Source organism: Pagrus pagrus (assembly GCF_965226575.1).
Source record: "Pagrus pagrus genome assembly, chromosome: 13".
Taxonomy (NCBI): Eukaryota; Metazoa; Chordata; class Actinopteri; order Spariformes; family Sparidae; genus Pagrus; species Pagrus pagrus.
The window spans coordinates 17,869,769-18,007,015 of record NC_140197.1 but is presented as its reverse complement, the minus strand read 5'-3'; the positions used below and the strand labels follow the sequence as shown (position 1 = coordinate 18,007,015).

At 42.7% G+C, this 137,247-nt stretch overlaps 18 protein-coding genes and 1 pseudogene across 26 annotated transcripts in view; 7 read left to right on the top strand and 12 right to left on the bottom strand.

The window, feature by feature from the left end:
• The window catches only part of grid2ipa (glutamate receptor, ionotropic, delta 2 (Grid2) interacting protein, a), a 31,288-nt gene extending 13,486 nt beyond the window's left edge, over positions 1 to 17,802 (bottom strand). For 2 of the 4 annotated variants that reach the window (XM_084372623.1, XM_084372624.1), the window contains exons 1-10: positions 17,345 to 17,802; positions 15,600 to 15,853; positions 15,179 to 15,511; positions 14,932 to 15,086; positions 4,453 to 4,728; positions 2,808 to 2,893; positions 2,302 to 2,371; positions 1,477 to 1,773; positions 469 to 620; positions 94 to 255 (exon numbers count right to left, since the gene is read on the bottom strand). In XM_084372623.1, the coding sequence (XP_084228749.1) occupies positions 94 to 255; positions 469 to 620; positions 1,477 to 1,773; positions 2,302 to 2,371; positions 2,808 to 2,893; positions 4,453 to 4,728; positions 14,932 to 15,086; positions 15,179 to 15,511; positions 15,600 to 15,853; positions 17,345 to 17,426 (1,867 nt within the window). In that variant the 5' untranslated portion in view covers positions 17,427 to 17,802. Of the gene's footprint in view, positions 1 to 93; positions 256 to 468; positions 621 to 1,476; positions 1,774 to 2,301; positions 2,372 to 2,807; positions 2,894 to 4,452; positions 4,729 to 9,532; positions 10,063 to 12,723; positions 12,786 to 14,931; positions 15,087 to 15,178; positions 15,512 to 15,599; positions 15,854 to 17,344 lie in introns of those variants that run through there. The other 2 variants (XM_084372626.1, XM_084372625.1) reach the window with 2 other exon arrangements.
• A 1,513-nt stretch (positions 17,803 to 19,315) lies between these two features.
• e4f1 (E4F transcription factor 1) lies at positions 19,316 to 25,838 on the bottom strand. 2 transcript variants are annotated; one of them, XM_084372514.1, is made up of 14 exons: positions 25,673 to 25,838; positions 25,271 to 25,404; positions 25,096 to 25,177; positions 24,718 to 24,902; positions 24,504 to 24,624; positions 24,254 to 24,406; positions 23,850 to 24,070; positions 23,437 to 23,679; positions 23,068 to 23,179; positions 22,667 to 22,884; positions 22,378 to 22,576; positions 22,134 to 22,294; positions 21,038 to 21,100; positions 19,316 to 20,870 (listed from the first exon to the last, which is right to left on the bottom strand). In XM_084372514.1, exons 1-14 carry the CDS (start codon positions 25,767 to 25,769, stop codon positions 20,499 to 20,501), a joined length of 2,361 nt encoding a protein of 786 aa, XP_084228640.1. In that variant the 5' UTR covers positions 25,770 to 25,838; the 3' UTR covers positions 19,316 to 20,498. The 2 variants fall into 2 exon arrangements, with proteins under 2 accessions (XP_084228640.1, XP_084228639.1); XM_084372513.1 differs by having other exon boundaries at positions 19,318 to 20,870; positions 22,134 to 22,297; positions 25,673 to 25,836.
• Positions 25,839 to 27,186: 1,348 nt separating this feature from the next.
• Positions 27,187 to 32,030, top strand: narfl (nuclear prelamin A recognition factor-like). The gene is made up of 11 exons (XM_084370590.1): positions 27,187 to 27,429; positions 28,217 to 28,312; positions 28,400 to 28,543; positions 28,625 to 28,754; positions 28,872 to 29,006; positions 29,275 to 29,393; positions 29,592 to 29,721; positions 29,805 to 29,877; positions 29,978 to 30,115; positions 30,923 to 31,080; positions 31,318 to 32,030. Exons 1-11 carry the CDS (start codon positions 27,364 to 27,366, stop codon positions 31,557 to 31,559), a joined length of 1,431 nt encoding a protein of 476 aa, XP_084226716.1. The 5' UTR covers positions 27,187 to 27,363; the 3' UTR covers positions 31,560 to 32,030.
• A 52-nt stretch (positions 32,031 to 32,082) lies between these two features.
• LOC311268078 (hydroxyacylglutathione hydrolase-like protein) lies at positions 32,083 to 35,746 on the bottom strand. The gene is made up of 9 exons (XM_084371449.1): positions 35,064 to 35,746; positions 34,717 to 34,858; positions 34,187 to 34,251; positions 33,983 to 34,100; positions 33,784 to 33,892; positions 33,439 to 33,542; positions 33,066 to 33,167; positions 32,770 to 32,849; positions 32,083 to 32,667 (listed from the first exon to the last, which is right to left on the bottom strand). Exons 2-9 carry the CDS (start codon positions 34,819 to 34,821, stop codon positions 32,517 to 32,519), a joined length of 834 nt encoding a protein of 277 aa, XP_084227575.1. The 5' UTR covers positions 34,822 to 34,858; positions 35,064 to 35,746; the 3' UTR covers positions 32,083 to 32,516.
• Positions 35,747 to 36,001: 255 nt separating this feature from the next.
• On the bottom strand, positions 36,002 to 39,966 carry LOC311268077 (hydroxyacylglutathione hydrolase, mitochondrial-like). Of its 2 annotated transcripts, none has more exons than XM_084371447.1 (9): positions 39,800 to 39,966; positions 39,118 to 39,302; positions 37,741 to 37,805; positions 37,499 to 37,616; positions 37,305 to 37,413; positions 37,070 to 37,173; positions 36,832 to 36,933; positions 36,660 to 36,739; positions 36,002 to 36,561 (listed from the first exon to the last, which is right to left on the bottom strand). In XM_084371447.1, exons 1-9 carry the CDS (start codon positions 39,864 to 39,866, stop codon positions 36,462 to 36,464), a joined length of 930 nt encoding a protein of 309 aa, XP_084227573.1. In that variant the 5' UTR covers positions 39,867 to 39,966; the 3' UTR covers positions 36,002 to 36,461. The 2 variants fall into 2 exon arrangements, with proteins under 2 accessions (XP_084227573.1, XP_084227574.1); XM_084371448.1 differs by having other exon boundaries at positions 39,118 to 39,293.
• Positions 39,967 to 40,069: 103 nt separating this feature from the next.
• Positions 40,070 to 41,362, top strand: fahd1 (fumarylacetoacetate hydrolase domain containing 1). The gene has a single exon (XM_084371450.1). The coding sequence runs from the start codon at positions 40,158 to 40,160 to the stop codon at positions 40,941 to 40,943; it is 786 nt and encodes a 261-aa protein (XP_084227576.1). The 5' UTR covers positions 40,070 to 40,157; the 3' UTR covers positions 40,944 to 41,362.
• A 9,511-nt stretch (positions 41,363 to 50,873) lies between these two features.
• On the bottom strand, positions 50,874 to 64,389 carry LOC311268443 (heparan sulfate glucosamine 3-O-sulfotransferase 6-like). The gene is made up of 2 exons (XM_084372113.1): positions 63,699 to 64,389; positions 50,874 to 51,703 (listed from the first exon to the last, which is right to left on the bottom strand). The coding sequence occupies exons 1-2, from the start codon at positions 64,193 to 64,195 to the stop codon at positions 51,085 to 51,087; spliced, it is 1,116 nt and encodes a 371-aa protein (XP_084228239.1). The 5' UTR covers positions 64,196 to 64,389; the 3' UTR covers positions 50,874 to 51,084.
• Positions 64,390 to 76,310: 11,921 nt separating this feature from the next.
• On the bottom strand, positions 76,311 to 78,437 carry LOC311268087 (methionine-R-sulfoxide reductase B1-A-like; annotated as a pseudogene). Its single transcript, XR_014624907.1, has 4 exons — positions 78,236 to 78,437; positions 78,003 to 78,145; positions 77,759 to 77,873; positions 76,311 to 77,345 (listed from the first exon to the last, which is right to left on the bottom strand). The product of XR_014624907.1 is annotated as a methionine-R-sulfoxide reductase B1-A-like (transcript).
• A 430-nt stretch (positions 78,438 to 78,867) lies between these two features.
• Positions 78,868 to 81,739, bottom strand: LOC311268088 (methionine-R-sulfoxide reductase B1-A-like). Its single transcript, XM_084371462.1, has 5 exons — positions 81,512 to 81,739; positions 80,791 to 80,954; positions 80,006 to 80,148; positions 79,741 to 79,855; positions 78,868 to 79,519 (listed from the first exon to the last, which is right to left on the bottom strand). The coding sequence occupies exons 2-5, from the start codon at positions 80,843 to 80,845 to the stop codon at positions 79,500 to 79,502; spliced, it is 333 nt and encodes a 110-aa protein (XP_084227588.1). The 5' UTR covers positions 80,846 to 80,954; positions 81,512 to 81,739; the 3' UTR covers positions 78,868 to 79,499.
• Positions 81,740 to 81,919: 180 nt separating this feature from the next.
• LOC311268086 (uncharacterized protein) lies at positions 81,920 to 84,927 on the top strand. Its single transcript, XM_084371461.1, has 2 exons — positions 81,920 to 82,398; positions 83,379 to 84,927. The coding sequence occupies exons 1-2, from the start codon at positions 82,215 to 82,217 to the stop codon at positions 84,560 to 84,562; spliced, it is 1,368 nt and encodes a 455-aa protein (XP_084227587.1). The 5' UTR covers positions 81,920 to 82,214; the 3' UTR covers positions 84,563 to 84,927.
• A 1,265-nt stretch (positions 84,928 to 86,192) lies between these two features.
• Positions 86,193 to 88,959, top strand: LOC311268661 (uncharacterized protein). 3 transcript variants are annotated; one of them, XM_084372415.1, is made up of 3 exons: positions 86,193 to 86,471; positions 87,481 to 88,375; positions 88,826 to 88,959. In XM_084372415.1, exons 1-3 carry the CDS (start codon positions 86,306 to 86,308, stop codon positions 88,836 to 88,838), a joined length of 1,074 nt encoding a protein of 357 aa, XP_084228541.1. In that variant the 5' UTR covers positions 86,193 to 86,305; the 3' UTR covers positions 88,839 to 88,959. The 3 variants fall into 3 exon arrangements, with proteins under 3 accessions (XP_084228541.1, XP_084228540.1, XP_084228539.1); XM_084372414.1 differs by having other exon boundaries at positions 87,481 to 88,461; XM_084372413.1 differs by having other exon boundaries at positions 87,481 to 88,959.
• Positions 88,960 to 90,514: 1,555 nt separating this feature from the next.
• On the top strand, positions 90,515 to 102,758 carry LOC311268163 (testis-expressed protein 2-like). The gene is made up of 12 exons (XM_084371628.1): positions 90,515 to 90,917; positions 95,337 to 96,650; positions 97,499 to 97,699; positions 98,094 to 98,376; positions 98,853 to 99,040; positions 99,393 to 99,593; positions 100,151 to 100,250; positions 100,859 to 100,991; positions 101,086 to 101,223; positions 101,493 to 101,702; positions 101,853 to 101,973; positions 102,060 to 102,758. Exons 2-12 carry the CDS (start codon positions 95,460 to 95,462, stop codon positions 102,204 to 102,206), a joined length of 2,913 nt encoding a protein of 970 aa, XP_084227754.1. The 5' UTR covers positions 90,515 to 90,917; positions 95,337 to 95,459; the 3' UTR covers positions 102,207 to 102,758.
• A 12-nt stretch (positions 102,759 to 102,770) lies between these two features.
• LOC311268164 (large ribosomal subunit protein uL3-like) lies at positions 102,771 to 106,725 on the bottom strand. Its single transcript, XM_084371629.1, has 10 exons — positions 106,593 to 106,725; positions 105,833 to 106,025; positions 105,373 to 105,541; positions 105,158 to 105,293; positions 104,191 to 104,377; positions 103,957 to 104,117; positions 103,757 to 103,858; positions 103,258 to 103,353; positions 102,979 to 103,098; positions 102,771 to 102,881 (listed from the first exon to the last, which is right to left on the bottom strand). The coding sequence occupies exons 1-10, from the start codon at positions 106,593 to 106,595 to the stop codon at positions 102,822 to 102,824; spliced, it is 1,227 nt and encodes a 408-aa protein (XP_084227755.1). The 5' UTR covers positions 106,596 to 106,725; the 3' UTR covers positions 102,771 to 102,821.
• Positions 106,726 to 108,599: 1,874 nt separating this feature from the next.
• On the top strand, positions 108,600 to 110,649 carry ndufb10 (NADH:ubiquinone oxidoreductase subunit B10). Its single transcript, XM_084371044.1, has 4 exons — positions 108,600 to 108,826; positions 109,148 to 109,286; positions 109,878 to 110,017; positions 110,501 to 110,649. Exons 1-4 carry the CDS (start codon positions 108,679 to 108,681, stop codon positions 110,587 to 110,589), a joined length of 516 nt encoding a protein of 171 aa, XP_084227170.1. The 5' UTR covers positions 108,600 to 108,678; the 3' UTR covers positions 110,590 to 110,649.
• Positions 110,650 to 111,387: 738 nt separating this feature from the next.
• On the bottom strand, positions 111,388 to 113,417 carry rps2 (ribosomal protein S2). Its single transcript, XM_084372662.1, has 6 exons — positions 113,258 to 113,417; positions 113,082 to 113,171; positions 112,387 to 112,494; positions 111,943 to 112,276; positions 111,603 to 111,694; positions 111,388 to 111,519 (listed from the first exon to the last, which is right to left on the bottom strand). Exons 1-6 carry the CDS (start codon positions 113,390 to 113,392, stop codon positions 111,433 to 111,435), a joined length of 846 nt encoding a protein of 281 aa, XP_084228788.1. The 5' UTR covers positions 113,393 to 113,417; the 3' UTR covers positions 111,388 to 111,432.
• An 803-nt stretch (positions 113,418 to 114,220) lies between these two features.
• Positions 114,221 to 116,316, bottom strand: rnf151 (ring finger protein 151). Its single transcript, XM_084370486.1, has 4 exons — positions 116,281 to 116,316; positions 115,566 to 115,735; positions 115,392 to 115,488; positions 114,221 to 114,837 (listed from the first exon to the last, which is right to left on the bottom strand). The coding sequence occupies exons 1-4, from the start codon at positions 116,281 to 116,283 to the stop codon at positions 114,367 to 114,369; spliced, it is 741 nt and encodes a 246-aa protein (XP_084226612.1). The 5' UTR covers positions 116,284 to 116,316; the 3' UTR covers positions 114,221 to 114,366.
• Positions 116,317 to 116,831: 515 nt separating this feature from the next.
• Positions 116,832 to 130,857, top strand: tbl3 (transducin beta like 3). The gene is made up of 23 exons (XM_084372251.1): positions 116,832 to 117,008; positions 117,132 to 117,183; positions 117,451 to 117,546; positions 118,169 to 118,216; positions 118,341 to 118,482; positions 118,585 to 118,669; positions 118,861 to 119,031; positions 119,135 to 119,210; positions 119,322 to 119,418; positions 119,502 to 119,716; positions 120,082 to 120,223; positions 121,245 to 121,303; positions 121,458 to 121,564; positions 121,703 to 121,838; positions 123,795 to 124,034; positions 124,370 to 124,440; positions 125,025 to 125,181; positions 125,609 to 125,667; positions 126,836 to 126,939; positions 127,904 to 127,975; positions 128,364 to 128,522; positions 128,763 to 128,856; positions 129,982 to 130,857. The coding sequence occupies exons 1-23, from the start codon at positions 116,977 to 116,979 to the stop codon at positions 130,361 to 130,363; spliced, it is 2,796 nt and encodes a 931-aa protein (XP_084228377.1). The 5' UTR covers positions 116,832 to 116,976; the 3' UTR covers positions 130,364 to 130,857.
• A 322-nt stretch (positions 130,858 to 131,179) lies between these two features.
• Positions 131,180 to 134,130, bottom strand: LOC311267794 (GTPase IMAP family member 8-like). The gene is made up of 3 exons (XM_084371028.1): positions 134,069 to 134,130; positions 133,182 to 133,856; positions 131,180 to 132,458 (listed from the first exon to the last, which is right to left on the bottom strand). Exons 1-3 carry the CDS (start codon positions 134,082 to 134,084, stop codon positions 131,641 to 131,643), a joined length of 1,509 nt encoding a protein of 502 aa, XP_084227154.1. The 5' UTR covers positions 134,085 to 134,130; the 3' UTR covers positions 131,180 to 131,640.
• A 2,636-nt stretch (positions 134,131 to 136,766) lies between these two features.
• noxo1a (NADPH oxidase organizer 1a) overlaps positions 136,767 to 137,247 on the bottom strand; it is a 4,925-nt gene continuing 4,444 nt past the window's right edge. Inside the window, exon 8 of the mRNA XM_084370860.1 lies at positions 136,767 to 137,247. This exon is cut by the window's right edge and continues 1,294 nt beyond it. The gene's annotated coding sequence lies outside the window, so the exon portion shown is untranslated.

Here is a 137,247-nt window from a genome sequence, read left to right as displayed (position 1 = left end):
TGAGAATAGTGATGGTGGTGGTGATAAGAATCATGGTGGTCATAGTGTTACTGCAGCTACTGATGATGATAATGAAGATAATAAGTTCTGTACCCATGCCCAAGTGTGTGCCAATGACCAGGTCATCAGAGCTACGTCCCCTCACACTGCTCCTGTACGTGGTCCCTGTCACCCTCATGGAGCTGCTACGCCGGTGGGGCTCGGGGGCAACCTCGGGCTCCGGAGGAGGGGGAGGAGGAGGTGGTGGTGGTGGAACTGGAACACACACACATATCGGCAATGCAGAGGAAGAGGCAAAGGTGTATGAGGGGCTTCAGCACCTGAGTTGATCTGAGCCGGTGAATTTATTCCCCCATGAATGATAGCGTTCATTTCACACACATTCCCATTTTCATTCATACACACATAAAGATCTTAAAAAGGGACAGAAATCAAAAGAATTGAAAAAGGACAAGTGTGTGCACATACCTGGCGCTTTGTATCCGAGGAAGCGCGAGATCTTGCTCTGGCAGTGTTCCTGCTCCTCATACGTCAGCAGCTGGTAAACAAACTGCCAGATCACCTGTTTGGCTGGAGTATCCAGCACCGGGAACACATCCACGATCAGAGTGTCTACATTCCTGTAGCCATTGAGAAAAAGGCAAGGTGAGAGAGATCGCCTGGCTGTCCAATCACAGGTCAAAGTTGAGACACAAATTACTGGAGACGGAGGTACGTTTACTGAGGAGAATGGAAAATAAAAATACAGCATGATCTAATCGCAGAATACCAACTTCTGCCCTCCACTGTTTAAACACAACAGGATAAAGAAACCACAATCAGTGTGAAACGATCTCACTGAATCTGAATTCAGAGCATATAATGATAATTATAATGGAGGTACATCATTGAATAGTACCATTTGTATAACTATGTTTAACTTGTGTAAACGGAACTGCCGTGTCGTATCATATCGTACTGTATCGTATCGTATCGTATCGCAGTGTATCGTATCATATAGTACTGTATCGTATCATACTGTATCGTATCGCACTGTATCATATCGTATTGTATCCTATAGTATTGTACTGTATCGTATCATATAGTACTGCATCGTATCGTACTGTATCGTATCGCATTGCACTGTATCGTATCATACTGTATCGTGTCGTGCTGTATCTTATCCCACTGTATCGTATCATATAGTACTGTATCATATTGTATCGTACTGTATCCTATTGCACTGTATCGTATTGTATCCTATCGCATTGTACTGTATCGTATCATATTGTCCTGTATCGCATCATATCGTACTGTATCATATCATATGATATTGTACTGTATCGTATCGTACTGTATCGTGTTGTATGGTGTCATACCGTACTGTGTCGTGTTGCGTGAAAAGTGCAAAATGTAATATTTTTTTTGTCTTGTTTGCATATCACTTCACATCCAGGTTCTCTATCTTACCCGACTCCCCCTTATTCCTTTGCTCACCTGTGCTGGAAGAAGTTCTCCAGAGCCTTGCAGATGGTGTACCTCTCCTGGATAGTCAGCAGGTGCTCCAGCTGCTGTCCAAAGGTCCGACCGTGAACCCGGATGCTGGGGGGCAGAATCTCTGCCACCCACTGCAGGGAGCTGAGCACAGGTGAGCGGGCACGTTCTGTGGGAACGCCGCCCCCTGCAAGCTCCTGCTCTGTTAGAGATAAAGTCGGTGGACCATCTTCCACCACCAGAGTGGGCATGGCACCACTACCCTGGAGCATGGACACCACCTTCTCATGGGAGGAGGTCCTACAGGTGAACACATGGTTTGCATGAAGACTGTGATAGACTTTCAACTGCACGCACCACTTATGTTTTAGAAAAAAACTATGTTACTACATACTTCTACTATGTAAGAACTGGGTACATAGTACTACTATGTAGTAACCAGATATTTTCCCTTATTGATGTGTCAACAAACAACTTATGAAGAGCTTTCTGTACTCCGCAGGGGACATTACACTCACTGTAGTTTAAAAACATTTTGCATTCTCTGAGGAGCTTTCTTATCTTTTTTTTCCTTTTAGCTTTTTCCTACAAACTGCTGTTTTTCTATCAAATCCATCTGAAATGAGATTCTCAATCCCAGCAACAACTGTGTGAGCTCTACAAACAACAAAACATCTTCAGCAGGGGAAATGTATTACAATATTTATGTTTACTTGAAAACTCAATCCTTTTGTATTGAATTCAGTTCATAAAAAGCATGTTTTAATGCAGAGTTTGGGCACAAAATTTGCAAAGAATTTGTAAAGTTAATGCGGGTGAGAGCTCCACCTCATGTCCAGTCCGTTAAGAAACAGGATACGGTCTCCTGGCTTCAGACCTGCCTTGTCTGCTGGGCTTCCTGCAGACAGAGCAAAATATGTCTAATTTGACAAATTCTTTGATGTACTGAATGTATTACATGGATTTTGTAGAAAAAAGTATAATTACCACATTAAAATCCTTAAAATGATTTTCAGTGAGTACAGAGAAAATGTACACTTTCAGCAATGAATATGAAAACAGCCTACTAGTGCCACACTCTCCACGTACGTCATTCTACACAGTGAAGCTTAAATACTCAACTGTAGGAACAAGAAGAAAATCATATTTTTAACTAGAGGAGGACTTCAAAATAACGTCACAGTGGTAGAGTTTGGAAGCTTTGTAGAGATATTTTAAAGTGTTATTACTCTGTTAAATGTAATAGCAGTGTTATAACAATCTAATAACTACAACAACTCATATACGACAACGGCTCGATTATTTACACACATATAAACACACTTTTAACTTACCGGGGATGACAGAGTCAATCCACACCGGAGCATGGCCTCTAAGAGTGAACCCAAAACTCATGTTGCCCTTACACACTCTGACCGTCCTGAAGAGACAAATATGAGCTTTTATTAATGACAGGACAAACAAATTACAAGATGCCATATGACATTAAAGCAAAGCAGGTAAAAATACTAGCCCTATCTCAAGTAATTGCTGCATACGCATGGTTAATACATGATTAAGGTAACATTTATGATTTCCTATAATTAAATAAGGCTTGGGTTACCATAGAGCTTACCAGGGATACCATCATTTTGTTAAGAAAAACTACGATAAAAACTCCATCTAAAAATCCATCTTTGAAAATTAAAACTATACTAGGTTACATATTAAAGCAATATTATGTAGAAATTGGCATTTTCTGCGATTTGGTGCCCCCCACAGTTTCTGAGTGCAACATCACTGTTGTAAACAAATCCCAGGTCTGTAACAATTTGTCAGATGTAATGCAGGTGCTAACTACAAACAAAACTCATTACGTCATAATAATGTTATGTGTAGAGTGCAGAAACAAGAGTGGCTGAGACAGAGACACCATTCACCTTATTACAAGACACTGTACCATCAACAAGATTTGGGGGTTGTTGGTTTAAAGTAAAAAAAAATAACATAATGTGGCTTTAAAGAGAGAAAACATTTTGACTAAAGGTTGAGCAAAACGCAATGACTTTTCAACAAAATCTAAGAAGGATAAAAATGAAGCAAATGTGACTCAAACTAATACGAACTGTCATCTAAATCCCAAGACTAAATATGAAATAGCTGCCAAAATTAACACACTTTAAACTTTAAAATTATAACATAGTGGACACAAAGTAAGTGTAAGTAAGGATAGTTAAATGCATTCATCTGGATAGCTCACTGCACATGGTGCTCAAAAATCTGTTTTCTGTTTTCTGCAATGAGACAAAAAAAAATAATTTCAAATTGATAGGTCTCTCTTCCCGCCCTGAAAGAAACTGAGCCCAACTGTGACTTCCTGCAGATTTCCACTTCCATATTCAGCAGACTACTTTAAATTCGCATCCTGCATTAACAACCCTACTTAAATATGGACAGTAAATCCCAAGGGAGTCATAAGACAGCTTCATAAGCCAGCACGACAGAGGAGATTAATAGTTTCTTGGGGGCCGTTATTCCTACAGTTTGAAGAGATGGTGATTTGATGTTTGTAATCATGTTGTTGACATGTTGTTTTTATATCTTTTAATCCATTTTTCCACTCATAAAAACACGACAGGAAGCAACATCATTGCATATGAAAAGAGCCACAGGACAGCCATGACTTTCTAAATAGGTTTATGCTCCATTGGCGTACCCACAGAGGGATCTATTTCTCACTTAACTCCTACTCGTCTTAAATTACATACAGTCAATCCCATGCTAACACAGGCAGACCTGTCACAGCAGTTCTAGTGTGGGGGGTTATAAATTTGATCTGACATTAGGATAAAGAAATTGATATTTTCAGGTAAAGGGTTTTCTTGCAAAGCTAAAAATGATGAACTGATGGGAAATCAAAGCTGTGTCAGGAACTAAAAAAACAGGTAGAGAGAGGAAAATCATGTCAAATACACATCTGTGATGACACTTAACACAGACCTGCAGTTGGTGCTGGTGCCGCCGGAGTGCCCAGCTATGAGTGAGGTGGTCTTGCGCATGCCACGGGTTGGGAGGGCCACGCCTTCCTCTGCGTGGGTGCGTGGCACTGAACTGGCACGGGTGGAGACCAGGAGGCGTTCAGGGTGATCCTCGCTCCGGCTGCGGCGAAGGTGGTTACGGCTGGGGTCACTGAAGCTCCGCCCTTTGAGCCGGCTCATCAGGCTCTGGGAAACCACCTCGTCAAAACGCTCCCGGTGCTTCTTGGGAATGAAGATCCTGGCAAACATTGTGGGTTCAGAGAAAAGCTCAGATTGAGAAGAAAAACTCAAGGAAAGCAGAGGAGGCGAAATGTCCAGCTGTCACTGAAAAGACCATTCCTACTTGTCTACATAAGAAGAATATCACAAACAGGGTTTACAGGAAAAAACAACAAAATCACATCACAGCAGCATTTCAGCCAAAATCCCCACAATATCCCAAATTCTTCATCCTGATCTCTCAAAGCATCCATCGTCCAAAAAAAACAGAGGGATCCTTGCTCTGATTACGTATTGTTCCAGCTGCAGGATCCACTTAATTGGTTCAAAAATAGTTCAGTCCGTATCGTCTCATGGGAGGGCCGAGGCAGGTAGGAGGCGCCGGTCCACCATTAGTGTGTGAGAGCATGAAAGAGATAAGAGATAAGCTGTGTTTGTGTGGTCCTGTCACAGTAGCAGCTGCAGGTAAGAGTGCTCACTATCACTGACAGCTAACAGCTCAGATGCAAACAGGAGGAAGCTCAGAGCCACCTCTGGGAGGAAGCGCTCTTCCACTCGCCCTGCTAGTGTTATCTTCCCCTCCCATAATCAACTCCCCGTGCCTTTTTTCTTTCTTCTTAAAGGAAAAAACCCACCCTCAGCCACTCATAGATATCAGTTTGTGTGTTCGTGTGTGGCTTTGTGGGCGCGGTGTGCCCACTTTCCCTCCACCCTTTTTCGTATGCTGCATACATGTAGATGAAAAGAAGCTGTCCTGTCACTAAAATGCAGATTGGAGGGAGAACAAATAGTGTTGGCTAAAACTGTGTCTGCATCAAACTCATCAAAGGAGGCTTCTATTTCAGATGCACTGGCTGCTTCTGCTGCCTCTTTATGACAGATTTGTCCCTGTAAGGTTGTTTAATACCAGCGCCAAATTGTAATAAAAGCAGTCTTGACATTCATTACTGATGTTTCTGTCTGCTTGAACTGTCTACTCCCATTAAGCTCTCTTGCAGCTCTGCTGTCTGCTGCTTGTTGTTTATATTTGGCCAATTATCTGCGAGAACAAGAAGAAATTATGTAACAAAACAACAGAAATGACCCAGAAATGTAAGAATCATTGCCAATAACTGTGTCTCGTAAAGTGTTTAAGGGTGTGTTTTTCCTTTAAATGTAGGACGCCTCTCCCTCTTTTCTTTCTCTTTTATCCGTGCTTCTGCACACACAAACTCAAGCAAACCTCCATCTCACACCCGTGTGCACGCACCTCATTTGTCCCTTTTCTCTTTTGCTTATCTTCCTCCCCATCCCGCCTACAAAACCATGCTGCCCCCATCCTCAACGCAAGCCTCTGTCTATCTGTCTTCAAAATGAATCTCCCGAGTACTTCCACCGTGCAGAGGAGAAAAGAGCGCTTTGTGTTTTTTTTGCATCCGGATACACAGAACAACTCCACCGCTGAGGATAAGGCTCGGCGGTGCAGTTTGGTTTTCAAAGCTGTCACAGTCCCTTTTGCAGGTACGTTTGGGAACATTGTTTCGGAGGCAAGGATTAGATGATTCCATACTTTCATGAAAGCATATAGCGAGCACTGGGTTTAAATTAAGAGTGACGCATAAGATGAGCTGCCTCCATACCAATATTTTGCAATCTAAAGTTGTAGCGAACAGATAATTCCCCCTGGGGAGACACAATTCTGACTCACTAAAGTTGATAAGCTTTTGCAAGCGAGCACAGACACACACACACACACACACACACACACACACACACACACCAAAAAAACATCCCTGTAATTACAGCAATCCAGGACACCCTCACATCCAATAAAACCTGAGACCATATAAGTCCAAGCTGTGTATAAATGTAACATAAACATATATTTAAGTTATGCTATTAACCATTTAAGACTCAAAGGAGAACAATGGCATTTCCCTTCAGCATTAACTGATTTCTTAATCTAATTATCAGCAGCATTTGATCATACAAAGAGTATAAATATCCCAGGGCAGATATTATGCTTCGCAATCTTCGTGTCCCATTATAGTGTGACACAGTTGCATCTCATTTATGGGAGTATATCGCAAGAGCTATTGTCCCCAAACAGTATTAAGTCAATAGCACACAGCCACAGTACAGTTTGTTCCTTCCACAATTTATCCTGGTCGCCACCCTGTGGAGTCAAACACACACTTTACAGTCGCATAATGGGAGTCTTGAGTTAACAGCCGAATAATTATGCATGCATGTGTGTGTGTGTGTGTGTGTGTGTGTGTGTGTGTGTGTGTGTGTGTGTGTGTGTGTGTGTGCCACTGGATTAGCATGTAATGTTTTCTCTGAGAAACCCATCCCTGAATACATTGCTTGAATCAGTGGCGGACTCAGGATGTTATAGGGGCGGGGTCCGAAAAATAAAAAGGGCACCAGCACTCAGAAAGGGTACTGGAAGGGCAGCCAAGAGGGTACTTTATTATGTTTTCTCCACTGGAAGGGCAGGGATTGACTGAGATTTTTTACCTACTTTGTTTTATTGGTATCATTGTTATGTTGCTATTATTACTTCTCCCTGCAACATTATCTTTATTGTTATAATTAAAAGGTGTGTTATGTAAGAACCGGCCACCTGTTGATTTCACTCTCAACAAATGGGAGGAAATTGTTTCAACACCTTTCAATATCTGGAAAAACTGTTAAGTGATTATGGTGTACCACAGGGATTAATCGTGAATCCCCTTTTTATTTCATCTCTGTTAGGCTCCGTGGCCTGCCGCCTAGCCAAACAATACAAACACAGCTAAGCAAATAAGCTAACACCTCAATTTAAGTGTAAACTCATGCTCATGAGTCTAAACCATTTCAGGATAAAACCACATCACAGAGGTACAGTCAACAAACAGACAAACAAGCTAACAAACTAGGATGTATGAAGTTTTGCCAACTCACCAATAAAGTGTCTGGGTGTTTCAGGAGTGCATCAAAAACTGTCTTCTCTTATTCTCAAATGTCCACTACGATCCATTTCAGTATTAACTTAGTCCAAAACACGGTATGCCATGATTAAATGGTGACAAAATGGCAAAAATGGATGTTGGATGCTTTTTCATGCTTTAACCTGTAAAAAAAGAGACTCATTTCACACCAGACGCCATTGTACCTCTACACCGGAGATGGCAGCAATTTGATTGACAGCTCATTTGAGCGGATAGGAGCTGCTATGCCTGCCCTAGAGCCTACAGCAGCCAGTGAGTGATCGTGTAGACCACTGACCCACTGAGCCTCCAGATGATTAATGCATCATGTAGCCAATGAGATTTCAAATCCAGCAATATAGTTTATCAGTTTTTAAAGCCCTAAACTTGGGAATCATGCAAGTTTATGTAGTTTTATGCATTTTGCTCTTTGTAAGACTACATGATGTGGAACCATTGCGTTTTCCAACTAAGAGAGGCAGTTATTGGTCATCTGCAAGCTTATTTTTGCATTAAAAAATTTAGTACAACCCTGGTCACTCAGCGTGGGCATCATTTCTATCGATACTGTTACATCTGCTTACAACGGAGGCATCCACTTAAATAAAAGCCAAGGGAGGTGGTGCATGTAGGTGAGAGTGATTTAGTGCAGGGTATGTTAATGCAGCAAAAAGTCAACTCCTCCCACGAGGGATGTGTTCATCTGCGGCACAAGGCTGCTCTGAAATGTTAAATCTTGAGGGGAAGTTTTGCATAGCAATAGGAGAACTGTGACAACTCCAGTTACAGACATAATAAGACAACGTTACGCCGTAAAAAATCTACACTCGGTAAACTTAGCCCATAGAAAGGCGGAGTGAGTGACAGAGAAAGAAAGAGATGGAAGATGATCAAAGATAGACTGACAAGGAGACGAGCTGTCAGGAGCGATGAAGCAATATGAGGAATAGCAGAAAAAGTCCCAGAGAAAGATTGGAAGACACAAGCAGTTAATATGACGGAAAAGAGAGTAAGTGGAGAACTAGAGCTCTTTCTAGGCCAGGGTCATGTAACTATAGGGAATGAGGCAAGCTAGAATACGCTCACAGGCTATGTAGGGCACAGAACTTTTCCAAACAACACTCATACATCACCACGGTTGCTCAGACAAACGGTGGATAGGGAAAACTAAGCAGAATGGGGCCATTAATTGAGTATTTAGGATAGTCAAAGGGCCCTGGCCTATCACCTCTATTACCTCGAACACTTCCGTCACGTTACGAACATTTCGCTTGTTTAATCTTGCAACCTGGCCAAAACACGTGAGCAAGAAACTTCACAGATTTCCTCCATTGAAGTTGGATGTAGGCCTTGGGATGCCCTCAATTATAAGGAGGGCGAGAGGAGTCTATAATTAGGTCTGAAGGAGGGGTGGATCAAGGACGCAGCTCACAGAGGGATGAATGACAATTGCAATCAGCTGGGAAACTCATCGCAAGAACCGTTATTATCAGACCCACTTATGATCAGCCAGTTTGACAGCTGAGCCAGTTATGAATTTGCAAACACAGAGCGTGGCTCGCAACAGAGAGAGGAATTAGAAAAGCCTCGGGAGCAAGAATATAACGAGAAGTCATTATTAATACAAGTAGTAGTAGAGCTGAGTTTTTCTAAAAACTAACTCAAGTTTTCCACTCAGGAGACAAATATAGGGCCGGCACAGATTTTCATATTTTTACACTCTGACAAAAAACTCTAGAAAGAGAAAATCATCAATACAAACTTTGATAACAAACACACACAGAGCAGTTGCACAAGAATACTTAAGCAACTTCAGCAGAAACAACACAAAGCGCAGCCAACACTGCCGAGATCAAAGGAAAAGTGCCATACCGAAAGTGTCTGGAAAGGCTCCTCTCCCTTTCCATGGTTATTTTGGGGCTTTGAGGAAGTGCCTGAGCTCAGTTAAGCAATGCAAATGCTTCTCCTCTATCTTGGTGAGTCCCCATCTAGTCTGAACAAACAAACTCTCCCGGACGAAGCCGGGAAGAAGACGAGAAAAAGGGAAGGTGTCCTGGATCTCAGAAGCGCTTGCTGTAGGCTCGGAAAGCAGCCAGGTGGAAGAAGAGAGAGAATGAGACAGAGGGAGGGAGCAAGCTGGAAGAGTGGCTGCGGTTCACATCCCTCCACACCTCCAAAACATCCTCAGGCAGCATCATCAGCTGTTCTCCAACTTCACGTTTGGGGCAGCGCTCCTTCTTTGCTCCCATCTTCTTGTCCCAAATAAGCCAGGGTCAAGGTCAACACGGGGTGCTCTTCTCCATCACCGTCAACTCAACGGATAATCCTTGTCATCGTCCGTCATTTGCCAGTAAGAGGTAAGTGAGTGACAAATCTTCTCTTCCCTCAGTGGAGGAGGAAGGAAAGAATGAGATGAACAGAGGAGTAAGTGAGGAGGGAGAGAGGAGAGAAGTGGAGAAGTGAGGAGAGCCCCGGTGGAATTTCATAGGCAGGTCAGCACAACGACTGTGTGAGTGTGCAACAATGTGCAGGAGTGAACGTACAGGAGCTTTGACAGTCATGTCTGCGCGACACGTGCTCACCTGCAGCGTCCATAACTCTGATTTCTACATGTATGACGACAGCTATCCAACTGTCTCCAAGCGTTTCCAGCCCAAAACAACTTTTTACGGATCTATGAAACATTTGTAAAAGACAAGGGAAAGCTGCACTGCATCCTTAACCCTGGGTTTAGAAAACATCAGTCTAATTAATTCACACCTTTGAAGTCTATATACAGATACAGCATCAGACAGAGGCCTTCAGTTCACTGTAATTACATTCAATTACCATATCAGCACAGAACTGCAAGAACAAAAGAGCTAATAGATGTTCCAAGATTGCCTCTAATGACACTCCTGATGCACAATCTTTTGCGCAACTTTCAAGTGTTCGAGCACTCCCTAACCCCTGGGTTTCAGAGCCATTTAAGAATCGACATCGGCGAATGCGTCAGAAACCTAAGAGAGAATTTATTAAAAGAAATAGGCTGCTTAAAAATAGAACACGTCCTTTGGGAGGGCGAGGCAAAACGGAGAGGGGACAGAGGCAGACTGAGCAGAGCGCGGCCCAGCTGGTCAAGTTCTACAAGACATGCAGATAAAATGACCTCATAAGCCATAAGCACACCTCACATCCTCTGATACCTCGCAGTTATCGGACCAAGCGGGGCGGGTGGAGAGTTTTCACACGAGTGTGTGACTGTTACAGGGAGTGACAGTGATTGAGGCAGAGAGAGAGAGACGGATGGGGGGCGGAGACAGCGAGTGGATAAAAGAGAGAGCTTCAGCTTCAGCTACATCGACACATCTTAGCCTCTAAGACAGTCGGGCTCCTGTGCTCCTCCCCATCCTGATTTTAACCCCACGTCCCTGCATCCCCCGTGCTCCTGTTCCTATTCTGCGGTCCTCTTGTGTTCCCTATGTTCCTGACTTGTTCCTCGTGGTTTTCTTTGTTTTTATATTACTCTGGTATTTTCCTTTGACTGCCTTTTTGTTTGTTACTTGGCTTTTGGACTTTCATTATTTAAGCTTGTTCTTTTGTTCCTTTACCTGCCTGCTTGTGTGCGTGGCTTATGTTTGGCTTGTGTTTGAGTCAAATTTTGCATAACAGATTTCATAACAGTTTACAAGGACGACTTCACAGATGGTTCTGTGTGACAAACCATCTGGCACACCAGGTCAGGTATTTGGTTGCATTGGACAAATTAAAACTTTGACCTGATGATGCCGTAAATGGGTCACCGATCCTATTACAATTCATCTTCAGGGAGGCATTACAATGTCTCCTAACTCCTCTTTCTATCTAATAGTTTCCAAAACATTTTGCTCAATGCCACAAATGTCAACCTGGAGAAGTCAGGGGACCCCCAAAGTCATTGGGATTTATCATATAGGAACCATGAATATCTGTACTAAATTTCATGGAAATCCATCCCATAGTTGTTGAGATATTTCTAGGATACGTAAAAATTGTTGACATGCTGCTGGAGCTACAACAAAAGTCACTGGCTTCATCCTCTGAGGACCATGAATATCTGTATCAAATCTCATGGTATTCCATCCCGTAATTGCTGAGATATTCAGTCTGGATCAGTGTGGCGACCAGACTGACTGCCATCCCTACAGCTGCGCCGCTAGCATGACAAAAACTATGATAGGCAGCCGTGAAACACGCCTATTAAAAAAATATCATCAGCAGCACATCTCCCCAAGAAAAGAGAACCTGCACAGTGCATCTTTTCCCCAGACACCTGAGCAACTCAGTGCCAGCAGCAGCCATCCAGCAACACCACCCCGAGGCATGGCACATGGACAATCTGGAATCAAAACTCCCCGAGGCTCCTGCCACAGAAACATCACCCGATTCTGCTGTAAACACTGAGAGCCATTCGAAACCTTTCCAGAGAATGCAAAACCTAACAATACCCTGTAAGATTTGTGCGGCTTAATGGGCATTAAGGAACACAATTAAAGAGCAAACTGAGCTGATAATGACAACATCACAGTGACAATGCATGGGAGGAATTAGTGATATCTACAGCTTTCTGAAGTGGATTGTATTTAAAGAGAGATTTGGACTCTTGTTAAGGAGAGCTACTGTACTTTTCTTACAGCCTAAAGGTGAGGAAAACAGTTCTCCGTCCTCAATGGATCAAGCTGATGCATAATTAATGGGACGCTGAGCAAAATCAAACATTACAAAGCATTTTTACAGGCAGCTTTCTAAGGATGGATACGCGGTATCAAAGCTGGGATAAAGACAGCTGTGTCAGAGGAAACCGAGATGGCTGGGCGACAGCTTTGTTTTCTGGCTGGAAGGAGAATGGACTGTTCCTCCAAAAAATGAGTCGCTGAGACTGCTACTATATCATGATCTAACTGCACCACAGCTCACTTCATGGCCAATTATAAATGACCACGTAAGGTGACACCGGAAAGCGCTTTGACACCCAAAGTCAAAGACCAGTTTCATGCCACAACTCTTACAAAACGCACAGTACCAAATAGTTTTTCGGTACTCACCTGAGGCAGCAGTTCATAATTTCTCCCAGCATTGAACTTCAAAGCGAGGACCATGTGCGTGTGAGAAACGGTGATGTGCGCATGCAGCCTAAGCATCTGCATGTTGTTCTGTTTTTGCACTGTATGCGTGCATGTCTCAGGCACCAGCAGCAAACTGGCTACAGCAGCTCAGAGCTGCATGCAGAGGAGGGAATAAAGAGCATCCAGAGAATCTGGTGCTGGTATCAAAGAGTGCATCACAGCTGACAGGGAGAAACGGGAAAGAAAGAGACCAACAGAGAGAAAGTCAAAGATAGAAGGAGGGAGGGGACTGACAAAACAATTTGCAAGTGTGTGCAGTCATATTGTGTTTTGGGTTTTGATTTTCTGATCAGTGCTGAGGAGGAAGAAATGCAATTTTCAGCGGTGAATTACTAAGAATACCCTTGTGTACTGTACCTGAGGGGGGGGGGGGGGGGGGGGGGGGGGGGGGGGACATGAACAAAGCGACTTTCAAGCGCCCAAAGGCAGCAGGCAGTGCTCAACATCAGGCCACAGTTACTCATATGTGCTCTTAATTTGAAATGCTGAGAGGGGGAGATTAAAAATATTGATTTAATGGGATAGCTAAGGGGTTTTTGCTTTCCTCACTGTGCCCCTAATGCTGTGCATGGCTGAATTAATAGCTGAAGACACAACGGACAATAAGTCTCCTTCGTACTACAAAAACAACGATTGAGAGATAACTATTTGAAGCTGGTTTTCTGTATAAGGTGAATCATTTATAGAGAATTTGGATTAGTTGGAATATATTGCTAGGTTGATAAAACTGGGCTCCCGTGCTTTGTTAATGTGTTACAGTTAAAGTGAAGCTCATATCCAGGAATTTACAGACTTTATAGCACTATCTAATTAACAGTGATCAATCCAAACTAAACCAATGCAAGAAAAGGTTTTTTTTTTTGGTTGTTTGGTCATTAGACAGAAACGTCCCACACAAATAAACATCTCAATTAGTTCCCGATGAATGAAGGCACTAAAATACAGCTCTTAATGAGAACACGCTACATCCTCTGAGAGTTTCGCCTGGAAACAGCACTGCTGGCTAAAACATTAATGAATTGTCCTGGTTGCCTCAGTGGCGATGACAGATATGAAACCAGATGTAAAGCCAGATGCCAGAGGGAATAATAACAGTAACAGTAATAACAGTCTTAATACATTCCCTTATATCTGACAAGGCCCCTTTAATCAGTGCAAGAGAAGAACTAAAATACTTGTTAGTGACGCAGAATCCAAACGAGAAACACAATATGCATGAAGACATGTTAGATTTATAGGTCTGCCTCGCATCTCTGAGCTGGGTTGGGTAGTAACATTTAATTGGGATTATGTAATCATGATTATGTGACTATATTTTTGATTATGTCTTTAAAGGGGCACTATGTAGTGTTGGAGAAGAGATTCAAACTCTTTTTAGCATTTTAATTTTTACAATATTAATGAGGTAATAATACAAACTCAGAAATATTTGTTTTTTCCACAACTGAGTAAACAAGCTGTTCTCAGAGGAAAATAAGGTCCCCAGAGAACTGTTCGAAGCTAGAAAGGTGGCAGGGTCCGCCAAATATAAACAAAGCAAAACAGTATGAAACGGTTTCTTTAAGGTCGGTTTGTTTATTCAGTTTGTTTAGGCATTAAAAACAATGTCAATGAAGATCTTTCTCTTCTGATTAAAATGTCTTCCCTAAAACTACATAGTGCACCTTTAAAATATGGCACTTCTAAAATAATGAAACATTTTTTATGATAAACAAGCCCTATTAACTCATGTAGAGCAGGGTTTCACAAGTGTTCAACTCTGTGTTACAAGTCCCTCATGTGGATGTTGATGGAAAAACAGCAGCAACAAAAACTTCCACAAAAGAAACAGCATCCCACATGTACACAATATGTACACAAAGTACACAAAGTACACATGTAGTTTGTGCCTGTACTGTTTCTGGAAGTTATTTGATTTGACCAACTGCAAATGCTAAATGTGTATAATGCATTTTATTTGCAGGATTTTGAAGTAATCCAAAGTATTCAGATTAGTTTTTTTCTAGTAATCAAATGGATTACGTTACTAATTACAAAAATGAACGTGTAATTTTTATTCAGTAACTGACTGCAAAGTAATCAGAAGTAATCTGATCCAACCCTGTGCATGAACAACTGATTGGCTACCTGACGCTGTCAATCAGCTGTTGATGCTCCTCCGTGATCAAGATGTCGGGCAGAGCCTCGGCCAGTGTCTCCACGTCCCTCTCAGCGGCGTACTGCTTGAGCACCTCAAACAGCTGTTCCTTTATATCTGGATCCTCCCCGAGGACTTCCTCCACCTGAAGGATAAATAAATGCACAGATGTGTAAAAAAAAGTAATGAATGAAACAGGTAACTATACTTTGGAACCAGCATCGACTTGACACCCACTTTCTTGTTGAACTCCATGGCCTTGTGGGCGCGACTCTCCCGGACGCTGTCCCCGCTCTGTGACAACACCCTCATGCTGCTGCTCAGCCGCTTGGGCCGTCGAGCCATACTGAGCACGCCCAGACGCAGAGGCCGACCCTGGGCTGCTTTGATCATGGCCGCTGCCGTTTCATGGTGCTTCACTGGGATCCCGTTGACCTCCATGACGTAGTCGCTGGCCTTGAGGCCGCTGCGACCTGCTGGGCCGCTGGGCATGCAATCCTCCACCATCAGAGGGCAGTCTCCAACGATGGTGAAGCCAAAGCGGCCATCTGGGCCAGGAGTGATGTCAATCTGAGGAATGAATAGAAGCATGGAGTGTTTGTAGTGTTTTTTCCACCATTTAAATACACAAAATGTGGATTACTGCATGTAAGCTGACCTGCTCTATCCGTGACACCACTCCAATGCTTGGTGGCACAGTCTTGAGTGTCTGAGCCAGAGCGATCAGCGCCGGTGTGCTGAGGTTGGTCACGTCCTGGCCCTCTATGTCCACCACCTGGTCTCCAGGCTGCAGGCCAGCTAGGTAGGCACTACTTCCCTCCACCACGGACAGGATGTAGCTGGGCCCAGTGCCACCTAGTCGGAAGCCAAAAGCCTCAGGCCAGTTCTGATTGGTGGCTGGGAGGCCGAGGTCTGGAAGATGGACAGAAGATTAAACACTTTCTAATTTGGAGTTTAACGTTTCACTTGTTGGATAAGTATGTCATTAGGATGCAGGGACGTTGTTAATCTGGTGCAAGCTGTTCATGCGGACGAGCATGTTGTGAGCTGTAAAATGGAGGTCAAACGGTTGCTGGTTTAAATAGGGCAGCTCAGGGATGGGGCCGACTTCCTGTAGCAGCAGGTACACTGGTCTATTAAAGAAGCCACACATATAAAGACACAGACGTTACCTCAAAAGGCACTTTCAGATCGATAGATTTGTGTTTTCTTTAAACTGAATGACAGCAAAAAGGAAAGAAACAGGAAATAAAAGGTGGTTATTTCTGGACCACACGTTGAACTGCGGCCCTTCCCCTGGTCACTGGCCTCATTCTACAGCAGCAGAAAGTGTCCCGACAGGCTCGCTTGACTCCATCTCCTGTCATCTACAGCCAACTAGATACATCAAAGATAAATGTAGGACATTGTAGGGAATGGTCAGTCCACCTCGTGATGTTTCATGTTGATTTCTCACTAAAAGAGCCCATAGTCAATGAAAACCAACAACACTTCATTTAGTTTATTTATCATTTTTCAATCTTCCTGCCCTGCCCTCGTCTTTTGCAATTTTCGGATCAGTATTACGGTCACTATGGCAGAATTGGAAACTTAACTGAACCTACTGTCTGTATTCATGTCAGATTTCTGTGTAAAAGCAGAAAATACCTGAACGCAACTCATCTGATCAAACATTTTTGCCTCGAGTCAACGCAGCACTGCCACTCCCAGCTTCAATTTTAATCTTACAATATGATGAAAATGCTCCCAAGTGCAAAACAAGACAATACTTCTAATTTTCACATTGGGAAATATAACAGAGCACATGTTATAACTGTATATACACAAATTGCATGCAGTCATCCTTCAAATCAGCAGCACCAAACGGCTTTTTCCTTTTGTAGTACATCAGAGGCTCACAAAGACGGAGACAGAGGAAAAGTCAGACAGACGGGAAAAGACTAAATTAGAGACGGGAAGTAAGAAAAGTAACAAAAAAGTGCACGAGAAGTGAGAAAATAAGTGCAAGACAAAGAAATGTAGGAATGTCAGATCTGCTCCCGAAGAGGAATCAGATGTGACTGGAGTGTGGTGCTTCATATTCAGGGTGAGATGTGGCTGAGTGAATAAAACATATATCAAAACGAACGACTCAAAAGAGCCACAGAACTTGGTGTCAGCTTGCTGAACGCAAACATCAAACTGCAGCTGATTTTTGATCTAAAATAGATTGGGAAATCACTGAAACAGAGCTGGGGATCATAATCTTTTCTCCCCAACACAACACAAACGGCGCTTAGAAGGACTGTCAAGACCCATTCTCTCCAGCCTGCGCCCCAGATAAACCATCTCAGCTCCTTTTCGCTCTCCTCTTCATCTCACCTCCAGCACATTTCATGTAAAAACTATGATTTAGAGACTTACAGAAATCTTTGGAGGCACTCCGGGTCCCAGACTTGCTCTGGCGCAGGGAGAAGCGGCCCTTTCTGCTCAGGAAACGCCTCATCCTTGCCCGGCTTGCGGCAGGGCACGTTCCAGCCAGCCTCCCTTCACCCCCGATCTGGAGGTCGACGCAGCCACGGAGTGTCCTCTGACACCCTCGCGCTGCTCCTCACCTGAGCTCACTGCCTCCAAAAGCCTCTACCCAGCTAGTCAAATCAAGTGCGCCTAAAAGGTCACATTTGTGGGCTTTCTGGGCCGACGCCGCCTCCTTTTCTCAATCAGAGAACCAGCGATCTGGACCCAAGGAGAGGAAGGCCGGAGGAAAGGGGAGAGCGTCTGAATGTCAGGCTCTCCATCCTGGGTGAGGCGGTCCAGCCTCAGCCTCAGTCCAAACCCTATGGCTGAGCGACTACCAGAAAACTGGGACACGCTCACTTGGTCCTGAAATGGTTCTTTGCAAGAAAAGGTACTGCGAAGCCCCATTTTTCTATAAATACCTTTCCCACTCCCTCTCTCTCTCCCACCCTCACTCTCTGTCTTCCTCGGTTGCTCATGTGGATGGGGCCCCTCTCAGAGGGCTGGGGACTGACCCAGAAACTATGTGATGTACCAGCCAGGGACACTTCTCTGATTATAGCGGATGTGTTAACCTCAGTACTGGAGCACCAGTTACGGAGATGGAGCCTGCAGATATGCTCAAGGTTACATCAAATGCAGCTGTATTTCAGCTAAGCCAACCAGATATGGCGGATTTAGCAGAGGATTGCAAATACCAGAGTAGCACAAGATAAACAGCATGGCTCGGTTCCTCAGCGTGTCGGTCAGAACGAGCCTTGTGGTGTGCTCGTGTCCCAGAGGGAGCTGGAGCAGTGGATGCTGTGTTTTACCTGGCAGGTGTGTGTGCTTTCAAAGCAGCTGGTATTCCCATGATGGGATGGTGGATGACATTCACGCTACTGCCACATACTTAGAAAAACAAGGAAAAGAAATGAAAGAGGACCGCAACACTGGAATAATAATGAGAGCTGCAATAATTAATCGTTCAATTGTCAACTATTAAATCATTTGTCAACCATTTTGATTCTTTGATTCCAGCTTCTTAAAGCGAGTATTTTCAGATTTCTTTACTTGACAGTACACTGAATATCTTTGGGCTGAGGCATTTGAAGATGTGATCTTAGACTTTGGGAAACACTGAACAACATTTTTCACCATTTTCTGACGCTATAGAGCAAACAACTTCTCGATTGTTCGAGAAAATAACTGACAGATTGATCGAATCAATGAAAAAAATCATTAATACATGAATACAGTATAGCAACAAAGGCATGACATGATGTAACACAACTATGAATGTGGAAACCACCCAGCTCAGTCGCCGGGATGTAATGTTAGCAGTAAACATTTCTGCAAACCACAGATACCTTTCACGTCAGGAGGAGGAACGGATGGCGATGGCGATTTACAAGACAACATGGCTGCCAAACAGCCGACCGCAGTTTGAGTCACACCAGTGGAAACTTTGAAGGACTCCTGCGGACATTTCTAGCCGTTTTTAATGGAGCCAAAACCAGGTGTTTTTCAAGGGCAGTCGGATCACCTCCATCTGTGATCGTGGTGACCTAAACAGGTATTTTAAACCAAACCATGTCTTCCCAACCCTGACTGAGTGGTTTTTGTGCTGAAACCTAAGCAGAGCATAAGCATTGCGATGGGAAAAATAAGAAAATTCAACCTAAATAAATATAAAGTTGTAAAATAAGGACATTTTAAACTTATCTGATATCACAAAGCCCTAGTTACGTATTTCTGTAATAGTGAGAGAGATTGAAAATATCCCAAAGTTTCTCTCTAAGCAGATGCTGTTTTAGAAAAAAAAGGTTCATGTTATAATTTGCTAATTAAAACATGCTCTCAGTTGGGGGTCGACCATGACACAGTTCTTACGTGGTTGCTTCCTCTCACTATCAACGAATGCATATCGTAATCACACACTGAAGGTCACCCTGCTCAATTATAAAAACAGGACACCAACAAAGGTAAGTGGGAGCCACTTGTATAAGAATATATCATTTATTTGATGCAAACTCTGCTTCTGTAAACTGAACACATTTTTAACATCTGGTGAAACCGTCATGCTTAAAGATGCATTCTGACTGACCAGCTCGGGAGAGCAACACTGTGCCGCGCACTCATACACACACGCACGCACAAACACACACACACGCACACACGACGGGTCAGTCTTTAAATGGCATCACATTTCAGAGGGGAGATGACATCAGACAGCAGAAGTGGGAACTGCAATTAACTGACGACATTTTAGGTAGTAAAAGAAAAGCAGGAACTTTTTGACAGCAGTAAAGAAGAAGAGACCAGGCTACGACTGATAAAAAGGCAAAGACAAGTTCAGTTTGTACAAGATAAAAAGAAATAAGCATCTGTTTAGGCCTTTAAAACGAAAACCTTATAACTGACAAATTAATCTAGTTCATTGTCTTAAAAAGGTGCAATGTGTAAGAATTGGCCAACTGTCGAAGGTCACTCCAAACAGACAGGAGTCAGCATATCACCAGAACCACAACCTGCTATTTCTACGGTATGGCTGTAGCTACTAGCTGCCATTAGCTAGTTAGCCGTGCACTTTTCTGTTTAATCATTTCAGAGTGTATTTTGTTCATTTATTGGACTAAAAAAGCGAGCTGGATAGCTGGCTAGCATGCTAACTTCAGTAGACATCGCTGAAAAAAACCATACAACCCTTTTTCTTCACACTCCGTTGATCATTTTAGTTCATTTGTTGAACATTTTAAACTAAAATTCAGGCCATATCTTACATATTGCACCTTTAACTTGAATGCACCAAAAAGTTCAGAAATTAGCTAGCAGAGCTTAATTTTAGTAAGTCAATCCACGAAAATTAAACACTTGATAGGGCTTAGTCCTCGAACACACTCATTCTTTTATGCTTCACACACACATTTCTTTGTAGGTTTGTTCCGTTTCTGTAACTATAAACCTTATAAACACTTTGGCCTTTGTTTTGTACTCAAATGTCCACATGAAGCTCGTACAAACTCTACAATAGTTGGCTACACAGGTTAAGTCGAGCCACAGTCCATAGTGTTCTCTTTCATCATACGATAACAGTCTGAATCTCCACCTCCTCTGGGGAGGTGATGACATACTCCTCTTGTTGCTGCACCACCTGTATTCCCTCACCCACTGCCTCCTCTGTGGTAATAGTGACAGTCCCTTCCGCCGTCTCCACGGTCCCCGCCGTGGCCAGCAGCGTGCCGTCGCTGATGGCGGAGGCCAGTGTCATGGCCACCTGCTCCGTCAGGCTCTCGGGCGTAGCGATGGTGATGGTGTCGCCGCAGTCGGAGATGGAGGCGCCCTCTTCGTTCACGGCCACGTTGCGCACAATGATCTGCCGGCTGCCGCTTCCGCCGGCGCCCTGTGACTGGCTGACGATTCGCTGCACGACTTTCATGATGTGGTTTCCCATCTGCCAGAGAGAGGTTTGATTTAAAAAGATAGAGGTAGAATTAGAAGATTATGTAAATCAAATTGACAACTCTTATTAAGATGCTTTGGTGAAACATTACTAGCCCAGCGATTCTCACACTCTGCAACCGCTGTAGATTATATGGATGTTCTCAGGTGTGTACTGACCTCATTTTGGCTGTCTTGAATGAGTGTAACCTGTTCTTCCTGCACGTCCTCCTCCATTTGAGTCTAGAGGATATGAGAGAAGCAGCACATTAACACAGCATATGTAATTATCTTCCTTACAATAACCAGTAATAAAACAGGCGACAATAAAGGAGAATATAAGCATTTGTCTATAATATGTGGCGAAGACATCGTTTATGTCTGTTTATGTAGAAGTTTAACTTGTTGTGCTTAAGAAAACAGATGACCATAAGGTGCCGAAAGGCATAAATTCTAGTCTCGTCTTCAGTCAATTAGTCGTCAATAGCACACAGTATGATGTGAAGCTTTGGAGTTGAGCCACTTAACGATCGATAACTCCAACACTATTGTTTCCTGCAGCAGCTTCTAGAGACTTATTTAATCTAAACATTAATCCAGGGGTTTAGAAGTAGTCTTGTCTTTTTTAGGACCACAACTGCTTGAACGTGTCTTCAGTAAAAGGGGGGGAAAAAGTCACAGTGTTGTGATTTTCTGATATGTCGAAGCTGAAGAATTTGAAAACATTAAATTCAGATAATTAAAAAAAAGAAAACACATTATGTAAGCAGCTACTAACTCCTGTTCTGTACACTGTATGTGTACCATGAAAACAAATTATTTAGTCATTTCATAATGACAGCAGTGCATGCAGCCACTCCAATACAAAATACTGTAGGATACAAAATGCAGTTCGTATTTCCATTCCCGTCAAGTCAGTCACTGCTACTCTTCCCCCATAAACAAATGAAAAGTTGCAACTTAAGAAACTTTTAAACCTTTGAATTGTGTTTTTAAAGCTATTAAGAGTAACTGGTTCTTCTAATCAGTGATCTAATGAATTCCCTGCATCTGAGATAATATGAGTGAGATTGATTTGCTCTTCAGGTAACACTTCAGTGATGTCTTCTGCTAATCACTGCTGATGGAAAACAACTGCTGTGACATTGATAGGCACAGAGGTGCTCGAACAAGTTGGATCGCATAAATGTCTACTTACGATTTACCCACAGAGGGACCTCAAAATCAAAACTGTCTGTGTAAATGTACTTCTTAACACCACTTCCACATGGCTCACCTTGATGATGTACTCCTGTGTGTCTGCCACCACTGAGGAGAACTCCACCAGGACAGCGTGAGGATCCTCTGAGATGATGGCTGCTGTAGCAAGGCTGTCCACCGATGCCTGTTCCTCTGTTACCGCACCCTGTTGCTCACCAGAATCGTCCTTATGGCAGCCTCCTGGTGCAGATGACAGGTTGAGCTATTAGTTCCGTCTGCTAACACTTCTCTAAGTTTTGTCGTCCACTGATCACACTGACCTTTAGCGCGCATGTGCCGATTGAGAGTCCCGTGCTCGGCAAACCCTCGCTTGCACTTCGGGCACTTGAAGGGCTTCTCTCCGGTGTGATGGCGGATATGTCGCACCAGAGAGCCTTTCTCCCTGAACCCCCTCAAGCAGAACTCACACACATAAGGCTTCTCATCACCGTGTGTCCGCTGATGCACCTGCAAGGCATTCTGAGCAAGACAAAGAGACAAGTTAGAGACAGAATGTCTTTTTATGACCCAGTTCAATACAGCACAAGGATTAATATCGACAAAAATCACCTTGGTTTTGTACCCCTTGTTGCACCTAGCACAGTGGTAGGGTCTTTCATCCGAGTGGGCCCTCATGTGCTCACGTACATGCCCGATGGTTTTGTACAGCTTGCCGCACTCACCGCACTTGTACCTCCTCTCACTGACATGGACCTCCATGTGTTTCTTCAGCAGGTAACCAGTCAGAAACTCTTTATGGCACAGTGTGCACTTAAAGGGCTTGTAACCTGCATCAAGAGAAAGGATACACAGAGAAAATGAAATATTTGTCAAACAAAAGGCTCGTTAAGTTGCTAAAATTCAAATATATGTTGGATTGATTTCACGTTTTGACAACCGCTGATTGAAATGATCTTAAGGGGGCAGCGTACAATGATGCTGTGAATCATCATTAATAGTTACGGACTCACCCAAATGGCCCTTGACGTGAAAGCGGAAATAATTCAGTCCCTTGAAAGAGCGATTACAGTGTGGACACGTGTGCAGTTTTGAGGTTGTCTGATTCTCTCCATCACCTTCTTCCTGCAAGAGAAACAAAAGCAGACATAAAACACAGAAAAATAGTTACTGCAAAACCAAACCTACACCCAGTTTTGCTGAGAACAATGCACAGACTGTCAGGAGTTACTGGGAAACTTAAACTAAAAACAAAGTTTTTGTGATCAATTCAATAATGAAACACTTGTGTAATATTTTTAGTTTCTCTATTATTAGGGACAAAGGACAGTAAAAAGACTGTTATCACTGGAGTCAGATCCTAGATCCAGTCTTCTCCTTACCTCTGCCTCCATCTCCATCTCCACAAACTCTTCTTTGACCTGGATCTCAGTGACACCCTCATCAGCATCAGGAGAGTCAGAATCCTCTTTATTTATCTCCACGGTCGCCTGTGAGGTCTCCTCAACCACAGCTTCCTCCGTCCCCAGCGCGATGCCAGAGTTGATGATGGCTTGACAGATGAGGCTGTCGCCTGCTGCTGCAGCAGCAGCCAAGGCCTCCGCCTGAGACTGCTCTACCACCACCTGGCCAGAGGCAGAGCAACAAGTCAAGCTAACAGATTGGAAGAGAGAACTAAATCTTTGTGTCTCACCTTTTTCTTTATCATTGCAAAAAATGTACCAAAAAGCACTTAAAAGAAAGAGTGTGTGTTTTGTAGGACTTTTAGCCAAATGTGGACCCTTCCTCCACTCACCTGTTGCTCCTGCGTTGTTCCATCCACCTCCATGGTGAAGTGGACCTGATGGAGAACCTCTTGGGAACCAGCTTCAACCACACTGACAACAGCAGTCTGCGCCTCGACCATCTCCTCCTCCTCCTCCTCCTCCTCCTCCTCCTCCACCTCTTCCTCTGGCTGTTGCTCCACAACCACCACCTCTTGATGTCCGGCCACTGCAGCGCGTTCATCTTCAACTCCTGGACAATTCATACAGACCTGTCAGTTCCTCAACGGACTCTCACTTCCTTAGCTATTCTATTTTCAGATCCAGTACTGCATTGTCAACATTTTAAAATCCTTAAGTATTCAATCAATAACTGCTTTGCTTTGATAGAATAGACTGTACACTCTTCAACAATAACGCACAGTATAAATCTGACCTTTTTGTACTCCATCTTTGCTGACCAAGATCTCCTTGTACTGAACAAAGCGGATCTTTTCTGTGCAGGGTGTGAGGGCCTTAAGGTGTCTGGTGAGGGCACCCGACTCTCTGAAGGACTGGCCACATAGGTTACAGCGATATGGCCGCTCATCTGCAAGAGAACAGGAAGACAGCAGTGTTATTATTGGATACAATTTATGAGAGGACGTCAATTTAAGACAAAAACAGTCCTACTTTACTGTCTGTACCAGTGTGACGACGATTGTGACGAATCAGGGAGCCTTTTGTGCGAAAGGAGGTCCCACAGAGGTCACATGAGAAGTTCTTCTGGTCACTGTGAGTTTTCATGTGAGTTCTTAAGATGTTGGTCTGTTGGGGGAAAAAATCATATTAGAAAGACAAATAAAATATAACTTAATTTCTCGATACAAGAGGCACACACAAATGAAATATGACACTCACTGTTTTAAACGTCTTTTCACAAAGTTGGCAAATATAGCGTCCCTCCTGGTTGACTTCGTAAACATGCCTGTCACCGACAGCACTTTTAGATATGGTTCGTTCAGCCGTCCCATCTGACTGATTAGTGATTTTAAGTGAAACGATTTTCTTCCGGCGACCTCGACCCAACGGAGTACTGCTTTGGTCTGTGTGAAAAACAAACATTACAGTTCAAGCCCCCTGCAGATTTAAGATCTACTTCACAGGTTGAAACTACTCTGCATGGATTTTATTCCCTTATTTGACATATACGACAGTAATCTGAAATGTTTGGGGTTAGGATTGATGGTCACCTTAATTGATAATAAGTAGTTAGTTACAGCCCTGATGTTGACCCACCATTAGAGTTCTTCACTGGCTCATCTGAGGCTGCTCCTGCAGCTGGTTTCACCTCTGGGGAGCTCTCAGTGGCTGAGGTAACCTGTCAAAACGTAGAAATCATCATTTAATTCTTCTACCTCTGCTGTTTATTGTAGTTACTGGATATAAACCCACACATCATCCCAGTTCGGACCTCTTGACTGGCGTCCTGGCTGCTCGCCTCCCGTGCCTCCACGCGTCTGCAGCTCTGGTGCAACTTGTGCTGGATGAAAGCCTCCAGCGTGGAAAACTCGGTCTGACAGCGTCCACACTTGTGCACATCTTCATCTGAACAACACATATCAGCATGAGACAACTTCGTACAGCAACAGCGCTGCTCGGGTACCACCTAGCGTGAGTCAACTTGTGTAAAAAACTGCTGACCGGGGCTGGACTTCTAATCTGAGCAAAGCTGCGGCGAGGAGGCAAACTAGCTAATGTTGTTGCTAACGGCAGCTAGCTGCTAGCAACATTTCACGATGGAGGAAGTTAGCTAGGCCCAAACACAATGTTAGATAAATGTTTCATTTTCGTTTCAGCTCGGAAGAGGACTCACCTTCGTCTCCTAACGTGGTCTGAATGGTGATCGTCTCGGTGCCGTTCTTCGTTTGCTCCCTCTCTGTTTCTGCCGTATGATTATTTTCTACATTCATGTCGTTCGAATTCTCCGTCTCTGTCGCAACGCCGCTGCAAGGAGAGCAAACATGGCGGATTTACGACCCCGTAGTCATAACAACAAAAGGGCGCGTGCGTATGTGTTTTCATTGATGGAGAGGAGAAAATACAAACATACGCTGAATCCTGTTGAAAAAAATAAATGTATAGATATGAATCATATAGATGACCTCCATTCATCCATTTATTTGTTATTAGAAATAATAAAATCATTTTTTTCCCCATATATATTTTGCTCTAACGGCCAAAATATGATTATTATTTATATTAATCTATTAATAAAACATTATCTGTATGTGCAGCAGTATGCAGTAGTTAAAATGAAGTTGTATAATAGTCACAGAACAATTTCAGAGAAATTGATCAATCTATATAATCCAGGTAATCCATACCTGGATTATCCATGGAGAAAGTGGGATTTATTTCTTATTCAAGGACCCTGAAAGCCACAGAGCATGAAGAAGAATTCGTATAGTCTTTCTAACTCAAATCAGAAAACGTTGAAAGCCCATAAATAAATGGCTATCAATGTGCATATCCTTCAAGCCATCACAGCTTCTTCTTATCTGGCAACATTCTGTTTTAGGGTCCATCTTTATGGTAATTTCTGCTAAATCAAGGGTCTTCATTATGATATAATCGATGTGAGCTTCTCAATTGTGTTACTTTACCTATTAAGGAGAAGGATTGGCAATGCTTCCTACCTGTTGCTCCATGAGAAATGCTTTGTGGTATTTTATTGTATTGTCTTATGTTTGGACAATAGTATTGTTATTTAAAATGGACGCAGATGCATTTACAGTTGATAAGTTGTTGTCAGGGGCATTTGTCCTTACTGCAGTCATCCCCGCTCTCTCATCTCTGAATGCAGTCCTTTCAATAAAGACATGAAAAGGCCAAAAAACAAACACACAAGCATAAAAAGATAAGTTGTTATCAGCAGAGGACAGACGTAGCAAACATGGCATGCAGTGACATATCTTGTGGAGAATAGGGGCCCATAGTCCATTTTCCCACTCAGAAGGCTCCCAAATGTCCATGTATTCAATGACAAGGACACATGATTTATCAACACACAGAAGTACATCAAAAGGCCAGTCCAGGCAACATCATCACATATCAAACAGTTACAAAAATCTATTTAATGTTGACACTGTATTTTGTCTTGCAAGGTCACTCACACTGAGAAACAAGAGGCTGTATTGTACAAACGGTACGATTAAATTCTTGGTCTTCATTGATTTCTTGCTGCAATTTAAAATAACTATGACATACTTGAAAAGAATAAGCAAAACATGTAAACCGGAAGTGCATTCGCGATTTTATTTTGAAATGTATCCCGTGCATTTCCTGTCCTGACGGTGGAGGTGGCCTGAGAGTGGATCCTGCGGCGGTAGCGACCTCACAGTGGAGGTCTGCAGCCAGGACCTGTTGTGCAGGGATCGGTGTACCAGTCCAGGGATCGGTATATGCCGCTGAGCGACCTCCGGCCACTGAGGTTTGTCTCTGCCGGAGTCAGGAGGAGCTACTCACGACACAAGAGTAAACAACAAACACTTTACGGCAGTAAATATGGCTTCTGTCTTCAGCGGTGTGCTGCAGTTGACAGACCTCGATGATTTTATCACCCCCTCACAGGTAGTGAAGCTTTTATAACACTTTCTAGCATCCGATTTATTTCAAAACGACGTAGTTGTCGCTAATTATTCACTGCACACATAAAATCAACGAATGGCGAAAACGTACTGAAAGCTAACATGCTCACTGACTGTTAGCTGTCATTATGAGTGCTGTTGTGAGAGCGAACAACACAAAAACAACCGAAACCATGAATGTATCTTTTCTAAAGCTTAACACAATGCTCTGTTTATTAATTGGTTAAAGTGGTATTAATGGTAAAACCCGCTAAAGTTTCAAAATATTAAATGCGTGCTTAGCAGTTAGCTTGCTGCTAATGTTAGCAATGATGTAACTGTGGTGAAATAGAGGCAACGTAATGTTAAGTAATAACTTGGTCTTAGTGGATGTAATTAAGATATACTTTATCTCAATAGACATTAAGATAATGCAGCTTGAATTATTGTCTATATTGTCCAAGTTTAATGTCAATTTAGCCACTTTATTTACTTTATTTTTTCACTATGTGCTGAATGATGTTAATTTGCGTCACAGTTCTTTCTTGCCATGAATGATTTAGTAATCTCAAGTTATCTTTGAGATTTTTAAAGAAAACAAATCTTGTATAACTGTCGAGGCTGGCTAAAGACATTGGTCTGTCTATGACCCTAGTGCTGACCTCTAACGATGACTCTGCTTTTATGTTGCTTTGTTGGTCTTACTCAGTTCTGTCAGCTGCCTTTGGATGTTGTCATGAATTGCTGTGTTTATCTTCTAGTTTGTTTTTTTTCACGTGTGTTCTCTGTAGGAATGTGTCAAACCTGTCAAATTAGAGAAGAAACCAGGCAAATCTCTGGCCAAAATTCAAATAGAAGATGATGGCAGTTACGTCCAAGTCAACCAGGTGGGTATAAAGGCTTGATCGAGACCTGGGTGTAGAGTAAAATCAAATTATCGCTCTGCCTTGATTTAATTCACCATGTGTTTGCAGGATGGTGGGAAGCAGAAGCTGCAGAAAGCAAAGATCACGCTGAATGACTGTCTGGCCTGCAGTGGCTGTGTCACTTCGGCCGAGAGCGTCCTCATCACGCAGCAGAGCCACGAGGAGCTCTTTAAAGTGCTGCTGAACAACAAGGTGGACATGAATAACAGTATCTGGTCACGATTGCCTTAGCAGACCTTGTGTATTCACCTGTGCCTTATTTGGACTCTACAGGCCGGTGCGACAGAGCAGAAGGTGGTGGTGGTGTCGGTGTCGCCGCAGTCCAGAGCCTCCCTCGCAGCACGGTATGACCTCAGCAGCACTGAGGCAGGCAGGAGGCTTACGTCTTTCTTCAAAGGCCTTGGTGAGTGTAAATATGACTTTTCTGCTCTATACAAGTAAAACAGGAAGTGGAAAGGAGAGGTTTATTGAGGCAGACACAGTCCCCTCTGAATCTGAAGGGTTTTTTTCATTGTCACAGGGGTTCATCATGTGTTTGAGACGAGCTTTAGTCGGACCTTCAGCCTGCTGGAGAGCCAGAGAGAGTTTGTGGAACGTTTCCAGAGGAAGGAGCAGGACAGCAATTGTCTGCCCATGATGACATCGGCCTGTCCAGGTACTCCTTATCCTGTCAGCTCTTTACTGTCTTATTAAAGCAAAAATGCTCAGATGAACAATCTGACTACTAAAGAATGAGAAAATGACCACTTACTATGCTAAATATTAATTAATTCTATCAGTTTCCATAAATTACAAGCCTTCAGTGTTTTAATTGCAGACAAACATTTTTTGATTCTCATAATGTGAAAGTCCATGGATTAATATAATGTAAATGTGGAATATCATTAATCTAAATTGTGTGTATGTGTTTGTGTTTTGTTCAGGTTGGATTTGCTATGCAGAGAAGACCCACGGGGAGTTCATTCTTCCATACATCAGTACCACTCGCTCCCCGCAGGCGATGATGGGTTCTCTGGTTAAAGGATACTTTGCTGAAAAAGAGGTACAGGAACACCTGCATGTCAGATATTGCAGTCAAAGTGTGATCCACCTCAGGGGTTAAAGTTATTTCCTCCTAGAGTTCACATCTCAATAGCAGCATTGTGGCTTGTCTTCAACTGTAATTATAATTTAAAAGATATAAAATATACCCCTTCCTGACGCTGACTGCTATGAATGTGTGTGTATTGTGAATTGTCAGGGGCTCAGTCCGCAGCAGATCTATCATGTGGCAGTAATGCCCTGCTTTGACAAGAAACTCGAAGCCTCCAGGTTAGACTTCTACCTGGACAAAGCTGAGACTCGAGAAGTGGACTGCGTAATCACCTCAGGTACAGTAACTACTCCTATGATGCTCTTTGTGTTTATGAATGTGGAGTATATTCTCATTTATACTTCTCACTGTTTCACACAGGAGAGGTCCAGAAAATGCTGGAGGAGAAAAATGTTGCTCTAAGTGATGTGGAACCTGCACCCCTTGATGAAATGTAAGCTCTGTGACATTTTGTCTTTGTTAACTCCTTAAAAATAGGCCCGAGCATAAATTTCCAGAATGGGCTCAGAGACTGTTTATTATTCTTGACCCAGGTTCAGCAGCGTGAGCGGGGGTGAGTTCCTGAGCCATGCTGGGAGCGGGTCAGGGGGTTACCTCCATCATGTCTTCACCCATGCTGCCAAGAAGCTGTTTGGAGAGGAGCTGAAGGAGCTCACCTACAGGACCCTCAGGTGAGTGTGTCTGGCATCTTTAAAGGGACAGTTCACTCCAAAATCAAAAATGCATATTTTTCCCTTTACCAGTAATGCTATGTATCCATCCAGAGTGTTGGTGAGAGCTGCCAGGTTTTAAAGGTATCGGCTGTGGGGATGTCTGTCTTCTCTCGAGTATAACTGAACTAGATGGCACCCAGCTGTGATGCTCAAAGCGCCAAAAAAATACATATTAAAAACTACACGGCAATGTCCCTTTCCAGAAATGATGACCTGGTTTTTCAAGATAACCTGCAGACCTTGTTTTGAGTAGTTTCATGTGGTAACTATTTTCTTTCCCTGTCACCACGTAGAAGGAAGCAACACCTACTCATCAACAGGCTAGCTAACTAAGCTAACTAACTGAATGCCACAAGCCAAATGCCATCTAGTTCTGTTATAACAGAGAGAAGGCAGACATCTTTAAGGCTGGAATCTTCAAAACAACCTAGACGGATAAATAGCACTACAGATAAGAGGAAAAATGTGTATTTTTGATTTGAGGGTGAACTGCCCCTTTAAGAAGCTAAACTGCTTTGGGCTCATTATGCCTTCTGGAACAGTCAGACCTGAAGAACAGTTCCTGTTCATTTAATTAAGTCGAATGATCTCAGAATAGCTCTCCTTGTAGCTCGTGTTAAATTATAATGTCACTCAACCTGGATCCCAGCTCATTACTGTTGCTTTAAGTGTGCAGGACCAAAATGCTTTTTAAAAAGACTTAATGGTGCCAGCTTACTTGTCTTAAACCTCATGTAAATGTCTGCCTCAATTCCTCCGCAACAGGAATAACGACTTCCAGGAAGTGACTCTAGAGAAAAACGGAGTAGTCGTGCTGTGCTTTGCGTCCACATACGGCTTCCGCAACATCCAGAACCTGGTGCAGAAGCTCAAGAGGGGGAAGTCTCCATACCACTTTGTGGAAGTTATGGCCTGTCCGTCAGGTAAAGTTAAATATGTGGATGTAAAAATGTTCAAAATGTGTTTCTTTGTTTGTGCCATTGCACTTTTGCCCCATTGGTACAGCATGTTTGCCACACCAGAAATAGATAAGTGTAATGCTATGGAACTATTTGTTTTCATGTATACTAGCTTCGCAAAGTGCTATGCATAAATGACACGCTTGTTACAAAAAAGCAGTGTTAAATCACATCTTTACACACCTCTTTGTTAATGTTTAGGCTGTCTAAATGGTGGTGGACAGCTGAAGCCTTTACCTGGTCAGGACCCAAAGGAGCTTCTCCAGAAGGTTGACAAGCTCTACAAAGCAGAGCGCCCCCTATCGCCAGAGGACGACGCTCGTGTGGCCGAGCTGTACCAGTCCTGGCTTCACAGCGTCGGGGAGGAGAGAGCCAAAGCGCTGCTGCACACGCAGTACCACACTGTGGAGAAGATGACGAACGGACTGGCTATGAAGTGGTGAATAATGCCTCTGCTGCAATCCACGATCAGCAGACAGGATGTTTTTGCATAATTTTACCTTTTGCACAAGTGTTTTTCAGATGTTGACGACTGAACCGTCCAAATATACAGTATGTGACTATTTCTGTCTCTCTTCAGACAGAAGAGTTATGGGCAAAGATGAATATAGGCAAGTTTGATGAGTGCCAACAACCTTTTAAACCACTTTTCATTTAAAGTTGTGTGCCTGGCAAGGTGTAGATAAAAGACACAATGCTTAAGTCAAACCAAACTAAATGGTCAGACAACTTCCCCTTCCACTGTTGAACGTCCTGTCACATGTATGAACAGCAAACAAATCATGTGTATGGGACCTGTTACAGTTTGAAAATGTGAGCTGAAGTAGCACAAAGCAATATGTGATCATTCCCTGTTTATTTAACCTTGTGATTATATATAAAGAGAGAAAAATAAAGACGTTATTAAATTATAACCATTTGTTTTGTAAGTTCCTTTTATAAGTTGTAAAGAATATGTCCGACAGATTACTGATTCATACTGATATGTTTTATTGAGCATCTTGACTCTGGTGTACAGTTATAAGCGCTTACAACGTGAGGATGTAAACTTTGAGATGAAAAGCAGCAGTTTACCATCATAGTTACACACACTGCATGTTTCTTCCACCCTTGTTGTACATTTAAGTGCAACACATCAGACTCCTGTACTTTGCATAAGGTGCAGTTTAAAGTAAAGAAACATTTACTTAATTACATGTTAGAGTAAATCAATTGTGAAGCATTAAAGGGAGCAAGAAAGCAATCGTAAAATATACACAGTAAGTCCAACAACAGCGGCATACGTTGATTAAATGTAACGTTAGAGCAACAAACGCGCTACAGTCTTGTGTCTTGCTGCATTCAGTGATTCCTCCCTGATGGTCGAGTGTGTCACATGTTCAGAGCTCTGAATCTGGGTGTCAGGGTCTGAGAAGCCCCCACTCCAGAGCCAGCATGGCGTGGGGAGGAAGCCTCTCCTTGGGCTTCTTAAATTTGTCCTTCTCCTTCCGCAGGGCCCTCAGCACCTCTACAGGGTCCGTCTTCCCCGTGAACTTTTGCACCCCTTCCTCCCTGCAGTAGAGAAGGAGGATTAGAAAGAAAGATAAATGATCGAAACAAGGCAGGAAACGTCGTACACATTCAAATGTACTCTGTGTAAATATCCAAACTCACGAGAGGCGAAGAAAAGGGTTGTATTCAAACTCCTCTATTAAGGTTGATGGCACTGTGGGTTTATCGTCATCATCTCTGGCCTGCAGACACAAAGACTGTCAGTCAATTCAGCAAAAATAAATATTTCTATTAAGTATTTAAAGGATAAGTCTGTCAATCAAAAACACCAAAACCAACAATTAATATATGCTACTAACTTGGAATGTTTCGAAAGTTTATTCATAATGTCATTAGTTGACAATAACAGAAAACATGTCCAGCTTTTTTCTTGAAGCACTTTTCCTTGTGTTGCTCACCCTGGCCCAGCTCAGCATCTCTTTAACCTTTTCATTCTCGGGCTCCACCAACATGGCAAACTTCAGGTTCTTAATGGTGTACTCATGTCCACAGAACACCTTCTACAGACGAACAGAGCAAGATTTAACTCGTTAGCTCACACAAAGACACGGCAGTAGAGTTTGAGTGTCTTGGTCAGTCTGGGCTTCGTGCCATTTTTGTGATGTTTGTACAATAAAGAGAGAAAAGAGAGCCTGGCAGCACTCAATCCCTTCATTGTATGTGTGTTTACTCATCGCAGTGACTCAGTCTTACACCAGCTCGTATCTGAGGTCATGTCAGCTGCTGTTAACCCCGTGAGAGCTACGACAAATGTCTCTTATTTCCACTCACCGTGCCTTGAGGTAGGGAGCCCAGCACCTGGGTGAGATTGTGGTACATCTGTTCTGCTGTGCCCTCCAGAAACCGCCCGCACCCACCAATGAACAACGTATCCCCTGAAAACCAAAATCGAGGACAAGCGGAGGCAGTGGTCAGTCTTGTCATCCCACGCAACCAGAACAATGCACAATGTGCTGGTCAACATGGATTCACATCTCTAGCCCCTCAGAATGAAGTTATTATGTATATAATTGGTGCCACATGACGTGACGTTGAGTGTACTGCACAGGTATGAGCTGTATGCAAGATTGTACTTTACAACTGGTTCACCAGCTCTTCATGTTTACAGACAAAGACCTGTGAACACAGCAGGGGCGTCAGTGCACTCATCCTCCCACACAAAGTAGCACATGTGACCAGAGGTATGGCAGGGAGTGAACAGGCACCTCACATTGATGGAGTTAAACTGCAAAATGGAGAAAACACGCTATCAAGAGACAGAGAAGAAAGCTGTACTTATTATTAACACGTTGTAATCATAACTGGTAGTGGGCACCTTGAGTTCCTGGCTGTTGGTGACTTTATCCGTCAGACCCCCGATCCGATCGTCTCCCCCGTACACCTTCAGCCCGGGAACCTCCTTCAGCAGAGCCTCGTTCCCCCGAGCATGGTCCCTGATCAGTGAGGACAGGTTAGTTCAGGGTTATGCGTTGGAGTTCTGGTATTACTGATCTAAGTCACGACTGCCCGACAGTCTCACCAGTGATGGTGTGTGGTGAGGACAGCCGTCAGAGACACGCCCTCCCTCTTCACTATTTCTAGCAGCTGTAAAAAAACAGAAAAACAACAGATGTGTCTTGTTTTACACATCACACATAAACATGTGGGTCAAAATTAACAGATGTCCCCTGAAACATTCAGTTATTGCACCAATTTAAATCTCAATAACCGCAGGATGTTATTGTTATTATACATATTACATACTTTTATCCTCGTTGAATAATTTTTTTATACATGTATTTATTAAGTTCTGTACATTAACCCTGTTTTTCTTTGCCTGTGCCTTGGTATTTGATCTCTGGTATATCTGTAAAGTTACTTTACCGTTTTGTTTTTTGCATTAATGTTATTGTCAGTCCATGTAATTCTTGTTTATTTTGTATTTTTTACAGTTGAATTGTTTACTTTTTTATCTTCAGTGAGAAAATCTCACTCCTTTGTGATTAATATGTTTTACATTTTGTTACTTAATATATATAATACTGTAATAAGAGTATGCGTGTGTCTCACCCGGTGTGGCACAGCAGGGTCCACAGCTATGGCCTGTTTGCTCTGCTCCTCTATCACCAGGTACATGTAGTTGTCCTCCAGGATGGAGATCACCTTTACCTTCATGGCACCCTCCGACGCATGCGCAGCACGGTGCGCCACACTACAGGAAGAGTTTAATTAGTCACCATTACTCAAATCAACATCTGCACCAGCTGTTAACTTATCACTGCTGCTGTCAACCACTGGACAGATGTGCTAACTTAGCTGGTAAAACCATGCAGCTGGTCGGCACACTTAAACCACCACCACCGCTTAAACATCACAGGCATATTAATCGATGCACACGTTATGAAACACACGGTTACCTCAGATTAAATGGTTCCTATCAGCTTGTTTTGTCCTCGTGCGGCTCTGGTGCTCTGAAAATATTTATTCTACATTTCTGCGTTCAGACCGGGAAGTTATCGCGACATCATCGAGCCTGCAGGTCAAATCCAAGACATTTTAATCGAGCGCAGAAACATTCAACACTGTCTTAATGTGATTGTTGTAAAGGAAAACGTGTCTTAATTCATGCCTTACTTTGTTGTATTAAATATTTATTCTTCAGGGATGTGTCACATTAAAGCTTGACATTTTTTTGCATGATTTATCAAATTCTGCTCAGTATTTTGTATGCCAAACTCTACACTTGGTTGAGAATACAGTATTTTAAATAGAAATACATGACATCGGGATGTGAATATAATTATTTAGTGATGTAGTGTTTACTCGAAGTACTACAGAAGTACAGTTTTGAGGTGCCTTTTTCTATAAACGTCTACTTCACTACATTTCAGAAAAAAAAATACTTTTAACTCCACTTCATTTTTGACACCTGTGGTTGTTAGTTAATTTTCATTCAATGATTATTGTAACACATAAACTGTGGTGCTATAATAGAACATAAATTACACATAAAACTTTCACTGGGAGCATTTTGTATAATTTGTATGTCTACTCTTGATATCTCAAGTACATTTTGAATGCAAGGCTTTTATTTCTACTGACTTTAAGATGCAAGTTTTATTTCTTTTTCCAAAGAACAACATGCAACATGCTTTGTCGACTTGTACTTTACATGCAAAAGAGCATTCAGGATATCTAATATCTAATGCGGACACATTAATAAGTACACAATGCTTTGCTCACATAGTGCTTTTAAATAAAGGAAGCAATACAAATCACTTGTGCTGAATTTTACATGTGAAACAACCAAACTAGCAAATATGAAACGCGAAGAAACATTCCATTGATACGAATCTTTACAGAAATTATTTTATCAATTCACAGAATTTTTACACTTTTTCCAACATTTGTTATTCATGCAGTTCCCTGTATTGTTAGAATTTGAACCCTTCGCGAAAATGGTAGTTTGTACAGCAATATATTACAACTTAAAACTAAATAGACTCTAAAACTCCCATGTACAGATTAACAAACTCATTTCTCATTTAAAGCGTTCGATTAATGGCCATATATTCCTTAAAAATATCACGCATACATCATCCAAACAAACCCTATACAGCTAAAATAATGACGGATACGTGTACGGCCACATCAGGGCTGCACCTGAACATGTGACTGAACTGAAAGTGAATATAGTAGATCTACTGGCATTTCAAGTGACTTCAAAGATGATTTGCTGATTTGTTTCTGTAGTACGCTAATGACAGCTTGCAGTCTTCTAAGCGGTTGTTCAGTCAACATGAGTGCACTGGACATCACTCCTTGGGCACCCGGAAGCCATCTTTTGCTTTCCGGAGACTTCTCATGGTTTCAATCGGGTTGGACTCCTTTACATGGTCTTGCACGGACTTCTCTCTAAAATTAAACATGAAAGAAATATGAGCAGAGCTAACAGTAATTAGCTCTAAACAATCTTCTGAATATGAGGTAGTAATAAATCATGCTTGACATACTTTACTCTCATAAAGGGGTTATATGTGAATTCGTCTGCCAACGTGGACGGGATGGTCGGTTCTCCTTTGCTGCATTTCTCCTGCAGAAATACAAACACACAGGCGCAGAGTTACTTTTATTTTTTTTCCACGTTAATCATCTGACTGCATGTGACACGTCAATCAAACATACCTTTGCCCATGCCAGCTTCTTCTGAATGACTTCGTTGTCTGGTTCCACATGACGCGCAAACTTCAGATTGCTGACGGTGTACTCATGACCGCAGTAAACACGCTTGAAGACAAACACAACAGGGTCATGTTGATGATGAGGGAACTTTTCCTCTCATCTCAATTAGATTTAGTGTTGTGCTTAGTGCTTCTGTTAATACCTTTTACACTGACGTTAAAAATGGAGAACACATATTTACCGTTTCAGGAGGAAGGCGTCCCAGAATTTCTATCAGTGCTTTGTACATCTGCTCTGCTGTTCCCTCGAAGAATTTACCACAACCGGCAACAAACAGCGTGTCCCCTTCATGACAAAGAAAACCGTCCAGAGGTCATTAAAAGATCACACATGACAGAGGCTCATCAGTACTGATCAAGCTTGACAGATTTAAGGGTTTTGTCAGAGACTTCATTGTCTCCAGTATTTGTGATTACCTGTGAAAACAGCTGGTGGCTCAGTGCTGTTTTCTTTTGTCACAAAGTAGCAGATGTGACCAGTCGTGTGGCACGGAGTAAACAGACATTTGACATTCAGTGATCCGAGCTGTAAAAGAGTGACACCAGTGAGCAAACATGAGACATTTGAGGGTTGTATTTGGATTGTAGGACACAACGTTTGATGATCTCACTTTGAAGGTGCTGGAATGAGAAACTTTCTTTGTAATACAATCAACTCTGTCGTCTCCTCCATAGACTTTCAGTCCTGGCATTAGCCGTAACATCTTCTCATTTCCACCAGCATGATCCCTAAAGAGAGAGGATGAGCATTGTATTGTTGCCACTGTTTGATTCAGCAAACAGGTACATGCACATATAATGGTTTCTTTCTTTTTTGACTGGTTAGCTTTAGTGTGTTGAGGATGGAGCTTACCAGTGGTGATGAGTGGTCAGAACTGTTGTGAGTCTTACGCCGTGCTTTCGGACGGCTTCCAGAACCTGTCGAAAGCACAAAAAGCTGAAGTTGAGCTTAAAATATAATAATTATTAAGTCATTTATCAAGGAAAAGTGCTGAATATTTGTTGATTCTAGTTCATCATATGTGATGATTTTCTGTTGTTTTTTCTGTTTTCAAGGATTACAAATCAAATATCTGTAACATTTTGGCAGACTTTACACACTAAACAATTAATTAAAAATAAACACAATATAACATAACATAAAAGAAGAAGCACTGAAATCCTTTGCATGATTTTAGTAGCAGTAACACAAAAAATGCTCAATGCAGGACTTTTATTTGCATTTTTTACTTCTGTTAAAGTACAGATATACTTCCAGAAAAATACACTCATCCCATCAAAAGTAAAAGTACATCTTGGGCAGAAGAGTTATAAAATTGTTGATGTTATATACAACTTCTGGTCAAGGTGAAGCTAATATTAATTGCTTTATACAATGTTGGTTAGATCAATCTATAACAATGCATCGAAGCATAGGACAATATATACTGAGAGACAAGATACATTTGTCAACCATCAAAGATTTTGCCTTATTATTTATTTATACTGTGATAACAATCCATATACAGTAACACCTCTGGGTGTATTAGGACATTGTTGCAAATAAATAGAAAGGACTGATAGAAGGTAACGGGCAAATTTTCATATTATTTTGTAATAGACGTGATGAAGTACAACGACTGCTCAGGCATTTCATTTGCTGACATTTGTCAATGGATATTCCAAAAACTACATTTATTGTTATAGTTAGAGCTGCAACAACTAGTCCAATCGGGATTAAATTAATTGCAAACCATTTTTTTTATAATCTATTAATGGTTTCAGTCATTTTTCATGCAAACATGTCAAACATTTGCTGGAGCCAGCTTCTTACACGTGAGGATTTGCTGCTCCCCTTTGTCGTTTACGACAGTGGATGAAGAGCCTTTGAGTTTTGGACTGTTGGTTGGACAGAAGGAGACGGTTTGAAGACGTCACTTTGGGATTTGGAAAATTGTGATTAGCATCTTTCACAGATTTTATAGACTAACGATTAATCGACAACGCAAATAATCGTTGATTGCAGCCCCAGTTATAGTGAAAATATATATACATGTACCATTAGTGAGGATATTATCAATAGTGCCTATCCCTAATGCATCAAGTCCTATAAATTGATCAAGTTATGAGTGTAAAATACAACAGTATGGAAATGCTCATGCAGTAGTGTCTCAAATGTACTTGAGTAAATGTACTTAGTTACTTTCCATCACTGAATGCAGTATCATATATGACAATGCAATGCACAGACCTTTACTGGCTCCGCAGGGTCAACAACAGCTGCTTCTTTGGAGTCCACATCAATCAGGAGGTACATGTAGTTGTCACTGAGAGCTGGGACAAGTTCAATCTTCATGTTTGCTTGTTCCACCAGGGATGATTTCCTCACTGCGCTGTGAAGGAGGGCGGCTGCCTGGGCCTTGACTTCTACAGGTGCTTCATGAGAGGACACGAGTCAATATTTGACACATAGAAATGTCACACTGACATGAAGACACTTTCTGTTAATCATAAATAAGTAATTATAAAGTTCCCCCTTTTATAAACATGTCTATTTTATGCGGCCACACACACCAGGAAATGATTTACACTGTACAGAAGCTAGCCATGGGCTGGATAAGTAAACAACCTGCGAGCTAATACGACACCACTAAAAGTAAACAACGTTAGCTTCGATGCTACCTTTAAAAATGCACTACGTGTCTTTCACCTAGCTTGCTGCCACATCATTACTCGGACTGGACTGTCATGGAGGACATTCCGTATGAAGGTGCAGATATTTACTCTAGACAGGCCAGCTGTCCTCATCCGACTCATCGCAAGACACAAAGTCAAATTGTAAGCCATCCGTAACTAGTTAAAATCCACGTACACGAGCTAACATGCTAGCTAGAATGCTCGCATGTTAGCTAAAAAACACCGTACGGACGTACCGAGTTTGAAGGCGGTTGCAGCTCCAAGTAGAGTGCAGGCACTCCCTACGAGTGACTTGAATAACATAACAGCAGCAGCTATATCCTTATCACATTCGTAGAAACCAGGAAAGTTTGGTTTGGCATTCAGTTCCGCTTCAACTTTAACCTGCCAGGCTCCACCAATCAAGTCAAGGGGAGTGGATCGTGAATAATCAGTCAAACGCGTGAATTAAATGATTATTTGCGCATCATTCAACGCCGAATTCATAAAGACAATTCAGTGTATATGTAGGGGCTTTATTTTCCCTATTGGACCTTTAAAACTGGTCAAATACAGCGAAATAACAGCTTTGTTTGGATATTTTGAGTTCTGTGTATGTCCCTTCAGGCTTGCCGTAGGTTAATAACTCGCGTCAGGAACTGGAGCGTCGGTCAAAGTCTGGTCCACCGGCTGGTGCTGACTGCTTCAGAGCGGCTCGCACCTCCACTTTCCTCCACGATGACCGCTCGAAATATCTCTCGATTTTGGGAATGGGGGAGGAAGATTATTTGCGTTGGGAGGAACTATGCGGACCACGCCAAAGAGCTGAAAAACGCGATTCCGACGGAGCCGGTCCTGTTCCTGAAGCCACCTTCAGCATATGTACGAGAGGGGTCACCCATCCTGGTGCCGCTGTACTCCAGCAACCTGCACCATGAAGTGGAGTTAGGAGTTGTCATCGGGAAAGGGGGCACGGCCATCCCTCAGTCCGACGCCATGGCGCATGTTGCAGGCTATGCTCTGTGCTTGGACATGACAGCCCGGGACGTCCAGGATGAATGCAAGTCCAAAGGTCTGCCCTGGACCCTGGCCAAAGCCTTCAACACCTCCTGCCCCGTCAGTGAGTTCATCCCCAAAGAGCGCATCCCCGACCCGGGCAGCGTGAAGCTGTGGCTGAAGGTGAACGACCAGCTGAAGCAGAGCGGCTGCACCTCCCAGATGATCTTCTCCATCCCCTATCTCATCAGCTACATCAGCGAGTTCATCACCCTGGAGGAGGGGGACCTCATCCTGACCGGGACCCCCAAAGGAGTGTCCGCCGTGCAGGAGCACGATGAGCTGCAGGCTGGGATCGAGGACGTTGTCACCATGAACTTCAGAGTAGACAGACGAGACCAGTAGTATGAATAAATAGTCTGACTCATGAAAAAAAAAAGTTTCTGATTATTTTCAATACATTTTTAATATCTGTGTGGACCAGCAGGTGGCAGTGCTGTGCCTTCAAGACCATATTTCTGGTGATTTTTATCACTACTTGGGAACAGTTGTTACAAAACACATCAATTATATTGTGTTATTATGTAATATACATTTCATTTTGTCATATCACAGCATTAATACCCATTTTTTATCCGCATTTGCAAGTAGAAGTACATTTGTTTCACCATTTCCTGAAGGCAAAGGAAAACATGTACTTAAATTACTGTAAACATTGTTATTTTGTACAAATATCACAATATCAGGATTGTGTCTTTTATTTTCCATTTTACAGAATGTATCTCTCAGGATAAGTAGCCCATTAAACAACATTTAAAACTGGTTGTAAACCTCCGTGTGAACTTTTATTTATGAAGCAACCCATGTTGATTAAAACATGGGTTTTAATGGATGTAAATAGTCCAACATTTTCTAACATTTTGTAGCTGCTGCAGTGGAAGACACAAGAAAGCAGTTCAGAGCACAAATGAAAATACCAAGACTCACTTTGCATTTCTACGTCATTTGCCTGTTTTTGCTATCAGTTGGGATAAAAGATGGGAACCTCCAAACGTCAGCATTTGCCCCACATGCAAAAAAGTCATGATTAATTGCCCTCTCGAGGCTTACTATGCAGGAAAAAGTGATGCAGTGCCATATAGGCTGCTCTATATGCTTGGAAATAAGTTTGCCTCTACCTGCCCCTAAATGTTTAATTAATGTTTTTAATTGTTTAATCTAATGTTTTTATTCCAGAGGTGAAGTTATAGTTATATTCAAAATCAGTCACATGATAATAAAGATTGATTTCATTGTAAATTCATCTGTAGATTATTCTCCAGACTAACCGATTAGTTGTTTGGTGTGTCAGTCACCCTGGTTCACCACACACACTCTGACTTTGTCCTGCAGTTCCTGTTCAAAGGTCCTTTAGAAAAATGGCACATTATTATAATGGAAGTTAGTTATTATAATTTATTGTGAGGGGGAAATCCTGACGCCTAGTGGATACATGACATCATCGCAGCTCATCTGACCACCTGTTCTGTGTGTGTTTGTGTCTCCAGTATAACAATGTACCAGGGGTAACAGTCTGTTATTTATCTGTACATTTCTGATAATCAGTGTCTTTTAATGGGTTAAAAAGTACAGTGCAGCACAGGCAAGGTTACATTAACATTACATGTCTTGAACAGTGTGTTGTCCATGTGTCCACAGTGGAAATCACTGTCAGTGGAGGAGCAGGCCAAATACTACCAGAACTAGTGCCATCTAGTTCTGGTAGTATTTGAGAATAAGCAGACATCTCTGCAGCTGATATCTCCAAAACTTGGCAACTCGAGACCAACACAAAAGGATAAAAAGCACTACAGATAGAGGGAAAACAAAGTACAGTACTTGGTAAAATGTATTTACTGGTTAAATGCACACGGAAGGGTAATAGAGGAGATGGAGTAGATGTTTGAAATAGTCTTAAATGGAAATACATAAGTACAACTACCCAAAAACTATAGTTCTAGTACTTGTCATGATGATAATGGCATAGAAGTAATAAAAATGATCATGATTATAATGATAGTGTCGCAATAACAATATAAAAGACAAACACATAGAGCATTTTGAACTTTTCTGTATGTATTAGTGTCTTCCTGCGAGCTGGTGTGCTGATGATAAAAGACGACTCACATCAGAGGATATTTCCCACCGTCACATGAAGCAGCCTAGTATGAATTAATGTGGCGTTCCCTTCAGAAGCTGAGATGTGAAATAGAGTTTATCCCAGATGAGTTCAAGTTGAGAAAATATTCATGTTAGTGAGGGAGTTTAGAGGACTGAGGGTTTGGCAAGCGGCTACCTGTGGTTACTCTTAAATCTGGAACATTTTGCTGCTTGTTGGATTAGCGGAGACGTGTTTTCTTCAGAGCGTTTGATGGACCACGTTTCTGCTGCGAACTCCCAGATGGATACATTTTTGTAACTGCACAGTGAACCCTGCTGCCCTTTCGGTGTGTGTCATCTGGTTAGTTAACATTCAAATGCAGCAAAAACACTCCTCTTGCCAGTACCGGTTAATAAAACTGTGGTATTTCTTCTCATGAAGGGTAATTTCGACTTTCAGGCTGTGTACCTTCATCACAACCACATTCTTCCTGGACTGTTTAACATCTGTTCCAGGTTCAATTACAATTCTCCCACAGGCTTCTCTGTTTTCAGGATCAATCAGAGCCTCCATCAACCTGTCCCAGGCCAGTCTGCTGAAACCTGAGTCTGCGTACATCATCTCCACACACCTGTGGGGCATGTTATCTCCAAGACTTACAGGACCCGGGCCCGGGCCCTCAAGGGACTCCGGGGTTATACACGTCGATCATTAGAGCAGTTATGACAGATTCAATTAGATTTGGGATCTAGGAAACGTGGTCGGGGCCTGTTTTTCCCCCCACTGTTAGAACAGCAGTGCACAGTACTGCAAGTGCGCCCAGGTGTCGTCTTTTATGAGATATGAATCATACTATTCATTGTCCCCGTGTGACTGAAGGTATTACACCCTCACAGGGTTTAACAATGGCTTCAAAGCTCGGGCTCAGCTCTGGTTTAGCATTCACCACATGAAGCGGTGTGTTGTCATCGAGCGGGAGTCCGAGAGGGTGTATCTGACGCTTTTCAGGGAGAGGGGAGACCACAGTCTTCCCATCTAACGCACACTAACAGTGATGTCACCTATTGTGTGAAATCAAGCCAAGTGGTAACTGAGCTAAACAGCAGAGATCCTAGAGAATTGTCTTGTAAACAAATACCATCTAATGCTGAGCAAAAAGATGCCTTTTTTGCGTCTTTTCAGTTGGTCCACCACTTCGGCCCAGACTGAGATATCTCAATAACTATTAGATAGACTGTAGAGCTCGGAAATATATCGATATTGTATTGTTATCGTGATCTATCAAATATCTAAATACGTTAATATTTTATGAAAGTATCAACAGTCACTAAATCATCACAAAAGCCAACATGTTTCAATCACTAGGCCTTCATCAAGGCTCCAAACCACACGCAGCAGGACATGTGGTATATCACCTAAATAGTAGCAACAGCCAATCAGAGGCAACCACGTGACCCAGATAATAACAACAGGTGAAACAAATAGGAAATATTGAAACTATGAACATGGGATGAGATGACACAACATGCAGAAGTCTATGCAGAAAATAATGACAAAAAAACATGTCAAATCTATTTCATATTTCCATCCTCATCTGACACATTTTCTTATATTTTCTTATAACGTTGCTAACGCTAGCAAATATTAAAAATTCATAATAATGTTTTAAAGGAAATTTATTCTGCACCTTTCTACAAGCTTTGTAGATGTATAATTGAAAAACAATGATTTGTCTACATAAAAATGTTATCAATTTTATTGCAGAGCCCTGATAGACTGACAGAAATCCATGGTCCCCACATGATCGATTCTCCTAACTCTGGTGATCCACTGACTTTTCCTCTGGCGCCACCGTGGGGTTGCTGCCTGCATTTAGCTCAGAGAACCAGCGTTCCTAACCACAACCTCACATGACATGGAAACGGCGGGGCATGCAGCAGCCGGTAGCTACTTCAAACTTCACTAAATTTTTTTTTAATCTGTTATTTTTTCGGCTTTATCACTGAAAAGCTTATTACCCGTGACGTAAATGTATTCATCAGCGTCGGGAAAGGGTTTTTGTTGTTTTGGATTAAGAGCGGCGGATTTGAGACGATCACCGCCCAGAGGCATCTTTTGATTGACACGATGCAAAGATTTTGTGTGAAAGCAGAGCTGGGACTGTGCAATGACAAGACAGGATACGCTGAGGATATGGACGGGATTTGGTTGAATATGAGTCTTGTCTTACACCTACTGTAACATGCCATGTATGACACATCGCCACAGACATGTTCAAACATCTGTTGGTTGCCGTCAGTTCATCAGTAGGTTTAGTGCAGAGGCATCTATCTTGCTGGAGGTTACCGGGTCAAATCTCTCAGGTTCACACGGAAAACAACTTGAACATGGATACTAGCTTCTACATGTATCGACGATTCATATGGATCCTGAGGAGAAAAAAACGTTCTTTTTATGAAGAAACATGTAATTTCAGTTGAAATCACTCACAAAGAAACAGACACCTTCTTTTTTATTATAAAAATGCACAAACGCTACGATATACCTTCCCTGGATGACTGAAAGACGTCTGAAACTGTGAAATGATTTTGCACTGACCTTTTTTTTGGCTCATTGCAGTACCAGCCCTTGACATGAAATTTATTGCAACGTCCAACATGTGAAAATGTTTTACAACTTGGCAATGTGTGTTCAGAAAATGACCGTTCGTGCTAACTGGCTTTGCGTGCTGCACTGTATGTCACCAGACAACGCTGTGGTGTGGCCATTCTTAGGAGAAAAAAAAACCACCAACACACACACAAGCACTGGAAGGACTGAGTCAGGCAGGATGCATATGACATATCTCATCAGAAAGACACACACTCACATGGCCAAGGGTTGATTTTTAATTTGTTTCTGGACAGGCAGAAGGCCTACCGTGTGTGTCTGTACTGTACATGTGTTACATGTTACATACTTGGACGTCAAGTCTGTTTTTATAGTGAAGTACACCTTGTCTCTTCTTCCCATATTTCCAAAATCGTTGATGAGTTTCGATTAGTTCTGCTCTCTAAAAAAGAAACCATAGTCACACGGCGGCCATTTTCCTCCAACATCACGCTCTGGGTGGGAAGTTCAAATGACGGGATGATGTCATACTGCTGGAGTCCAGGTTGCAGGTCGTACAATCGCAGAGAATCTGAAAAATCATTTCACAGCTTCCTGGTTGATCAGCAGCTGAAAAGTGAAAGTCATGATGGGCCATATTTCAAGGTAAAACATGATATAACATGATGACAGATTAGCTTCCATTAGTTATCAGCTAACGTTAGCATTCAAGCACTATATACAGCTTGCAAGCCGGACCACAGCAGCATTAACATTATTCCAGTGTTTGAGCTCCCCACCCCGAGTCAGAGGAAAATGGCTGCCGCGTGAATACGTTCTGTTTCAGAGCTTTCAATTAACCAGCCTCATACTGAACGAACAAGTGGGCGGTTGGGGATTAATAACACCATGGAGAAAATCAAGAAGCAATTTGCGATTTTTAATAGGCCAAACTTAAGGCCTGTAATTCATTCTGGTGGAATAATGAATGGGGTCCTTGGCAAATGAAATGAAACCATGCGTGAAGGCCAGGTGCGAGCCTCTTTCATTCAGAGTGATTGACTGTACGTAGTGTGTTAGCATTTCGTTTGAAGATGGCAGTGTACCGTGGAGCGCACTGTAGGTTTAACAACTGAGCGCGGCATTTGATTTAAGCACGTTCCAACCGTACACGTGTAAATCTCCAAAACATTAAGGATGTTTCCAGAGGAGTTTTGTTTTTTTATTTTAAGAATGCAGTTTTTATTTCTCAGTGGGAAACGTTTCCATCCATTTGGCAGCACTGTCTCAGTTAGTACCTCATCAACCACGTGCAGCCTCTCTATAAACCCAACTTTTCCAATCAAGGCCCAGTTAAGCAGACTGGAGCTGGTATTTTTGTAAGCTGAAATGGCAACAGAAGCATGCACGGAAACGCGTCCAGAAAAACAATGTTATAAAATCCTATTGTAAAAGTTCTTAATCCCGTATCCCTAAAAAAGTTCCCCCAATTTGCGTTGGGCTACCATGACCATTTGAAAATCCCTCTAGCCCAAATTACTCTCTCATCAATTAAAGCTGGAGTCACAATTTAACAAGATGCTGTGAGGCCTCGACCACAGAGAAGAGAGAAAATCCCCGAGCATTTCTTCCCTGAATCGGTGGCGACTGCGGTACGGGTGGAAAATGTGTGGAGTCCTCAGTATGAACCGTCTTCATTTGTGGTCTCTCGGAGTGAAACCACTTTTACACTCTAATCCTGCTTTTTATCTGTTGCGTAGGAATCAGCTCGCTCTTCCTTCAGCGCAGCCTACCGAGTGGTTCATCCCTCCCTGGGAGTGTTTCTGATTAGTCTGCCATGTGTCCATTATTCCTAAATAAGAGGCACCGCACAAAATATACATCCCTCATCACGCCTAATCTCAAACGGTCACGTCGGCCTGTAACTCAATCCACATCGGGCGTTTTTCACTCATGCGAACAAATCCACTACGGGAGGAATTGATGGCATGCATTAACTTGTGGGCTCAAATCCTTGGAAGCTGAGTGCCAGCTGAAGCTAAACAAATTACCGTCTCCATGAGAAAGAGGAAGATTTGCAGCTTTATAGACGTGTAATTTATTGTCTTTGTCTTGTAGTTTTTGTCAGCAATTGTAATCCAGAATATCTTGTATTTCAAACAAATTCAAATAATAATATATTGTCTCTCTGTCATCTGGATTTGTTCTGACATCTCTCTTTAAATGGTTTCATCCAGGCTTTGGCTCAACGTGAAAAATACAAATCCTTCAAGGTTTTACTTTTAGTCATGATATATCCAGCTTGATCAGCAGCAACCCCAGAGGAAGACCAAAACCAACAATGAATTGATGCTACAAGTACTGACTCAGTTAATGAAGCCTAACATGCCCACAAAAAATGGTCGCAGTTCGACGCCAACACTTCAACATGGTTATGAGGCAGAGGGTCAGATGGTGAGGATGTTTCCACGTCCAACAAAGCTCCTCTCTTGCAAAACCAGTAAAAATGTGTCATATTATTACCATTAAAAAGCAATTGCAAGTGTCTCTTTTCTTAGTACAACACTGTTTGACAATTCATTTGGTTGTAAAATGGTTTTGACGCTCACACACGCACAACGTTAATTTTTTAAAGGACACCTACTATGTTTTCCTTTCCCTCAGTGTTTCATAAAGGGTCTTGTGCATGTAAAGGATCTTGAAAGTTAAAAAGGTCAAAGTCCACACCAACAGGTGATGTACTGTAGTATGAAGAGCAAAGAAGTGTGTTCAAAATCTGATGAGCAAGGCACTGCTGTAAGGATATAAAGCCAAGATGATACAGCATTTTCTGTTTGTTTTTTGGGGTCTTTTTGATATTTATTACTGTAAATTAGTTCTGACAAACCTCTCAAAATGGTTAAGATATATTATTCTGAAGTCTCAAATCAAATACATTTGTACTGTAAATTGTAGAAGACATTCCGACCGCTGTACTGAGGACGTCTGTGAAACCCTTTATTCTACCGAATCGAATCAGATCGTGAATTTTGTGAATTGCCGTACACCTAAAATATTGATGACAGAGTCGTAAAACATGACTAAATGCTGGTGGTTTCTGCAGATTCTCGTGGCGGCCACATGTAGAGGCGGGCTGTCCATGAGCTCATACGCAGCGATATGTCAAAACACAAGACTTGTTTGCTTACAGTTTATTAAATATGCAGTCGATCGTTTTCACAAACACAAATATAAATCTGAATGCCTTCTCAATCATTCCTCCATATTTCTTCCTTCACCTCAATTGAATTTCTCACATCACTGCCAGCGTTTAGTGACAACTGTAGATTATACAGAATCTCCTGCTGATTTAATGGAACTTAACGACTGGGCTTGTCCTGCGAGCACCGACGCTAACGTCTTCCCCAGATGGCAGAATGGGAAATCAGTTATCTTTAATGCCTGCTGCTGGGCTGGCACAGCCAAAAGGCAGCAATCACTATGACTGGTAATACAGAGTAATAAAAGTTGGCACAGATGAAGTGAGCCAAGCGCATTTAAATTTTAGCGAGGCCCACTAAAAGCTAATGCCAGACATATAAAACAGAGAGGGAATGTGACAGAAATACTGACAGGAATTAGAGAAGGCAAGATGTATGTGGAGAGCCAAAGCAGTGGGTGTGTGTGCATACAAGTTTGCACGAATACCCACACTAGCATGCTAATGCACGGAGCCACTGATTTTCTTCACTCGCAAACCGCTGACGTTTCCACAAACAAAGCTCAATGTTAATCGATTTGACTGAACATTTTTTGGTTTAATCATCGAATGCAAATCCTCGTCAGGCATATTTCCATGCATTGTTTAAAAACACATCTGCAGTGTATGTTTCAGATCTTAACTTGGTTGCCTTTTCGCTCGTTCCACCAGAGCAGATGTTTTTTTGTTTTTTCTTTCCTTCCCCGTATAGGATAGTGTACCATGAAAGAGAAGAGCGCTGCTGCTAATCCTGAGCCCCGGAGAGGAAGGAGGGGGCTCTCTAAGTGAGCTGACATCTTTCATAATTAAAGGCCACAGCGCACGCAGGCCTCAGACTGTACATGTGGTCGCACTGTGTGGAAGTGGCGAGAGGGGAAAAGCAGTGTGAGAGGAGCTGAAGAAGCGAGGGAGGGGACGGAGGGAGAGCTCGCTCTGGTGAGAAAATAAAGTTAGCGAGGGAGCAAAAGTTTGAAGGCATAAATAAAGGAGATCAGACGAGGACGCGGAGAGAGTGACAGTTTGGGTTGCGGCAGCACAAACATCTTATCATGGAAGAACTGGTCATTCACTGAGCCCGCCCCTCTTAGTTATCATTAACAACGCCACTACGCTGTTCAAAGTCTTCATCACTTTTTCAAACAGTAGGCAAACAATGGGACAGACGTACCTTCTAGATGCCGACCGACAATTTTGTAAGCTGAACTGCCCCAAATTCACCAAATTCACCCAAAGTGACAGCCGGTGCTAGCAAACTAAGCTAAGATTAGCTCTGTTGAAACTGCTGTCTCTGTTGTAAGTTTTAATGTTTCCAGCTGACTCATATTACAATTAGAGGCTTCCAAAAGAGGTCTCGAGCATACACAGTGACTACATACATGATATTAAGTTAAAATACTCCCAGGAATACTGTCTCATACACACCAGTTGATTATCCGCGTAGAAAACACCGAAATAGGGCAAAAGCACCGATCTTGTATTGAAGTGTCGAGCCAATTAGCTGGACTGCCCATTTGGCCGACAGCCTGTTATTGCCATTAATATATTAGTGACCTTCATCGTCGTGGTAACGGGTAATGGTCAGCCTATGGAGTTTTTTACTTTTTCGATCGTGACCCACAAACCCCACAAATGAGTGTCAAAGAAAAAGGATAAAACATCGTACTCTGGATGTCAGATAAAACTTTACTTCACGACACAAAGAATCAGTCAGAGTTAAGGTTTAATACATGCCACTGTGCTTTGTGTACTTTACACATGGAGTTTAAAAAGGTTCAAAATAATCACAGATCAAGACAGTAATTATTTTAACAGGGTAACAGTGGATATATTTGCTACTGTCAAAGGCAATTAGAATAGCAATGTAGCTTTAAAGCAAGAAGTATCTACAAATACCTACAAGTGGAATGTGCGTATGTGTGGTTCCTGTTGTTAACATTTCATATTTACAGATGAGGTATCATTGGTATATCGACTGCTAAGAACTGAGAGAAAACTGCAAACTAACATATGTAGCATTTGGAAACAGAAAATGTAATGAAAAATATAAATGCAGTAAGAAGAAATAGTGGTTTATCATGAAGTATGACATTTTTTCCAATGTCCTGTCAATGAGAGCATACTCATTTTTATGTCTTTCCTTATCATGTAATAAATACTTTTCTTTTATAAAAGAAATCTGTTTCAAATCAACAGAAAATATAAATATCAGCTTATTTCATCAACAAAACATAAAGAAAGTCAAAAATTATATTCAAAGGCAACGTCTGCTTTCCCTTTGGTACGTAGTTTGCTTCAAAGTCAATGACATTTACATACAAGCAAGAAAACGTTTTAATGGTTTAATAACTAAGCCATTAACTATATATATATTGGCAGCACTGTGTCCATGTCAGCTTCTATCTACAGCGAAACAGTGAGTTCATGTGCTGCATGTCATGTTGATTCCACTGAGGCAGAATTCAGTCCGTGCTCCTCTCCCCCGTCCCTGAGAACGTTAGCCCCGTGGAGCATTACACAGTCAATCTCATGAGAAAGTAGAAGACTGGCTTTTATCTGGGCTATCTGACAAGAATCTGCTGTTAGTCCCAGCCAAAGTCTTGTCCACTCATCTGGTAGAATCTGTGGTTGAAGGGCCTGTAGAAGTCTCTGAGCCTCTGCAGGACCTCGGAGGGGATCTGTGGATGGGGTCTGCCCTTAGACTTTCCGAGGCAGCGTGGTCTGCTGCTCCCCTCTGGCTTCTTCAAGCAGGGAAAGCCTTTGGTCTGGTTGAAGTAGAAGTGTTTGTCTGAAACGACCCTTTTCAGACCCAGGAAGTCCTGAACACGGCCCATCTCCCCAGCCGGATCAGACACCAGCCGCTCGCCGCTAACAAACAGAAAATGAGACAAGGGGAAGTGCTGGAGCCAGTTCTCCAGATGTTTGGCGTAGAGGCCGATGCGCACAGCGCTCCATGAGGTGTCAATCAGACCTGTTGAGAAGTTTTTCAAAGCCAGGCTCTGGAAAGATGGAAGGCCTGGGTTCTTGGACAGTGTTTGGGTGTAGTCGGAGACAGCCCGCGTCACGGGATCCCTCACCACCACAATGAGCTTGGTTTGGCAGTTCATAGTGCAGACGCGGCCAGGAGCCTCCTTTGTGACAAAGTAGCTGGGTGTCTTCTCCATGGTGATTTGGCCGTCCAGCGTCCGAGGCATCAGGTTCCTAAATGAAAAGAAGACATTGACTTATAACCTCGATCATATAAATTTAAAAAACAGTGATTACACACATCCAGCAGACACAGAGCAAAATTAGCTTTTAATTGGAGTCGTCTTTCTGTCCAGCTGATGAATGTAAATCCAATATTGAATCTCTTTTAGCTCCATTTTTGGTCTCCACCAACTCCTGAAGGAAATATCTGGCTCTTTCACAGCTAAACACTCCTCTATGTTCACCAGCTAGTTCCTAATTTAATCTGTCTGCCTGTTTGGTGAAGCACGGGTAGCATACAGTTGGTTTATCAGAGCTTTTTCACTGAAAGCAGCTGCCTTAATGGGAGGGAAAGGAAAAAGTAACCAAAAACAATGCTGTAGCTAAAAGACACAAAAACTTTGTAGGCTGGGGGATACTTCCTCGTGGATCCCTATGAGCAACTCCTTTACATCAAACATAGAAGTTAGGCCAATTCTCAATGTTACTAGAATAGCCCTCAGTAAAGTCCATACCTCCGCCAAGGCACAATAGTCCCCTTTAACTCAGTAAAGTCAAATTCAATATCAAATAAAACATAGATAAATCTGCTAGATCTGGATTTTTATTTGGATCTGCATGAAATAGAGTCCAGACACCTAAATAAATCTTTTTTTCATCGTGTTTCGTGCATTATTCCCTGAGAAATTTTGAAAAATTTTGCGATGATAAAAAAAAGTTACTGGATCCGTCCTTTTATCTGGATCCAACCTAAAAGTGAATGGGGTCTATTGTGGGCCAAAATTCATCCTCCATCCAAGTTTCATGAAAATCCGTTCCATAGTTTTTGTGTAATCCTGCTGACAAACCAACCAACAAACGGACGGACATGGGTGAACACATATTGATTAATACAGCTTTTTAAAAAAACGTCCCAGTAGCATTATCACTTTACATCTTGTAAACTTTAAAGCAGAGAGCCTGGTCTACATATGTGGTACAAATTCAAATCTACAGACTTCAGTGAAAAGAACATTAGGAGATAACGTAAACACATTACATACACTAAACGTTAAAGTACCCCAAAATCTGTGTGATTAAAGCGCCATACGCCGTAGTGTGTTTATGTGCCCCAGACAGCCCATCTGAGTCTCACTGTAAGTCCTGCACAAAAGGACCATCCACTCGCTACAGGCCTGATGAGTCAAAACCACAAAGCCTCAAGAACCACTTAACAGCAATTTCCTACACCCCCCCCCCTTTCTTCTTCCTGCAAGAGCAAAGTGTCCCCCCACCCCCGCCCCCTCATCACCACCACCCTCACCTCCCCTCCGGGTTCCTGCAAGGACCCAAACAGACCAACGTGTGCAGGAAGTGCAACCAGGATGGCAAGCTGCTGAGCTCAGCTAGTGTGTTAAACATATGGCTGCAATGAGGAGGGATGCTGTGTAGAAATACGCCAGTAAAAAGGCATGTGCTGAATTATGTGTTACTATAGTGCAGCGATGATGTTTAATAAGCTAAACGAATGCTTTATCTCCCGATGTTGATATATGTTTCTTTTATCTCTACATATTGTGTGCACCTGCTGTCCTATAAACTCTGAGAAAGTTTGTTCAACAGCGGCTCATCACAGTTCAAAGTAGCGGTCCCGCCTGTTACACAGACTGCTTTTATTTCTGGCAAGCTGGCATTGTGGGTACTCGCCAGACCCAGCGTTTCTTCTTCTGTCTACACTTGACATTGACATACGGAGTGAGGCGAAACTGTGGTGGATTTGGATTTCAAGAGACAAATTGTTTTGCATGACATGGAGGATGAGCAATGTTTGAAACAGCAAATAAATAGTCTGTAGTTCATTTACTCCACACAACTTATACTGTGTTACTGGAAACGGAGAGCTTTCATGTGGCTGAGCAAGTCATGCAGCCTGTTTGCTTTATTTGTTTCAGATTGAAAGTCTGCACAGGGTCCAAATGTCACTGACAAGAGGCCACTCAGAAATGTAAATCACAGATGGACATCCGAGGAAAATGTATTTTAATTTAGCCGGTTATTCTAGTGAGATCATCTGTGGGCGAGCGCTGATCCAACTGTAATTGGAAAGCAAACTTGTAGTAAAAGCAAGAGGCATGAATCATTTTGAGCCGATCATTAAAAAACACAAACAAATACACTCTTCTCTTCACCGGAGAAAAGATTAACTTCACTTGAGCCTTGAGTGCGTTCGCCAACATTATTTAGATTCTTATATTCCAGCTGAGAGAACGAAGGATAAGCGGAGGTCTAGTGTGGAAGATGTGTTGGCATCTAACGGTGTGCTTGCAGGTTGCAGCCAACTGCACACCCATCTAGAGCCACAGATTGATTTGGTGGTGCAACATGGCAGATTGTATATATACTCCATTTCTGCGCCTAAATCCCCCCCAAAACACACATATTTAATTTCTTAGCAAAAGAGTTAGGTGAGAACATTAATGCTACTCTCATGTCTGTAAGATGGTTAGCTTAGTTTAGCTTATCTCAGCTAAGTTTAGCTTAGTTTAGGAAGGGGAAAGAGCTAGCCTGTCTCTGTTCAAAGGTAACAAAGTCCACCTCCAGTACATCTAAGCTCTATGCTAATGCACCAGTTGTGCTGCAACTGCAGTGTATGAAGATCCTTCTGTAGTTCTGTAACGACTGAAAAGGTATTTGTTCCCAACGTGACCATGAATGTGAAGGAGGAAAAAGACTTCTCTGCAGTTGTTCTTGTGTAAGTTTCCAGTTTCCCCTCTTTACTTAAAGTTAAGCCATTTCAACCCACCCCCATTAAATGATCCCCATAATAAAAGACCATTAATTGATTATTATCCAACTACAAGAGCTGCAAATGGCCTATCGCTGCCTGTCTGTCCCCTGTTTATCTGTGTCTAATCAATACGTCTGTCTCTATATGACGGATTGTTCACTGTGTGTGTGCACTTGTGTGTGTGTGTGTGTGTGTGTCTGTGTGAGTGTGACGCACATACAAGCACAGAGGTGTCAGTGTTTACTGATGAGAAACTGAGCGCTCGTCTCCCTCTCTGTCCTCTACTCATCCGTATACTCTTGGATTTGTCCTTCACTCCTTGACATAAGTGTCACTTCAATAATTGACCATAAGTTGTCTTTCCATACTCATGAATAGTTAATGAATTGTGGCTCCCCCCCTCCTCCCCTCTGGTCCCTATCTCCCTCATCTCAATCTGCCTCATTATCGGAGAATCAATAACAGCCATTTTCTATCATAAATCTGTTCCTGTATGTGGTGTCAGGAGAAACTGTAAACAGATCAGGGATGATTAATTTCTTTTCAATTTCCTCATGCATGTAAATCTATTGTTGTGCTATATATGTTCTAACAAATGCAGCTCTCACATTCAACTTAGGGAAATAAACCTCTCAGTCAACTCCATATGAACGTGCAGGGAGAGTAACTCAGGGCACGAAGATGTTTTCTATTTAGCTCAGTATTGGAAAGCCTTGCTGACTAGCCACATTAGTCTGGAACTCCCTGCTGCTTAAAGGATGTAGCGCTTTTCTACCCTGAAGTGCTACAGCGCTGATTACACCACTGATATGTCTGGATCAGAAGATTAAATACTAACTCTGGCAACAAGGATGTGGCCCAGAGACTTCCTGCCCCCGAGATTATGGGTTCTCCCGCTGAAGTGCTGCAGCTACATCCCCTCTAGCGCCCTAACGAAAAGGCATGCTGCACAGTGTAGAGCTGAGTGTACCCAAAAAGATCCTAAAAATCCAATTATCATGTCATTTTCGAAAGCAAAAACAGATCTCACATTCCACGGGTTATTATACTCATTTGCTGGACCATCTACGCCGAACACCGACTCGCTGAAGGAGAGGCTTCTGCTCTGGCAGGCATTTCCACGTCCAAACGCTTTCATAGCCGGGACCCAATTAATGAGTCAGTGGAAAATCAAGGCCGTAAAAAACGAGCCGGAGAGCAAACAACAAACTGAGGGAAAACATTTCCCAGCAGTGCTGCTACGCTCAGAGGGTGACAGAAGGAGCCCGAGGGCCACGGACAGGCTGACAGGATGAGTGTGGGAACCTCGATTTACGCCTTCATGCCTGGGTGAAGCATGTGTTGCCAGTTTCCTCTGACCAGAAAACAACAGAAAAAACAAATAAAATAAATCCCTTAAGTTCAACAGGCAGCAAATAGAGCAGTTAAAGAAATTTGTTTGACAGATCAGGAAATATGCGTGTTTGTTTTCTTGCCTGGAGTTGAGCTGCTCTCTGTGGCTCTACAAGAATATGCACAAGGATAAATTACAGGAATAGTTCAACATTTTGGTGAGGAGATTTACTTGCTATCTACTCAAGACAAATTGGGGGAAGCACATCACCAGAGTAACTGCTATCTGCTGCTAACTGTAGCCATTAGCTCAGTTAGCTCAGTTAGCTGTGCAGTTAGCGATCCGGACTAGGAGCTTGGAACAGTATTGGTGTTTGCACCGCTAGTACAAGCACTTTGGACCAGGTCAGGGCTAGCTGGTTAGCATGCTAACTTGAGTAGGTATCTCTTCAACACAGTACAAGGAGCCTACATAGACGTCATAACGTCGTAGTTGTTATTTCTTCACATTCTGTTGATCATTTTTGTTAATTTTTTCGCAAAATGTCAAACTTACCTGACTACACCACACCAACAAAGCATTAAGGTTCACCTTGACGACACATCAACAGGCCACCGACACACACAAACAAGAAGAGTCATCATTGTCTGGGGGTTACAAAGAGCAAATGTCGCCATACTGTCTCTATGTTCTTTGTTCATACAGAAACCTGAGCAGGCGACCAGGCTTCAAAGTGTCACGGACGCAAAAGTTTGAAAGAGACAAATCAACGTGTATAAAACCAAAGGTCGCCTGAGGATGAGCTTGAGACTGAGCAGGAACATTATAAACAATGCTGCAGTGTGTATTGGAGCTAAAGTAATATTCGTCCCACACACAAACACACTAAACACTCGATGCCACTGTCAGCCTGGAGGTGAATTTTGCCGACACCCGTCACCTCTCTCCATGGGCAGAGAGAGGAAGCGGATGGTTAGATCCCTCGGGGAAACCACACGACCGGCAGAAAGACCGTTGCCACCCACAGGTTTTAAATTCATTGTTATCAGATTATTTTTTTCTCATGAATAATGGTGCAGTAATGGAGGGTTTTCTCGACAGGAGGTGAGTTGAAGTGCTATACTTCCACAGAGACTACAGTGTTTTATATTTTCATCTTTGGTGGTTTACAGCAGGATACCAGTGCAATGACTTTGAATATGAACGTGTGTGTGTGTGTGCGTGTGTGTGTGTGTGTGTGAAAGAGTGGGTGGCTGGGGGGGTAAAATCATACACATGTGTGTGCCTGTGTGGGCTTTTCTATAAAGAAATCAAATACTTTTGTTGGTCAGTGGGTAATTAGTGACTGCATGGCACATGAGCGTCCAGTCATAATCAGGAGTCTGAACAGGATGTTGGCATTTCACACATGGAGGTAGCAGAAACACTTACCAGGGTGGAAGTGCTGACTGATGATGGGTATTGATAGGAAATGTTCTATATTTGTGCTAATGCCAAAACAATTATTTCTATGACACCTCACATTGAAAAATATCAAGTATTTTGTTCGACAAAACCGTTTTTCTTTGAAACAAAATGGATCCACCATTTTGGTCGAGACTATCTCAAAAACTATTCATGTTGAGTCTAAGAGGAACTGTAATAACTTCAGTTATCTATTCATTTCTCACCTTGCACCACCATCCAGTCAAATTAATTTTGGTCCGAAACTATATTCCCATATTCCCCTTTTCGCGAGGGAACCAGGACGATGCTAACTTCTGGGTTAGCCTACAAAAATATGTCATTCCTGCAGCACTCCTTTATCAAATGTAAGCTTGCTAATACACTTTATTAAGCTAGCAAACATTGTAGTAAACATTATACCTGCTTAACATGGCCATGTTGGTACTGTCATTGTTAGCATGTAGCTCAAAACGCTGCTGCGCCTACGTAAGTACAACCTCACAGGGCTGCTAGCATGGCTGGATAATAGCAGTACACAAACTTAACTTTAAAGAAAATGTTCAAAACAATTGTGCATATCTGGAAATATCTAATCAAAGAAGAAGTCAACAAGACTTTCAGTACTTACAGTTTTTGATACTTGATGCTAGGAAAACGATTTGTTCCCAAATACTGTACTGATATTAGCTTGATGCTAACAGATGGTGGTTCCCTTGGTCGTTAGTTACAATTATGCACAGTTTTTAGGGTTATTTATGTTTTAACTGGCTTTAAAATTTATTTCCACTGGATACGCCCATCAATTTCCAACCTTGTGTTATTCTTTTCTGGAAATAGCAGCATAACTGAGCATGACTAACAAGTATCTGAAACATTTCATTTTGGCCAACTGAAACAAAACCATTATTCCTTCACACAGTATTTTCCTCACTAGCTAACTGCAGTCTGACACGACTGAAACCTCCATAAGATTTTACAGGCGCCCCAAAATGCACCACAATGCACCTCAAATTATAATAATTTCCACCATATGGGGTGCGAGTGTGGGCCGTTTCAAACCTTATAACATCACCTAGACCCGACTCCAGCCAAACCCCACCACCATTAAAACACAATACAACCCAGAACTTACAGAGACCACTTCCTGGTCTGTTAGACCAATCAGTCGTGTTCAGCCTCTATCGCTAATGGCCTCAGGGCTGGACACAGAATGAGGTGTTGGGAAAATCACCCTCACTCTGGAAAATGTCGCCCCATGCGCATTAGAGTCCACTTTCGCCATTTCAGCTGTCAGAAATCCTGACTGACATGCTAAGTGTTTGAACCTGGCCCCTGACAGAATACCATACACAGTCTCACCCACCAGATTTAGTAAAGAAGCAAATCTTGACAGCTCGTAAAGGAAGTAAAACAAATAATTTTGTTTCATCGTAACGTAAAACGTGAAATGTCATATTTACGATATTAAAAATCAATCATGATTAATTTATGTATCAGTCAACCAATCAACCAATCCAATATAGACCTACAGGGAGATTAAATATTGTGTGGTACCCTGTCATGTCTGATCAATGCCTCTCAATATGCCTGCAATTTGATGTCAATACAGCAAAGATCTGATGAATTACATACATGACAACAAACTGAAGTCATCTAACTGCACTGAACTGGTGTCTACTCTAGTTTATAAACTGTGAAGGATAGTAGGTATATTTTACACAATTTAACTGCAGAAACCTACCTTTAAAATATGCATTTCTTTTTGTAATGCAGAAAACAATAAGGCGACTGGGTCAGGAGTGAAGTTTTTAAAAATATAACAAAAACAAAAGTCCTGAATTAAGCAGATCTGGATTAATAGAAGTAAAAGGGATGAAGAAGATATTATTACTTTATGTTCTGATCCAATGAAATTAATCCAAGTAAGTGTATATTAGATTGAAAATGCAATATGAGAAATGGCCCATACATTATCCTGCGAACCCAGGATTTTTTATTATCATTTTCACCTGTTGTCATCACTTCATATCCTTCATATCCTAATTCACAAAAATCTATGTCTTTTTAAGGACCAATCTCATTTCTCCTTGCCCTTGTGCTGCCGCCCTTAAAGGATTTATACTATATTTTAATAGCAATCCGATCGTGGCATGGCCTTTGGTGTCAAGACTGTAGGTCAGCCGATTGACAAGCTTTCAAAATATTGATGGAATTCGTGGACTGGTGTTTTTCCTCAAATAGAAATGAAGGATTTCTATTATGTATTTATACTCTAGGATGTTATTTTGGGTTTCAAAGCGTCCATCTCTTTTAAAATAACAACTGCTTGTTCGGCTACAAGACAATTGCAATCAGTGTTCTAATTTTAACATCATCAAGGGACCGAAGACACAAAAAAATGGAAATAAAAGTCTTATGGGTTACTCATTCCAGCCCGCATCACGGTGACAAAGCCATGACAATCAGGACCATTGTGCCATGGAAAGCTGAGGTTTTTCAGTTTTCTGCGGTGGCTCTCAAGTCCCATATGAAACCCATCACTCCGTGAAGTCCCCTTAAAGCCATAAAACAACACAGAAAATTCATTAAATCTTTGCCTCGTTTTGAATGCACTATTTGTGGCTTTTCCATTCCCGTAATGGGCTCGTATGCACACATGCAAACGAGAGAAGGGTTTGGATGGAGGGACAGACTGGGTGGAGAGGAGAAGACGGACTGGATCGCTCGAGATAAAAGCGATGGAAAACACGCATTGAATGAGGTCTGAGTTTGTCTCGCAGAGGACAATGCTGTAGGAACAGGACTGCTGCGCCTGTGAAGTGTCTCCAGTGTACAGATCGCCAGCGTCTGACACACGACTCTCATCCATCTGCCGAAACGGCCTTCAGTTTGTGCTTATTTCCCCGTCCAAGACATGTGGAAGCAGGCGGAGGATCACAACGCACAAACTCTTGTCAGATAATTTAATCTGAAATGTGTCTTTGGCAAAGGCTATGCTTTTATTACTCATTATGAGAATCAGACAGAATTATCTGGAGGCATTCAAGCACGTTTTCTTTATCTGTTATGGCGGAAATCCAAGCACGCAAAGGTCATAAATGCCTGGAAGGGAGAGTCGATACAATAATGAACAAGACAATGTAGGCTAACTGGTTCTGTGTAGGATTAAATTAATGATCCAGTGAAATATTCAGATCCATTTGTATTCTGGAAATACGATGGTGTCGACCTGAGAGCCGCAGATGAAGCGGGGAGCTCGAGAAAGTGTGCGAGTGTTTGTCAGCTTCCAGATGTGTGAGTTGACTCTCCGTTCACTGACAGTAGGGTGAGGAGGACTTGCTTTTTCCACATGGATGACTTTTAACTGTCATCCACCCACACACACACACACACACACACACACACTGCTGAGCTCTGTGACTTCCAGCGGCCTCTCTGTGGGTCACTGCGGATGACAGCAAACAGATTTTTTCCCCAATTTCTGAGACTCGGTGACAACAGGGGGAATCCTCTTTCAGTGATTTCACCCAGGATCACGTTGCTGCCGTCTCTATTGTAGCTGTTAATCCTTCCAACTCTTTTCCCCCTCGAGTTACAGCCAAGTTTACAGCCAGAGAAGAAAATAGCCAATTTTACTAAAAGAATCAACAAAATAGCAGTATAGCAGTATTTCTTGTAGATCAGAACTGGTTGAACTCGTCCATCTGTCCTGCAGCAATTTGTCAAATCCATATAAAAGCCTGAAAAATCAACACTTACAAAGATAGAGAGATATTTTTTCATCGTGACTCTGAAAATGGCAGCATTTTATTTTGCAAATGGAGTCTTTCTTCTTCTGTTTTGCTTTGGTGGATATTATGATAAGAACTGAAATGATTACTTGATTAAAGGTGCACTATGTAGGTTTGGCGAATACATTTTAATCAGAAGAGAAAAATCTCTCTTTGTTTTCATGACTGAATAATCTGAGTAAACAAACCGACCTTAAAGGACAACACAATTTCATATTGTTTTTGTACATATTTGGCGGACCCTGCCACCTTTCTAGCTTCAAACAGTGTTCTGGTAACCTTCTTTTCCTCTGAGAGCAGCTTGTCTATTGATTTATGGAAAAGATGAATATTTCTGAGTTGGTATTATTACCTAATTTTTATTGTAAATATTATAATTCTGAGTTTTAATTTCTTCTCCAGAACTACGTAGTGCCCCTTTAATATTTAGATTAGTCAAATAATAGGACATTATCCATTCTGAAAACCAGCGAATCTTTCAGTCATTTTTTTAAAGCAGAACCACCAAATATTTGCTGATCCGAGTTTCTAAGATCCAAGGATTAGTTGCTTTTCTTTGCCATGTATGTTAGAAAACTGAATATTTTGGGGGTTTATGCTGTCAAGAGAACTAAACAAGCATTTTACATCACAGTGCGCTCACATTTAAATGAGCATTTTATGGTAAACACGAGAAAATAATCAACTGATTGATCCATAAAACGATCATTAGCTGCAGCCCTTATTATGACTGATCTGACGTTCACAGACCATGTCAGTGTCGCCGCTGTGTTAAAGCACGAACAAAACAGCAGCATTAAAGCACAACAGCTTTACAGCACCAGTCAGGCTAATTAAAACACACAGAAACACACATAAAACACGGCCTGGTCACGACCAGGTCTGCCACAGGTATTTCCACATAAAGGCATCCTACACACTAAAAAGAAGGGGACGGAGAAGTGGAGCTCAACGAAAGTGGTGTGGAGGTTGAGACTGATGTGGCAAGAAGGACAAATGTGAGAAGTGTAAAAGACGAGTGGAAGATAAGCGAGCAAAGTGCCAAAACGCATGTGTGTGTTTATGAGGAAAAAAAGAGAGGAAGCTTAGCAGCATGCTAAAATTATCAGTGGTGAAAGTGTTTCCATGTGTCCTCATGCTCTCAGTTAAAACGCAGCTAAGGGGGGTTGAAAAAAAAAAAAACGCCAAGAGAAGATTAAATTACAGCAAAGCATTTGTTTATCAGTGCTCTCCATCCTGTCAGGCCTCGCCCTCTCCTTATGGCACCTTTAAAGCTCACAGGTCAGAAATAGCCTTCTGACTCTGGCGAGAAGTTTAAGCTCTAAGTTGGGACCTTCTCCAGGAGCTAAGCTGGGGAACATCTGGAGATGATCAGGATTCAGCTTCATCCAGTCCTAAATCCCTCTTCTTTAGGGCCTTAAACTAGACCCAAATGATAGCTCTGGTCTGCCCTAAATCAGCTGCTGTCACCAAAGACGGTAGCTAATGTATGTGCCTCCACGTACAGAACTGTAAAAGCACATCTTTGTGACGTGCAGCCAAGATCTGATATGCATTAATTGCATCAGTGAGGTTTATACGTGTCATCGCTGATGTCTGTCTGTATGACTCCCACTCAGAACAAGGTGGGGATGTTAATGTCATGCTGAAGTGTATAAATGGTGTTTGGATGACTGTCAGGATGATGAAGTGCTCCTCAGGGACCCCACTAGCCTTTTGATCCAAAGTGCAGCATGCGGAGAGAATATTGGCTTCTGGTGATCTGAATATATCAGCCAGACAGTGTTTGGCTGTCCAGACTATTGACAGGAGACATCAGCACTTCTGCCCAGGTGTCAGCGGGGACAGTCACTGCTGTACGTCATCCTGCACTGTCTGAGACGGCATCCAAAGTTTTCATATTTCTAGTCGGACTTAAAGGAAAAGTTCATCCAAAAATTAAAACTCACTCATTATCTGTTCAACCACATATCGATGTAAAGTCAGGTGAAGTGTTGTACTCCACTAAACATTGCTGGAGCTTCACAGCAAAACACAGTTGCAGTATTTTTCTAAATAGCCGAAGTAGATGGGGACTTGTTTTAAAATGTACAATGAACGACCGAAACAAGAACATAAAATGACTCCAAACAGCTCGTCTACTGTGATCCAAACCTCTGGAAGCCCTGAGATCCCACACTGATTTGAAAAGACGTTATCTACACCCTTCATAAAGCTTAAATCTTCAGTGTCGATGCTAAGCTTAAATCACTATTGGCACCCCATCTGCAGTGGGTGCACAAGCTCAAATAACATTTTGTCAAATCAATTTTGGATCTCAAGGCCTCTGTAGACTTTGATCATGGCAGAGAAGCAGTCTGGAGACATTTTATTCTTTTTATAACAAGTCCCCATCTACTTCAGTTGTTTAGGAGAACGCTGAAAGACTTTTTTTGATGTGAAGCTCCAGAAATGTTTTGTGGACCACGAAACTTCACCAGACTTTCCATCAGCATGGGGGTTAAGGGTTAGATAATGACTGAATTTTCATTTTGGGGGTGACTTGTTCCTTTAAAGTGAGTTTCACAGTGTTTAAACAGATTCAAGCGCACAATTAGGCCTTATGTTCTCTGTTTTGGACCTGTAACAAGAGTTTTGGAGCTAAATGCCGTTTGTGTGTTCGTCACCTACCTGTACCACTCCAGTCCTTTATCATAAAACCTGTCGAAGAAGTGAGGCTCCGCGCCGACGGCTCTCACGTCCGGATGGATGCGGAGAAACTCCAGCAGGGCGCGGGTCCCTCCCTTCTTCACGCCGATTATAATCGCCTGCGGAAACCTTTTGGTCCCGAACGTGTTGGACACGGGGATGCCGCCGTCCTGTGCGCTCTCCTTTGCGCCGTCCAGCTCTCCCGGCGCGTCCACCTGCTCTGCGTCCGCGGAGGCTGTGCGGTTCCGGTCGGGGAGGAGACGCGGCGATGGTCGCAGGTCGTCGAAAAGGCGGCGATGATCGTCCAAAATGTCATAGTCTAATGTCTCTTGGCTGTATATAGCTCTCGGAGCCGAATCGCAAAGTCCGCTGAGGCAGTAGAAGAAGTAGGTGAAGATCAGGAGCATGGTAAAAAACACCGAGACTTTGGACAGCACCTTGCCGAAGTTGAACCTGACTCTGCATCCACTACATCCCATGAGTTGATCTCCTGCGCGATGCCAAAGTGCCAAAACGGGGACACCAGCATGCTGCTTCTTCCAACATCGATCGGAGGTGATGCTGTTTTTAATTTATCTCGCAGAACCTGTTGCGCAAAAGTGAAGCATCACATGGAGAGCTTCTGACACGGTGGGCATGTCAGATATAATCCTCATAATCTTTGTCTCCTTTTTTATTTCACAAAAAGACTAAAATAAGAGTGAAACTTTTGTCATATATCATGACTGGTTTATGCGCAGCCTGCTGTATCTGTGCGCTCTCAAGTCTGCTAATCTCCCATTCAAGGTTTCTCCTCTGCTTTTCCCTACGCCTCTTTTCTACCAGTCTCCACCCCTCCCTCCTCAAGCTATACATAAACATGCCTACATATAGAGGCTGGGGCTGTGGCCTGTGTTTATTTCTATATACATTTTCTATTTAGGCTGTATCATAAATGATGCATTATTAACATACATCATCTATAAGAAGCCACTTGGGAAAACATGCCGAGAGCTTGTTATGAGCTTCACTTTATTAAGAGCTACAGGCACACATCAGTGTTTTACAAAATGTAAGCTGACCCGGCAGAGGAAAATCCTCCTTGCCCCTTTGAACCCGTGTGATAGATGTCTCAGTCAGCCCGGTGAATAAGCAAAAGCCCCGAGGATGTCTATCCAAAACCTCTTGTACTCTCCTTTACCCTGAGACTCAACGCTGAGGCAACACGTAGCCGAAGCGGTGACAAGTCTGCCGACACAAGCCTCCGAAACAACAGGCCCGGAGCAAAGAGGGGCCCCTGCGACCGGCTCTGTCCCATAAATACAGTATCTGAAGGCTGAGCGTGTCACCTTTAGGGCTGTACAGGAAGGATCAGCGCCGGGATATTCCCCCCTCCCCGACTCTGTGAAGCTGGAGCAGGTGTAGAGTTTCTCCTGGCAAAGAGATGGAGTTCAGGCTTTGAACCTGACTAGCACACCAAGCGGCTGTCTGAATGGATGAAGGGATGGAAAAGGAGTGAGGAGAGGTGACGGGGAACTGAGGTAGATAATCTGTCTGAGAAAGAGGCGCACACACACTCAGTACACGCTCAGCCCGAGGGCACGGTACGTTTCAGACAGAGATAATAAATGAATTTGGCAAAGTGACTATTAGCTAATTGAGGATTTTACATTTTATCTGTCTGATATCCTCAGGGTTGCTTTGTTAGATAAGAAGATTGATACCACTCTCCTGTCTGTAAGGTAAACATGAAGCCACTGCCAGCTGTTGGCTAACTTCATTTAGCTCAACACGTCGTATCTCGTAGGTTTAGTCTGCACAAAAAACAAAGTTTAACATCGAGTGCCATTTTATGTCCTAGACTTTTTCTTGCCAGCCAGCAGGGAAGTTACCGGTCCCGACCAAGAAGTAGTCTGGCACAAAAAGTATATGTTATTGCTGTACACAGTACACTTTGTCGCTTTCTTGTCGAGAGCTAGATGAAAATATTGATATCATTCTCAGAGCTGTCTGTTAAACATAATGAGAAGACAGCAGCTGGTTAGCTCAGCATAGCACAAAGGCTTTTTGGCTTTTGAACCAATTTAACAAACTAGAATGGCGCTCAGGGCTATTCTGGGCTGAGACCCATCCTCCATCCAAGTTTTGTGGAAACCCATTCAAAGAATTTTGTGTAATCCTGCTCGCAAACCAACCAACAATAAAATAGTTTAAAAAAACAAGATAGCGACAGCTGCAATGCCAAACTAGAGGCTTTCAATGGTAGTCCTCAAACCAAAGATTTCCCTGTGTTTTTAGCTTTGTCGTTACGCTTTGTATTGCTATGTTATCCAGCTGCTGACTGTAGCTTCATATTTAGCTTACATGAGAGTTATATCAATCTTTCTATCTGACTCTGGACAAGAAAGCAAATCAGTACTACGTCCCAAAATGTCGAACTTTTCCTTCAAGGTATAAATGAACTTTTCGACGTCAAGCAGCGCAAAGCCTGTGATTGCATTGCTCTTCGTCTGAGATGTAAAACCAGTTTGAAAAAAAAAAAAAAAGAGCTCTCAAACAAAGGTCTGCGGATACTGACATGACCCAGGCAAAATATAGAATAATGACATGTTTTGAAGCACAAACAGCCATTGTAAATCCGTCCAAAGAGAGGCCAGTCTGGCACTGAGGAATTCACAGCTTTGGAAATGACTGTCTGCTGGCTAGATTCAGTCAGAATGAGGTCAGGATCCAGGGTTTGCTTTCATCAGACATTTTATTTGCTTTTCCCTCGTGCTAATTGCTCTAGTCGGAGTTCCTCTGACAGGTTTGGACCCAGAAATATAAACAGAGAGATTAAAGAAACAAACAGGCAGCAGCAGTGTCGAGGAAACAAATACTACATGCAAGTTGTGAACTGTGTCTGTGTGCATAGGATCGAGGTCGGATCATATGTCTCTCTGTTGATATATCTTTGTGTACATTCACATTCATGTGCAGGCATTTATGCATGTATGTGTGCCGTCCAGACTACATTTCCAAACCCTGGTGCCTGCAGGTGTGCTGCTGCTGCTGCTGCTGCATCCCTGTTTGGACCACTGATAGAGATTTCCATAGCCGGAGGCCTGCTGATGGCGTCTACATGTGTCAGCCATTACAGCAAATTACGAATCCTCCTCAGCAAAAGCAGAATTTTCCACTCTCATTTTGTAATTTCCAGGATCAGGAAGAAGCTGTCGGCCATTTGCGATAGCCGCGAGACACCGGGCGGAATCCTTAAAGCCGTCATGACAGATCTTTGAAAGCATCGCCCCGGAGAAACTCATGGCCGTAGTTTCCTACAAAGGGAACCTGGTGCTTTTTATTGCGTCTGGAACAAATATAAAATTGAAGATGTATATCAGAGAATTTTGCTTTTGATTTGGATACATTGTAACATGTATAACCTATAAAGAAATTCACTTTTTATCTGCTCTTCTCCCAAAACAACATAGTTTAAAGGTGCACTTTTATTTATTGGCTGATTTTTTTATGCCTAAACAAACGTTTGTTGTCATGACTGAATAAACAAACTGACCTTAAAGGACAACAACATTTCATACCGTTTTACTTTGTTTTATATTTGGCGGACCCTGCCACCTACTAGCTTCAAACAGTTTTCTGACGACCTTATTTTCCTCTGAGAACAGCTTGTGTATTATTACCTCATTAATATTGTAAATATTCCCCAAAACTACATAGTGTCCCTTTAATGCTCATATTGTTGGTGTCTAAAGCGCAGCTCCTTTGAAGAAATAAAAGACATCACACACACACTCTCTGCTACATGTTAGATGCTCAATGGCCGAGCCCTCAGGTGGAGGAGATCACTGAATACAAAAGCCGACAACAAAGTGCCGGTGAAGCCCCACCCTTATCCTGGAGCCTTCCCAACTTTCATCTGCAGACATACGCAAAGCTAGTAAGAATGATGGATGGACGGGGGAGACCACATCACTCTGATCTCTCCAGCCACATCTTCCTCTTCTCCTCCCACCCTCCATCCCTCGCGTCCCACCACCGTCATGCAGGTGCATCGATCTTTTTTCCCCTCCAGGAGAACCCGCCGACTACCAGACTTGCCTTGCAGCTTTACAAAGACATCACTGAGAGGATGAACGCGCTAAAGGTCTGAGAGGAGAGGCATTCGGAGCTTGTGCAACAGCCTCGACGGCCTTGAAAGAATTAAGCGGTGTTAGACCTGCACGATGCCCCGGGTTCTACATGGGAGTAATTTAAATGGGAGGAAGAGCGTTAACTGATAGCTGATAAACATGTATAGCGATATGAGCCCACAGATATTTTTCATATAAACAAAAATGTATGCTTCCTCGACCGCTGGAAACCAGCTGCACAGAGCTATTTTCAACGTGTCTTTCATCTTGGCAATAAAAACTAAGATGCCTTTCCAGGGAGCGAGTCTGTACAGGAGTCGCTTTTTCTGTTTTTTTAAACTGTTATTTACCTTCTCCGGGTGCTTTATTGTAGCGGTACAATCAGGCGAGCGGGAATCTAAAGAGTACAGAGGGAATTAAACTGGATGACAATCATGTCATCACACAAGCCGCAGACCATTTGGGAAATGCCTTCTTTTCTAATCCACGGCTCTGCGGTGAAAAGTGGGATCTGGTGGTTGGCTCCTAAGTGATATTGGGTGTGTTGGGAAGGGTGGAGGCGCAGGGGGAGAGTGAGGGAGAGCTTGTGTGTGCCTCTCTGTGTTTGTGTCTTCCTCACAGAAGAAGAAGAGGAGTATGGAGTGATAAAGAGGTTAAAAAAGAGACAACTGTGATTAGCTCTGGATACAGTTTCATGCCTCCCAGCTCTCTTTGGGGGATTCACTCAGACGTGTGGCTGCAAATCTGACGGAGCCGTGAAGGTGAACCATCTTGAACTGCAGCATGTGTCTGTTTATGTGAAGTGTGTGGATATGCGTGCAGAGACTTCATGCCTTCAGGGTCTTTTGCATGCATCCATGTGCCTGTGGACGACTATTGTTCCAGTCTGCGTGCACATGTACCACTTGTGGTACCCGATCCCAGACTGTTACTTACTGAAATGCTTGTGGGCTGCTCTGTGTGGCTTTCCTTCATTGAAAGGCCTCGTCGACTTAAATGTTGATTGCCATGACGTCAGCTCCAAACCGCAGCACTGCCTTTTATGTGTCACTGTCACCATCTATTTCCGCCCAGTGTGTGAAAAAAGACTTTATTTCCATCTTCGCGATTCACTGACATGGACAGTTAGATCGAACACTGCGCTACTGTTACTGGGCCAGAACCGCCACCCAGAAGGATGTGCTCGTTAATTTTCGCGCTCACTCCGCTTATCAAAAACAATTGGGTGGGACGAAGATGCATGCGAAACGAGCAGCGGGGTGACTGTCTCGTTATTTAACCAGTGGCCATGCGCTCATTTGTGTAAACAACTCAAACCTGGGCGATCTCTGTAAATAAAAACAAAAACAGTCATCAGATGGGTGTTAACTGAGTGTAATTACTGGTGTAAAGCCACAGCAGTTTGTCTCTCCACGCTCTGGAGTTTCCCATGTTTTTCGAATTCCAACCTGTCACAGCGACTGTGAGAAAAAGAGAGCTGTCATCCTGAAAGAGGGAGGAAAAACTGCTCCGTCCGTTGCTTCACTGTTGAGTCAGGTCTGCTAAAATAGTATCACCTGTCCTGTGAAGGCCAGAGGGGCAGTGTGTGTGTGTGTGTGTGTGTGTGTGTGTGTGTAACAGAAACAGGAGATGTGCTTCTACCCTGTGGGGCCTGTCTGCATTTCACAGGAATGCAAAATCATGTGCGACTCAAACAAGCAGCGAAGGTGCTGATGGTTGTTTTGGCCAAAGGGGACAGGAGTGTACCAAATATGTGACCTCCCAGGAAAAAAACAGGCCGGTGGGAGATAAATGAACTTTAAATATCGGATGTTTCACAGTTTGAACCATTTGAGTCACATGGACTGTGTTTATCACATTGATGCTTGCTGCTCACACACAGTCAAAGCGGATGGACGCGCTTCCCAGATTTCAAACTTTTGATGTGAAGATGCCGACTACATTATCATTACCATCATTTTGCTGGTGTTTACATTCACCCCGACGCAAATTCAAAAGATTGACTACGTGTTTATGTATATTTGTATATAAATACAATACTCAAATCTGGTCAAATCTGTTTTTTCCAATCCAGACGCTAACTGCACGGCTAACTGAGCTAACTAGCTAATGGCAACTACAGTTAGCGGTTACTCTGGTGATATTTGTTTGGAGTAGGCCAGTTCTTACATGTAGCACCTTTAACATAACATAAAACTTTATTACAGATTGTCACGTCAGATAGATTTTAATTGGTAACGGTGACCATGACAACGCCCTTCTTCACAACTTTAAACTACGTCTGTAGCCTAGTTTTCATTCTTTTAGTTGAGAGAATAAAGGACGGAAATGACATACTGTGCATTTAAGCCAAATACAGGAAGAATTGTTTGGGATGGAGGAAAATAGAAAATAGACAATATGCTTATTTATTTTGTTGCCAAGAGTTAGAGGAGTAGATAGACACCTCTCACATGTCTGTATGCTAAATAGCTACAGCCAGCAGCAGCCAGTTACCATAACTCAATGACAGCTAAGTTAAGTCACGGGGAAACAGGTAGTGTGGCTATGTCAAAAGGTAGGTAAAGCTGCCTACCAGCACCTCTGAAGCTCACTAATTAAAACACAGTGTCTCGTTAGTATGAAAAGTGAAGTGGAAAAACTTTAAATTGGGTTAATTACTATTTTATGGGGTTATATGTGGCGAGTTACTTACTATTTCTTGTACGCAAAATGGTGAATTACACATTTTTATACAGATAAAACAAACAAGATATATTTGTTAATTAGTGAGCTTTAGAGGTGCTGGGAGGCAAATTGTATAAACTTCATGCAGAGCCAGGACCAGCAGTTTCCCCTTGTTTCTAGTCTTTATGCTAAGATAAGATTACTGGCTGCCGCTCAGTAGCATATTTACCAAGCTTCACTCTCAGAAAGAAAGCAAATCTCCCAAAACTATCTCACTTGTGATGTAATGAGATTGTGTGAATCTTTTTACACATCAGCGCAGCTTCAAAAGAGTTGTGGTCATGGTGAAGCTGGATATTTGTCCTCTTCCTTTAAAACACCACCACCACCACACCCTCACTTTGTCATAAAGCTGATAATCACATTGGGTTGTCTGTGAGCCTCATTCCTGTGGGAATGTATTCTGAGTCTTTGACCTCATCTTTTTTAACCAACACACACACAGTCACGCACACTCACACACAAATCTTCCTCTCCTTCCCGGAGCACTCATCTGGTCTCACTTTGGGTTTCGAGGTCTGTGTTTTCAGGGACACAACAGAGCTGCCGGTCCAAATGACAGCAGGACGGCTTTTCTGCGGACTTCCAAAAAATACATTCAAAATTAATCTGGATTCTGAAGCGATCGTTCGCTCCCGGAAATTATTGTTACAGATGAAGGAAAACATAAAGTACACTCTCTGTCTACACTGTCTGTATTGGCATAACATGGTGTCCTCTGCACAAATCCAGCGCACCGACGAGCCAATAGGGAGAGGCTGAGAGAGAAACAATTACTGCAGGCTGACTGACAGGTGAGATTAGAGGGTATTTGCTTTCCTGGCACAAAAGTAAAAGAATAAAGTGCAAATGTGGCGAATTAAAGTTTGTCTGTGCCAAATGCCAACGCTGATGATACACTAATTATGTACTCCAGGATTAATTTTGATATATAAAAGCAGGTGATGAATCATAACACCAGAAGGATAGTTGGCTCTCACGACGAACACTAAGGAGCTGCCTTTAAAAGGTAAAATCTGTGTGTGTCTGTGTGTCTGTGTGTGTTGCACAATAGGTGCTGAGGGGCACGAAGCTGCATAAGGTATGTGGAATTCCCCTCATTCATACAACAAGGGGGGGATCCAGATGTGATCACGCAAATAAACACACATGTTAAATGCTTTCTTTTAAATCCGGTAATTATTACTCTTTGGTATAAAATACAGTATCACAGAGGCTATATGTGCTTTAAATACACGTATTCGCTTTGAGTTAGATGAGAAGATTGATACCGTTCTCATGTCTTTACAGTAAATATGTAGTTTGAGTCAGCAGCTGTTAGAGTAGCTTTGCATAAAGACTGGAAACAGGTAGCCTGGCTCTGTCCAGAGGTAACAAAATCCCCCTACTAACACGTCTAAAGCTCATTAATCAGAAGGGTCTTTATTCCAGTATCTCCTTGATCCTTGTACATCCTCTATTCATGACATAATGGTTCATGACCTTTTTTTTCAATCAGTTTCAAGGCAAATTATATCAGTGGTACAGGCAATGTATTCCCCAGTCCAGAATATATACATTTATTTATTTAACCACACTTTTTTTTGGTAAAAGTTGCAAATGTGACATCGTGTCTATTTTTCACAATATCTACTGAGAAACTTACTGAGTCAGAACACCTCCATAACTGTCTAATGATGAAGATTATAGGTTTCCCGATTGGGTTGTAATCAGAGGAGCTCAGGCACCTCTAAACATTTTCTCCACAGAAGTTAACAATCAGCATGACCAAAGGAGCAATTTTGACTATTAAGACCTGTGGGGGGTCGCAGGGTCTCGGAAATTTTACACAGGCTCTAGGTATAAGTGTCGCACACATACACATACATACATAGAAAAGAGTGATAAGGAAAAGAGTATTCACAAACATGCTTGCAGACGTCTTCTTTTTAACACACTGACAGTAAGATCTGGATCTCATACGGAGCCTACTGGGATTATAGCCCAAGATGACAGAGGATGAGCAGCCACAAATTGCAGGGAGCTGGGGTTAGCCGGGTGGGTGGGTGGAGGTTTGGTGGGGTTTGGGGGGAGGGAGACAGTCTGTGGCACTGTACCCGGGGAAAGACTGAGGTAATTACTTTCTTCTCCTTAGCAGCGTTCGGCAAGATGTTTTTAGCGTGCCATAAAACTCTCCAGACAGTCAAAGGCCGTTGACATTTCTGGACACGCGCTGACACAAATACGGCATTTTCCACAGTCCATCACTGCTCTGACTATCTGTGAGCCCGGCCTCCTTTTAAATCATTCAGCCGAAATCCAAAACCGTCCTGATATTTCCATACTCTAAAAGACAGTGCGGTTGATAAATGTTTCCTTGCCTCTGGCGCACTTTTATCTCAGGCTCCATTTGATCGGTTTTAAAAGCCTCTGAACTCGTGCAGCAAACTCCAAAATTATAAGAATCTGACAAGATGCACAGTTGGTCCACGGTTTCTTTCTGGAAACTCACCACTTAGGGCCTTTCAAGCCCAAAGTCTCTGATCAAGGGAGGATAAAAGTTAACATGTGGGCACCCAATCGGCCTGTTTTAAAGCTTCTCTCCCCTGAATATAAGGAGCCCTTCTCCCTGATCTGCGTGAACAATACCTGTGCCACACACCTCAAGTATTCCCTTTGAAGCTTTCAGACCAACCTGTGCTTCTGTCTCGGGGTCCTATCTCCCTGAACAGATTAGAGTGCAGATAGTGAGAAATGTTTGCATATACATGTATGTTCAAACCCCCCCCTGTGTTATTGAAGCTGGTGGAGCTCAGAAACTGGAATGTGATCGAGTGATAAAAGGTGACAATGCAGCGGCAGAAGCCATTGAAGAATACTCATGTTGTTTATTTTCTCTCTGGGAGCCCTCATACTTGGGATTTTACACGAGGCTCTTTGGCTTTTTTGCGTCCTGCAAAACGATCCCTCGCATGCTTAAGCTGTTGACGTTTTGTTGGAACGAACCAAAAATTGAGGTTTTTCACTGTTTCTCCCTCAATGTAACTGTATTTTTATTACTCCCCAGTCCACATTTACAGTGTTTATAACCGATACGACCCGTCGAGATATGCATTTCACATGCGTATAAAATCTGTTTATATGGTCGGTAAACTCCCCATTTTTACATTGCGGTTCACTGCTGGGAATATCAGAGAGGACGATTCTCATTTTGGGGTTTCGTAAGCCCCGTCTCTTTCCAACACATGTTGTCCTGACAGAATTACAACAGCGCCCAACCTGGAGTGCCTCGAGTTTTCCAGAGCTTTCTTTTGATCCGGAGCGGAAATCACATTCCAGTGTCATGTATAAAAGCTTTGTTTATCCTTTCATTCATTACACAGAGGGGAGATGTTTGGCCGGCATATGTGCGTCTATAACATGTGGAGGGCAGCCCCGCCATGTATGGATGAAGACATCACATGCTGCAGATATTACTGCCTGATGAAAGGGAGTTTTCTCTGTTTCTCTTACGGGCACACATTAAGGAGGTTTTTTTTGGTTTTTTTTATTCCTGCCACAAAGTGATCACAGCTTGTGGAGTGTGTGGAGTCAGCGCAGCATCATGGCAGATCGTGAAACAGTGATGAAATTTAATCAGAGGGTTTGTGTAGATGGACGTGAATTGTACATTTTTTCGTAACAAATTCATGTCCACATACAAACCGTGAGGATGCATTTGTGAAATGTCTTATTTTGTGTAATGCTGTTGTGTTTTATGAAATGTTGTTGTTGTGTTTTGGCCTTCAAGGCCACCATAGAAAGTTCCCTGTGGTATATTCAAGGTTGGGGAAATACAGTATATGTTCAGTTCGAGAAACAGTGGCAAACTTAAATCTATAGGCTTCACTTTGGTCATGGTTACTTATTTGTTAATACAAATCTGTTCTTCAAATATGTGTTTTCTGTAACATTGTTCTGGGCCACCATACTTTTCACCGTATGGAACAGTCTCAGTTTATGAACGATGCCTCTATGTGACCTACATACGCAAACGAGACCAGCAAGAAGATTGACAGACTATTTCTATGTAGTTATGGTAGTTATTCTTAATGCCTGTCACCAGGTCAGTTTCAGATTTATTCGAGTTGGGTGAATTATAAAAATGAAACTTATTTTTTTACGTCGAGTGCTGTGGATGAACTGAGTTCACATGAGAAAACTAGTACTAAAAATACATTGTGTCTTTCTTTTTCATGGACGCATTCGCCAGATTAAAATCTTTGCCAACGAAGGCGGCGGTGCTGATGCCCCTTTTGTCCACAGGGGCCGCCAGAGTCTACGAGAAATAAAGGTTCCTTGTATCCACTTTAATGAAAGTGCTTTTGTTGCCTAAACCTGGATTCAGGTGTGACGACCCTGCTTTTCTGGAATCCTGTAGATATTGTGTGACTATTTCATAAATCGCTGTGATTTGTCGGTCACGTGTTTGAGGGAATTTAATGTCGTGACATGTGGTGCCGGGATGAGACACTTTACTCTGTGGTTCAAAACAGAAGCAGGTGCAGCGCCCGTAAACATCCACATCTAAGCAACAGGCTCATATACGTTTCAATTAAAACAAGATGTCCTGCGAATGAGTCAGTGGCACACACACACACACACACATATGTTCAGTTGCAGCTCGAGGCTCGGCCTTTGGGACTGGGGAAGGCTTTGGAGTAGTTTAATGTAATTAAGGATCCCGTTTGCTTATACAAGCAGGACGAGCCCCAGAGGTCAGCAGATTCAAGTCCATCTCTTGATTCTATCAGAGGATTACCACTTCCTCTTTCCTGTTTGCTTCCTCTTGGCCATGCAGCTGTGCTCAGATGCCAACCAGAAGGAGTGTTCTAGCAGATAGCAAATGCTAATTACAGTCCTGTGTTTTGGGGCAATTTCCTCGTTCCTCCCCATCTCTCATTCTCACATGTGGTTTTTCTTTGTATTTTGGTCTCGTCTGTGTGTTGTGGAGTTTGGAGCTCTCTCTCTCCCTAACTCTCCCTTCCTCTTCCAGACGTCACCCCCGAGGACAGTTTAGTCTGTCTGCCAGCTGTGTGTGTGGCAACACAACAAGAGGATCATCCACAAAGGCATCTAATCAGTCAGAAGGAAGGTATTACTCAGTTAATGAAGAGCTTGGGGTGAGGTCAGAGGCAACATTTGGATTCAAGCTTGGCCTTTCAACTCAAAATCAGTGGGATTTTTGATCTTAAGCCTTCATCACTTTGGGGCAAAATTATAAACAAATACTCCTCTTTAAATACAAGGGGTAAAAGCTGCTCCCTCTGAAGTGAACTCAAGAGTTTTGATCATACCTTACAGTCAAAACCATCAACGCGCTCAATGCACACAACAGTCTTTGCTTTAAATACTTTAGCACATCACATCATTACAATCTACGAATGTTTGCACTTCCGCTCTTAATCCTCCGCCTGACGCTGCAGCTTTCATCTCCCCCTCTGATCTTGGAGCCTTTGAAATGAGCAGCTCCACACCTGCTCGTCCCCAGACACTTAAACAGCACAAGAGCTGTTGAACGTACCCCCGCATCTTCGGTTTGTTTATAATTCCACCGCTCCACGAGCCAAGGAGCAGGTTTACCCGAGCTGTCTGGAAAAGTTTGCCCGGTAGGCAAACACAGAGCCCTCTCAGGTCTAGAACATGAAGTGAGGTCTGAGTTTTACCCAGTCAAGTTATCCAGATAACTTCAGGATCTGTTGCTCAGGGGTACATGCTGTTCAGATAGTTACTGTACTCTTAATCAGTGGACTTTATTAACTAGTGGACACAAATTTATACTTGTCAAACAAATATTCTACAATTGCTCAAGTACATTTAAATGAAAAGCAATTGAATCACATCATCAGTAAAAGAAAAAGGCCTTTGCTCTGAATATATGGAGCTCAGACAGGATATTCTTGTCTGCTTCACTTTTTGTTCAGAGAGATGTTTGTACTCATAAATTACAGTAATGAATATCTCTCCTTTTTGCACAGAGAGCAAACTACCAGTCTGCCGACAGTGATGCAGTGGGTGAGTTATAATTACAGTTCATTTTAGATTTTTTTTTTTTAGGGCACATAGCACCATCAACTGATGGAAGAGTGCAATTACACTTTTGAGAAAACATGAAGTCTTGTTTGTTCAACATAATTTTCATAGATCCAGAGCGGGAGGTTAATATAACTGTTAAACATCTTATACTCTTTGCCAGGGAGCGATGTAAACTATTACAGTATTTCTGTACAGTTGCAGTACAATTAAATGTAGATGACTTTGTATTTGTTGCTGTTGTGTGTGTCTCTGAATCAGTGGTTCCCAAATGGTGAGCCGTGGGATTTTGTTACAACCATAGATTGTGAAGTGCAACATACAACTATACAACAAGTAATGAATGATTTTTTAATTTCCTGTATCAGCACATTCATTTTCCAAAACAAATTCTATATATAAAGTATTAGAGTTTAACACATCAATGGCTCTGAGTGACTAATATCACGTGTTACAGAGGCTTTTTTGCACAGATATAAATACAGGTGTGCTTTGAGATGATGGCTTGCCCCTTGGTGTGTCCTGGGCACGTAAAGTTGGAAAACCCCTGCTTTATGCTCATGGGTTAAAAAAGTGTGTAAGACCGGTCTGTTGTTGCTGCCCAGTGAAGCCAACGCCCATCAGAGCCCCAGATCTCCATCAGGATTTTGTCCTGGAGCACTTCATCCACTGTCCGCACCTTCAGCAGCAGAAAGCTTTCTCTTCTTTCACAGCTCACCTTTCTGTCCATCAGCCTTTTCTGAAGCCAAAACAAAACGTGGGTTGAAGTCGGATGATAAAGTTGCAATCTATCAAAACTGTGAAGTGCTGTGAATCTATCAATACCTACTCTACGAAGGTATTGAAGATATTCTCAAGGCCGATTGACAGATACTGATTAAATGTCCTGAGACCAAAATGTTTTTGTGCCCACAAAGTTTCCCATAAGTCAGCTGAGATCAACACTCATATCAAAAGTAACCAAAACAGTTCATGCTTAGATCAGGTCATCGCTCACATGGCTTAAGTGAGTTACAAAACATGAGGTCATAGGTCAATACGTGAAGTAAACAGTGCAAGGTAACAATAATGTGTGTAGTTAAAAGCAAATGTAAATATTGTGACTACACATGACATGTATGTATGTTCATGTGAAAGATGGACACCACTCACCTTTAGGGATGAACGTCAGTGAGCTGCTGAATATTCAGAAGCGTGACAGCCCTTCTCTTGGTCCATCGTACAAGAACTCATGGCCCAGTCCATTGCCACACTTCCCACAACAAACCTTTTTTGATATATTTGAATACAGACGGTTCAAATTAAAGATCTGTACTTCTAGATCACATGATTAAGTGCAAGTCAACCAATTAAGCAAACATCGTGTCAACTAGCAACTTAGAAAAACGTAATCTACCTTTATGGGTCCCCATGCTTCAGGGTGTTTGGAGACGCTGTCCTCATGGATTGTCTGTGAGAAGGCCGGCCAAGGAGTAGAGTGCTCGAACTTCGACGTGCTGGAAAATAGCTCGTGTCCACATTCAGAACACACGTATATACCTGAGAGGGCAAAAAGTATCAATGAATGGACAAACAGAGATCCATGACCTTTTACTTTCATGCCTCACTAAGTGCTACTGTACTACTCACCAGGTTGGAAGTGATTCTTATACTCTTCTCCACCAGAGAAAGAGCAATATGACATTTCGTCCATTTAAATTTTCTTAAACCAAAAGAAATGTTTAGTTGTTTACAAAGAGGGCAACACGGCTTAAACTGGAATAGACCTGCGTGGCCGGATCAAGTGTCAACAACTCTGTCCTCCATCTGTCGGCTCAGAATATACTCTCATTGCTTCCACTTGATGGCAGCACTAACGTGACTGAGCAGTAGTGTCGATGTCGACTGCTCAGTCAGCTCCAAATGTGTGTTTTTAAACTTTAAAATAACATTCGTCATCACACACTATAATATATTATATATAATGATTTTAAAATAACTATACTATAAAGGCTAGAAAACATATGACCAGGAAGTGGTTTCACCTCCTCACCAGGAAGTGAGTTTCATGTTACATTTCCTTGTAAAGGGACAGAACTGGTTTTTAGATCCGTCTGGCTTCATCCAGTTCTGTCCAAAACATGTCTCTCATCTCATTACAGACTCTGTAGTGTGATATTAGATCATATATAAAGAACTAAAACGACTCAATCAGAAGAAAGAGTAACTTCATCATATAAAACTAGAACACAGACATCAACTCATCATCAAAGCACAAGTCATTTTCATTTCAAATATATTTATTTCATATCAGTTATTGTGTTCCATTCACATAAAGCCTGTCAAAAGTGTGAAAATAGAAAGTATTGCTACTCATTTACTGTATCTAGCACACCAAACACTGCAGGTAAAGGCCATAGTTGATGAATAAAATGTCAAAGTGTCAAGCGTAATCTTTAGAAGAGTCTCAGACTCACAGTTTCGTCAGCCTTCTGAGAGACTGCTACACTTGTTTCTTTACTTTGACAGTTTGGGGACAGCAGGAAGAACTACAGACCAAACTGAAGGTGAATAAACACTTTTAGTCTCTCAGTAGGAAATAGCAGATATAATCATGAGAGGTATAGTCTCCCCATGAGACAATCTCAAACATTATAAATACATCTCAATAAAATGTCAAACCAATACGACGGTGATCGTGTAATCAGTGATGCTATCCTGCAGATGCTGACGTTGATTGCATAATAAAAAAGGTGTTGAGAACAGTCCTCTGTTCTCGCTGTACAGTGAGGCCATCGTTCATCAGAGCCCTGGAGCTCCCAGATTGGGCTTTATCCCAGAACTCTTCATCCACTGTCCGCACATTCAGCAGCACAGAGAAAAGTCCAGCAGCACTTCCCTCTAACGGCTCACTTTACTGTCCATCAACCTTATCTGTGGAGGGGAGAGAGGGGGACGATGAGGTATATACTGCAATTTCTTGTCAGCCAATAAATATGTAAATACTCCTTCATACATCTGCGATAGCTTTACATCATCTGATATATTGGCCCTGCAGATTTGTCACTCTACATGTCATCTCTGCTGTAACATTTGCATATGTGCAAAACAAGGGCCAAAATATCCAGTGGTCTGATACAATCACACGGTTGTACCTTTAGGGACGAACTTCAGTGAGTCGCTGAATATTCAGAAGCGAGAAAGGCCTTTGGCTGGTCCATCGTTAATGAACTCATGGCCAAGTCCATTTCCACATTTCCCACATCGTACCTGAAACAACACGATACATCTGAATGAGGTTTATGAGCATTTCCTCAGGGCCATCAACACTGAATGCATTTAACAAGTCCTTCAATCGTCTTAAGGGTTGAAAGTAGTTTACTACAATTGCTTTTCAAGTCTTTTCCCCCCAAATTGTACCTTATATGCCCCGGGTCTCTCCTTATGTTTGGACACACTGTCCTCATGGATGGTCTCTGTGAAGGCTGGCCAGGGAGACGAGTGCTCGTACTTTGACCGGCTGGAGAACAGCTGGTGATCACACTTGGAACACACATAAATCCCTGAGGAGTAATGGATGAGAGATGATAGTTACACGCTGTACAGAATGAGAAAGCCACTATTTTAATAGAAGAGCTTGTTGTACTGTGTTGGCCAAGTTTACTCATTTACAGCTGTGATCAAACATCAGTTTTTCATAACTTTATATGTGCTTTCTGTTATGATTTTTAAACAATTGTCAAAATAATGACAATTGACAAAATAATGATTTTAATACATCATGTTGTAATGTTTGTCTTTGTTTATGGCTGTATATTTTAAGTTGAAGTTTAACCTCTCATTTATTAAACAGCCAGTTTTGTGATAAGAGTTATTGTGTAACCTGAGCCTGGGTTACAAAACCTCTCTGAGTTAGCTAACAGTGTTTGTTCACTATTTAAGCCCATCAGTTGAAATATCTGACCATGTGCACAGTACCAACCCCTCCCAAGAGTTTCTGTTAGTAAACTCAGCCCGCAAGGAACGACGTGGACAGTCTAGTCCGATAAACACAGCTGGTCTGTAAACTTATTTAACCGCACAATGAATGGTAAGCTAACAGTGGCTAGCTAAATAGTTAACGTGAAGTCAACTTTTGCCAAACAGTCTCTAAAAAACAGCACCCGTTGTGCAGAGGTAATAATAACATAAAGTCATGAAGGTACCTGGTTTAAAGTGGTTTTTAAAGGCCTCTCCACCGAGGAAACTACAAAACGACATCTCTCAGTTTTCAGGACGGTGTGTTTATCTTCGGCTTTAGCAGCTTTGATCTCCGATCTACACAAACGGTCCGCTGCTGAGAACAACACTTCCGGTTCGACTGTATGCCCTTCAAAATAAAACCAGAGAACTTTACAGTGTGTGTGATGTGCCTCATAAGCACTGACTTTCAGTCTTCAGTCATAATTTATACATTTAGACAATCTGTATGGCTTTTATCAACTGAATGATTATATATTTCTTTAGATTATTAAAACTCAAGGTAAATATAATACATTATAATATAATATTTAATTCATAAAATCAATTTCCTCATGCATCTTTTAATTATGAAACAATTCAATTAACTCTCATGTCTACCACCAAATCTTACTCCATCCCACAATCCATGCATGTTGCTTTAAAAAGAAGTTAGAATTGCAATTTCCATTTAATGATTTAGCCAATTCAAAGATATATCAATAAATACATAAATATACATTTTTTGCAGTGAGCCCCTTTCAGTGTGGTTATCAAAAACAAGTTCAACAGTAAACTGTATTGTCCTAAATGACATCAGTGCTCTGAAACACTGAGACGGTAAACTTAACAGGGAACTGAATAATCATAAATGACCTGGAGTATCTTTTACTGCATTATGTTCTATAAGAAAACAAACAAGCAAACCTAGGTGCTGTATAGTAGGCAGCTGGACTTCAGTTTCTTGAAGATGTTTCACCTCTCATCCAATAGGCTTCTTCATTTATAACTAACTGGAGAGGAGTTGGCAGGCTTTTAAACTCTGTGTGGGAGTGTTCTTACAGAGTCTTTATGGACACGTGTGAGCTCTGAGTTTCAGACTCTTAGGGCCACTTGTGGAGTGTGAATGACGACATCACTTATCACCCACCTACAATGCTGTATTGAGTTCTCTCCCCAGACAGTTTAACAACCAGTCACACCTGGGCTCACCTAGCCTTAGAAACCCACATTAAAAGCCGGTTTGACCCACAGGTGACCCTAACGACTCTGAAACACAGAGCTCACACCTGTCCTTAAACGACTCTGTAAGAACACACTCTCTGTATTTCATTATTGTTTAACTTGCACCACTAATGTCCAGCATATTACGAGGGATTATCATTTTATATACACATTATTGAGAATAATACTAAGGTAACAGTTTCAGTTTATATCATGTTGTTGTTGTTCCACCTCTACGTGGCGTTGATGCTTTTATTGTGAACGATCCAAACCGGACGTGATATTGCGGCTGCCAGCAGCTGACACACTGTCGCTGTTGACAGGTTTGAGCTGGGTTAGCTGAGTTCATCTTTTGCTCTCCATCTTCTATCGCGGATGTTTTGGTGCGATAAGACTCTCCTGAGACATGGACACCAAAATGTTTCAGCTGAGGTCGTTTGTTCATCAGCGGCTGTACACGGCAGCGGAGGAGATCCTCGGGGAGGTGGAGAAAACCATAAGGTTAGCTCTGTACGAAGCCGAAGTTAGTCGCTCTAAAGAGGAGCTTGAAAGTCTGCGACACCAGCTGGACCTTCTGCGGAAGAAACCAGGTGTGTGACTCGAGTTGAATGCGCTTTAAACTACTCTGTTTAGCAGTACAATGGTAGCTGAAGAAGAAGGAGCTACCAGTTATATGGCTATGGATGTTTGTGCCCTGCTTTCCACGCATGCGCGCACGCACGCGAGCCTCTGCGTGAACTCTGCTGCAGAAACAGTAGAAATGTTTTAGCAGGGATGGAAAGTAACTAAGTACATTTACTCAAGTACTGTACTAAGGTACATTTTTATACTCACAAGCTACCCAGCAGAAAAAAACCCAGCTGCTTCATTAAAGGGGCACTATGTAGTTTTTGGAGAAGAAATTCAAACTCAGAACTTTAATATTTACAATATTAATGAAGTAATAATACAAACTCAGACATACATTTTACATAAATGAATAAACAAGCTGCTCTCAGAGGAAAATAAGGTCCCCAGAACACTGTTTGAAGCTAGAAAGGTGGCAGGGTCCGCCACATATAAACAAAATAAAACGGTATGAAGCTGTGTTGACCCTGTGGGTCAGTTTGTTTATTCAGTCAGGAACACGAAGAGAGTCTGTGTTATTAACTTTATTTAGGCAGAAAAAAATCCCAAAACTACATGGTGCAACTTTAAAGTGACAAACCCGTGAATTCATTAATAATTATAATTCAATATACATTATTCTGAAATATGCCATTCTGCACAATGAGTACTTTTACTTCAGGTAGTTCAAGTAAACTTAAATGCTAATACTTGTAGTTGCAACAGAGTATTTGTACACTGTGGTATTGCTGCTTTTACTTACTATAAGTACAAGATTTGAGTGTCTTCCACCTCCTATATATTAGTACTGTACCTCATCGAAGAAAAGTGAGCAGCACTAACAGAAACTCTCAGAAGGAGATGTAGGAGTGCCCTTTCAAATTTGAGTTTTTCATATTGTGTGTATCTGTATAAAGAAACATTACAGGCTGCTGGCTAACGTTTAGTTCTGTCTCTCTTGTAGCTGAAGAGCCTTCACTGACCAGCAGCAATGTGGAACATGGAGATGAATGTGATGCTCCGCTGCTCCAGGAAAAACCAGGACCCTCAACACCAGTAGAGTCTAACTTCAGTCTGAGCGCTGAGGTCGCAGGACCCTCTCAAACCAGCGCAGATATGGATAATAACAACTGGAGCTACTGCTTGGTTCAGGCGGACTTTAAGATGCCGCAGATAAAAGAAGAGCAGGAGGAACTTGGTGATGACAGTCAAACAGAGGAGACAGTTTTTCCTTCTCCTGAAATTGTGAAAAGCGAGCAAGATCAGCCGGAGACAGAAACGTCATATGAAATGCAGCCAGTTTCTTCGGACTGCTCTGCAGCCCAGAGTGAGGACATGGAAGATGACGAGGCGCTGGTCAACAGCAAAGGAGAACAGACAGGACAGATATTGCAAGGACAAAGTGGCAGCGTTAATAATAAGAAGTGCCGAGCATCATTGCCAAATGACAAATGTTCTGCTAAAAATGAAAAGGGACGCAGTTTTTGTCATTTGTGTGGCAAGGGATTCCAGTACATCGGCTCTTTGATGAAGCACATCAAAACACACGAGAACAAGATTGATTGCAATGTTTGTGGGATGACATACCAGTCTACGAAAGAGCTGATCAATCATTTGCAAAGTCGCCACAACAAAACATATTTTTGCGACGTCTGTGGCAAGACTTTTGCCAATAACCGTTGTCTCCGGCTGCATGAAAGGATACACACAGGCATAAAAGACTTCATGTGTCAAGAATGTGGCAAAACTTTTTACCGAAGGGAGCATCTGATCGTGCACGTGAGGACCCATTCCGGGGAGAAACCATATCACTGTGATGTTTGCGGGAAAGCATTCAGTCAGAGCCAGAACCTCACGATTCATAAAAGGAGTCATTCAGGGGAGAGACCGTATCATTGTGGCCTGTGTGGCAAACTGTTCAACACTAGCAGCCACCTCAAAACGCACATGAGATACCATTCAGGAGAAAAACCGTACCCATGTGACATCTGTGGTAAAAGTTTTCGCCAGAGTGGACAGATGACGAGACATAGGACCACACACACAGGAGAGAGGCCATACGCCTGCCAGATTTGTGGTATGAGATACAGGTTTGCACCTAATCTTAAAGTGCACCTGGAAACTCATGAAAAGGCAGCAGCAGAGTGAAAACTGTCACACTGCGGCCATTTATAGGTTCATACTTTTATTTTGGATGCCTACTAGAAAACTTTAACAGGCTTTAATGTTCAGAAAACCCATTATTTTTCTCATACTGTCCATCGCTGCAGCACCTCTGTTCACCTTTTGTTCTTTAAGGCCCCGCTACCGAAAGGCCCAGTCTGCTCCGATTGGTCAGCTCTCACAGGCCTGAGCAGACACCACCCATCATGTGCCTGCATCAGCTCTGCTGGAGTTTTTTTTAAGCACCACCGTCCTGGAGGCATTATTGAGGGTGGTGACTGTATCTTTAATCAACACAACCTTAAAGAAGTCCTGGTGGCACGTTTAAATAAAAAGTTTTCTGAATACAAGCTGTGTGCTTTTCTGTCATTGAATTTTTTGATTCTTTCACAATATTTATAGGCTCTATTATTAAAAAAGACATGGAAATCTCACTTACTACATTTAACTGTTTGAAATTAGCAATGTTAAGAGATTCATGAGCCAATGTTTCCCACGAGAAAGTCCAATTTGAGTTTAGTTATTATAAACATTGCTTTCTTTATCAGGCTGTTATCAATTTGATGTGTGACAATGCTGTAATGACACTTGAACATTACATTATTTTTATTTCTATGTAGACACGGTGTCTTGCACAAGGACACTTTAATATGGTCATGAGGAGCAATGTTACCATAAACCCTCGCAAGAATAACAAATCCACAAATAAGTGTATTTTACAGTTGTAAGAGTAAGACAGATCACATCCATGTGTACTGATATTGTTCCACCGTCACATGAATGATGAGTTTATTATTTATTTAATCTTTGTTGCAGTAATCGTTTACTCACAGGATCAGGCAGACATTTGCTCTAAAACCAAAATAAGAAAGGAACTGTCTACATGTGACACACAAACACGTTGGTGACTGTGAATATTAGATTTATTTCTAGACTAACTAAAAACCCCACACAGTTTAAATATGTTCATAAATCCATTAAGGTTTCTGTTTATATGAATCAGACTGCTGAAAGTCGGCACTTATCATGACTGTTGACTGATCCTATAGGTAAAACCAATTTCACTTTGACCATCAGAGTGCAACACATGTCATGTATTATTGTCTATTGTTCTATATGATGTCTTGTTATAGAGAAACCAAGTTTCAACAAGGAGGACAATAAAGTTTCATATCACATGACTGTGGTCTATTTATCTTCTCCTGGCTGTGACCACCAGGTAAAAACATTCACACCAATACTCTTGTGAACCTCTTGATATTGTTTCAAGGCTGTATCTAGCAAAACGTTGCAACTTTGTGTAGATGTTCTGAAACCAACAAATTTAAAACAAACAAACAAACAAAAACAATTACATTTTTCAGAAAAAATTGCTAAAAGAAAACAGATTATTTCCCCGGCATTCAACAACTACATTTCCCATGAGTCCTGTTAAGCGCTTCTTTGGTTAAGACCCATGGGATTTGTTCTTAATAACTTCGTTATGATAGAGCTTTGACATTTTACTAACCTAGAACCCTAAATAAAGTTTTAAAAAAGAAAAACACTTTCTGCTTTTCTCTCCGAGTGAATCATCTTCTTCAATATACGATCTTTTCCACCCGTGGTCACATGACGCCTGTGTGCCGCCACATCAGGCAGCAGCAGCGTGGCTCCTGTTTATGGTTTTGTTGAGTTCAGTCCTTCACCTTCTTCTCCACCATCTTCCGTCCATCGAGGACTCCCACGATGCTCCAGCTGAGGTCGTTTATTCAGCAGCGTCTGTGCGCAGCGGCGGAGGAGATCCTCGGGGAGGTGGCGAGGACCATAACGTTAGCTTTGTCCGAAGCCCAGCTTCCCCGACCGAAAGAGGAGCTCCGTAGTGAAAAGCTCGACTCTCTGCACCAGATACCAGGTAGCCTCAAGTCCAGGGGTGCACAGACCTTTTTTCCCATGGGGGGGCCAAACCTGAAAATGAATGGTGGTCTACACTTACAGTATTGTATTGTTAAGATGCTAAATGGTACGAGGATACAGCACCATTCCCTTAGTTGACTGACTTCCTGTGCAAATTGTCTTTCTGCCAGGCTCAGATTATTGAAAGAATAATGGTAATAGGGATCCTACATATTTATGTTTACCCCCACCAAAATAAACACCCCCTCACAACAACACACAAGTTTCAAACTATCTTGACCTAGTTAAGATTAACTTGATCTAAAGTAAGGCTTCAACTAATGTCTATGTTTATTATCAATTCATCTCACTACTATCTTGATTCGTGGTGTGGTCTCAGGGCTCCAGACTAAATGTTCACATTTTATAAATGTAAATGATTGTAAACAGGAAAGCTTGTGTGGAAAATAGATGTTAAAGTCTGAGGCACTCGGGAGGGTATTGAGTTAAAACGCCTTTAATTTATCTTGGCTATTAAATCAGCTTAACGGTAAAAACATGCCGATGACATAATTTTAACTTAGGTGCAACAGAAATTGCGATAACCTCAGTTAGTTATAAAATAAATTGCCGCATTTCAGGCACGCCGCTGGGTTCAAAGGCTTTAATGTAATGAAATTCTTAGTACACGACGTCTCTACCTCTTAACAAATATTTACTAAGGACAGAAAAATATTATACTTACATACTCATACATACTGAGGTATACAATAGCACACGGTGTAAAAGCATGTGCAAAAACACAACAGCATATACAGTACAGTCTTGTGCAAAGGTTGTTGTGTCAATAACAAATGTTTGGTCACACTTGACAGATTTTTGCTCGTGATCAAAATGACCACCCCCCTCCTTAACCTGCCATCGGCCCTCTCTGTTCCCTCGTAGCAGAGGGCATACAAACACCACCTATCAACTGTTTCACCTCAAACCCAAGAACTGAGTAGCTTTTGCTTCCTTCTCCTTTCTAGCTGCAGAAACTCCACTGACCAACAGCGGTGTTACCGGAGAGGAAGTGCTGCAGGAGGCCGCGGCGCAAGAAGAGTCTAACCTCAGCACCGCTGTGGTCCCGAGCTCCTCTGACACAACTACAGACGCTCAGAACAACGATGGGAACTACCGCTTTGTGCTGATCGACCTGAAGATAAAAGGGGAGCAGGAGGAACAGGAGGTTGTCATTTCTTCTACTGAAGTCGTGAAGAATGAGCAAGATCAACCAGAAACGCAGGCGTCGCTTGAACTGCAGCCAGTTTTTTCAGACGGCTCTGAAGCTCAGAATGAGAGCAGCAGCAGCAGCAGCGGTGAGGAGTGGGGGCAGAGCAAAGGAGCAAAGGCGAAGAGACGGAGGGTTTTAAAAAGAGAAAATGGCAGCACGAAGCAGAAGGGTGAAGCGGTGTTGCCTGGCGCAGACGCTTCTGCTAAAAATCAAGAGGACGGCTGTGTTTGTCCTGTTTGTGGAAAGAGTTTCAAGTACACCTACGCCTTCATGAAACACGTAAAAAAACACCAGAAGACGAGCGAGTCCACGAAGGAGCTCCTAAGTCGTTTGCAAACAGCTCACAGCAGACCCCCTGTGTGTGATATCTGTGGCAAGGAGTTTACCAACCTTAATTCTCTACAAATACATTCAAAAACGCACACGGGGAGCAAAGACTTCGGGTGTCAGGATTGTGGGAAATCCTTCATCCAAAAGGAGCACCTGATTGTGCACAGGAGGACCCACTCAGGAGACAGACCGTATAGCTGTGAAAAGTGCGGACAGCTGTTTTACACCCGCGGTCATCTCAAAGCACACGTGATACGTTTCTCAGGACTAAAACCCCACCGCTGTGACATGTGTGGTAAAATCTTTTGCCAGAGTCGACGGTTGGTTGAACATAAGGAAGAGCACGTAGCAGGGAGCACTGAGTGACACCTACATCTATGGACACACCCATGTAGATAAGATTACAGTTGGGTAATGTCCTCAGTAACTCTAAAGGGAGCTCTGCAAGAAGTAATCTGTTGATGCCATTAAGTTGCATTATGGGAATTGTAGGATCTGATGTTTTTGGAGCCCTAACCAGCAACTTAAAGCCAGTTTATGTCAGCCACTGCTGCTTCAGTCTCTTTTTAACCCCCCAGCTTGATGGGAGTATAATGAATAACTGTGGGATTACCCCTTTAATCTCACTAAAGTGACTTTTCAATGAGTTTGTTTTTTGTTTTTTTTTTACTGGGGTTAATCATGTAGCTAACTGCTCTATCGTTTACTTTATTGCGTTGCACATCACACTCTTTATGGCAATATTTAACGCATTTTGTTCCATACTGCAGGAAATCTACATGAAGGCAGCACAAACAAACATGGAGAAGAGTGAATGTGACACAGACCAGGAGAATATTATTATATTATTGCTTGATTGAAATTTTGCACAAATGTTCTAAATAAAAGGAGAAAACGAATCAAATATGAGTTATTAGCTTTATTTGTCGTGTATACAGTGTAATTAAAAATGTAAAAGAAATATGATATTCATTGAATTTACAGGAAATGTGCTTTATTTTGATATGCATCATTATCAGGATGTGAAATCACCTTTATTGGGATGTGAGATTTTGTTTGTCATGTTGCACGGCCCCAGTTCAAGCCATCAGATCCAGGCGTACTTGAGTTTGCACAGATGGTGTACAATAAAATGTCTGGACAAATGTGGTTTCTACAGTGATGTGACAGAAACGCTGCCCGAGGGAAATCATTTGTAAATGACGTAGTCTGGTGAAATATATCAGAATTATTTTGCCTTTCATGATTATTGTTTATGTCTGTGTTTGCAGCATTTGCCAAGTTCACCGTTATTTATGAATTCATCCTCTCAACGAAGCAATTAAGGATTTACAGCATGACTGCGCAATTTATCGACGCCCCAGCCTACAAAGCACATCCCTCAGATGTAAGGGAGCATGATTTTTTTAGCACAGATCCCGGCAAAAATCATGTCATCATCATTTTTATAGATCGTTCAGTAAAAATGAAATGCAAGAATTACCATTCTCACCGTCTGTTTTGTATTTTGCATATTGTTTAGACCTACTTCACAGACAGAAAAGCCTTTAAAGTCATTCAAAGTCATTGCATATATTTTCCATTGACACATATAAGCAGTAATAATGGGACAGTTGGAAGCCTTTTTCTATCATTTGGATGCACGTTAGGAGTTAGTTCCTGCTCCTCCAGGTGAAGTTTCCCCCAAAGAAACATTTCTTCATCTCCAGTTTGGCCGACAGGTGGCAGCAGATACAGCAGAGTTATTTTTAATGCACTGAGGGGCACATGGTGCTCACAGCTGTCAGTAACTGATACTGAGAAGTCATCTTCTACATGTCAATAAGATCATGTGTGTGGTAACACTGTCACACACTTTAACTAGCTGTTTCCTTACTCTCTTTTACCAAATATATACAAATGTAAAGACCAAATAACAGATATTTCCCATAATTAAAGGGGCATTATGTAGTTTTGGAGAACAAGTTCAAACTCAGATTTTTATTTGAGTTTTTAGAGCAAAATCAGAAATAATTATTTTTCCCATAAACAAGCTGTTCTCAGAGGAGAAGGTGGCAGGGTCCGCCACATATAAACAAAGTAAAACAGCATGTGTGTTTATTCAGTCATGGCAAGAAGAGAGTTTGTTGATTTGGTCTCTCCTGATTAAAATGTCTTCCCCAAAACAACATAGTGCCCCTTTAAATTTCAAAATTGCCTCCCAATAATGAGATAAAATGCTTAATTAGAGGGAGATTTATGCAAAGCATGCAGTTTAAAAGCAGAAGTTAGGATGCAGTGTCCTTATAATCAATGCATAAAGACGATTCTGTCTTTTAAAGAAGACTGTGTTGAGCTGTAACTCCGGCATGAATTTTTCCAGGTCGTGCAATTACATAAGTCTGCGTACTGAGGACTGCGGTGTCAGAGAGGGAGAGAGTTGAGCTCAGTGTGTGTTTGGAGCAGAGAGGAGGAGTCGCTTCAGTCAACTGTTGGCCTCTCCGGGTCTAATCTGGATTAGAGTTTCCAGTCCGGTCCGCAGTCAGGACTCCAATAATCACATTATTGTGTGTTGGTCTGACGCCTCCTGGAGCGGAAAGAAAGAAGGAGAAGAAGCAGTGAGCGATCGTGTCGGTGGTAACGTGTCTGACGCGCTTGCCTCAAATACATATATTTCTTTATTTAGATAAGATCTTTTTAAGGAGTTTGGGGGATTTCGCAACGAGGATTCGCGACAATCTGAGGAAAGTTGAATGGATATTGGCTGGCTGCGGTCGGCGGATGGTGCGCATCCCCGTGTGCAGCACTCTGCAGCATCCACAGCCATCACTGCAGCCTGCAGAGTGAAAACCTCTGACTCTGATATCACAGGAGCAGAAGCGGGTACGTGCTCTGGTTTTTACTCACAGTAGCAGATCCCGTGCTGTCATTTTTCTTTTTTTATTTCAGATGAAACACTTGAGATGTTTGCAGGTGAGGCACTGACAGGTGCATTTGGCATCTCCTCCAAATGGCTCTGCTTCCTGGGGGGATGGAAAAGTTTAAAGGCGCTCATGAACGCCTGAGTGATGTCTATAAACAGTGAATTAACCTTCACTTGATGAGATTAAGTGTCACACTGTTCAGGTGATACTCACCCGGACAAACACACAGTCTTGAGCCAAATGTTTCAGACGTCAGGGTCAAATGGTAGTTTGAGGACAGGATTAAAGCACAGAGACGTGTGTGTGATGCCTCCTCTCTCATGATCTAAGTCCTGTGCCTGTTTTGTTTTTTTGATTCCATTGTCCTTGTCCAAACAGGATAGAAAGGCCACGAGGAGGACAGGGATTGAGAGACATGATTTTTGTTTTTTGGCAGGATTTTAATCCCATACAGACATCAGGGACGGGACGGGATAAAATTGGGATTTTCTGCAGGTCACGTCATTTCTTCCTCTCCCTTTTAATCCATTTTAATGACCTGCTCCTGCTCCTTTGTCATGCAATAGTCAAAGTCTTCTACTCGCACACATTTAAGTGACCTGCTGTAGTTGCATCAAAGAAGATGTGACCAAGAGAGGAAAGGTTTAGACGGTTAATAGTTTCAGTCACTTTTTAAGCAAAACAAGTCCCCATCTACTTCTTAGTAGAATGCTGCAACGCTGTTTTGCTGTGAAGCTCCAGAAATGTTTTATGGACGACAAAACTGCACCCAACTCTCCATCAGCATGAGGGTGAGCAGATAATGACTGAATTTTTATTTTTAGGTCAACTTTTCCTTTAAGTACATTTCAGTTGGAGCAGATTGCAGCTCCTGTTTTCTATAAAGGCTGTTTCACCACTTGCCCTGTCCCGTGGCAGAGATTTGTTTATAATCAAAGAGTTTTAATATTTAAAAATTCTTCAGGTACTAAATATAAAATTGCAAAATCTGCTCCACTTCCTACTCTCAGGGGACAAATCAAATGTTTTTTCCTCTGGTGGTTTTACTTCTTTCATACTCCAGCAGAAGTTCATCCTCAGTCCTGACTGGAAAGCTGCCAAATCCCTGCTGACTCCATAGTCCACAGAGCAGCGGAGGTTTTCCTCTCCCTGTCAGCATGAACTGTTCCAAATTGACTCCAAAGTAGAAATTGATTAGGGTAAATGTGGGGCTGTCTGGGGCAGCTTAAGCACTGGTGGAGCAGCACTTTTAATTAATTAGATTTGACAAATAGCCCAGCAGGTTGGTGCTAAAATTAATATCTCTCCTTGTGTGCAACAGTGTGCAGAGAAGTGAGGAGATAAGTCCGGAGCCAGTGGGAGCGTTAAATTATGTGAGCAGCATGGTAACAAATGACTATCTGCAGCCGTGTAAATCGGCATCGTCCAGGCGAGAATTTTTTATATACGGGACAATAACTGATTGTTGCTCATGTCTTGCTGCTGTTACATTTGATGTTGCTGATTTTTTGGGGGGTGAAGAATGTATCGTGTCGTATCATGTTGTGTTGTATCGTATCGTATCGTATCACATGGTATGGTAGTGTGTCCTGTTATATTGTGTCGTGTCGTATAGTATCTCATTGTATCATTGTATCATTGTATCATAGCATATTGTGTCATATCGTGTTGTATTGTGTTGTATAGTATGGCATGGTATGGCATGGTATGGTATGGTATGGTATGGTATGGTATGGCACGGTATGGTATGGTATGGTATGGCATGGTATGGTATGGTATGGCATGGTATGGCATGGCATGGTAAATATGGCATGGCATGGCATGGTATGGTATGGTATGGCATGGCATGGTATGGTATGGCATGGCATGGTAAATATGGCATGGCATGGCATGGTATGGTATGGTATGGCATGGCATGGTATGGCATGGCATGGTATATATGGCATGGTATGGTGTGGTATGGCATGGCATGGTATGGTATGGTATGGCATGGCATGGTATATATGGCATGGTATGGCATGGTATGGCATGGCATGGTAAATATGGCATGGCATGGCATGGTATGGTATGGTATGGCATGGCATGGTATGGCATGGCATGGTATATATGGCATGGTATGGTGTGGCATGGTATGGCATGGTATGGTATGGTATGGTATGGCATGGTATGGCATGGCATGGCATGGCATGGTATATATGGCATGGTATGGCATGGCATGGCATGGTATATATGGCATGGTATGGTGTGGCATGGTATGGTGTGGCATGGTATGGCATGGTATGGTATGGTGTGGTATATTATGGTATCGTGTCATATCGCGTTGTATCATATTGTGTGGTAGGTCTGTTTAATATTTGTCACTTTTCTTTCCTGCACATCTCTATAATTACAAACTTTCTCATAAAGCCAACTTGTGACTGACTACATGTGACACTGCATAATGTTTGTGTGGCTTACGGCTAGATGACAGTGTATTTGCAAATGAGTGAAAGAGACGCTGATTGCAGAGTCATCAGATTTGACTCATGTCCAAAGTGTCTGAATTTCCTGTCAAAAAAAGCCTCTTTAATTTTAAGGATTACAGTTAATCCTGTCTGGATCGTACTGTAGCTGTTGACTCTCAGTGCAGCCCGCCTGGCATGATTCATGCCAGTGACTGTCACATGTAAACAAGCTGTGAAGGGCTTGTGGCTTGTTTCAGATCCATACGCTCTTTCCCCAAAGGGATTGTCTAATAGTTATGCTTTCGAAGGCATAATGGACGGCGCTTGGGGTGTGGTCGGAAAAAAGCAGCTTGTTTTCCTGGTTGTATTCTTGACATGAGAAGCTTAGGTCTTACTTGTGAGTTATAACAGATATTTTGTCATTTGATGATGGTATCTTTAATTAAAAGAGGATATTTAACAGGTGTTTAAAATGATGGATGGACCTGCTGGGTCTTCTTCTAATAGTCATAATCAGAAGGTCAGAAGAGGAACAGTTACTGCCTCTGGCAATGACTCACCTGTCTATTTCTCAACCCCTCCGTCTCTCTCACTTGTTAAGTAAAATTCAAATATGCTTTATTGGCATGAATGTTTAAGTTAAATTACAAAGTTAAAGCAACATTATGCAAGAATTTGTATTTTTTTAGATTCAGTTTTTGAGTGAAACTGACTCTCGTCGATGACAAAACCCTTGTCCAGCCTCTTGCTTGGTCATTCTTTCTTTTGCAGTGGTGGTTGTTTAATGGTGTATACATCAACAGTGAAGCTAGTTTGATAGAAGGGACATTTGTGTTTATTCACGTTACTCCAGCTCCAGTCGGCACTCAATAGTACAGTACATAAAACACCTGAAAACAGAGGTCAGCTCCTCGGATCGCTGCTGCAGTCAGGTTGATAAACAGGAGTGAAGATAAATCCAGTTTTCTAGTTTAATAGTAATCTCCCATAGGTAAATGGTTCTGGATCGGAGCAGAATCCGAAGGTGACTCTTCTCCAGAGGAGAATACTGCTCACTGACTTTTCTCCCCACACCGTTTACTGGTCAGGGAGATGGATAAACCCAGGATATTATTGGTTATCTCTAGTTGTTTGAAAGAGTTAAGTAGGAAGGGAGAAAGTAATGAAGAAAAGACAGGGTGTAAGTCTTGGTTTAGTGAGGTAAATGGGTGGTTGGTCATTTGTTTCTGCATTAGGTGTTGTCGCTCATCATCCACCAAAGCAGATGCTATCACAGATGAAGTTGTTTTCCCCTGTGTTTAACTCGAATCAAACCTCAGTTAGCTGTGAGTTTAGTTATGGATTGAAGAGCTGTTTTGAATCCCTGAACCATCTGGGAGAATCTGCTCACAGGATGTAAACAACCAACAGTTGCAGGCAAGAAAAAACAAGAGAAGAAAACTGCACCAGTAAATGACACAAGAAGAAGACCAGTAAAGAGACTAATGTGCCAATTAGACACAAACAAGGCTAATGATTTGGATCACTGCGTCTAATTTGGGATTAGCTGTGACTGTGGGATTAAAGTCTCTGTGCTAACGACTCCTCATGATGATTCCAGAAACAAAGCACTCACCCGCCCACACCTTATCTCAGACTTTATGTGAACTGGCAGCACACACACAGTGTGAGACACACAAAGTTTCCTGTATCCCTGTGGAGGAAGAGCATAAAGGACAAAAGAGAGAGTACAGAGGAGATTAGAAAGAAAGGTTGAGAGGTGAAAGGGGAGAGGAAATTAGAAAAGCAATGGAGAGGAGGGAACAGAGAAGACAGGAATAGGAAGAAGGTCAGAGAAGAAGCAGAGTGGCTTCATGTTGAATATAAGAACGTTGCTAAGATGTTAAAAAGAACCACATTTCAATATATTTTTCTTGTTTCTCAACACGCTACAGAATGAAGTTTCAACATGAAGCAACCCAAGGTGGATGTTACTAGCACCATGCTCCATCTCTTCAGGACCTGCTGCTCCATTTGTTTGACCACACGCTCAAAGTAGCTCCTGGTTGACAACCACAATGGAGGAGAGCAAGCTCATCTTCAGCCTGGACCGCCACGATGAAGGCCCCATCGTGGCCTTTTCCAAAGACAAACCACAAGGCAGGGAGAGCCAGCCTGACCTCACCCTCGGGATCGACTTGGACCTGAGCCGCCGCTCCCAGCCCCCCTTCCTGCCTCACTCCCCCTCATCCCCTGGCTCTTTAGCTGATCTGTCAGCGTCATCAGCAGGCCTGCCTGTCACCACCAACCTGGTCAAATCCTCCTCTACAGACCTGGAGCCAAGCGAGAGCGGCTCTCTACGGGGCAAACCACTGCTCAGCCTGGTCAAGTCCCTGAGCACTGAGATTTCCCGCCGGGTTGAGCCAGAAGTCAACCTCTCCAAGTCAGACTCCAAGCTGCATTTGCATCCCTGGAAGCAGCTTACGCATCCAAGGATCCCAGAGGCCAGGCCTGAAGCAGGGGAACTGAGTGAGAAAGAAGACTGGGGATCACATTCCTCTGTGCCTCCTGCTGAACCCCGGGGCAGCTCGCTAATCGCGGAGCTTGAGGACACACGGAGGAAGTTCTCCGAGGCCATGCAGGATCCGCTGAGCATGCTGAGTAAGATCATGGGGGACGAAAGCTCTGGCAGCCCCAAGCAGGGGAGGGCTTCCAGTGCTGGAGACTCACCGGCCTCCCAAGGCAGCTGTGGAAGAGACGGGGGCGGTGAAGATATTGAACTGAAGTGCCGGAGGAGGACTGATGGTGAGCACAGAGGTGTGTGTGACAGTCCACTGAGAAGACTCCAACAGAGCCCCTTAATAAAGTCCTCCGTCTCCCCAGAACACCACAGCAGAGACAGCCAGCTGGAAATCCGCACTTATGGAGATGTGATCCAGGTGGTGGAGCTTCAGAACGGATCCGGAGGGACTCAACATAGAACTTACACCCAGTCTCGAGTCACAGTGCCGGGCTCATCACTGCCTCTTCACTGGCTCTTCCCTGTGGGTCTTCTAGCCTATGGTTTCTTTGTGTTGCCGCTGCCCTCCTATGTGACAGGTCTGTCTGTGGGGGTGGCGTGCGGCTTCATGTTGGGCCTGGTGGTGGTGTTCATGTTCGCCCCACGACGCTCATCTGCAAGAAGCAACAAGGGCTCTCGTTTCAGCAAATTCAGCCCTCTGAACATGGATCCACTGGATGGAGAGCTCATGGATCAAGAACTCCTTGAGGTAATGAATGAGGGAACCCTGCCTGCATGGTCCTGCTCGCCCCATAGACTTTACGTTGTGAGGTCACATATTTTTAAATCGCTTTTCTCGACTCAAAGCATTCAACCCTCGGGATCATCCCTATGTTCCCCGGGGCCTATGTTCCCCGCTTTGTATGTGACCGGGGAACATAGGACCCTTTTTTAGAAAAGCACAGCTCTGCTAAATAAAGCCTCACAGAGCCATTAGCATGGCTGCCATCTTGCTCTGTATACAGAGAAAGTTTTGCACCTGCTCCTGAGTGCTTCTTGTTTTCCTGTCACTGGATGCTACTAAAGATAGTGCTATCAGTGGTGATTAATGGATTAGTTTTTAGGTAATTACTGCATTAAAAAACTGCCCTCGAGCGCAGCAGTTTCAGCGTTTTAAGAGCAGGTTATTTTGATAATAGCTTTCTCAGAGCACTTCTCGACAGCTCTGCTGAGAGGGTGAAGCTGACTGCCTCTAGAAATGCGGAGTTAGCAGGTTCAAATAAGGTAAAGTTCATGAGGACAGAGGAGTTATTACAGTAACAGCAGGCTGTACAGCAGTGCAGTTTCATAGGCTTGTCCACAGTGTTAAATGAGACAGATGCACTGTGCTGTGTCTCGTGTTTCCCCTCCTGCTGAGCTGTATTGTCACAGCTTGCAACACTATATGAATTTCATTCGCCTGAGCCTTTGCCAGGTTTGCATATTTTCTGATGTATATCTTTACACTTAGTCAGTCAAATGGACCTGAATCTAACCTCAACACAGCTTTCAGTATCAAAGGAAAAGAAAATGTGAAGTGATTTGTGACCGACTAAACACCCTCCTAATTTTCTCCAGGGCTGGATGAATGAGACACACAGCTACGACCCTGAGACTTTCCACCCCTCCATCACTCACTCTGTCTATGTCACCCTGGAGGGCAGCCGGCTGCGCCTGGCGTACCCACGTGCCAACATCCCCCGGTGGGCAGGGTTCGACGAGACGCCCCACGAGGCCTCATTTTTGCGTTCTCGCACTTACCAGCTGGCTAACTGTAAGGTCAGTACTTTCGTAAAATATTGTCATTTCTGGGTAGCAGGCATTTCCCTCAGAGAGGAGTTAGAAGAGAGAGACAAGGTGACCTCTCGCCTGAACTCTTCACTCTCATCTCTCTGCACCTGGATTGTCATCTAACACGGAGGTGAAAGACCAGAAGGATTACGGCCGAAGTGATGATGCTCTGAATAAACTTGACCCGGCTACTGCCCCACTGACATACTGAGGCAGTAGCTTCCAGTAGAGTAACAGAATAATGCTAACAGTCTAATCAATGTCGCAATGGCAAACTGTCGACACAATTTCTGCCTGCCGGCGTCTCTTGTAGAAAGAAAATATAGCTAAAAAGACAATGACACTTTTCCTTTATAATCCTCTCCATTAATGTTTATCCCAGGTGTCTCTGTTGCCACCTGGTTTGGCTCGCAAGAGGGTCTGGAACAAGAAATACCCTGTCTGCCTGACTCTGGCCGAGGGGGAGGCTGGGGAGGAGAGTGTGGTTGAAGGGCAGGAGGAGGAAGAAAAGGCAGAGAGACACGTTATGGTTGCGGACCACCAGCTTCCTGTCACCCTGTACCTGTTTGGCCGCACAGGAAGAGAGAAGGAGGAGTGGTTCCAGCACTTCCTGTCTGCCTCGCGGGCTGGAGCCAAGAGCAGCGTGAGCGGGGAGGAGAGCACAGGTGAGAAGATGTTTTGGTTCATTGTGATGAGGAGCAATGCAGCGCGACAAAACCCTTGTTTTAAAGGGGTAATAAAGATATGGCCAGAATTTCAACGAAGGAACCAACATTATCAACAGAATTTAAAGAGTCATAGTCGTCATTGGAGCTGCTGTAAATCGCCTCCTTACTGTCGGTCTCAGAGGCTGTGTTCAGTTCAGTTTCATACGGCTGAACCTGGTTGAGCTTGCCACTAGCTCCATGGCTAACTGAGCTTATTAGCTAACGGAGACTAGTTACTACAGCCAACGATAGCTATAGCAAAGAGTGCAATGAGCGCAGCAGTTAGTGGTTGTGCTGCCCCCTATAGTTGTGGAGCTACCTTCAAATTCTGGCCATTTCTTGTCAAGTACACCTTTAAAGATGCATGAAGTCGTTGTTGAATAGAATCGTGCAGAATTCGACTCTTTCTTCTCTGACTCTTCTCTGACTCTCAGAAACATTGTGTGCTGGAGAGGCTATAAAAGAAAACACAGAGGGATTGCCTGACTTGCCTGGAGCTATGAAAACAAGAACGCTTTTGGACTACAGCACCTACATGACTCAACTGCTCATCTCCCAGAGTTGCAATCCCGCCCCCAGCCCCTGCCAGAGCGACAAGGGAAGCCCTACAACCAACAAGAAGGTCAATAAACACTTTAATTTTGCTTTTAGATTTAGTATCACATGAGCAGATATCAGAACTCTGCTCTCTACCCTCTGCATGTCTTGCTAATACTTTACATAACTCCTATTGATCAGCACAAGTCAATATCAGCTACTGTTCCATTGTTCTGCCCTGAGGTCAGACCAGCCCTCGGATGCTGGCTCAGCCAAACACATCCTCGCTGACTAGACCAAAAGTCAACGTGAAGAAGTATCAGGTGTCGCCTGGCTGGAAGGATATTAATAGGAACTGACTGTGGTGCATCTGCAGCGTGCCTGATGGTTTTGGATTGGTTCTATCAGGTTATATAGCCATTTGTTATTCCCTGCAGATTCACAACGAAGAGCATGGATCTGGAGGTCAAGCTGGAGCTGAGCCCAGCGCGAGTCCAGGGTCAGGGGGATGCTCTCCCGAGGGCCAGCCCACGTGGGTGAACTCCCTGGTGGGAAGGATCTTCTGGGATTTTCTCCGAGAGAAGTACTGGACCGATCAGGTGGCACACAAGATCCAGAAGAAACTGAGCAAGATCAAGGTGAAGCTGAATGAGGAAACTAAACTGTGTTTTCACATTAATCTTCACATTCACACCATCATCAACAGCATCATCAGTGTCATACTGACGAATGACACGAGTAGGTAACATAGTAGGTCAGAGATCTCTATACGAAGTGTGTCACTATGACATGAACATCAGCGCTGGTTTGTCCACAAGGTCAAAAGATGTGACATTAAGGCACGTCAATGCTGCAGCTCTCTTTCCTGCTTGTGTGTGTTGTGAGTCTGCTGATAATGCACACCCTCAGGAGGCAGGAGGTGGGGAGTAGAGGAGCGCTGATGACATCTCATTACTCATTTCCGTCTCTCCTCCCTGACACACACCATCCTTTTTACACCACTACCTTACTCCTGTGTCCTTCACACTCACACACATTGCAGGTTTCCCCTGCTCGCTCATTTGTCTGAAGTAATTAGCTTCCTCTGTGGAGCCTTTGTATTTTTTTTACACAGATTTCTTTTTGGACGTTTTTATGTCTGACATGAACGCTGCTCGTTGACTAATTGAAGGTGTTGTTGTTTGTGTCATTATAGTTGCCGTACTTCATGAACGAGTTGACTCTGGCTGATCTGGACATGGGCACGTGTCTGCCTCAAGTCCTCAGCACCTCCAAACCCACACTGGACCGCAGAGGTATGATGCACTAAACGATCCTCTGACTTTTTCTTGAGGTTCCCATTTGCGTTTTTCAGTTAAATATCTAACGACTTGAAGGATTGCCATGCAATCTATGCAGACATTTATGTCCCCCCTCAGAAAAATTGTAATAACTTTATATAGCGGCTACATTTTTTCATCCAAATGATGGAATTTAGATCAAAGCATTGCTGTGCCTAATAACTAAAGCCCCAGTGAGCTGCTAGCTTGGCTGTAGACTCGTGGTTTTTCTTTTCTGTATGTGGAGGCGTCACGAAAGAAGGTTTTCCCAACAGATTTCTTCTTGCAGACAGTCCTGCAGTCAGCTCAGGCCGTAATCTCATTTGTTTCAGCACAGAGTTTGTTGTGCCTGCCCTTAAAACTTACCATTGTCTCCTGCCTTCAGCGTAAGCGAACAGGATTATCCGTCCTCTCGGCCTCCACTAAGCTCACCTGACAATAACAGGTCTGAGCTACCCTCTCTTGGTCTTATGTCCCTCCTGCAACAAGGCTGTGCCGGGCCAGATACAAACCAAACTTAAGATCAAGAAGCATTACCTGCTACCTGTGAGCTGTTTTCTTTCCTTCCTCCCTATGTCACCAAGGCTTGTGGTTAGAGCTGGAGGTGGTGTACACAGGCTGCCTTCAGATGACCCTGGAGACTAAGATGAACCTGTGCAAGCTGGGTAAAGATGTAGAGGACGAGGCTCACAGCGTTCCAGAGATGCAGCAAGTCGGGTGAGTGCGTAAATGGATGAGAACATGCTTGAGGAGAAATTAGTCATCTAAGCTCAGTAGTTTGCATTAAAGGGACCACTGGTGTGTTTTGCAGCTCCAAGCCCAGGCTGTGTATCCTGGCCGATAGTGATGAAGAGTCGTCCAGCGCAGGCTCGTCCGATGAAGAGGAAGCCCCCCCCTCTGAGCCACAGGGGTCTCCGGGAGACAAGAGCACAGCAGGAGCAGCTGAAGGGTGAATGAACAGCTTTATTGTTTTCTACCAGAGAAGTCAAACACAACATGGATCGTAGGTCACAAAACTGCAACGCACTGTAATTTCTGACACGTGTTGCACTTGAGGTCGCATCCTAGTCAGTCATGTAACAGCAGGTGTTTAAAAGCAGTCCACCTGTGCTTTTCTGTAATTTCTCAAGTTTTTATGTCTTTGTAAAGCACTTTGTAACTTGTCTTTGGATTAATTGTTCTCCACTTCGTTGCACCTTCGTCGCTCTCCTCCCCAAGGCACACTGGTGGCAGCACAAGTAGGAAGATCTTGAGGTTTGTGGACAAGATAGCGAAGTCCAAGTACTTCCAGAAAGCCACGGAGAACGAGTACATCAGGAAGAAGATAGCCGAGGTGTCCAACATGCCTCTGATGCTCAGCGTCGAGGTCCTGGAGCTCTCTGGCACTCTGGCCATCAACATCCCACCTCCCCCGACCGACAGGATATGGTACTGAGCTTCTCTCTTTTTCACCTCTTCCTTCCTTCCTTCCTTCCTTCCTTCCTTCCTTCCTTCCTTCCTTCCTTCCTTCCTTCCTTCCTTCCTTCCTTCTGTGTTTCATTCTTACCCTGTCTTTTCTCTCTCACTCTTTTCCTTCAGGTACAGTTTCCGGGTGCCACCCAGATTAGACCTTAACGTGCGCCCCACTCTTGGGGAGAGGGAGGTCACCTTCACTCATGTCACCGAGTGGATCGAAAAGAAACTGCAGTGCGAGTTCCAGGTGAAACATCTTCTGTATCTTAAAACAATAATATCTAACTTTATTCTGCACTCAATATTCATTTGTCGTCCTTCTCCCCTCAACAGAAAGTGTTTGTCATGCCCAACATGGACGATCTGTATCTGCCCCTGATGACATCTGGCCTGGATAACCCACCCGCGTCCCACCAATCCTCAATCCACTCCTCATCCCATCAGTCCTCTATGGAGTCCCAGGATTACCTGTCAGAGTAGCGTCCCTCTGAGGCCGCAGATGGGATCATATTGATGCAGAATAAGCATTGTGCTGCTATTGCTGTGAATCTCGAACAGATTCAGAGGCTGCCGCAGCCGGGAGCCGGGTTCGGTTCTCTCCTGCATCCTAACCAGTGCGGGAGAGATGCCTACTGAAGGGACGCTGAGCACGGCAGAGACCTCAGGACCGAGAGGGAGGCGCTACAGTGCCCCCTACTGTGAAGATAACTGAACACCCTGACACCAGTGAGAGAACGTGAAACACTGGTTTTGCAAAAGGGATGTTTTTTTTTTAATTTAATGCTTACACTGATAAAAGATGCAAGACTGACAAACTAGATTTCTTTACTGCACGTCAAAACAAGATGTGAAAAAAATGCCGACTGAACAGACCATCCATCCATTTTCTAATCCGCTGATCCTTTTGTTGACTGCGAATTTGAACAAACTAGAAACTGAAAAACACTGAGATGATAATCTGACCTGAATATGTTCGAGCAATGGTGCATGCGTTGATCTGCTCGTGGATTTATCAGTGAATAAAAAGCTGCTCGAAGCTTAAAATCTGTGTTAATTCTTTATTACTGTATGAGTATTGACACATAAGAATCTTCTTCAGACCTCTTCAATCAGAGGCTCCGGCAGCGTTTTCAGGGCGTCCTTCTTCAGCGGCCCCTGCAGGTAAACCAGAGGTCGGTGTTGAAAACCGTGAAGAAGGTTTCGGGGATGATTTTTATGAATCTTATTTGTGTGCACATCAAACTTTTCTCACCATGAACGCCCTCTTCTCCTGAGCGGTCTGGAAGCGGCCGTGACCGAATTTGGAGGTGGTGTCGATGAATTTGAGCTCGATGGTCTCGTTGGCCTTGCGAGACGTGTGCACGAGCAAAGACTGTGTGGAGGAATACAAAAAGATGTACACACAGCTCATGAATCAGAAGCCTTATTTTCTACTTGACAGTGAATTCGATGATTTATCCGTTCCATGTGAAGTCAGATACTGCAAGCTTCCAGTAAGATGTAAAATTAGACTTTCAAAATCACACTGTACCTTCCTGAGGGTGAGGATGCGTTTCTTTGCCCCGATCACGCAGCCCTTCACCATGACAAAGTCATTATTCACTTCACCATAGTGTGGGAAGCCTCCCTACAGGGACAGGACAACAGGGAACAGGAATACAAATAAATGAACGAAGACTGTTCAGGAAAATATCTACTTTCACTTTCTATGAAGCCTTTAATAATCAGATATGTACTCTGAATACTCATAATGCTATAATCCTATGCCAGGGCTTTCCAAAGTTTGAGACTGTGGCCCTTTTTTCACTTCCATTCTTTGTTCTTCACCTGAAAACTGTTTGGAGCCCCCCTCATAAGGTCTGCCTTACACTTTGAAAACCTCTGCCCTATGACATGTCAGTGTGTTCTGCAGGTGTGGTCATTACATTAAAGATATAGGCTTCATAGAAAGTGTTACCAGTATTTACATAAGCCGATCATTTCTTTAAGTGCGTATTAAAATCTTAGTCACAGAAAAAGAAGTTGAGTACCATGGGCGTGACGGTCTTCTGGCTGGTGTCGTAGCTAGTGGAGGCATTGTTCCGGATCACCTTTCCATCCTGGATGTGCACACCTTTACCGATACGGTAGATCTGAGGTCACACGGAGGACACATCAATGTATACTTTCCCTCAGAACGGTGGAAGATGAAGTCCTGGTGATGAAACTGGACTATAAACTCTCCACTAACCTTCTTGTTGAGCTCAGTGCGGTGGTGAAAGCCCTTCTGACCAGCACGAGCTATGGTGTACCCAACACGGGCCGGATGCCAGGCTCCAATACACGCCACCTTCCTCAAACCCTTGTGGGTCTTCCTGGGAAGCTTCTTTGTGCGCCAGCGGCTTGTCACACCTATCAGCACATAGAGCCAGCATTAAGTATTTATATCAGAGTATTTTACAACTAGTCAGAGCGTGTTTCCAACCTTTAAAGCCATGGCCCCTGGTGACTCCAATGATGTCAATCATCTCATCCTGGTAGAAGACGGCAGAGACAGGCACAGCCTGCTCCAGGTGCTCCTTTGCCCAGTCCACCTTGTCAGAGATGCTTCCTCCATTTAGCTGCACCTCCATGATGTGGGCCTTTTTCTGAATTATGGGCAGCATTCGCATCTGGAAAATGGAGAAGCTCGTAAACAAGTGAAAGGAGTCTGGAAGTCTGGGAAGGTTTTTCAGGATTACTACCCAACTAGGGTTGACACTATCTGTATTGATGATTCTGCCAATTGTCTCATGATTAATTTTTATCCAACCCACAATCCACAACCCAAAGACTCTTTATTTACTGTCATATATGGCAAAGAAAATGGGGAAATCCTTACATACATCCTTACTAGAACCTGAGAATGTTTGACATTTGAAATGATTCATCATCAAAATAGTTGCCGATTAATTTTCTGTCCATCAACCGATCGTTTAATCTCTGTCTTCTAATAATTAGTTTTATGATTCAGCACAAGATCATGTTTGAACTGAGCAATAACATAAGGGAAATTACCACAGCCCTGATATTCAAAAGCACATTTTGATCCAAAAAAAAAATGATCCCAGCAACGCTGCATCAAGAGTAGAGATCTTGGTTGACTTTCATATTGTTCACTGCCAGCATAAAGGTTTCCCTCTGCAAATCCTGGGTGAGCAGCCAGGTCCTGCCCATAAAACTATTTTTAAGTTGCCATTTGACACGGCAGTAAACCTGCAGTGCACCCAACAGACAGAGCGTCGTTGCCAGAGTTGTTTGGATCTCGACAGCAGAGATTTGGGGTGTGGCAGCTCTTCTTTCCATTGCATGTGATGAGGTGGACTTAAGAGGTTGGCTGTGAGTAGCTGCCAATCATTAGACGTGAGACAGCAATTGTCGTGTTTTAAAACCTTGATTGAATTGTGGCCTACCTGAGTGTGAACAATAACCCTGATCACTGAACAGTATTTCTTCATCCTTTCAAAATCCTTGTTGAGCTGTTTCTTCCCCGTCTCATCCTGCCACTTCTTGCTGTACTTGGTGAAGGCCTTCTTCTTGCTCTTGTACCTGAAAAAAAGAAAAGCTCCATTCAGAAATCAGAGACGGCAGTGTCATTTAAGCAGGGGAACCATGTGAAATCACACACCAGTTTCTGTAAAATCTGCGCTTGCACTCGTCACTGAGATGCTCTGCGAAGATGGTTTTGAGGGAACGCAAGCCACGGACGGTCTTAATGTATCCCACGACACCCACCACAATGACCGGAGGAGTCTCAATGATGGTGACCGCCTCTACTTCCTCTCGTTTTGCTTGCTCTGTGGCGGAGACATGGAAAGATGTGCTGAGATGTTTTAACTGCCAGTGTTCAGTGAAGCTCAATCACATTGCATTTTAGTGGTACATTTGTGAGCCATTTCAGGGTTATTATAAGATAATAAACAGCAGAGGGGTAAAAAACTGAAGTATATATTTTAAGTCTCTGTTTGACATGTTTCATACGAGTCAAACTGCACTAAATCTGCCCATTATCCTGTCAAACAAACAGCAAAAACATAAATCTTAGTCATCCCATGCATCCACATTGCAGTAAGTTCAGTCGTGCATACTGAGGCCAGTGCGGTGCACCTCCCTCAGGGTGTGGGTCATGCCAGCCTTGTATCCCAGAAAGGCGGTGAGGTGGACGGGCTGGCTAGGGTTGTCTTTGGGCCATGTGCGCACACTGCCCCTGTGCCTCTTGCTACGCTTGTGGGGCAGGAACCCCATGTGGCCATGGCGGGGTGCATGGAACTTGCGGTGAGACTGGAGAAGGACAAAAGCCACACAGAAATGCTACTTATTAACACGAAACTCACGGAAATGTAACCCACATGTAGAACAATGATTTTTACAATAATGCCACAAGAGACACGTGAATCCTTTCCCGTATTCAGAACAATAAAATGTAGTCCTTTGTCCTGTTTTTGAAATGTTTTTGGCCGACATTCCCAAAAGTTCTTCAGATATTTAAATCCTGTGAAAATCCTTAGGAAATAAAAAATAAAATGACATAGGACATTAACAGAATATCATGTCATAGAGTCCCTTAATCTTCAGGTGTGTTGCCTTTCTGTCCAGGACATGTGTTTGCACTAATAAACAGAACTCAGACGATGGGATGCCGCATGTAAAGAAGTCGCCATCTCAGTCCTCCACGTGGTCTCCTCAGAGGTAGCCATTACAAGATAACTTTCAGTATGCTCCGTCTTCTCTTACGATAGCCAAACAAAGTGACACATGCACACATGTAGAAGTCACAAGACAGACAACAATCCAAATGAAAGTATCCTTTATGGTAGAAAAGAACCAGAAAACACGAGGAGCACTGACCATGTCTGCTCACTGTCGAGGTGAGGGATAGAAAGAGAGAGGGGCCAGCGCTGCTGTAAGGGTCATACATAAGATGATACAGAGTGTAAGGGCTCTAATTTGGTGGTTGGCCCAGCTGAGGAGCCGTATTCGCTTTCAAACAAGGCAATCTCTGCCAAGGTTTGACAGAAGAAGATACAGAGGAGGAGGGAAGAGGGTAAAGTCAGAGGTCTGGTGAGGTGACGAGGCCCAGCAGACAGGAACCACACGACCAAGAAAGGAGAGAGAAAGGAGGAAGAAAGTTTTCATTGTCGTGAGGCCGACATCCACCTGTTCTGGGACTGACACAGTCTTTTCTTTTTCTGATAGAAATATTTGCTAAGTTAACCAAACTAACAAATGATTGCAATTGCAATTTGAGGTGTTCATATTTGTAATATATAAGATATGAAATAGAATAGATAAAAATAAATAAACATAAAATAAACTAAAATAAAGTAGGACGTAACTACAAATGGAAAGATAAAGTTGCAAGGGATGCTATAAAGTGACACGGTGTGATTGGTAGCAGCAAGTTAAGTAAACAGTGTCAGAGTCCTGAGTTTGCTTTGGGGTTTGGGTGGTGTATGTGTGTGTGAGCAGTGAGACGACAGACTGTAGCCTCCACTGCTGTTGTAGAGTCTGATGGCGGTGGGTACAAAGGAGCGCCTGTCAGTTTTGCACCTGAGTGGGGTGATGCAAGATCCAAGGAACTTGTATGAGTCCACCCTCTCTACCTCCTCCCCCTGGATGATGACTGGGGCAGGCGGCCTCCTGTTCCTCCATCAGTCCACCACCACCTCCTTGGCCTAACTGATGTTGAGCTTCAGGTGGTTGCTGTTGCACCATGTTATATACATCTGAGCACATGACATCAGAGGTTTTCTTGCGTTGGAGGGATCTGTATCTTTCTCCAGAGTACTTTCAGAAGGCAAGCAAGACAGATGTGTTTACTGTGTTGCTCAATATCTTAAAGCTGATATACGCGTGTTTGTCAGTGTTGCTTATCAGAGCTGCATTGTCCAATTTTAAGTCGTTAAGATAATTTTTGGCGGCAGATTACTTTGAAATGTATCCAGTTACTGAATTCACATTACATGGCAATCTGGTAACACTTTATAGTAACCATCATTAACAAACTGTAAATTTGTAGTTCAACAAAGAATACAATGCTTTATAAACCATTTGTAAATGTTAAATAAATACTGTGGTTTTATAAACATTATTTGGACAGCGATTATAAAGTTGTAAATGGTATTCATAAACCTTTAATGGTTTATAAATCACTTAATTGTTTGTGAACAGTGACATAACTATTAACTAAAGTTTAATTGACTTTAAATAGACCATTTATTCATGATGGTTATAACAAAGTGTAACGTAATCAATTGGATCACACAAAAAATGTAATTGATATGAATAGTTTTGGATTATTTCAAAATGAAACATTAAAAATATATAAAATATAATATATCTTATACTAAAAAAATAGACAGATATTATTTTACTAAAGTAATCTGGGTTGATTATACCAATTTATTTTTTGTAATCTGATCATGTAAATCTAATTAAATGTGTATTGCCACTGTTTTGTCACGACCCAACCCAACTCATACATAAACAAACAAAGACATAAATGTTTGTTTATTTGTAAACAACTTGAAATATTCAGTTTTGGCATTTTAAAATGCTCATGATGACTAATATTACAGATCGTTTTTAGTGCCTCAGACTGTCACTGGCTCGCACTGTGCAGTGAAGGTTGTCAGCTCAGCAGCATCACCTGCTGCATCTCCACAGTACAACAGCTCCACCTGTGACCTTTCCCCTTTGACCTTTATGTTCTTAACATACTGTAATTGGGCTTATACTACAGTCCTCATACGGAATAATATTGGCACTCAATAATAATGCCATAATAACAAAGGTAAATACCAATCTATATGACTTTACAGTTTTATGTTAGTGACCTCTAATTTCGCCATTGCGCTGTGTCTTCTGCGCATGCGCCACTCGCAGGGAGAGCTGTCGAGGTCGAATCGACTCCTGATTAGAAAAAAGAGGCAAAATGCCTTCAGACTATGATAAAGGAGCATATCCGGAGCCTCCTCGGCAGACTCCGGCTGTGGACAAACAGACGGCACTGCCAAACCCAGCTGTGATCCTGTCCAAACTCTTTTATTACTCCGTGGACCTGCCTGTCACCACATTTAGAGGTAACCGAAGCTAACGGAGCTAACTGGGCTAACAGGCTAGCACAACAACAGAGCTATCAGAAGCGGTATAGACATATTGTCGGTATATTTATACATTATAACAATGATGTCACTGTAGCTTCCTTGCTAAATATCACTCTGAATCAACCACAAGGCTCTGTTTCGTGGTCATAATGGCCAGAGTGAGCTAGCTATCTATGCACTTGTAGCTAAGGTGTTATGCTAGCTAGCGTCATTCAGGGACAAATCACAGCCCAACAGCCGTCGTGCTCTTGCTTGAGTTCAACCATGTCCTGAACTCTTTCTCCTCTTTTCATCCAGATGTTGTTGACAGCATTCGGTCTCAAAACAAGGCTGTCTACTACCACCAGAAGTTTCGCCGTGTCCCTGACCTGACCGAGTGCCAGGAGGGGGATTATCTGTGCTACTATGAGGCCGAGATGCAGTGGAGGAGAGACTAGTAAGTAACTGGTCGAGATAAGAGTTATTCGTCAAAATGGACTATTGTGTAGCCAAGGTGCTCTGTGGGTGATGATAACTGAAATAAAAATGCTTGACAAAAGTTCCAGAAATCTTCAGTGGTAATTTGAGTAATCACAGTATTTTTTACTAATCCTGAAGCCCTGTCTTGTGGATCAGATCTGTTTTGTTGTGATGTCTTTGCATAGCAAACATTGGAAAAGTTAGTAGCCTATTCTAGAAAATGAATAGTAGCAGCCATATGTTGTCTGTGATGTGCTCTGGACCTGATGGACACTTAAAGGCAATATGATGCAAGTGAGAACATGAAAATGTGGGGTCAGTAGGGGCCCATAGTTAGATTGTATCCATATTTTCCACTTATTATTGCAATGTACAACAGTAATGAATGCATTTTTAATTTACTATATCAGTCCTTTGAATTCATACACCTGTAATGTTGTTGTAGTTGTCAGGGTGCCTCTGTCAGCTCTGGAGATAATGTGCTTCTTGTAGCCTCCCTGCAGAAAGTTAATGTCTCCATCAGACATGAGTAAGAGTGTCTCCCTGTGTTGTTGTCTTCACCTCTCAGCAAAGTGGACCAGGAGATCGTGAAGGTGATCCAGGAGCGTATGAGGGCCTGCCAGCAGAGAGAGGGAGCCAGCTACGTACAGAACTGTGCCACCGAAATAAAGCAGTTCAACGAGGCGACCAAGGACTTCCAGTCTCGCTGTAAGTAACATGCTGCTTGGAGCTTAGACATGTGTGATTTGATGTAAAGAACAATGTACAAGCATTTAGAAATCTGACGTGGCAAATTCTTTGACAGGCTAAGGGATGATATATGCAAGATCTACTGTTATTGTAAAATGTAGTTTTGGTGCAGTGCTGAACCAACCGACAGAAATGTATTTAGCAACTATACTTGGTAATAGTTTATATAACAATTAAAATATAACAGATAAATTCTCAAGGCAACTTTTTTTTCCACCTGTTCTACAGATGAAAGAAAAAAAACCTTGAGGATATAAGAGAGGTTATCCTGGGGAGAAAAAAAAAAGCGTTTTTCACCTGTTCTAACGTCGTAATGTTTTGGGAAAGCGTAATAGGCATTTTGTAAATTTGATTATTTGTTGCATGGTCATTGACATGTCCTCTTTCTCGTCCCTCTAATCTTCTGCCTGGCTACCACTAAATGTGTTTAATTCCTTCCAGATGGAGACCTGGGCGCGTACGCCAGTGCGAGGAAATGTCTAATGAAGCAAAAAGAACGGATGATGGCCGCTCCGGCTGAGAGTGCTTAAGAACAGTTCTCCAACTATCTGTCCTGTGTAATAATTGTAAAATAAAATGTATGTGATCAATTGTGTCGTTTTATTTTTCCACCTGTGACACTGAACGTGTGGATTGAACATTTTTCACATCAAAGTGGTTTTCCTGCATATTAAGCTTATTGAGTTTTGCACACTACGGCGTACTATGGAGTGTAAACAGTTAACTTCTAAGTCATTGTCTTATTCAGTCGATACACCCTCAGTTGTACAGAGTGACTGTCTATGTGGAGAGACAGAGGATATGTCTCGATTGTATTAGACTAGTGACTGTGGGACCTTGTTACAGCCATGGATTACTGCAATATACAACTAAATAACAAGTAGTGAATGAGCTTTAATTTACTGTATCAGTAATTTGAACACGTTTCATTTCCAAAATCTAAACCCTAAACCTTCCAGTCAACCAAAAAACATGCAGAGATTAGGTTAGACCTTATGAGGCTGTTTTTACAGATACGAATTCAGCCGTCTTAAAATTTTGGCCTGTCCATTGAGGACATCAATGAACAGGAGATTCAAAAAGATTTTAACGTTATTCCCTTTCACCAAGTGTCATTTTTTACCAATGACTCATCTTTGTATGTTTAGACAAACATGGTGGAATAGTATTTTGAATATTAAGTTTGTTATTATAAGTGTAGATGAAATACCAGACTGCATTTCTCATTCAAATTCCTAACCTTCAACACAAAATTAGGCATTTTCCAAACTTAACACATTCCTGTTCTGTTATGACCTCGGCACAAGTAACAAGAAGGAAACATAACGTGGTGTTTTCAGAACGTTTATTCAACGTTTCTCTGTATAAAACATTTATGTGGTGGTGGTGGCGGCATTGACGGCCTGTCCCCTCTGCACTGACATCCTGGTGTGAGTCTTGGCCAGATGGTCGGTGAACTCCTGGAATGAGAAAAGAAAATCTATTAATACACAAACCTCATGTTTAAAACCATGACAAATCAAGTGTGAGCTGTGTACTGTACCTGGTAAGGAGACTTGGTGAAGACAGTCTCCTTCCACAGATCAGGGGTCAGGTAGCTGTAAGTCTTGGAGATGGCATCGAAGGTGGCCTTGGCTGATGAGAAAATGAAACAATGAGTAGATGTTTAAGATGACAGTCCGAGCTCAGTACTACTGCTATTATTTTTTGAGAAAATGTAGAGTATTGAAAAGGGGAACAGAGGAGACCACTGAAATCGTCTTTCTGCCGTGCATTACAATACTCGTTTCTTTCTCTCCTGATTACGTCAACAACACCACAGCAGGTGAAGCTGGGCAGAGCGAGGAGAAAACTGACAGACACAATCCTCAGGGGGATCTTACCGAAGTTGCCGAGGGTGGCTGTGCAGCCCCTGGCAGAGGTGTAGCAATCGTCGATACCGGCCATCATAAGCAGCTTCTTGGGCACAGGGGCGGACACGATGCCAGTACCACGGGGGGCAGGGATGAGACGCACCAGCACAGAGCCGCAGCGACCAGTCACCTTGCAGGGCACGGTGTGGGGCTTTCCGATCTTGTTACCCCAATAACCTCTCCTGACGGGGACAATGGACAGCTTGGCCAGGATGATGGCACCACGGATGGCGGTGGCCACCTCTTTGGAGCACTTCACACCCAGACCCACGTGGCCGTTGTAGTCGCCAATGGCAACAAAGGCCTGTAAACCAAACCAGAGGGAAATAATGAGCAATCTGGACCAGCAGCAGTATGGGAAGACAACACTGATAATATGAAGCCTTTACTAAGGAGAGATTAGTGATAACTCACCTTGAACCTGGTGCGCTGACCAGCCCTGGTCTGCTTCTGGACAGGCATGATCTTGAGCACCTCGTCCTTCAGACCAGAACCCAGGAAGAAGTCGATGATCTCAGACTCCTACAGGAAAAATAAACAGATTTGAGCATTAGATGGACCACCGCAGCTGTAAAATGAGATATCTACCCCTGCATGGTGCAATTCTGATTATGAGACTGCCGCCATCTCAACAGCATCTCCTTATTTTAGGAGATTTTGCTGTAGCAATCCACAAAGTTGCATTAAACCATAAACTTATGGCGTTGCAAGCATATTACAACAGTTCTATTATACAATACACTAGATTTGCTTCCATAAAGTCAAAAATCGACGATCACACAGACCCATGCGTCGATACCACTCAATTTATTTATTAGAAACAGGACCCTGCTCTCCATCTACAATATTTTAACCACATTTTGCACATGTATTAAGATCGAGCCTCTACAATTAAAAGAAATCCTGGACCATCTTGGTCATTTTACTTCTAGACGCCCAGTTAGTTATTCCTTTAGTGTATTTTTCCCCTCATACTGTACAAAAAAAAAAAACAGACTAACATAATATTTAACGCTCATTCAAGAAGTTGCAACTCAGAACTTTAAGTAATACAGTTTAAAACCTCTATGTAGTTGATAGCGTGCAACACAACATCTCACACATCTTACCTTGATGGGCAGAGAGTACAGGTAGATCTCCTCCAGGGACTTGATCTTCATGTCCTTAACCAGGCGGCCCAGCTTGGTGACTGGCACCCACTGACGGAACAGAACATCTCCGTGAAAAACTGCTCTTGGTTTTCAGCGAAATGTTTACAAAGTGCTTATTTAAAACACAAACTTACTTCCTTGTCCTCGGACTTGCCGCCGCGGGCACCGCGGCCCCTACCACGGCCTCTGCCGCGTCCACGGCCCCTGCCGCGGCCACCTGCGCCGAAACCACCGCGAAAACCTCCTCTACCACCGGCGTCGTCCGCCATTTGCTACAGAACAAAACAGAAATCATAATTAATGTTTCCATAAATCACTAACGCAAGAAAGCGCTTAAATTAGCGAGCATGTCTAGCAATTTCATTTATCCCACTCCTCCATCCTCCGCCATTTTTAACAACATGGACTGCCCATCTATATTTACAAATATCTCCGACTGTGTAATATCTGACTCGTAAATATTAGCAGGGTTTTGAAACAACATGTCCAGCTATAAATTCTTAGGTATAATTAATATATTTGGTAAGACGATGTGTGAGATAAATGAGGATTTTGATGAGAGCGGGTGAGTCGCCATTCAACTTACGTGATCTGTATAACAGGAAGAAGACCTGCGAGAAGTCTCGCCGGGTTTTAAATACGAGTGTTATCGCGATATTTCCTCTAAGAGAAAACTAAATAACTCCTGCCCCTAGCGGCAGCTTTTTCATGACCTCACCGGTTAGTCAATGATTGGAGTAAAATGTTGGTATTTATTTTATTAATTATGTTGCTGATGAACATATTTATATTTTAGCATTTAAAAAAACAATGACTTACTTTATTATCATAGAAGCTCCCTGAAATTACAAAGCTCTACAACAGAAAAACTGCTATTCAGCTTTTATTATCTTTTTTTTGTATGTGCAGTCACATGCCGACTTATGCTCTCTGATAATCCCATGTTTTGCAGTTTTTAGTGACTGTGTACAAAACAAAACCATGATTTCTCGTTGAGTTCATCCTTATTCATCACTTATCAACAAAGAGTCAGCCTCCTCCACTCTCCTCTTCACTGAAGATCAATCAGGATGACAGTGTTATGTCAAATGCTTTATTTACAAAATGGAAGAAACTACAGCACAAAAATTGTTACAAATTCACTCAGTTGAATCACCGTCTACATATTGAAAAACACACCTTCAAAGAAATGAACACATGCAGAAATTACACACACACACAGCAGCAGTAAGTGACCCGTCCCTCAGCAGTTGCTGTTGTTGCTACTTGGAGTCCCACTTGAGCTGCCACTGGTCTCTCCTAGGTCCTCCTCCTCTACCTCGTTCAGGTCGTCCATCACCTCCAGGCTCTCGCAGATCAGCCCTATCTGCCTCTTCATGTGGGCCATGGTGCTCTGCATCCTCCTCATCTTCCTCTGCAGGGCGGTGGCGATGGCCCTGTGGCTCCTCTGCCTGGCTTCGTACTCCTGCCTCAGCTGCTTGTAGCAGTTGTGTTGAGCCTGTGTGCGGTGGGAGAGAATCGTCCCGCAGCCCATGTGGCAGGGCTGACGCCAGTGTTCGCAGTGGCGTGCGTGGGTGTCCAGGTCCCTGCGGAGAAGCTGCGCCCGGCAGCCCTGGTACGGACACGGGATGAGCTCGTACAGACAGCTCATGCTGTGGCAGTACTGCTCCGAGAGGGGGAAGGTCTCTGCACAACCACGGATCTCATTCTTACACTGAAGCCAGACACAGATACAGTACTTGAGTAAATATATTGAGTTTTACTCCACCACTGGAGATTACTTGTGTTAGAAAACAACTATTTATCATTGTGAAGACTGGGTGCTTTTTATCTGTTTTATATTTTAATTGAATATCTTTGAGTTGTGATTAGTAAGTGGGAAAAAAAATAAAACAATCTTCAATATCAATTTAGGCTCTGAAAACTGTTTTTCTTACATTTTTAAGCCTGATGGATTCATCGATGAATTGAAAACACAGATATTCATCATTTAAAGGGCTATAGTCACAGTTTGACTGTAACCATTATGACATAAATACGCCCTACGAACCAATTCACAAGAACTGATAAACAGCCAAGGCAAAAATCTTTACCAACCCCTCCCTAAAGCCTCAAAACTAGATAGTACAGGGTCATCTCTAGGCCATGTTTTCATTTTAGTTTGGTCATCCTTCTTATCTCAAAGTACACATGTAGCTACTCAATTATAACAGGTCATAATTACAGTACATGACTTTCAGCACTGAACTTCTTTTCTCCATTTCCTACCTTGATCTTCATGCGTCCAATAGATTTGCTCAGCTTGAACATGACAAAGATCAAGCTCGGGTTCACAGGCTTCCTGCAGCAGGGGCAGGTCTCCTGCCTGGAGGGGATGAATAAAAGTTAGTCATGTTCTTCTCCATGGATGAGACATGATGACGTTGGTGTTAAGTTCAGTACCTCTTCAGCCACTGTAAGATGCATTTCTTGCAGAAGATGTGGTGGCATGCAGCTCTCACTGGACACCTGAGGACCCCCTGGCATATGGTGCAGATCAGATCGTAGTCTGGAGTGTCCACAAACAGCTCCACATCATAGCCCCCGCTCTGTGTTGACACCTCTGGGTCCGCCTGGACGTGGCCAGTATAAATACAACGTTATTGCGAGTTATCATTGTGTATTATTCCGACATTCGAGTTGTGTCAGCTGAGAAGATGGACAGACTGTACCAACAGGTGAGTAAAATGTCTCAACAGCTGTGAAACATGGCTCTACAGCTGCCTACAACAGGTTCACTCTGTTTTCAACAGAAAGGCAAGAGGTGACAAAACAGAATTGTTCTGGAAAGTCATATGACTCATTACATAATAACAAAAAGCAGGTGTAATCTTTCTGCCAAAACTGATTCTTTATACCACAAAACACAAGACAATTACAAAGTGATTATAAACTTTGTGTGGCTGGTATTATTTCATTAATCAATTCAAATGTTTAAGACTATATATTTCTAAGGAAAATCACATTTCAGAGTTTAACACAGGTAATAGGAAAGTAGCTGTTCACTTATTAAGAACACGTGTGTAATAGCCACAAAGTCCTCTGTGAGCATTTGTTAATTAAGCTCAGAGATAAAGTTTAGATGAAGAAAAACAAAGAGAAGCAGCTGTCTACTCACCATGATGACAATCCCCTGCTCCTCGCCGTGTTTCCATTCCCGGCGCTGCTTTACTCCATATCGGTCCTCTCACATGTCACACACGGAACACACACCCGCGTTATCAATACAACACACATGAACATTCCTGACAGAACACGAAGGAGGGACCGTGTGTGTGTGTGTGTGTGTGTGTGTGCGAACAACTGGAAACGAAAATTATAAAAAACGAAGGCAGAGAATGGTGCTCATTATGGAGAGCGTCGTTTCCCTGCTGTTCCAGCATCAGTGAAGCTCCGCACGTCAAACGGGAACTTTTAAACATGAATAGCTCCAGCTGAGGCTATTGTTGTGAGCCTCGGGGGCCAAATTTAAAAGGCAAACTTAATCATAAATCTCTACTGGTCACATTGTAGTCACACTTTTTCTTCTAAGCTCAAAATAAAAACAAAAACTAGCCGTTTGCGTGCCGTTTTTATTGAATTTCTCTCTGTTTACGTGCTGACAATACAAGAGGTGATTTCACTGTGTTGAGAGCAAAAGGCCGCCTGGCCAATCGGAGCTCAGTGCGCGCCGATGACGCACAATGCGTGCGACTCGGCTATCAACATGCGGCAGTGATGTGTTGACTTCAGCCAACGTGTGAAGTGAGAAAGAAGCGATTTACATCAACACACCTGCCAAAATATTCAGGTTTTGGCATTTCTCGTGAGCAAGATGGCAAATACCAACCTTCAGTTCAAAACAAAGTGAGTTTTTGGCGCATGGCACGTGCACCTTGCAAACGTTGCTAGCTGGCTAACACAAGCTAGGCTAACGTGTTACTTAAAGTTATTATGATTTACAGTCGTGTTTCTGTTATTCTCTTACAGTTATGCTGTTTCCAGCAAGATTGAACCGTTTTATAAAGGAGGGAAAGTGCAGGTGAGTTTTCTGATCTGTGTTATGTGTCAAAAATGTTGTGACAGCCTGAAATTATCTTCAAATGATTTAATATTGCATTGCTGTAAAGGTGGGAGACCTTCGAGTGACACTTCAAAACAGGACTGGTCAAAAGCATGAAAAGCAACCAAATACCCTGACTTCTACTGCCTAGTATGGGAAAACCTCCCAGGCTGAGTTGTAGTTAACTGATTTTGAAATGTAAAACAGTGTGACAGCTCCTTTAACATCTCTGTTTATGTTTTTCAGATCAGCAAAGATGAAAAGTTCATCTTCTGCACCTGCGGATCTCGTGTCAATGTTTTGGAGATCAGCACAGGGAAGATCGTCCACAGTGTGGAGCATGTGAGTGATAAATAACAGCTATAATATGTTCAACAACAGAGCACCTATTTCCAAAAAACACACAATTGTGTCAGGGGGCCTCATAAGAATAGATCAGGTGTTTCTGACATTTGCTTGTCGACATGATTGCCAAAAATTGCATTAAAACAAACCGTGGTACATTTTTAAAGACAATCAATTATGGCAATTTGGAAGTGTTAGTTTTACATTGTAATTTTTGCTTTGTGACTTTGAATGTTTTATGTATTTATAGTATTGGTTTGTTGGTAATACCATTGGAACTGAAATAATTGATTGATTGACTAAATAATCAGCAGAAATTTTGATTGTTTTATTAAACAAAACATTTCATAGGTGAGATTAAATTACATTTTTTAGTACCATCTTTTTAAATGTCTCAAAAGTATTTGCTGCTTTGCTTTGTTTGGTGTCTCCATAAATATAATATCTGGATGTTTTTGGACTGTCAGACGGATGAAAAAGCAAATTAACTCCACTCCACTTGGGCTCGAGGAACTTGCGATGGGCATTTTTCACAATTTCCTACATTTTATAGGCAAAACAATTGACCAGTACACAAAAATATCATAGAAAGATAATGAAAATAATGTTGTAATTTCAGGATGATCAAGAGGACATCACATCTTTCGCACTGAGCTGCGACGACGAGGTAAAGCAAACAGTTCAACCACCTTAGTAATCATGTCAGCCATACGTCTTGGTGTGAATTCACTACATCAGCCTTTATAAGACTATTTAGTATGTGTGTATGTCTCTTCTCTGTCCCACCACAGCTGCTGGTAACAGCCAGCCGAGCTCTGCTGCTCAAGCAGTGGGACTGGAGGCAAGCTCAGTGTACTCGCTCCTGGAGGGCCATTCACACTGTTCCTGTAGCCAGCATGACCTTTGACTCGACCTCTACCCTCCTGGCCACAGGTCAGCAGTTACCGGATTCATTTAGTCTTTTGTGTTTCTGCCTGATCTCTGCTACATAGACACGGTACAGTTTGCAGAGCTTGTCTTCTTGTTTTAATGCAGGTGGGTGTGACGGCACGATAAAGCTTTGGGACGTGGTGAAGCAGTACTGCACCCACAACCTGAAAGGGTCATCTGGGGTTGTACAGTAAGTTCAGATATCTATTAATTAGAAACTCTGTGAATAATAACAAAGTCTTTATAGACAAGTCCTGCCACTCAGCAGCCATCTTGGCAACACCCCCGGGGCAGTCATTTTAGGCTTACAAGATCAGGTCCCTATCTAAATGAAAGAGGAGAGCCATAACTTCAAAATAAATCTTGTCTGTCTCTTCGCAGCCTGGTCCAGTTCCACCCAGACATCAGCCGGCTTCAGCTCTTCTCCTCCTCCCTGGACTGTGGCATTCGGCTTTGGGACTTACGCTCCAGTCAGTGTTTGTGTGTGCTGCAGAGCCACTACAGCGCTGTCACCTCCCTCAGTTTCAGCTCCGACGGTGGCACCATGGTCAGGTACAGTACACTCAGCCACTCAACAAACGGGCTGTTGTCTTGTGTCCTACTTTTAAAGCTGTGTGCTAATCACGTGTTATTGTGTGCTGATGCTTGTTTGTAGCTCTGGCAGAGACAAGATCTGCACAGTGTGGAACCTGAAGAGTCGGCAAGCCAAGAGAACTGTACCGGTCTATGAGGTAAGACTGTGGAAACTGGAAGGTGTTCAATCGTTGCTTATTTCTAATGCCTTATTCAACTAACATACGGATAAAACTTTATCTCTGTGTGTGTGTTGTCTTCGTCTCCAGGCTGTGGAGAGTGTTGTTGTCCTGCCTCAGAATAAAGACTTCTCTGAGATCGGAGTGAAGAGCAAAGACTTGCATTTCATCACAGCTGGCAGCAAAGGTTCAGCTCTTGAATTGTCCAAAACAACTAAACTGTCTCTGTGTTTTCTGTCTATTACATCTTCATATCTTCCTCTTTTGTAGGCGTACTGAGAGTGTGGGAGGCCAGCACGGCGCGTTGTGTCTACACCCAGACCCTCACAGCTGTCTCTGAGGAGGAGGAGGAGGAAGAGAAGGACGACGACCCCCGCAGTCTAATGTACCTCCTTCACATGCCTGCCTCCTCCAGACTGGCTGCAGTCACAGCAGAACACAACATCCTGCTCTACCAGCTGCCTGGTCTCACCACACAGCAGCAGGTGGGCTCTGAGGACACACATTTGGGAGATATGTAGATCCTGTACTGACCAAAACATCTGCTGCTATATTATTACATCATTTCTTTACATGATATACATCGATACATTGGTCAGAAGGTGACATCATGCCCCTATCCAAAAATGGTTCCCATTCAATGTCAAAACTTCATCATGGTTTTGAGGCAGAGGCCACATGGTGACTCTGTTTCCACGTCCTAAAGCGGTCCAGTCCTCTCTTATAAACCCGGAAATATTGATCATTTTATTGAAATGGAAAAAAAAGCAAATGTATGTGTTTTGCCTGGTTTCATTGTCATTTTTGCAGAATTAGTGACCACCCTCTTCCTCTGTGCTTCCTCTCACAGTTCGTGGGTTACAGTGACGAGGTGCTGGACGTGAAGTTTGTGGGTAAAGACGACAGCCACATCGTGGTGGCCACCAACAGCTGCCAGCTGAAGGTGTTTGAGCTGCTCACCAACAGCTGCCAGATCCTGTATGGACACACAGGTCAGTCACCAGCAGAGGGCAGCAAGTGTATGTTTATATAGATGCGTGTTGAAGCAGCACAGTACATTTGTTTGTTCACCAGAGGGCAGAAAGTTTCCACAAGTACCCCAGTGAGTCTGCATTGCCCCATTTAAAGATCTGTAGTCAATATTTGTTTCTCTTACACATGTACACAACACTCTAACAACTATTAATGTAGGAAGAACAGGCATTCTTCAGTCTATGTGCAACATTTACTGCTGAAGATTTTCCACTACTTGGAGAAACTGGAGAAAATCTTACTATATTCATCGATTATAGAGCTGCAACAACTAGTTGATAGAAAGAGAATTAGTTGCAAACTATTTTGATAATTGATTAATTGATTTAGACATTTTTCAAGTAAAAAATGTCAAACATTTTCTGGTTCTGGCTTCTTAGATGTAAGAAGTTGCTGCTTTTCTTTGTTATTTATGACAAAATGAACTAAGCAATTTGAAGATGTCACTTTGGGCTCTGGGAAATTGTGTTGATCATTTTTCACAGTTTTCCGACATCTTTATAGAAAACGATTAACCGATTAAAAGTGAAAATAATTAGCAGATTAATTGATAATGAAATAATTGTTAGTTGCAGCCTGTGCATGTGTCAGCTGATTTTTATTATCAAATAAATGACAATAATAATCTTTATTTAAGGAGAACACACCTATAACAAACTTGCAAATGTGCACATGTGCACAAAAGACATTGAAATACATAAAGAATAATGTAAAGATTATAAATTAACCTTTGGATTCTTTCATTTAAATTATGTAAATCATAAATAACACAGCTTCCAAAGGCAAAATATAAAACTACAGGCTCCATGACCTGTGACAGGATTAGTGAAATTGAAAGCTGTCATTAGAGGAATCAAGGAGTCCAAAGAATTCAGATCTGACACAATCAGGTTTTTCTCAGCTTCGTGTTGTTGACCTGCTGAGCAGGTTTGATAGATGTTTATCTGCACTGACTATTCGTTATCGCTTTATCTTCCTCAGATACTGTCCTCTCATTGGACGTGTTCAAGAAAGGCTTTCTCTTTGCAAGCTGTGCGAAGGTGAGCACATGTGTTTGCACCTTCCAGCAACACGGCAGACAAAGAACAATGAACTATACTAATGCATGCATTCCATACATCTCAGCACATCAGGTTCTCTACAAAGACTCCGTTTCAACACATTTAGATTCATATCTGTGTGTTGTGTCTTTAGGACAGGTCAGTGCGTGTGTGGCAGATGGACAGTGACAGTGGTCAGGTGCACTGTGTTGCCCAGGGCTCCAGCCACGCCAATGCTGTGGGCTCCATCAGCTGCTCCAGGTAAAACTTTACACCCCTGCAGCCATACACGTCTTACTTATCACATGCACCAACACAGACAAAGAGTTAAGTGGTAAATATTAAAAAAAGGAGGAATTTGGGGAATGATCCTCCATCTTTGTGTATGTTTGTGTCCAGGTTGAAAGCATCCTTCATAGTGTCTGGCAGTCAGGACTGTACCGTGAAGGTGTGGGATCTGCCGGCAGACTTGTCTACGACCGGGGCGGACGTACATCAGCTGACCCCTCGCACCACAGAGAAGACACACGATAAGGTACAAGCACATTTCAGCAGCTGTTTGTAGCTGATAGTCAGCGTAACAGAAAGACATGTTGCAGTATACACGTGTGCACACAAGAGGTTTTCTTAACATGTAAACTTTCTGGAAAAGATTATTTCCAATGCATTTATGCTGTATACCACGTGGCAACTGTGAGCCCTGTACATAAAGGTCACATGACTATATCAGAAATAAAGCTGAGCATTCAGTCAGTCCCAAACAAAATAAAACCATTTCCTTAGATGGCTTGTGAGCTTTTGCTAAAAATGTTGCACTATGATTAACCTTCAAGTGTCCAACTTTCCGTGCTTCCTCGTGTTTTTACATCTTTAAGATCAGCATGTGTCATTGTGATTCTAGTGAATTACAAGCGATCCAACGCAATTCAGAGGTGACACAGCAAAGAATCACATCATCTATTGTTCGACTGGATTCAATTTAATTTGAGCTTTTGCTGATTCACGCATCGCTTCTCTTTTAAAGCTTTCCGTAATTTGAAGAAAGGGCTTCCCGTTGTTTCCTCTCCATGCTGACGTTGTCCCCTTTCCAAAGAAAAACAGGTGTCAGATAATCTTCCTTTCTGGACAATAGTGGATTATAGCCTTTGTTGACATTTACACAAGAAATGAGGCCAAATTGGGTGTAATCAGGTAAAGGCCGTGGAACCGTGCAACCGTGTCTGAATTTCACCAGAAGCACCTCTAGAAGATAGGCCTGCCGCAGCATACAACTTTCTTTCCTGGTCTGAAACATGAACTCAAGTTGTGTAATTAAGTACACCTTTGACGTACCTTACTTGAGTACTTTCCATTTCATGCAAATTTGCCAGAACTTTCATGTTTTTCAGCCTCTCAGATGTGAAGATTTGCTGTTTTTCTTTGTCCAAAGTTACAGTGAAGTCAATAATTTTGCAGTTTTTGACTGTTTGACTGACGAGAGACATTTGAAGGTATCACTTTGAGCTCTGGGTGATTGTGGCAGGGAATTTTTGTCTTCTCTTCTTACGTTTTACAATGCAAACAGAGTCCATAATGGAAATAGTGTATAGTTGAGCACCACCTAAGAGTACAAATCTGCAGTAATGCACGAGTAATGATTATCTATTTATATCTAATAATAGTAAATTAATCAATTTACTATACAGTCACAGGAGCCTGCATTTCTCTGCAATTAGTATGTTTACTTGAATACTTTTCAGTAAATTTTTTCTGATAATATTTACATACTTGCAGGACTTTTACTTAATCTGTCTCTGCAGTTTGTATGATACCTCACCGTAACAGGAGCAGGTTTATTAATTAACAGACATTTTAATAAATCAGGTTACAGTCGTTCTTTGAGTTGTTGTGGAAAACAAGAGGAAGATGAAGGAGGACTGTTACAGATATATTTTTAGTCTCTCTCTTTCTCTCCCACAAACACTCAAACACACAGGTGAGTCAGTCTCCAGCTATTTCTTTGTTTACACGTTTTATGCACGCTGATTCTTCTCATAAGGAAGTGCAGAATACGTGCTGGCCATCTGCTCACGAGTGGAACTGATTACCGTTGGCAATTTTCTGGAAACCCAGTTTCCTGCCACACCTGCACGCTCCTTACGCAAGATGTAAGATACAACAATCGATGGCCTGTCCATCATCTGTGGCCGGTTGCTTAACTTTTCTTTTGTTGCCATATTCCCTCGGAAATATCCGATCTAAACACAGTGACACAGAATGTAGTCACGACTGAGTGAGGTGACACTGGAGGAAGTGAAGTGTGAGAGGAATTTAGATGATCTGTTTCTCTTGGATAAGAAGTAATCTATAGCAATCTATACCTCCTTTTTTTCCCATCTAGTTTCTCAACACCGTCTCCTTTCCTCCTTCAGAGTTGCTTTTACTAAAATCTTATCAACTATGTGAAAACTACACCTTATTTCCTGGTGTCCCTTTCTTGCCCTTCCTCCAGGATGTCAACAGCGTGGCGGTGTCGCCCAATGACAAGCTGCTGGCCTCGGGCTCCCAGGACCGCACAGCCAAGCTGTGGTCGCTGGCGGGGGAGGGGAACGTGGGCCTGCTGGGGGTGTTTCGGGGTCACCGGCGCGGCGTCTGGGCCGTCTGCTTCTCTCCCGTCGACCAGGTGCTGGCCACGTCCTCCGCTGACGGCACCACCAAACTGTGGAGCCTGCAAGACTTCAGCTGCCTCAAGGTGGGACTTCAGCGGGGGTCATTTATCACACAGTATGATAAGTGAGGGCGTATGTTAGTTGTGTATGTACAGTGACTTACCTTCCTTTATCAGTGAAAGTGAGTAACAGGCTCACTGACACACTTACTGGACATGTTGACTTAATATCTCCCTTTTTAATTCAACAAGTGGTTTTCTGATATGTTGGACCTGATAATGTCAAGACAACACTTGTCTTAAGCTATAGATTAGTTATATTCCCGTAGCTGACTGGGATTTAGATATTTTTGTAACAGTGAAAGTAGAAATGACATGACTGTTTTATTGTTTTGTTTTGTTTTTTTAAATTCTTTCAGACATTCGAGGGTCACGATGCGTCCGTGTTGAAGGTCATCTTTGTGAGCCGAGGCACTCAGCTGCTCACCAGGTAACCCCCACCTGCCTCTCATGCACAGCATTTCTCCATAAAAGTGCACTATTTTTGATTGCAGGTTCGTCAACAGGTTCATTAAGAGGCTCATTGTAAAAACACCATGCAGGGTTTGCAGAGAAACAAAACAGCCTCACATTGTTCTGCATCAGGAAATCAGAACTTATCTTCTGATCTTATCTCAGATGTCTGATAGTCATGATTCATTTCTTAGACTCAATTAAAAAAAACAAACACAAAAGAAAGCTGCAGGTTCAAGTGGACAAAATGTTATCAGAAAAAAGAAAAGAAAATATTGTAATATAAATCTTTTTACCAGAATCATTTTGCATCCTTGCAACACAGTTGTGTTTGCTTTGGCGCGTGGTCCATTAAGATTCAGTTTGGGCACTCCTGCTTTATAGTGCACTGTTTTAGCAATTGGTACACAAGAAATCAACACATTTTATGGTTTTACACTAACAGGAATTTATGCAACATTTGTGCTTGATCCACCTTCTTCTGTGTCTCCTCATCTGTATTTGAGTAAAACGGTTGACAACAGTTGTAACTCATCTCTCCGAACCGTGCTCTGTCCTCAGTGGCTCCGATGGTTTAGTAAAGCTGTGGACCATAAAGACCAACGAGTGTGTGAAGACGCTGGACGCCCACCAGGACAAAGTGTGGGGTCTCCACGGTAGCCGCAAAGATGACAAGATGGTGACCGGCTCGGCGGACTCTAACATCACCGTGTGGCTGGTAAGTGTAGCTTGACTGATGGTCACCTGTCCTACGGAGGACATGGAGAGAAGATTAAGCTGCATTGGTAATTATCAAACTTGTAGAAAGCTGAAGGTTTTCTTGTCTTGCCATTAGTTGCCATTTTCTCTCAATTCTGTGAAATAAATCACAAGATACAAGTTTAAAAAATGAAATAAAGGTTAAATAGAAGTCACATGATGAGTAAAAGATGATACGGCATCTTAAGGTTTAACAATCAGTTGACAGTGCACTCGGTGTTTGGTTGTTCAGTATCTATCTATTTTCAATCCACATCTCGTCTAGCTGGTTATTTTTAGTTGACCTTTCATTCGGACTGACCTCTATCTTCTCCTGGGGGGAAATGGGAGATACTTCGCCTGCAGGGATCAACAGATAATCACTAAAAATGTTTTTCTACTGTTAGGATGTGACTGATGTGGAGCTTGCAGAGGAACAGGCCAAACAGGAGGATCAGATACTCAAGTAAGTTACACAGTGGGGGGCGTGGGGGAAGTGGTTAATGTTTGATGACCTCATGTCGTGAAGAGACGCTGTGCCCCTGGAGCTGCAGGAAGGGATGCAGTTGTTCTGCCGTTAACATTTTGCCGCCGCAAGTAAAATGAAATCACAAAAGAAAACAAAACATTCTGCGATCAATCATCTGATCCACTGATTAACGTGATTGCAATTGTTACTGAACCGCATCACCAAACGACTCACGCTATTTCAATTTACTAGCTAGAAACTAGCTTTTCACAGTTCAGACCGCCTCTGCTGTGAAGAATGCAGGAACGCGCCGTAGTGACGTTGGTGCGTGTTAGCGGCCATTAGCTTAGACGTTATCGCCAACGCACTGTGACCATTTTATCAGTAAAGGGGAAAGACAAAAGTCTGACGTTACACACAACATTATCTTGTAGATATGAAACATGAAGCTGATGTCATTCAGCTTTGCAAACCTCCCTCCTCCATCTGATCACCCAGACTGAAGTGGTGGACAAACAAAGTCTTTTGCTGGTGCTCGGAGATCCTGGAGGAATCAGCCTCAAACCTGACTTTGGCCCACCTTCCCCCATGTTGCGTCGTCCTGTCTGTTTGCCCGTTATCTTATGAACAAACACAGACTGTGTTAGGCTAAGGTGGACTCACTGGGTCACAGGTCAGGCCTGGCGAAGGTCAGGGCCGTTAGTGTGTCTGATAAGATTGAGGGACTACAGGCCCTCAGACAATTGATTATATGGCTTAAACATACTTAAATGTGTTCTCACTCAGCACCACAGACAGAAAAGACTGATTATGACTGATATGACATGTATTCCTGGAATAAATCTGTCAGATTCGCTAGAGTAGAAGATTTATGCAGCTGTAACGCCTTGTCATTGTAGTGAATTACATTGATGAATTGTTCTGAGGTCCAGACTCTTGCTCAACGTAAAAGCTGGAGCTATTTGTTGTGACGACAAAACGACCAATTAGTGTGTAGACAATTTAAAGATTCCATATTCAAGGTCCTATATGATTATTAATAATATATATATTTTTGAGCTAATTTGCAGTAAACATTGAGAATCTCTTTACATTTTCAAATACATTCAGGTGCAGCTGCTGGTTTGTGTGCATGAACATGTGTTTGTGTGTTTCTTGTGTGTAGGCAGCAGGAGTTGTCCAACCTGCTCCATGAGAAGAAGTATCTGAAGGCCCTGGGTCTTGCCATCTCGCTGGACCAGCCTCACACTGTGCTCACTGTGATCAAAGGTAATTTGTGCTGAAACTCTTTATTCTGGGAGTGAGGGGAGGCATTCATACCTATATTGACCAGTAGACACCAGAGAGCTGACAGACGGGGAAAATGACATGCAACAAAACTCCCAAGTCTGGTTTCAGTGTTTTGGCTAGCAGGATGTCTCCATCGTTTCACCTGTGGTTAACATGACGAGCTGTCGACATGTCAACCTGTTACACTCAAGCGTTCATTCATGCACAACACAGCGCTCTATCACAGGATGACTTTGAACGTATACACAAAAGCCACCTGAGTTTTGCAGTGTCATGCTCCTTTGTCCTGTCTTATGACACAGAGGTGAAAAAGCAAAACAAAAATGCAGTGAAGCTGAAAGGCTATCATGTCCATCAGTACTTTGGGAACACAACAAAGAAGTTTCTGAAACACATCACAGGCTGTTTATGTTACTGTAAGTCCTACTGCTGTTGTGTTCTTCTAAATATCTCTGTGCTTATGTCTCTTTTCAAACAATGGATGGATGGATGATCTGACTTAAGTTACAAGTGTGGGGACGTCATTCACAATGCAGCGGGTGGATCAGCATTCATGTCATACAGTAGACATGTTGAACAAAAGGCAGAAACATTCTTAGTTCTGTAATGATCAGGCTAAGTGGTTTCGATCACTTGTGCAATTCATGCTTACACGATGTTTCTCTCCTGCAGTAGGGCGGTAATGTCGTTCTGTTAAAGAGCGTCCTTTCTGTTGTCAGAATTTATCGCACCATAAAGATCTCACACTGTTGCAAGCCTACAAAGAACAAAAAGTAGCCACACACACTTCTGTACTGTTCAGAATGTCTTCTTCTGTGAATTCTGTTAATTGGGTAATTGATAATGCACACGTGAGAGCAAGAAACTCAGTCACTCTCCCAAATGTACCTCAATCACGACTGTCTGCCGTCTTTGACGTGTTGTCTTCTCATGCTGCTTGTAGCGATCCGACAGGTGGAGGATAGCCGCGAGCTGTTGGAGAAGACGTTGCTGAAACTTCGACTGGATCAGAAAGGTAACGGGTCAATCGTAAAGCTTTCTAATGATGGAACACAGAAATGAAAAGAAAAAATGCAGAACTGAAAAATGTAACTCCAAATTCCTAGAAATGTCTTAAAAATGTACCTCTTTATATGAAGTACACAAGTTTATCAGTATGTAAACAATGGAGCTGAGGCTCTGGCTTCATTGTTAAAATAGTTTTGAGGGATAAATAAACAAATTCTGCTGGATTCCCAATAAGAGAATGACTCAAACACAATATCAGTCGTCCCAGAGGACGACAACTTCATCAGGCCATGAATGAAGGGAACGCCCGGTCAGTGAAAGTAATAAAGTCTCTTTTCTTCTCTTTCTTCCCTCTGCACCTCCACCACACACTCAACTCTGTTAACCCCACGCAGAGTCGCTCCTGCGCTACTGCGTGGTGTGGAACACCAACGCCAGAAACTGTCAGGATGCTCAGGCCGTCCTGCAGGTGCTCCTCACACACGTGCCACCGGAGGAGCTGCTGCAGTACCAGGGAGCCCGAACCCACCTGGAGGGACTCATCCCATACACAGGTCAGCAGAGGGTGTCTCCTTCTTTTAGCCCTCACAGATAGGTGTGATTTGTGATACCTGTGTACCATGAGTATCAAATATTTTTAGAGAAGATGTGAGGTTGAGTTGCTGCATTCCTTTCTTTTCAGCCTCAACGCAAGTTGCAAGTAATTTGCTCTTTATACACGCTGGGTTGGGGTGGGGTGTAAGAATAGCAGCCTGAGTTTCATGTCTAAGTCTTTACTCTTCTCTCTCCCACAGAGAGACACATGCAGAGGATTGGCCGTCTGCTGCAGGCGTCCATGTTCTTGAACTACATGTGGCAGAAGATGAGAGTGGCCGGAGCACCATCCAGGTGAGGGAGCCATTGTGTCTTATCAGATGCTATAAACACTGTGCAGTGGTTTATAAAGTTTTGAGTCCTTGACACAAATGATCAGCAAGGAACGTGCGCTAGTTTTTTTTTGCTGCAGTCCCTTTTTGTCTGTTCAGGCAGGTCAGACAGGTCTCAGACTTCCCACATTTTTATTTAACCTCTCAAGTCACAGACAAGAGCTCAGTTGCTTCCTCGTCTTTCTCCCCTGACCTGAATATCACAGAGGAAAGCCAAAAGCACATTCAGTGTTGTGTTTACTTTGTTTCAAGGTGTCGTTTCTCATTCTGACAGACTGTATGTGGGCCAAACGTGACATAAAAGTATGCAATCGATCCAGTCGAGGTAGCCAGCACAACACAAAGACTGTGGTTGTGTTGTGGTGGTGTTGTGTTGTGTTGTGGTGGTGTTTGCCCCCGAGCAGCATTCTCATCAGTGCTAAAGTTAAACCAGGCATGCTGCCACATATTTTCTTTTCTGAATGAACCTTTGACTGACAATGACTTACAACAAGGATGAAACTGAGAACTAAAATTCACAAACCTGCAAACTCGTTGCAGTTATTAGTTTCAACCAGGTCATTGATACGAGAGGATCGCAGAGTTTTTATTTGTTCAGGCTGAAGTGAATTGCATGAGAATGATTGTTCATCACATTTAAGAGTTTGCCTGCCTGAATGAGATATATCTTCTGCTTCAGCCTCTCTTTCAAATTCAACACTGACTCAACGAGGTTCGAGCGCTGCTTGAACGGAGACAGATGGAAAGCCATTTTTGTGCCAGCGTCTTTAACTTCCACACGCCCTATAGCATTGCGCTGGAAAAGGGGTGCAAATTAGCGTGTCCGCCTGGGTGTCATGTTTCTGCTGATCCGAGCTGGAGCTGATAAACACTGACTTCTGCAGAGTCATTTTAACCCAGGAATGAATGTGCCCAGATGTTAGAGGCTGTTGGTGGGTGTAAAGGGGGTTAAACTGTAACTTGTTGATATAGAGCATATTAATTAGTTTCACTTCACGTTAATAGAATTTAAACTTACAAAAAGTATGTAATTATTGAATAGATGCTGTTAACTAATATTTCACCCCTGCTGGTTTGTTCTGTCTAGCATGAGCCAGGATGAAGAAATGGATACCACTCCTCTTGGACAGCCCTTCTTTGCGATTGACAAGGAGAAAGGAGTGGGCAGCGGCGATGAGGAGAAACGAGATGGAGATGACGGCGATAGCGGACAAGATGAAGATCCAAATTGCCCAGCTGACGAAGAAGAGGAGGACGATGAGGTCAGCGCAGCCAAGAAAGCCTCCACCAACAATGGGCGGATAGAAAACGGAGAGAGCACCAAAACAAACGGCAACCACCACTCTGAAAGCGAGGAGAGTTCAGAAGAGGAGAACATGGAGGGAGATGAGAAGGAAGAAACGACAGAAAAAGTGGTGAAATGTCTGCCAGTTTCTTCCACTCCACAATGCCAGACGTTCGCAAGCTGACAGGGATCTTCAAAGCTGATAACAGATGACTCACTACTGGAGGGAAAGAAAAAAAAAACCTCCAGGACGTCGTCTTATCTCGGACCATTAGCTGGAGTGACACGCTGAATGTGGCAGTGCAGGAGGAGGAAGAGAGAGACGGCTGTGGAATGATGATAATACAGATAATAGGCCTCTCTGTGCATTCCACATCTGAGCAGCTCAGGTGTAAAGACTTGTCAGTACTTCCTTTCAGAGTCTGAGCTGAATTTTAAGAAGCATACCTCAGACAAAATGGACATTAGAGAGGAAAATATGATATGGAAGGAAGAAAGAGCCGCATTTTCATTCAGGCACTGAAACCAGCTCCCATTGTCTAGTTCTGCAATGTTATTGTAGTCCTGATCTACCGGCTCGACCGCAACACAAAAGGTTCCTTATGCAACCACGGATTTCTTTTATATGTAATGACTATACGTGACTATAAAATAAAAATATGTTCTTTGTGATTTAAACTGAGTTGTTTTTCTTAGAAGATATGCAGGCTATTGTTTACATTTCTTCTTTGAAATGTAATCCATCAGTCACTCTCATGCTAACATGAATGCCTTGGAGCTTAATTGCTCAGTGGAAACATCCCTGTGGGGTGTGTTTGACGCATAGCTCGGTTCAAGCAGCTCAAAGTAACTTTCATTTTGTGGCGATTCTGGCGACCCCTGTGGACAATAGCGGTATGATAATCAATTGTTTTCTTTTTTTAGCTTTAGCCTATCACTTTTTATTGACAATACATTTAAAGAAGACATCTTGACATGAGGAAAAACACTGCACTTTAAAAATATTTCAGTTTTTGGTTATCACTCCCTGATCTACAGCTATTTGACATGACTGCTTCAGGCTATCCACGACTAGTTTAGTGTAAGTGTAAGTTTCAGAAGGCACTGACCTGTGACCTTTACATTATCACTCTGATAAAGATTCAGTCTTAATATCACATCTTTATTTCTAGTTCAGCAAAGCACATGAACACGTGTCTTGAATGGCATCAACACAGTCGTCTACAAAGCATTTCTGGAGCTTCACAGCAAAACGGCTTTGCAGCATTCACCTAAACAACTGAAGTAGATGGGGACTTGTTTAAAGTGTTTAAAAACAACCAAAAAAAAGAACAATACATGTCATAGAGACTATGATAGAACGAGTGACTTAGCCTTACTAACCTACAATATGTAGCTTTATTTCAACCAATAAATTTTGCTTCTTCATTCACACAGATAACAGCCTCAATTTGGGATTAATCACTTGAACAAATTCCCAAATGTCATTCCTAATTGTTTTATTACCCTCTCTCTTCCCTCTCTCTCAGCCTGGAGTTCTTCCCTAATTTTCTTCATCTCTTTTTCATATTTTTCCTGAAGTTTCCTCTCTACTTCCTCTCTTTCTTTTCGTATTTTCTCTTTCCTCTCTTTCAGGATGCGTTGTTTCTCCTCTTCGATTTTCCTCTCGGCCTCTTGGAACATCTCGTTGGTGTAGTGGCTTCCTCCGTTCTTCTCAACTATATTTCTGATCTTCTGGAGCAGCTCAGTGACCTGAGAACGATCTTTTGACTTATTATTGAAGACATGGTACTGGCCGTGACAACTGGCCACTAGTTCCTGAAGGTCTGGGCTTTCATCCAAGAAGTCCTCGATAAGATCGTCGTCCAGAAGGTCACCACCAGTAAAGAGAACCATGCTGTGTCTGTCTGCAGCCTGGCCAAAGTTTTCTTGAATCCTTTGCACCATCTGCTTTTCCTCTGCAGTGTATCTGCCCAGCCTGATGACCACCAGGAACACATGGGGTCCAGGAGAAGCATAAGAGATGCACTGGTCTACATCTTTAGATGTTTTATCCCTGCTAAACCTTGTGTCAAACAGGCCTGGGGTGTCAATCACAGCAACCTGCTGTCCATCCACCACAGCTCTGCCCTGAGAACAGTCCACAGTCATAGACCAGGCACTGAACTTTGATTCAAAGCACTTTCGTCCCAGAATGGTGTTTCCTGTGGCGCTCTTCCCAGTTCCAGTCTTCCCCATCAACACTATCCTCAGCTCCTCATTATTTGTTTTGATTTGTCCTGTGTAGAAGAAAGAGTGACAATGAATAAGAGTCTACAGCAGTTGAACACACATTGTACTTCATGCAACTTGTACAAAGATGAGCGAGAGGAAACAATTCAGCTGCTTTGAGAGAGCCAAAAAGGAGTTTGAAGGTTCCGAATGTAAGGTTTTTTTCACTTGCAGACTCTCCTTTTGAGACAAATTGATCATTTTTGATCACTTCAGTATTCTGTTCAATTCAGCGTAGATTTTTAAACTGCGCCCTCTGGATGTAATCTGAAATGATTAATAAAGCATTTTTCAGCCATCAGGACTTCTGTAAGGTTGTGATGTCACAACTGCACAGTAAACGCCTTCGGCCGTGCCCCAATCACAGCTGTGGTTGCAAAAATGTGGGCGGAACTGATGCAAAAGCACAGTTGGTGGTGCATGCTCAGGCCTGTCAGATCTGACCAATCAGAGTAGACTGGGCTTTTCAGGAGGGGGGCCTTAAAGAGACAGGCACTGAAACGGAGATGAATAGAAGTACTGCAGGTCTCTATGTAGTCATTCTCACCAAACCCTTTAATAACAAAACTGGTGGCACTGATGGCTCCATGGTGTTTAAATCAATCACAACATTATGTTGATATGGTAGATGTCAGAGAGAGCATCAGTGCTAAGCTGCTCAAACAGAGTGTTACATTTTTGGTGTGATGATGCAAGCTATGTTGATGTTAGTAAATCAGAGCCATTCTGACCTCTTTTTATTTTCTCTTCTGTCTCTTTCAGGATGCGTTGTTTCTCCTCTTCGATTTTTCTCTCGGCCTCTTGGAACATCTCGTTGGTGTAGTGGCTTCCTCCGTTCTTCTCAACTATATTTCTGATCTTCTGGAGCAGCTCAGTGACCTGAGAACGATCTTTTGACTTATTATTGAAGACATGGTACTGGCCGTGACAACTGGCCACTAGTTCCTGAAGGTCTGGGCTTTCATCCAAGAAGTCCTCGATAGGGACGTCGTCCAGAAGGTCACCACCAGTAAAGAGAACCATGCTGTGTCTGTCTGCAGCCTGGCCAAAGTTTTCCTGAATTATTTGAACCGTCTGCATTTCCTCTGCAGTGTATCTGCCAAGCCTGATGACCACCAGGAACATATGGGGTCCAGGAGAAGCATAAGAGATGCAGTGGCAGACAGCTTTAGATGTTTTATCTCTGTTAAACCTTGTGTCAAACAGGCCAGGGGTGTCAATCACAGCAACCTGCTGTCCATCCACCACAGCTCTGCCCTGAGAACAGTCCACAGTCATAGACCAGGCACTGAACTTTGACTCAAAGCACTCTCGTCCCAGAATGGTGTTTCCTGTGGCGCTCTTCCCAGTTCCAGTCTTCCCCATCAACACTATCCTCAGCTCCTCATTATTTGTTTTGATTTGTCCTGTGTAGAAGAAAGAGTGACAATGAATAAGAATCTACATAATGTACGTTGACGAGGTTGGTGAGATGACTGTTTACTTCAGAGAAATATTCAGCTTGTAGCACAGCTTAACTTCTGAACCTCTATAGGAGCTACAGCAGTTCATTAGTGTGCCATATACAAATTCAATCAGCAGGGATCCACTTTATAACAGATACAGTATTATGACTTACCAGAGTTGCCGGCCATGTTTAGGTCTAACAGTACAGAGCCGATGTTGCAGCTGAGTTCAGAATGTCTCCGTGCACCAAACCACACCTACAAAAAGCTGCAATGGAGAATGAAAGTGAAACTAAAGCTTTATGTGCTTGTTTTGGATTTTTGAGACACTTTATTGTAATAATGACCCACTCAGTTAACGTGAACTGGGGGTAAGAAATCTTTACTGCCGAGAAAACAATAATCAACTGCACAGACAGTCATTATAGTTGCTCAGTGTGATAGTTTGTCCTCATCTTATCTCAGCTCCAAACTGCAGACGCTGCAGCACAAAGCTCCCCCTCCCCTCAGCATTTACAAGAAATGACTGCACTTATTTTAAGCTCCACATGATACTGTGCACGACCTCTGACTTCAACCTGCAACATAAAAACATTTAAAAATGTAATTATTGCTACTATAACTGGAACTAAAAAGTAAAATATTGGCTTTCGTTGTGCAAGTCTATAACTGTGGAAACGTTAATATCTCCAGAAATCTACTCTGTGGCCCTCAGTAATAACAAAGTCACTCCAAATACCATTTTTAATATATGACAGATGTCAGAGAGAGCCTCAGTGGTCAGGTGACTTAAAGGGAAACTCCGGTGTTTTACACATTCAAGTGTGTTGGCAGGTCTTGGGGGGTACTACTGCATAAAGCCTTCTGTGGCCCCAGAAGAAGGTGCATGCAATTTGATGAACTGCCTTCAGTGATGTTGCATTGTGGGTAATGTAGGCACCAGCTTTTGAAAAGTAAGACAAAGTACACAAAAAGGGCAATATCTCTGGTTCTGCTGTATCCTTTTTGATGATTTGTTTTTTATCTGTCATTAGTGAGTGTGATGTTACACCAGTGGACAGGTTTTTTTTATATGCATATAAATCAATGGGGTGTTTATGTTTGGTTAGCATTGCTAGACCAACTAGAGCATACCTCTGCCAAGACCCAGCAGTTTCCTTTGTCCATATCAAACTGTACTCACTCATAGATACCAGCCACCTAAATACACCAAGTTACAAAGGCCTATTCTGAGTTGACACATATCATCCATCCAAGTTTCACGGAAACCCGTGCAGTAGGACTTCTTGGATCAAAGCCCAGACCTTCAGGAACTTGTGGCCAGTTGTCACGGCCAGTACCATGTCTTCAATAATAAGTCAAAAGATCGCTCTCAGGTCACTGACCTGCTCCAGTATTTTGAGTAATCCTGCCGACAAACCAACTCACTAACAGATATTGGTGAAAATATAACCTCCTTGGAGGAGGTAATTAGCAACTATTGTTTGTGTTTTAAAGTTACTAGCCAAAAGGAAAATAAGCTCGCTACAATGCACATTTTTTTCCTTTGTTGCCACCAATTGCTTTCTCACGTGTACGGCAATTATGTTAAATGATGGTCATGTGGACAGAGTTTTATTTCATTATACGTGTAAACAAGACCTTAGCATGTGGCATTAGGCACGACATGATCAGGGTTATGAGCTGTACATTGTACTTACCTAAAGTTTACTTAGACATCTTTTTTTAAACATTATGTACCTTAAAATAACAGCTTCAAAATCATGTTGATGGTACAGTGTCTTGTAACAGGGTGAATGGTGTCTCTGTCTCAGCCACTCCTTCACCCCATCACTTGTTTCTGCTCTATGTAACTTCAGTGGGAGGGTAGGATCACAGCGTTACACACAGTTCTCAACACATAACATTGTTATGACGTGATGAGTTTTGTTTGTAGTTAGCACCTACATTACTTCTAATTGTTACAGACCTGTGATTTGTGTTTACCAAAATGCTGCACCAATTAGCACAAAAGGCCAATTTCTACATAATGTTGCTTTAACTTTTAAATGGATATAATGTGGGTTTCTGGTCTGTATATACCCTTCTATGTCATTATTCCAGAATAGGTAATGCTACATATTACACCCTAGCACAGCGTTTACCATAATTACCGTAGAAAAAAGGAGTGAACAAGGCGCTGCCTCACTGCACAGCTTTCACTGGGCAGGTGTGAGTCTTTGCAGCTCAGCATCACAAGACAACTCTGTTGTGTTCCTTTAATAACATTGTGCATCAGTTTTTCCATTCAGAGCAGAACTGAATTTGGAGAATGTAACCAGCCAGGTTTCCTCAAACTGTGAGGGGTGAACATTTTGAGCTGCATTAACTTTCAGGCACTGAGCCAGTTTTATCTTTCCCCGCTGCAGAAACCAGCACCCATTGTCTCGTTCTGCAAAGTTGCATAGTCCTGATCTACCGGCTTGACCACGACAGGAAAGGTTACTTACATAAGCACAGATTGACTACAAGTGATTACACATTTGTTCTGGTTTTCATCTGCTGTTTACAGTTATATAATGTGTTTTGGCTCCTGCTGCTCTGTGTAGTCTGGGAAAATAACCCTGATGATGACATCAAGGTTATCTTCAGATCTTCAGGCTTTTACCAGAGAGGAATGTCTTAAAGATGCCATTGGTTGCTTTATGGGAAATGTAGGATCCATGTTTCTGAAGCTTGACCCATAGGAGGGAATAAGAGTTAGAATAACTAATATTAAATTGTTGAATTATCTTTTTTATTCTAAGCTATTTATTTTAAGTTAAGATTTATGTGTGAAACAGTGAAAAAAAAGACAACCATTAAGTTTTAAGTTTCACAAAAATGCTTTTATTTAGTTGCAAATCGTCAGTAACATGTGAATAAACCCAGTGTTCGTTCACACACATCTCTTTGTTCAAGTCGAGTTGGCTGTCGGCTTGCTTTAGCAGGAAACAGATCGGTCTGCACACACAAACATTTACTTTCACTGCAGTCGCAAGAAGAAATCCATGTTTGCACAGTCAGAATGCATATAAGGCACAACACGAGGTTTCCAGTATGGAAAATAAATGATCCTTCAAAACAGACAGTAAAGAGGTGGGTATGAATGTTTTAGTGCATCTTGATTAATCATATGTTTTCTTTACTTGAGCTTACTTAGTTTTTCCAAAAAAAATAGAAGAAGGAAACAGAATCCCACTTGATTAATCATCTACATGTATATCTTCTGGTTTTGCTGACGTCGTAAACAAGGCCTTATGTACATTGTACATTTTCTGCATACTTGTTGGCGATCTCTCTTCAAAGATAATGCAAACGACCCTAACATGAC

Coding starts and splice junctions, on each gene's coding strand:
- e4f1 (XM_084372513.1), bottom strand. CDS start 25,769: ATGAATGTAGAAAATAATCATACGGCAGAAACAGAGAGGGAGCAAACG. Junction 25,178..25,270: donor GCCAGGACGCCAGTCAAGAG/GTCCGAACTGGG, acceptor ACGTTTTGACAG/GTTACCTCAGCCACTGAGAG. Junction 22,298..22,377: donor TCGGCACATGCGCGCTAAAG/GTCAGTGTGATC, acceptor CATCTGCACCAG/GAGGCTGCCATAAGGACGAT.
- narfl (XM_084370590.1), top strand. CDS start 27,364: ATGGCTTCTGTCTTCAGCGGTGTGCTGCAGTTGACAGACCTCGATGAT. Junction 29,878..29,977: donor CCTGCACCCCTTGATGAAAT/GTAAGCTCTGTG, acceptor TTCTTGACCCAG/GTTCAGCAGCGTGAGCGGGG. Junction 30,116..30,922: donor CTCACCTACAGGACCCTCAG/GTGAGTGTGTCT, acceptor CCTCCGCAACAG/GAATAACGACTTCCAGGAAG.
- LOC311268078 (XM_084371449.1), bottom strand. CDS start 34,821: ATGAAGGTAAAGGTGATCTCCATCCTGGAGGACAACTACATGTACCTG. Junction 33,893..33,982: donor CCAACAGCCAGGAACTCAAG/GTGCCCACTACC, acceptor TCCATTTTGCAG/TTTAACTCCATCAATGTGAG. Junction 32,850..33,065: donor AGATGCTGAGCTGGGCCAGG/GTGAGCAACACA, acceptor TTGTGTCTGCAG/GCCAGAGATGATGACGATAA.
- LOC311268077 (XM_084371447.1), bottom strand. CDS start 39,866: ATGTTATTCAAGTCACTCGTAGGGAGTGCCTGCACTCTACTTGGAGCT. Junction 36,934..37,069: donor GACGCCTTCCTCCTGAAACG/GTAAATATGTGT, acceptor TTTGTCTTCAAG/CGTGTTTACTGCGGTCATGA. Junction 36,740..36,831: donor AGAAGCTGGCATGGGCAAAG/GTATGTTTGATT, acceptor GTATTTCTGCAG/GAGAAATGCAGCAAAGGAGA.
- fahd1 (XM_084371450.1), top strand. CDS start 40,158: ATGTCCCTTCAGGCTTGCCGTAGGTTAATAACTCGCGTCAGGAACTGG.
- LOC311268443 (XM_084372113.1), bottom strand. CDS start 64,195: ATGGGATGTAGTGGATGCAGAGTCAGGTTCAACTTCGGCAAGGTGCTG. Junction 51,704..63,698: donor AAAGGACTGGAGTGGTACAG/GTAGGTGACGAA, acceptor CTTTTCATTTAG/GAACCTGATGCCTCGGACGC.
- LOC311268086 (XM_084371461.1), top strand. CDS start 82,215: ATGGACACCAAAATGTTTCAGCTGAGGTCGTTTGTTCATCAGCGGCTG. Junction 82,399..83,378: donor CCTTCTGCGGAAGAAACCAG/GTGTGTGACTCG, acceptor TCTCTCTTGTAG/CTGAAGAGCCTTCACTGACC.
- LOC311268661 (XM_084372414.1), top strand. CDS start 86,306: ATGCTCCAGCTGAGGTCGTTTATTCAGCAGCGTCTGTGCGCAGCGGCG. Junction 86,472..87,480: donor CTCTCTGCACCAGATACCAG/GTAGCCTCAAGT, acceptor TCTCCTTTCTAG/CTGCAGAAACTCCACTGACC.
- LOC311268163 (XM_084371628.1), top strand. CDS start 95,460: ATGGAGGAGAGCAAGCTCATCTTCAGCCTGGACCGCCACGATGAAGGC. Junction 96,651..97,498: donor TGGATCAAGAACTCCTTGAG/GTAATGAATGAG, acceptor AATTTTCTCCAG/GGCTGGATGAATGAGACACA. Junction 101,703..101,852: donor CCCCCGACCGACAGGATATG/GTACTGAGCTTC, acceptor CTTTTCCTTCAG/GTACAGTTTCCGGGTGCCAC.
- LOC311268164 (XM_084371629.1), bottom strand. Junction 103,099..103,257: donor GCATCCTCACCCTCAGGAAG/GTACAGTGTGAT, acceptor TCCTCCACACAG/TCTTTGCTCGTGCACACGTC. Junction 102,882..102,978: donor AGGAGAAGAGGGCGTTCATG/GTGAGAAAAGTT, acceptor GTTTACCTGCAG/GGGCCGCTGAAGAAGGACGC.
- ndufb10 (XM_084371044.1), top strand. CDS start 108,679: ATGCCTTCAGACTATGATAAAGGAGCATATCCGGAGCCTCCTCGGCAG. Junction 109,287..109,877: donor ATGCAGTGGAGGAGAGACTA/GTAAGTAACTGG, acceptor TTCACCTCTCAG/CAAAGTGGACCAGGAGATCG. Junction 110,018..110,500: donor CAAGGACTTCCAGTCTCGCT/GTAAGTAACATG, acceptor AATTCCTTCCAG/ATGGAGACCTGGGCGCGTAC.
- rps2 (XM_084372662.1), bottom strand. CDS start 113,392: ATGGCGGACGACGCCGGTGGTAGAGGAGGTTTTCGCGGTGGTTTCGGC. Junction 112,495..113,081: donor TGTACTCTCTGCCCATCAAG/GTAAGATGTGTG, acceptor TTTTTCCTGTAG/GAGTCTGAGATCATCGACTT. Junction 111,695..111,942: donor AGCCACCCTCGGCAACTTCG/GTAAGATCCCCC, acceptor TTTTCTCATCAG/CCAAGGCCACCTTCGATGCC.
- rnf151 (XM_084370486.1), bottom strand. Junction 115,489..115,565: donor ATCTTACAGTGGCTGAAGAG/GTACTGAACTTA, acceptor CATCCCCTCCAG/GCAGGAGACCTGCCCCTGCT. Junction 114,838..115,391: donor TTGGACGCATGAAGATCAAG/GTAGGAAATGGA, acceptor GTCTGGCTTCAG/TGTAAGAATGAGATCCGTGG.
- tbl3 (XM_084372251.1), top strand. CDS start 116,977: ATGGCAAATACCAACCTTCAGTTCAAAACAAA. Junction 118,483..118,584: donor CTCTACCCTCCTGGCCACAG/GTCAGCAGTTAC, acceptor GTTTTAATGCAG/GTGGGTGTGACGGCACGATA. Junction 128,523..128,762: donor GGGACTCATCCCATACACAG/GTCAGCAGAGGG, acceptor TCTCTCCCACAG/AGAGACACATGCAGAGGATT.
- LOC311267794 (XM_084371028.1), bottom strand. Junction 132,459..133,181: donor AGAAGAGAAAATAAAAAGAG/GTCAGAATGGCT, acceptor TCTTCTACACAG/GACAAATCAAAACAAATAAT.